General features: G+C 42.4%; 3 protein-coding genes and 3 pseudogenes across 4 annotated transcripts in view; 2 read left to right on the forward strand and 4 right to left on the reverse strand.

Moving 5' to 3' along the window:
* Positions 1 to 3,956: 3,956 nt before the first annotated feature.
* LOC110579641 lies at positions 3,957 to 5,344 on the reverse strand (annotated as a pseudogene).
* A 39,176-nt stretch (positions 5,345 to 44,520) lies between these two features.
* Positions 44,521 to 49,534, forward strand: LOC110579549 (agouti signaling protein). The gene is made up of 3 exons (XM_021689222.2): positions 44,521 to 44,680; positions 45,921 to 45,982; positions 49,352 to 49,534. The coding sequence occupies exons 1-3, from the start codon at positions 44,521 to 44,523 to the stop codon at positions 49,532 to 49,534; spliced, it is 405 nt and encodes a 134-aa protein (XP_021544897.1).
* A 10,612-nt stretch (positions 49,535 to 60,146) lies between these two features.
* On the reverse strand, positions 60,147 to 73,827 carry AHCY (adenosylhomocysteinase). The gene is made up of 10 exons (XM_021689020.2): positions 73,723 to 73,827; positions 68,511 to 68,701; positions 67,326 to 67,401; positions 65,472 to 65,621; positions 64,243 to 64,355; positions 63,571 to 63,778; positions 63,395 to 63,482; positions 63,177 to 63,294; positions 62,124 to 62,318; positions 60,147 to 61,045 (listed from the first exon to the last, which is right to left on the reverse strand). The coding sequence occupies exons 1-10, from the start codon at positions 73,748 to 73,750 to the stop codon at positions 60,914 to 60,916; spliced, it is 1,299 nt and encodes a 432-aa protein (XP_021544695.1). The 5' UTR covers positions 73,751 to 73,827; the 3' UTR covers positions 60,147 to 60,913.
* Positions 73,828 to 93,542: 19,715 nt separating this feature from the next.
* On the reverse strand, positions 93,543 to 93,637 carry LOC123326084 (annotated as a pseudogene).
* A 10,357-nt stretch (positions 93,638 to 103,994) lies between these two features.
* LOC110579640 lies at positions 103,995 to 105,641 on the reverse strand (annotated as a pseudogene).
* Positions 105,642 to 128,045: 22,404 nt separating this feature from the next.
* ITCH (itchy E3 ubiquitin protein ligase) overlaps positions 128,046 to 144,179 on the forward strand; it is a 121,439-nt gene continuing 105,305 nt past the window's right edge. The window contains exons 1-2 of one of the 2 annotated variants that reach the window (XM_021689029.1): positions 128,046 to 128,110; positions 131,947 to 132,023. The gene's annotated coding sequence lies outside the window, so the exon portion shown is untranslated. Of the gene's footprint in view, positions 128,111 to 131,946; positions 132,024 to 144,179 lie in introns of those variants that run through there. The other variant, XM_021689031.1, reaches the window with a different exon arrangement.

A 144,179-nucleotide genomic window follows, 5' to 3' on the forward strand; every position in this document is an offset into this window, starting at 1 on the left:
CAAGAGTCAGTAGTCGGTAGTTAGTAGCACGTTATTTAACATCCATGTATTTGTGCTCTTTCCATATTTTTTCTTGTGGTTGATTTCCAGTTTCATAGCATTGTGATCAGAAAAGATGTATGGTATGATTTTGCTCCTTTTGAATTTATTGAAACAGTTTGTGGCTTAATATGTGGTCTGTTCTGGAGAATGCTCTGTGTGCACTTGAAAAGAATGTGTATTTGGGCACCTGGGTGACTCAGTCAGTTAACCGTGGACTCTTGACTTTGGCTCAGGTCATGATCTCAGGGTTGTGAGATTGAGCCCAGCACTGGGCTCTGTGCTGGGCATGGAGCCTGCTGAAGATTCTTTCTTTCTCTCCTCTGCCCCTCCCCACTCTCTAAAAAAGAAAAAAGAAAAAAAAAAGAGAAAAGAATTTGTATTCTGTTATTTTAGGATGGAATGTTCTGAATGTATCTGTTAGATCCATCTGGTCCAATGTGTCATTCAAAGTTTCCTTGTTGATTTTCTGTTTGGATGATCTGTCCATTGATGTAAGTGGGATGTTAAAGTACCCTACTATTATTATATTACTATCAATTAATTCCTTTATGTTTGTTGTTAACTGGGTGCTCCCATAAATATTTACAATTGTTATGTTTTCTTGTTGAATTTTCCCCTTTATTATTAAATAGTGTCTTTCTTCATCTCTTGTTACAGTTTTTGTTTTAAAATCTGTTCTGTTCTGGGGCGCCTGGGTGGCTCAGATGGTTAAGCATCTGCCTTCGGCTCAGGTCATGATCCCAGGGTCCTGGGATCGAGTCCCGCATCGGGCTCCCTGCTCCTTGGGAGCCTGCTTCTCCCTCTGCCTCTCTCTCTCTCTCTCATGAATAAATAAATAAAATCTTTTTTAAAAAAATCTATTGTTCAGTATAAGTATCGCTGCCTTGGCTTTCTTTGACATCCATTTGCATTACAAATGTTTGTCTATCCCCTCATTTAATCTGTGTGTATCTTTAGGTCTGAAATGAGTCTTTTGTAGGCAGCATAATCTATACTGGTTTTTGGTTTTTATCCATTCCATCACGCTATGTCTTTTGACTGGAGTGTTTAATCCATTTACATTCAAAGTAATTATTTGGTAGATATGTATTTATTGCCACTTTTAAGTTTTTATTTTAATTCCAGTTATTTAACAGACAGTTTATTTGTTGCCATTTTGGTACTTGTTTTGTGGTTGTTTTTGTAGTTCTTCTCTGATCCTTTTCTTGCTCTTTCATGGTTTGCTGTCTTTCTTTAGTGATATACTTGGATTCCTTTCTCTTTGTTTTTAATCTATTACTTGTTTTTGATTTGTGGTTATCATTAGGTTTGTATATAACATTTTCCGCATATAGCAGTCTATATTAAGTTGAGGGTTGCTTAAGCAAGTTAGGTCGTGAGTGTCAGCACTGTGCTGGTTCCTGCAAAGGGCTGTGTGTTTATGCTGGGGAGCAGGGGAGAGAGATGGCCCTTGCTAACTCCTTTGTTCCTGGAGAAGTCCCTCTGTGTGATCCCTGCCCCTTAGGACACACTTTGAAATGAGTAAACTACTCTCCCTCCCCTATGCCCCAGGTGTTTTGCAAACTGCTACTTTATACTGTATACTATATTCTCCCCTTCCCTTGTTTGTCATGTGGTTTCTTTTCTTTTCTTTTTTTTCCACACACAGGCAAAATTGGCTTATATATTCTTATAATATATACATACATAGGTGTAAAACTTCAATGAAAATAAGGGAATGATTAACACAAAATATGATTTTATGGTTATCTCTGGATTTGGGGAGGAAGGGAATGCAAGCAGGGAGAAAGGGAATTTCTAATGCTGTTTCCTAACCTGTGTGATGAAGACATAGTGCTGATTATTCTTTGAATAATTTGTATATATAATTTGATGAAATTTTAATGTGATTAGCATGATATTTTACTTTTAAAAATTTTAGCATGATTTTTTGGAACTTAAACTTGTAAGCACCGTATACACTTTCCCTTACTTGACCATCTAATTAATACCCTTGCGATTTTTCTTTTATAGTATCATAAAATGATATTCTTTTTTTTTCTTTTTTTCTTTCATAAAACCTACAATTTGTAATCATATATTTACTTGGATGTTTAGATGTTTTACTATCCATTTCTCCCACTAAGCTGCATGTTCCCTGAGAGCTCAAACCATGTCTGTTTTGCTTAACACTGTGAGATTCAAAATGATTTCTTCTACATGAAGTTGCATATGGTTGAATTCTAGGGTTTTGAGAACTTTTCCATCCACAGATCTGAGTTTTGCCAAAAGTTGGAGGGGGAGGCTTTGCTAAAGCAGTTATGCAACCACTCAAATAAGTAAGGTAACGTATAAATAGATCAGCACAATACATGATACATGGTGAGTACTCAATACATATCAGTACATGCTGGTATTGGTGCCAGTTCTGCGTCTTTTTATTTAACTCTAGTGGTTGTCTAAGTCAATTTCATTCAAATTTGTTCATCAGGGGCACTAGTTATATTGTAGTCACTCTTTCTTGCTGTCCAGGTATATAAATGTAGACTATTTTGCCAATTCATGAATAGTGGTTGTAGCATCAACAGCTGAAAACCAGCAAGTCCAATAAGGTTGAGTGTACCTGTAGTTTTCCTAGTGGAAAGAAAGATCCATAGATTCGGGTTAGAGGTTGAGAGATGAAGCACTCATTTGCTAATTCTAATTCTCAATCACAAGTATCTTGGAATGGTTTGTTTCACTATTTTAGAGATAGGGTAACATCTAAAGTCTTCTATCAGGGCAAGTCCCCATTAAAAAAATAAGAAATTACACTAACACCAAATTAAGGGACAACTTTATAAAATGGATTAGGACCCAAGAGTTGGTGGGGAGATAAATTTAATGAGTTTCAACCAATACTTGTTGTAATGAGATAAAATGAATAATAAATAGCAGAGCACAGACAAATAATTTATGACACTTCTGCTTTTGATATATATACACCATTTTTAAAAAATCATCTATTCATTGTGAGAAGCATGCTAACATCAGGGATGGTAACATGAAAGAATGGTCAATGGCAATTGTAAGAATTGTTGATTGAAAATTGAGAAAAAATTCTTCTTTCACAGATGTTAAAATATGATAAAAATTTGTATATTAGAATCAATAAAATAAGGCATAAATACATATAAATACTAGTCTCTGATATTTAATATATTTCTTAGTGTGGATAGTGGCCAAAACATTTGAAAGCTAATGCTCTAGAAAATGTATTTTCTGGGCGCCTGGGTGGTTCAGTTGTTGGGCGTCTGCCTTCGGCTCAGGTCATGATCCCAGGGTCCTGGGATTGAGCCCCGCATCAGGCTTCCTGCTCAGCGGGAAGCCTGCTTCTCCCTCTCCCACTCCCCCTGCTTGTGTTCCCTCTCTCGCTGTGTCTGTCTCTGTCAAATAAATAAATAAAATAAAATCTTAAAAAAAAAAAAAAGAAAATGTATTTTCTGTTCCTTAGATTAGAGTTGTATGGAATATTGCGAAATCATACACATAATCAGACTGTGAAATCACAGTGTCTATAAGAAATTTTTTGGTAAATTAAAACTAAAATAACATTTCTAAAATTGACACAAAAAATTACACATATATTATGAAGTTGTCAGTCAAATTATAAATCAAATCAACATAAAACATTCACTGACCATGAAATGTGACAGCTAGATGAGACTGTGTACATAATACTTGGATCAGTGAAAACTTTGATCCACCAAGCATGAAGAAATTGGACAGACATGTGGATTTCTCAGAATCACAGACTCTTGGAAAAAATATATCAGATTTTTCTGTAAGGTATGTAATTCATTGCCAGTTATGTGTAAGCAGTTTTGAAAAACTTCCAATTATTAAAATTTGAAAATAATAATAATGTAACCATAGAAGCTTTCAGTAAGAGTTGCTTAAGTTGTTCTAGAAACACTGCTATTTTTTGTTTCTGCAAATTCAAATGCAGAACCGAACAGGTTGATAAATTTATAAACATCATGAAAAGAGTTGTAGAGAGGAACTGGAGCCACTTGGATGCCATTTGGTTCTCGCTTGTCACATACCACTCCTCCTTTTTCTAGCTCTTGGAAAACATATTTTATTGGAACAGTGTGAGCTGGCGACCGTGATCCACCATGCGGGATGGAGTAATTATGTTTATAAATGGTTTCTTGGTATCTGCTTTATCTTTGATATAGTAATGCTTGATCAAGTATTCCAGATAACCAGTTAGCAAAAAAGATTTTCTCCTCAATGTTTTCATAGTTGCTTGCTTAAAGATCTCTAAACTAGCATGTAAGGAAGAGACCAACAAAATGGGAGGGTTTGAAATTCGAAATCCACTGACCCCAGAGATTAACTGCAGTTTGTTATCCACCTTAAATTAGGTGCTGAGTTCATGGGCAAACCATCCCACTAATGCAGGTTTAATTGTATAGGCATGCTTTTCATGGACAAAGGCACAGCAAGACCTCTTGCTCCTGAGTTCAAATACTTGTAGGAGTACCAGCAGGCAAAATCAACTCCCCAGTCATGTAACTGGAGTTCAACATTTCCAACTGCATGTGCTAGATCAAAGCCAACGAAACAACCCTTTGCCTGTCCAGCTCTTGTGATGGCAAATATATTAAAGAGCTGTTCAGTGTAAAAATGCAGCCCACTGAACAGGATCATCGCGATTGAGTCTCCTTCCTTCTCAATTACTTCAAGGATATCCTCTATTCTCAATGTTTTCTTCCCCCTCTCTTGGCTTTATCATCCACACACTTTCCTCAGTGTTAAGACCATGAAGTTGAAGATGTGACTCAATAGCATAATGATCTGAAGGGAAGGCTTTGGCTTCCAGAATTTTATACCGTTTTGGTATAGGCTTAAAAAAGGATAACAGTAGAAGATATAAATTAGCAGTTAAACCATTCATTAGGACCTATTTCTTTCTCATTGGGCTCCTACGATGTCATTCTTAAGGACTAGAATAGTCTCATCTCCTGTAATCCAAGGATGTTTTCCTAGGCCATGTCTTGTGGTTTCTTTAAGGGTGGGTACTCAGCTTCCTATCACCCTCCAGGCTCTCCCAGAACCAGCCACTGATTTTTAAAATTCCAGGTTTTAAGTCCCACTGATTAAGACCTTATGAAATTTGGCCCCTCCCTTTCAAAACCAAATGTTATGGGGATTTGTCTTCCCTTTGTGGGCGCTCTGGTGTGATAGTCTATTTCTCTCTTCTCCATTCCCAAGTTCCACCCCCCACACCCAGCTGATAGCGGAGGTCCATTTTGCTCCCCACCGTGTCTCTGTCCATCCTACCCTCTCAATGTGGCCTCTTCTTTACCTTTTGTTGTAGAGTTGTTCTGCCAGTCTTCAGGTTGTTTTCTGGGTTATTTATGCTGATGTGAGTGTTACCTAGTTGTATCCATGGACCAAGGTGAGCTTAGGGTCTTCTTACTCCCTCCTATCTTCCCAACCTCCTGTAGTAAGTTTTAAAATCTAGAAGTATAAGTCCTTCAGCTTTGTTTTTCCTTCTCAAGATTATTTTGGCTGTTTGAGTCCCTTGATATTCCATGTGAATTTTAGGATGATGTTTTTCTATTTCTGCCAAAACATCATCGGGTTTTTGGTAGGGCTTGCATTGAATCTGTAGATCACCTTAGGTAGTATTGACATTTTAACAATATTAAGTTTTCTAATCCATGAACATGGGATATGTTTCCATTTATTTATGTCTTCTTTAATTTCTTTCAGCAGTGTTTGTAGTTTTCATTTTTTAAAATTTAAATTCAATTAATTAACATATAGTGTATTATTAGTTTCAGAGGTAGAGTTCAGTGATTCATCAGTTGTATATAACACCCAGTGCTCATTACATCACATGCCCTCCTTAATGCCCGTTACCCTGTTATCCCATCCTGCCCCCCTCCCCTCCAGCAACCCTCAGTTTGTTTCCTATGATTAAGAGTCTCTTATAGTTTGTGTCCCTCTCTGATTATGTCTTATTTCATTTTACCCTCCCTTCTTCTATGCTCCTCTGTTTTGTTTCTTAAATTTCACATATGAATGAGATCGTATGATAATTATCTTTCTCTGATTGACTTATTTCACTTAGGATAACACCCTCTAGTTCCATCCATGTCATTGCAAATGGTGATTTCATTTTTTTTAATGGCTGAGTAGTATTCCATTGTGTGTGTGTGTGTGTGTGTGTGTATATATATATGTATATATATACTACATCCTCTTTAGCCATTCATCTGTCGATGGATATCTGGGTTCTTTCCATAGTTTGACTATTTGGACATTGCTGCTATAAACATTGGGGTGCAGGTACCCCTTCGGATCACTACATTTGCATCTTTGGGGTACATACCTAGTAGTGCAATTGCTAGGTCATAGGGTAGCTCTATTTTTAACATCTTGAGGAACCTCCATACTGTTTTCCAGAGTGGCTTCACAAGCCTGCATTCCCACCAACAATGTAGGAGGGTTCCCCTTTCTCCACATCTTCGCCAACATCTGCCATTTCCTGACTTGCTGATTGTAGCCATTCTGACCAGTGTGAGGTGGTATCTCATTGTGGTTTTGATTTGTATTTCCCTGATGCCGAGTGATGTTGAGCATTTTTTCATGTGTCTGATGTCTTCTTTGGAGAAATGTCTGTTCATGTCTTCTGCCTATTTTTTGACTGGATTATTTGTTCTTTGGGTGTTGAGTTTCATAAGTTCTTTATAGATTTTGGATACTAGCCCTTTATCTGATGAGACATTTGCAAATATCTTCTCCAATTCTGTAGGTTGTTTCTTGGTTTTGTCAACTGTTTCCTTTGCTGTGCAAAAGCTTTTTATCTTGACGAAGTCCCAATAGCTCATTTTTGCCTTTGTTTCCCTTGCCTTTGGAGACATGTCTAGCCAGAAGTTGCTGTGGCCAAGGTCGAAGAGGTTGCTGCCTGTGTTCTCCTCTAGGATTTTGATGGATCCCTGTCTCACATTTAGGTCTTTCATCCATTTTGAGTCTATTTTTGCATATGGTGTAAGGAAATGGTCCACTTTCATTCTTCTGCATGTGACTGTCCAATTTTCCCAACACCATTTGTTGAAGAGACTGTCTTTTTTCCATTGGATATTCTTTCCTGCTTTGTCGAAGATTAGTTGACCATAGAGTTGAGGATCCATTTCTGGGTTCTCTGTTCTGTTCCATTGATCTATGTGTCTGTTTTTGTGCCAGTACCATACTGTCTTGATGATTACAGCTTTGTAATGGAGCTTGAAGTCCAGAATTGTGATGCCACCAGCTTTGGTTTTCTTTTTCAACCTTCCTTTGGCTATATGGGATCTTTTCTGGTTCCATACAAATTTTAGGATTATTTGTTCCAGTTCTATGAGAAAAGTTGATGGTATTTTGATAGGGATTGCATTGAATGTAAAAATTGCTCTGGGTAACAGACATTCTTTTTCATTTTATCTTTTTATTTTTTTTATTATGTTCAATTAGCCAGCATATAGTATATCATTAGTTTTTGATGTAGTGTTCAACAATTCATTAGTTGCATATAACACCCAGTGCTCATCACCACACATGCCCTCTTTAATACCCATCACCCGGTTACCCCATTTTCCCACCCCCTCCCTTCTGTAACCCTCAGTTTGGTTCCCAGAGTCCAGAGTCTCTCATGGTTTGTCTCCCTCTCTGATTTCTTACCATTCAGTTTCCCCTCCTTTCCCTTGTGGTCCTCCACACTATTCCATATGTTCCACATATGAGTGAAATTATCATATGAGTTCCACATATGATAATTGTCTTTCTCTGCTTGACTTATTTCGCTTAGCATAATCCCCTCCAGTTCCATCCATGTCACTGCAAATGGTGGGTATTCATCCTTTTTGGTGGCTGAGTAATATTCCATTGTATATATGAACCACATCTTCTTTATCCATTAATCTGTTGGAGGGCATCTTGGCTCCTTCCACAGTTTGGCTATTGTGGACATTAGCATAGACATTTTAACAATATTTGTTCTTCCAATCCATGAGCATGGAATGTTTTTCCATTTCTTTGTGTCTTCCTCAATTTCTTTCCTGAGTGTTTTATAGTTTTCAGAATGTAATTGTTAGGTAATTGTAAGTGTTAGGAAGTCTTTCACATCCTTGGTTAAGTTAACTCCTAAGTATTTTATTCTTGATGCTATCAATGGGAAATTGTTTTTGTTCATTGTTAGTGTTTAGAAACACAACTAATTTTTGTGTTGATTTTGTATCTTGCTACTTTGCTGAATTCATGTATTAGTTTAACAGTTTTGTGTGGAATCTTTAGGGTGTTATACATATAAGATAATATCATCTGCAGACAGAGATAATTTTACTTCTTCCTTTCCAGTTTGGATGCCTCATTTCTTTTTCTTGCCTAATTGCTCTGGCTAGAGCTTCCTGTAATTTTTTTTTTTAAGATTTTATTTATTTATTCATGAGAGACAGAGAGAGAGGCAGACGCAGGGGCAGAGGGAGAAGCAGGCTCCCTGCTCAGCAGGGAGCCTGATGCAGGACTCGATCCCAGGACCCTGGGATCATGACCTGAGCCGAAGGCAGACACTTAACCATCTGAGCAACCCAGGTGCCCATTCCAGTAATATTTTTAAATAGAAGTGTTCCCGATTTTAGAGTAATAGCTTTCAGTGTTTTACCATTGAGTATGATGTTTGCTGTGGATTTTTCATATATGGCTTTTATTGTAGCCATATATGAAATTATATTGAAATGTATGAAATTGTATATGCAACTGTATTATATATGAAGTTGTATTGTAGTCTCCTTCTAGTCCTAGTTTTTTAGTGTTTTATTTTTAATCATAAAAGGGTATTGAATTGAATTGAAACGTGCTTTTTCTGAATCATTTGAGATGATCAAGTAGAGGTTTTTTCCTTCTTTCTGTTAATATGCTGTATAATATTGATTGGTTTTTGTATATTGAACCATTCTTGCATTCCAGGAATAAATCCCACTTAGTCGTGGCATAATCTTTTAATATGCTGAATTTGATTTGCTAGTATCATGTTGAGGATTTTTGTATCAATGTTTATAAGGGATATTGGTCTGTAGTTTTCTTGTAGTCTCTTTGTCTGGTTTTGATGTCAGGGTAATGCTGGCCTCACAGTTAGGAAGTGTTAGAAAGTGTTCTTTTCTCTTTAATTTTTTGGAAAAGTTTGAGAAGGATTGGTATTCTTAAACGTTTGGTAGTCTTAAACTTATAGATTTTGCCAGTGAAGACATCAGGTTCAGAGCTTTTTTTGCTGGAAGATTGTATATTATTGATTCAATCTCCTTATTAGTTATAGATCTATTCAGATTTCATATTTTTTTGTGATTTAGTCTTGATAGGTTTTGTGTTTATAGGTATTTGTCCATTTCATCTAGGTTCTCCAATTTGTTGGCATACAGTTGTTCATAGTACTCTCTTAAATCTTCTTTATTTCTGTAGAATTTGTGGTAATGTTCCCACTTTCATTTCTGATTTTAGTAACTTAAAGTTTCATCAATGTTGCTGATCTTTTTGAAGAAATAACTTTTGGTTTCATTAATTGTCTCTATTGTTTTTCTATTTTATTTATCTCTGCTCTAATCTTTATTCTTTCCTTCTGCTAAATTTATGTTTAGTTTTTTGTTCTTTTTCTAGTTCCTGTAAAGTTAAATTGTATTTTAGTTCTTTTTTGTTTTTAATGTAACCACCATTTATAGCTATAAATTTCCCATGAGCACTGCTTTCATTGCATCCCATAAGTTTTTGTTTGTTGTGTGTTTGTTTTCACTCATTTCTAAGTATTTCCCTTGTAGTTTCTTCTTTGAAACACTGGTTGTTTAAATATGCTGTTTAATTTCCACAGATTTGTAATTTTTTCATTTTACTTCTGTTTTTGATGTATAACTTCATCCCATTGTGTTCAGAGAAGATACTTTGTATGATATCTACCTTTTTTAATTTCCTGAGACTTAATTTGTGGCCTAACATATGGTCTATCCTGGTAAATGTCCTATGTACATTTGAGAAGAATGTCTGTGCTCTTGTTGGATAGAGTGTTCTGTATATGTCTATTAGATCTAGTTGATTTATTGTGTTGTTTAAAATCCTTTTTATCTTCTGTCTGGTTGTTTTATCATTTATTGAGTGTGGGATATTGGAGTCTCCAGCTATTATTTTTATGTCTATTTCTCCCTTCAGTTTTTTCGGTTTCTGCTTCATAATTTTGATGATATGTCTGTCATTAGGTAAGTAAATGTTTATAATTGTTATATCTTCTTGTTGAATCTTTTATTAATGTAATGTCTTTCTTTTACCTTGTAGCCTTTTTTTTATTTAAAGTATATTTTGTCTGATATCAGTATGGCCCCTCCTGCTCTCTTTTGATTACAATTTGTATGGCATATCTTTTCTTATCCTTTCACTTTCAATCTGTGTGTCTCTTTGAATACAAATGGAGCTGCTTGTAGACAGCATATTGTTGAATCATGTGTTTTTATCCATTCTGCCAATCTCTGTATTTTTTTTGTTTTATTTTTTATTTTTTGCCAATCTCTGTATTTTGATTGGAGAGTTTAATCCATTTACATTTAAAGTAATTACTGATAAGGAGGGACTTAATTCTGTTATTTTGCTATTTCTTTTCTATATGCCTTATAGCTTTTTTGTTCCTCATTTCCTGTATTACTGTCTCCTTTTGTATTTAGTTAATTTTTGGTAGTGAAATGTTTAAATTTATTTCTCACTCCTTTTGGGTATATTTTATAACTGTTTTCTTTGTGGTTACCATGGAGATTACATTTCACATCCTAAAGTTATAACACCTAATTTGAACTTGTACCAGCTTAATTTCAATAACATACAAAAACTCTGCTCCTTTACAGCTCCATCCCTACCCCTTTTGGTTGTTGATGTCACAAAATTCTGTCTTTTTTTTAGTAGATTCCACACGCAGTGTGGAGCCCAACATAGGGCTTGAACTCATGACCATGAGATCATGACCTGAGCTAAGATTAAGAGTCTGATGCTTAATCAACTGAGCCACCCTGGCGCCCCACAAATTATGTCTTTATTCATTGTGTGCCCCAAAACATAAACTATTAATTCTTTTAAATTCATTAGTCTCTTAAGTTATGTTATAAACAAAATGTAGAATTATCCCAAAGTTATAATACCAGCTTTTAGACTAATAATTATTTTCAAATGTCTCTTTTAGATACCAGCTTTTAGACTAATAATTACCAGCTTTTAGACTAATAATTATTTTCAAATGTCTCTTAAATCATCTAGAAGACAAAATTAGAATTACAAACCATTGTTACAATAATACTAGCTTTTATAACACCCATGCATTAACTCTTACTGAAATCTTTATTTCTTCATACATCTTCAAGGTACTGTCTAGTGTCTTTTCTTTTCACCTTGCAGGCCTCTCTTAAGCATTTCTTGCAGGGTAAGGTCTAGTAGTAACAAACTTCCTCAGCTTTTATCTATCTAGGAATTAGGTCTGTCTATCTGGGAATTTATTTCCACCTCACTTTTGAAGGATGATTTCACCAAAAATAGGATTCTCAGTTGACAGGTTTTTTTCTTTTTGTACTTCAAATATATCTGCCCACTGCCTTCTGGCCTTTAAAGTTTGTGATGAGAAAGATGCTGATAATCTTATTGAGGATCCCTGTATATAATGAGTAGCTTCTCTCTTGCTAATTTCAAGATTCTGCCTTTGTCTTTGTCTTTTGCAAGTGATTATAAATGTGTTTTGGTGTGGGTCTCTGAGTTCATCTTAATTCATTGTATTTGTTGGACTTCTCATTTATATCCATGCCCTTTATCAAATTTGGGAAGTTTCCAGCCATTATTTCTTCAAATATTCCCCCTACCCAATTCCCTCTCCAACCCAACCCCTCTCTCTTTCTCATGCCCCTTCTCTTAAAATGCATATGTTGGTCAACTCCGTGGTGTCCCACAGGTCCCTTAAGTTCTGTTCACTTTTCTTCCATCATTTTTCTTTCTGTTCCTCAGATAAGATAATTTCCACCATCTTATCTTCAAGTTCACTGATTTTTTTTTTTTTTAAGATTTTATTTATCCACTCATGAGAGACAGAGAGAGAGATGCATAGGCAGAGGGAGAAGCAGGCTCCCAAGGAGCAGGGAGCCCGATGCGGGACTCGATCCCAGGACCCTGGGATCATGACCTGAGCTGAAGGCAGACGCTTAACTGACTGAGCCACCCAGGCGTCCCCACTGATTCTTTCTTCTGCCTTTGAATTCCTCTAGTGAATTTTTCTTTACTATTATTGTATTTTTCAGCTCCAGAATTTCTTTTTGATTTCTTCTTAGTTTTCCAACTCTTTGTGGACATTGCCATTTTGTTCACACATTGTTTTCCTGACCTTCTCCACATCTTCCTTTAGTTCTTCAAGCATCTTGAAGATGGTTGTTTTATTTTTTTTAATATTTTTATTTATTTATTTATTTATTTATTTATTTATTTATTATTTATTTATTTATTTATTTATTTATTTATTTATTTTTATTTGACAGAGAGAGAGAGAGAGCGCACAAGCAGGGGAAGTGGCAGGCAGAGGGAGAGGGAGAAGCAGGTTTCCCACAGAGCAGGGGAGCCTGATGTGAGACTTGATCCCAGGACCCTGGGACCATGACCTGAGCCGAAGGCAGTTGCTTAACCAACTGAGCCACCCAGTTGCCCAAGATGGTTGTTTTAAAGTTGGCTGGTATATCTGACATCAGGTCTTTTTCAGGGACAGTTTCTGTTGATTTTTTTTTTTTTCCTTTGAATGGCCATATTTTCTTATTTCTTTATATGCTTTGTGATTTTTTTTTTTTGAAACTGGACATTTGAATCTAATAATTTGCTATCTCTGGAATTCACATTCTCTCCCTTTTCCAAGGTTTGCTGTTTTTGTTATTTTTTATTTTGTTCTATTGATGGTGGTAGGCTGTTTCTTTGCCCAGGATCAGCCTGAAGCATAAACTTAAGGTCTTCTTAGGTCTTTCCTAAGCCTTTCTATGGTCACTTTTTAATTTGCATATGTGGTTGTATATGTGGTTGTTTTTGAATGTCCTAGTATGACTTCCATAATGTCTGACTTCCAAAAAGGGAAAAAGAGAGAATTGAAAGGGGGAATGGGTGCTGGCCCTTTAAATCTACTGAAAGTCACTTTGACTATAGAGCTAGGGGGTTGCAACAACGTGGGGAAGTGCAACAACATTGACCACCCACCTTTTTGTCTGTACCTCTGTGACCAGAAGCAGGAATCAGCAATCAGAGCACAGATCCTGATATTTGGAGGACAGGGTTCTTTTTTGCCCACCCTGGTTCAGCAAACTAAGTGCAAGCTCCTCCAGGAACATGTGCACTGCTGTCTGCCACAGGTAACTGCTACTGTGCTAAGAACCAAAATTAAGCACAACTTACTGTGCGAGCTTTCCCCTGGAAGTCCTAAGCCTTCAGTAGAGTTTAGAATTCCTACATAGTTACTTAGACAGATTCTGTCAGTTCTGGGATCGTGACCTGAGCCAAAGGTAGTCATTAACCACTAAACCACCCAGGCACCCTGTCATTTCCATTTTTAATTTAAGGCTCTAAAAGGCCCTACCAAAGGTCAAATAACTAGTGCATTTGCAGAGCCATGAGTCTAATAAGCTTTGGAGCCAGGCAAATCTAATTCTGCCTGCCTCTAAAGCCTATTCTCTGAAAGTATGAAAATGTGGCAGAAGTTCTTATTGACAATTAGACTATGCACAAATTTCTAAACAGAAGTATAATTAAAGAATTTGTTCATTGTTTTTCTCTCACAGTGGCCATCAGTATTAACCTGTTAAGAGTCTGTTGAGCATTTACTAAATGCTCAGTAACTGGGGTTTGATGGGCAAGGGTAAGGTTATGAGTGGGTGGTGAGAAGAGCAGAGCACAGAAATGTTAACATTAACAAGCTTTTTCTTAACACCTAAACACTGAGCTTGTTATTCATAATATAAGAACAAGAGGTGTAAAACCCTTGTTTCCTACCCTCCGAAGCTTACAGCCTAGTTACTTCAGGGGCCATTTCTGTAGCATCTACATGTACAGAGTCTATAGAGATAATACAAAGTAAGCCTGTCTCATGAAATTCATAGTCTAAGGGTGAGTCAGACTCACAAACAAACACTTTCAATATAAGATACTGAGTTAAAAGGAAACACCAGGTTCTCGTGGGAGCATGGAGAAGGGGGCATTTAGCTCAATATGGGCCATCAGGGAAGCAGGAAGAAATGAATCCTGAACCAACATGGGGGAAGCAGAATGAATGCATCTGAAACACTTAGCAAGGAACACTGATAGTATATGTGTTCTGAACAGAATGATACTGATGATATGGTACTATAGAAGGCCAATGAATATTCCTAATTGAACTGTTTCCTGAATAGCTTCAAAGTGGAAGTTACCAGACTACTAGCCTTTCCTTCTCTTCCCTTTGCTTTTGTAACTCCTAAAGCCAATTCTCTGTGGTGGGGAACTTTTCTTCCCCCCTTTCCTCCCTTCATTCCTCTCTTCCTCCCTCCCTCCCTTCCTTTTATACTCTTTTTGTTTCTGTTTTTGTTTGTTTGTTTGTTCTCTACCTAATAAATATGGAGGCCATAAGAGCTAGAGAAACTCAGGAAGTCTGTAAGCAGAATATGATACTGAATGGTTTGTGAGATTAAATATAAAAAGGGAGGGCATCAAAAGGGAGACAAATGCCAACTGCTGGCTCACATTTACTGGACCCCTATTCTGACTCCTCATACCATGCTTTGGGAACAGAGATAAATCTGTCCCATGGGTTGAAATGAGCAGGCCGTGTGTATGGGCAATAAATGGAAAGCATGTGTGCAATAGTGGGAAATAAAGCAAAATGGGATACATTGTGGGGCACCTGGGTGGCTCAGTCAGTTAAGCATCTGCCTTCGGCTCAGGTCATGGTCCCAGGGTCCTGGGATCGAGCCCCATGTCGGGCTCCTTCCTTGGCGGGGAGCCTGCTTCTCCCTCTCCCTCTGCCTGCCACTCCACCTGCTTGTGCTCTGCCTCTCTCTATCTATGTCAAATGAATGGATGAAATCTTAAAAAAAAAAAAAGGATATATTGTAAAGGGCCTGGAAAACAAACAGGAGTTTAGACTTGATATGGTTAATATCAAGAGTCCTTTTAGGCTTTTGAGCAGGTGGGCAGGGGGTAGTAGGTGGGAAAGATTTGAGAGAAGGACGACTGATGTCGTACAGACTAACAAAAGGCTGTGTCTGAGTCTAATTATGGTGATAAGAGTCTCTAGGGTATGGCAGCCAGAATAGAAAGGAGTAGGGAACATTTTAAAGAAAGAATGGACAGAGTTTGTGGATATAAAGAATGTTTACCTCTAGGATATCTGTTTTTACCTTAGAAATGTCCAGTTACAGGGGCGCCTGGGTGGCTCAGGCAGTTAAGCGTCTGCCTTTGGCTCAGGTCATGATCCCAGGGTCCTGGGATCGAGCCCCACATCGGGCTCCCTGCTCAGCGGGAAGCTTGCTTCTTCCTCTCCCTCTGCCTGCTGCTTCTCCTGCTTGTACACTCTGTCTCTCTGTCAAAAATAAATGAAATCTTTTTTTTTAATTTTATTTCTTTATTTGACAGAGAGATAGAGAGAGAGCACAAGTAGGCAGAGGCAGGCAGAGGGAGAGGGAGAAGCAGACTCTCCAATGAGCAGGGAGCCCGATGCGGGGCTCGATCCCAGCACCCTGAGATCATGACCTGAGCCGAAGGCAGCCGCTTAAGCGACTGAGCTACCCAGGCGCCCCCAAAATAAATAAAACCTTTAAAAAAAAAAAAGAAAGCAAGAAATGTCCAGTTACAGCTTATGAAACCGAAAAGAAGTGGGGTTGGGAATGGTGGCTACAGAAAGGGAGGGAAATGAAAAACAGGCTGCAGATAGGATGAGGCTATAACTGCAGTGATCTGCAGCTTGTAAGTAGTCCAGGCCTTAGGAGTCTTTCTGGAGGTTTAGGGCTCAGGACCTGTGAAGTACCTTTATTAAAAACTGGTAAGAGGGGGGGCGCCTGGGTGGCTCAGTTGGTTAAGCGACTGCCTTCGGCTCAGGTCATGATCCTGGAGTCCCGGGATCGAGTCCTGCATTGGGCTCCCTGCTCAGCGGGGGGTCTGCCTCTCCCTCTGACCCTCTTCCCTCTTGTGCTGTCTCTCATTCTCTCTCTCAAATAAATAAATAAAATCTTTAAAAAAAAAAAACTGGTAAGAGGGGTTCCTGGGTGGCTCAGTCATTAAACATCTGCCTTCAGCTCAGGTCATGACCCCAGGGTCCTGGGATGGAGCTGGCATGGGGCTCCCTGCTCCACGGGAAGCCTGCTTCTCCCTCTCTCACTCCCCCTGCTTGTGTTCCCTCTCTCGCTGTGTGTCTCTCTCTCTGTCAAATAAATAAATAAAATCTTTTAAAAAGAAAGAAAGAAAATAATGCTACAATTTAATAAATAAATAAATAAAAATGAAAACTGGTAAGAACTCTGAGGACCATTGTTTAGAGGGCAGTATTTATCAGATTGAGCAACTCCAAAACTAGACCCAGAGTAGGGGGCATTTTAGAATGCTTAGCATGCAGAGAAACTTGTGAAAAACATGTTTTAAGGATCTAGATCCTGAGATCCTAACTTGTAAATCTATAGTGGGGCCCAGGGATCTTTAACAAGCTCTTCAGGTGATACTAATGCAAAAGATGCTCAGGAGAAACACATGAGAAACATTTAGGGAAAGATACACTGCCTCCTCAGGATTGGGCTGGTGTTTGCGTGTAGGCCTTCTCAAGATCCATGTAACTTCACCACATCCAGCTTCAGGACTGTTCTTCCTGATCACAGCCATTCTGCTCCACTGGCCATGAAATAGAAGGAGATACTCATGTTCCAGGAGACTGACTAATAGCCCTACTGAGTGGCTCTAAGGGCTTATAGACGTCAAAAGCGTTTTTAAGAATGATCATCATAACATAGTAATGAATCAGAAACGTGTACATTTTCTTCAGTGACTCTGGAGACTGGAGTAAAAAAGGAAGAGGTTTCCAGATTCAGGGGTCTAACAGAATGTACTTGCTTGAGAAAACCAAGACAACCAAAGAGGACTCCTGGTATTGTCCTACTAGGACTTCTGAGACGCCTCTAATGAAATGATGTAAAAGAGTGGTAGAGTAACATCCGTGGCTCCCACACTGGCTTAATCCCAGTTGAAATTGCACAACCATGATGGGCTGACAATCTTTGGATTTGAGTTTTCTCAAATGAACCTCAGAGGCAATTTAAAAAATAAAAATTTTATTGGGGTTTAGGCAGAGATTATGTTAAATTTATAGCCAGTTTTTGTTTACTGTAATAATTTTTACCATCAAGAAAATAGCTTGTCTTGGGCACCTGGGTGGCTCAATTGGTTAAGCGACTGCCTTCGGCTCAGGTCATGATCCTGGAGTCCCGGGATTGAGTCCCGCGTCGGGCTCCCTGCTCAGCGGGGAGTCTGCTTCTCCCTCTGACCCTCCCCCCTTCTTGGTCTCTCTCTCTCTCTCTCTCACTTTCTCTCTCTCTCTCAAATAAATAAATAAAATCTTTAAGAAAAAAAAAAGAAATTGGGCGCCTGGGTGGCTCAGTTGTTTGGGCAGCTGCCTTCAGCTCAGGTCATGATCCTGGAGTCCCGGGATCGAGTCCCACATCGGGCTCCCTGCTTGGCGGGGAGTCTGCTTCTCCCTCTGACCCTCCCCCCCTCATGCTCTCTCTATCTCATTCTCTCTCTCAATAAATAAAAAAAATCTTAAAAAAAAAAAAAAGAAAAAGAAAAAGAAAAAAAAAAGAAAATAGCTTCTTCCCACTTAAGTTTTTCCTGTGTCTCTCAGGAGAGATTATAGCTTTTTCCATATATATCCTCGTAGTTGCTTAAAGGTATTCCTATTTATTTTATTTTTGTAATTCTTTCTGCTCTGAATGAGATATTTTTATTTTGCCATTATTGTTTTTAAGTTATTGTTGGCTTATACAAACACCATTGATTTTTTAATATTTACTTAGTAACCACAACAGTAGAGCTACAACTATTTTAGAACATGTGTCTCATATATCAACTGACCATATTAGCAAAATCATTCTACCCTGTGTATTATGTACATAATTTATATTAATTAGTAAATTTTCTTGGACCATTATGAATATAAATTTGGTATCATCAAGAAGCACAATTAAAAAACAACATCATAAATTGTCTGCAAGACAGCGGCATCCAAGAAAGCCACAAAATTTAATTTTAAGACAAGTGACAGCTTTGCAGTAAAGGAGCAATGTCCTCACTTGGCTTATAGTTTATCAAATTTGAATACCTATGCAGAGAATGATGGTACTAGTAAGATAAGTGCCTTTGGTAATAACAGCTACCATTTATTGAGATTTTACTATGTACCAGCCATTAGGATACACATTTTATATTAGTTATTTCAACAACTCTAATAAATAGGTATTATTATTCTCATTTTGCAGATGAGAAAACTGAAGCTCAAGGAACCTGTCCATGGTTATATAGCTAGCTAATGATAAAGAGAGAATTTAAACACAAGTCGTCTGACCAACTCCAAAGTCATGTTTTTGACACTTGATTACTTCCCCTAAAAGGTAGAACACTGTAAATTCATCAACTACACTGGTGATAAGAGTTTAGGATAGTATATACCCGACTCTTACAGATGGTTAAGAACATAGCATACTTCTATTCAGGACCTTAACTTTGTTACATCAAATAGAATGAACACAACCAACCAAGATGGAATAACTGGTACTGAATTTACCCTGCCCCTGAAACAACTAAAAAATGAAACAAAATATATGAAACAGTGGTTTCATGGACACCAGGTTATAAAAGCCAGTGATCATTGAAAGATGGAAACTAAGCGAAGCTTATAATTGTAATGAATGTAGTTTCCAGCCCATGGTGCAGTGAGGTGAAATCCAGGCAAACTGGCAATTTCCCTGAGTTGTGGAGATAATGCTGCAAGTCTTTAGATGCCACAGCATATAGAGTTTACAGGGCAGAGAATCAGAGAGGAATGAAGAAAGTACCTGAGGCTGGGGAAAGAACCACTTAAAGGATTAGCAGGAAAAAAAATACCAATGATCACACAGGGTTGGGACTAGTACCTATTCCCACCATTCAGGGGGGGAAACCCACATAATTCACAGAGCATCAGGAAAAGTATTCAGAAGGCTTTTGCCTGAACATTGGGGAAAAATAAGTCCTAGACTAAAGGCTGCTCTAGTCCAGTCTAAGAAGGCTTAGAATCAAGACCTTAAAGAATAAGACTGTTTCCAAGTAACTTAACTACATCCCAGAACAAAACTCAAGAATATTACAAGAATATAAAAATACACATCACCCAACAAGATGATGATAGTTGGTTCACAATGTCTGGTCATCCAAAAAAAATTACCACACATTTAAAGAAGCAGAGACTATAACCTATAATTAGGATAAAAATCCATCAATAGAAACCAACCCAGAAATGATACATATGATAGAATTAGTAGCAAGGACATTAAAATAGTTATTTTTACTGTATCCTTATGTAAACAAGCTAAAGAAAGGATTGAAGGATTGACCATGTTAAATGGAGACATGGAAGATATAAAAATGACCCAAATCAAATTTATAGAGATGAAAAATGTACTGGATGAGACAAAGTATTTTATTACTCACCATACAGCAAAAAGCATGAGCTTCAATTTTTTGCATCCGTTCCCCTTGCTCCCAAGTTCACCAGGGACAACACAGAGACCCAAGTAGATGTCTGCAAGCATGGTGAGATATTTTACATAAGAGAAACATTGAGCTTGGGGAACCCACTGTTTTGTTGTATTGCAACATCTACAGTTTATTTTATTTATATATCATGTAATTTTATTGAGGTATAGTTGATATACAGCATTATATTAATTTCAGGTGTATGACATAATGATTTGATCTTTGTATATATTGCAAAATGATCACTACAATAAGTCTAGTTAACATTCATCACTACATAGTAACAGAATTTTTTTTCTTGTGATGAGAACTTTTAAGATTTACTCTCTTAGCAGCTTTCAGATATGCAATATGGTATTATTTTTAGATTTATTTATTAATTTTTTTGACAGAGCACAAGCAGGTAGAGAGAGCAGGCTCCCTGCGCAGGGAGCCTGATGCAGGGCTCGATCCCAGAACCCTAGAATCATGACCTGAGCCAAAGGCAGACGCTTAACCAACTGAGCCACCCAGGTGCCCCAGCAATATAGTAGTATTAATTCTAGTTGCCATGCTGTACATTACATCTCCTGACTTATTTATTTTATAACTGGAAGTTTGTATCTTTTGACTTCCTTCTCCCACTGTGCCCCCCCACCCCCGCCCACACTCCCACCTCTGGCAACCGCCAATCTGTTCTCTGTATCCGTGAGCTTTGGCAATCCACTGCAAGCAAGCCTTTTTATCCTATGGAGGGATCACCTCATACTTTAAGGTTGCTTGCTACAAAGACAGTCCTGAGCTATAACCTGGATATAGAGCTCCGTAAAGGTAAAGAATACCTTGCACTCTTGGAATACTCTAAAAGATGAGGAGGAGCATAGGGGACCCATGGCAGAGTATCTCCCAACAACATTCACCCTCCGTTCTACATCATCTTGGCTTCTGACGGATTTTCATATGAGTAAGCCACTCTCTTGGCCACTTTGATTAATTTGACTGATAGGGGCTGTAACCAAATCCATTCAGTTTATCTCCTATAGCATAGGCTACTGTCAGCAGGTCTCCCAAGCAGCAGGATGAGGCCAATCTACAGCATTAACCTCAGCTATGTCCCCCAGGATTCCAGACTCAGCCAACTATGAATAAGCCTCAGAGAGGATCAACAGGTTGTATTTCAGACAGCCAGAATGTGGTCTAGGGCTAGTCTCAGTTACCATTCATAGCACAACCAAGGCCACTCGGACATCAGAAGAGGCATATGATTTTGTACCAGTCAGATTGAAACATGGTTATGCCAGTCTGTGTTTCACAAATATGCAGGGAGGAATGGGGTATCCATCTTTGGCAGCTGATTTTTGTTTTTTAAAGTATTTGAATTAGGGGCACCTGGGTGGCTCAGTCGGTTGGGCGTCTGCCTTTGGCTTGGGTCATGGTCCCAGGGTCCTGGGATCGAGCGCCGCATCGGGCTCCCTGCTTGGCAAAGAGCCTGCTTCTCCCTCTCCCTCTGTCTGCTGCTCTGCCCGCTTGTGCTCTCTCTCTCTCTCTGTTAAACAGATAAATAAAAATCTTTAAAAAAAAAAAGTATTTGAATTATATAATTTTATTTTTATTTTTTTTATTATGTTCAGTTAGCCACTGTATAGTACATCAATAGTTTTTGATGTAGTGTTCAGTGATTCATTAGTTGCATATAACACACAGTGCTCATCACAACACATGCCCTCCTCAATACCCATCACCCGGTTATCCCATCCCCCCAAGCCTCCCCTCTGAAACCCTCAGTTTGTTTCCCGGAGTCTATAGTCTCTCATGGTTCATCTCCCTCTCTGATTTCTCCCCCTTCAGTTTTCCCTCCCTTCCACTATGGTCCTCTGTGCTATTCCTTATGTTCCACATATGAGTGAAATCATATGATAATTGTCTTTCTCTGCTTGACTTATTTCACTTGGCATAATCCCCTCCAGTTTCATCCATGTCAATGCAAATGGTGAGTATTCATCCTTTCTGATGGCTGAGTAATATTCCATTGTATGTATGTACCACATCTTTATCCATTCATCTGTTGAAGGGCATCTTGGCTCCTTCCACAGTTCCGCTATTGTGGACATTGCTGCTATGTGCCCCTTCTTTTCACTACATCTGTGTCTTTGGGGTAAATACCTAGTAGTGCAATTGCTGGGTTGTAGGGTAGCTCTATTTTTAACATCTTGAGGAACCTCCATACTGTTTTCCAGAGTGGCTGCACCAGCTTGCATTCCCACCAACAGTGTAAGAGGGTTCCCCTTTCTCCACACCCTCACCAACATTTGTTGTTTCCTGTTTTGTTAATTTTTGCCATTCTAACTGGTGTAAGGTGGTATCTCATTGTGGTTTTGATTTGTATTTCCCTGATGGCTAGTGATGTTGAACATTTTTTCATGTGTCTGTTAGCCATTTGTATTTCTTTGGAGAAATGTCTGTTCATGTCTTCTGCCCATTTTTTGACTGGATTATTTTGTTTTTTGAGTATTGAATTTGAGAAGTTCTTTATAGATCTTGGATACCAGCCCTTTATCTGTAATGTCATTTGCAAATATCTTCTCCCATTCCGTGGGTTGCCTCTTAGTTTTGTTGACTGTTTCCTTTGTTGTGCAGAAGTTTTTTATCTTGATGAAGTCCCAAAAAAGAACCATATGATCCTCTCAATTGATGCAGAAAAAGCATTTGACAAATACATTCTTTCCTGATTAAAACTCTTCAGAGTGTAGAGATAGAGGGAACATTCCTCAATATCCTAAAAACGATCTACAAAAAGCCCACAGCAAATATCATTCTCAATGGGGAAAAGCTGAGAGCTCTTCCCTTAAGACCAGGAACACGACAGGGATGCCCACTCTCACCACTATTGTTCAACATAGTACTAGAAGTTCTAGCATCAGCAATCAGACAACAAAAAGAAATAAAAGGCATTCAGATTGGCAAAGAAGAAGTCAAACTCTCTGCCTCTTCACAGATGACATGATACTTTATGTGGAAAACCCAAAAGACTCCACCCCCAAATTACTAGAACTCATACAGCAATTCAGCAATGTGGCAGGATACAAAATCAATGCACAGAAATCAGTTGCTTTTCTATACACTAATAATGTAACTGTAGAAAGAGAAATTAAAGAATCAATTCCATTTACAATAGCACCAAAACCCATAAGATACCTAGAAATAAACCTAACCAAAGAGGTAAAGGATCTATACTCTAGAACTACAGAACGCTTATGAAATTGAGGAAGACACAAAAAGATGGAAAAACATTCCATGCTCCTGGATTGGAAGAATAAACATTGTTAAAATGTCTATGCTGCCCAGAAGAATCTACACTTTCATGCAATCCGTATTAAAATACCACTGGCATTTTTCAAGGAGCTGGAACAAAAAAATCCTAAAATTTGTATGGAACCAGAAAAGATCCTGAATCACCAAGGGAATGTTGAAAAAGATAAACAAAACTGGGGGCATCACGTTGCCTGATTTCAAGCTATATTACAAAGCTGTGATCACCAAGACAGCATGGTACTGGCACAAAAACAGACACATAGACCAATGGAACAGAATAGAGACTCCAGAAATAGACCCTCAACTCTATAGTCAACTAATCTTTGACAAATCAGAAAAAAATACCCAATGGAAAAATACAGTCTCTTCAATAAGTGGTGCTGGGAAAATTGGACAGCTATATACAGAAGAACGAAACTGCACCATTCTCTTACACCGTACACAAAGATAAACTCAAAATGGATGAAAGACCTCAATGTGAGACAGGAATCCACCGAAATCCTAGAGGAGAACATAAGCAGTAATCTCTTCAACATTGGCCACAGCAACTTCTTTCAAGACACGTCTCCAAAGGCAAGGGAAACACAAGCAAAAATGGGAGCTGATGTTGATAGCATCAGGCACAAAAGACACAGTGTCAGACCATGTCCACATGAGTTTTTTTTTGTTTTCATAGCACATGAAAAGGAAAGACAAGCCCGGAAGGAGGTGAGATTGCCAGCATAAAGCAGTCTGCCTCACACAAACCATATGATTGTTTTGCCAGGTTGCAGTGCTAAATCATAGTGCAGAACATTAATTGCCCCCCACATTTCCTAGGGCTTAAGATGTTCCTTCTCCAGATGCCAGGGTTGTTACTCTCCTTCCATAGCCACAAAATCAATATGTCCTATCCCTTTTCACCTTTTTCCAGTTCTTCCTACTCATACCCAACTTTTCATTTCAAACAGTCAAATGTGAGACAGGTCATTTTAGAAAAAAAAAAAAAAAATCAATGGAGACACATTATGTCCCCACCTTAGCCTGCTCAGGCAACTGCAGGAAGATTTAATGAGTAGCATACTGAACCAAGTAGTCATTGTTCTCATGATTTAGGACTATGTCAGTCTGACTAGAAAATCTAGATGGCTTAACCAGAATTATGTTTGAATACCCCAGACATCGTTTGGGCTGGGCTATCCCCAGGAGGGTATAACAACCAGGCTGACTTGAAGCTGCTGTTGCCAGAAAGAAAGGCACGTTATGCCCAGGAATAGCCAGGCAGAACTCCTGAATTTCAAGAATAGGTCTATAAACTCTGCACTCCATTCACCCTGATCATTAACCAGTAAGCAGCTAAGAGGAGATGATTCCTTTCTAAAGGAAGTCATATTCCAAAACCAAACCTCCTTTCTAAGGTATGGACCAGGAGAGTTAAGAGAGGTAAGAATCAGGGGCACCTGGGTGGCTCAGTTGGTTAAGAGAGGTAAGAATCAGAAATTGTGGGTGCCTGGGTGGCTCAGTTAGTTAAGCAACTGCCTTCGGCTCAGGTCATGATCCTGGAATCCCGGGATCGAGTCCTGCATGGGGCTCCCTGCTCAGTGGGGAGTCTGCTTCTCCCTCTGACCCTACCCCCTCTGTGCTCTCTTTCTCTCAAATAAATAAAATAAAATCTTAAAAAAAAAAGATTTTATTTATTTATTTGACAGAGAGAGAGAGACAGCGAGAGAGGGAACACAAGCAGGGGGAGTGGGAGAGGGAGAAGCAGGCCTCCCGTGGAGCAGGGAGCCTGATGTGGGACTCGATCCCAGCATCCCGGTATCATGACCTGAGCCGAAGGCAGATGTTTAAGGACTGAGCCACCCAGGCGCCCAAAAAATCAATTATATTTTTATACATCAGCAGTTAGCAACATGAAAATAAAATTTATAAAATAATTCCAAGTAAAATAGCATCAAAAAGAGTAAAATGCTGGGAAAACAAATCCATATCAAGATTAAGTGTCTATTCCAGTAAGAACAAAATGCTGTCCCTTCCATGATGGAAGTGGTTTAATGTAATCAACCTACCACCAGGTAGCTGGTTGATCATCTCAGGGAATGGTGCCATATTTGGGATTCATTGTTAGTCTCTGCTGCTGGCAGATTGGAGACTCAGTGGTGGCCATAGGCAGGTTGGTCTTGGTGAGTGGAAGTCCATGTTGCTGAGCCTATGCATAGCTGAAATGCTCTCACAGTCACATACCTAGATATAACAGCCAAATATCTGGCTTCCCCATGGTCTAGTCAAGTTGACACAGAAATTAAAAATTATAGTATTGGCATAAGGAAAGACATATAGATTAGTGGAATAGAATTAAGTGTTTAGAAATAAATCAATTAATCCATGGTCAGTTGATTTTTGGCAAGCATGTTAACACCATTCAATGGGAGAAAGAACAGTCTTCAACAAATACTGCCAGGACAATTAGAAAACCATAGGCAAAATATTGAAGTCAGACCCTTACCACACACCACATACAAAAGTTAACTCACAATGGATCATAAATCAAAATGTAAGACCTAAAATTATAAAACTCTTAAAAGAAAACATAGAAATAAAAGGCACCTGAGTGGCTCACTCAGTTAAGCATCTGCCTTCGGCTCAGGTCATGATCCCAGGGTCCTGGGATTGAGTCCCATGTCGGGCTGCCAGCTCAGCAGGGAGTCTGCTTCTCCCTCCCTCGTCCCCACTTGTGCTCTCTCTCACTCTCTCTCTAATAAATAAATAAAATCTTTTAAAATAGAAAACATAGAAATAATAGGAAAACATAGGAATCTTCATGACATTAGGTTAGACAGTGGTTTCTTAGATATGACACCGAAAGTACAAATGAAAAGAAAACATAGATAAATTGGGCTTCATCAAAATTTAAAAATCTTGTGCTTCAAAAGACACCATAAAAAAAGTGAAAAGAGGGGTGCCTGGGTGGCTCAGTTGGTTAAGCGACTGCCTTTGGCTCAGGTCATGATCCTGGAGTCCCGGGATCGAGTCCCACATCAGGCTCCCTGCTCAACAGGGAGTCTGCTTCTCCCTCTGACCCTCCCCCCTCTCGTGTGCTCTCTCAAATAAATAAATAAATAAAATCTTTAAAAAAAAAAGAAAGAAAGAAAGTGAAAAGATAACCCACAGAATGGGAGAAAATATTTGCAAATCATTTACCTGATAAAGATTTTTTATCCAGGATATATAAAGAACTCTTACAACTCAACAACAGAAAGACAAATAACCCTATTTTAAAATGAACAAAGGATTGGGGCGCCTGGGTAGCTCAGTCAGTTAAGCATTCAACTCTTGATTTTGGCTCAGGTCATGATCTTTGGATCATGAGATCAAGCCCTGTGTCAGGTTCCAAGTCCAGCACAGTCTGATGTCCCTCTCCCTCCCCCCCACTTGTGTGCTCCCTCTCTCTCCTTCTCTCTCAAATAAATAAATAAAATCTTTAAAAAAATAAAATGAGCAAAGAATTTGAATAGATATTTCTCCAAAGAAGATATACTAATGGACAAAAAGTACATGAAAAGATGCTCAACATCATTTGTCATTAGAAAAATGCAAACCAAAACCACAATGAGGTAGAATTGCACACCCATTAGGATGTCTACAATCAAAAAAATAGTAGCAAGTGTTGGCAAGATTGTGGGAAAATTAGAATCCTTATGTGATGATGATGGGATTGTAAAATGGTGCAGCCATTTTGGAAAAGTTTGATAGTTCCTCAAAATGTTAAACATAGCGGTACCAATGACCCAACAATTCCACTTCTAGGTGTATACCCAAAAGAATGAACATACATCCACACAAAATCGTGTACTCAAATGTTCCTAGCAGCATTATTCATACCAGCCAAAAAGTGAGATGCCTGTCAACAGGTGAATGCATAAATGAAATATAGTACATCCATAAAATGGAATGTTATTCAGCCATGAAAAAGAATGAGTACTGATACATGCTACAACATGGAGCATGTAAGTAACTAAGTAAAAGAAACCAGTCACAAAAGACTACATATTGTTTGATGGTTGAACAACTCTGAATATGCTAAAAACACTATATTGTACATTTCAAAAGGATGAATTTTGTGTTATGTGAATTATATCTCAATAAAGTTATTTTTATTTTTTCATTTTTTAAAAGATTTCTTTTAATTTTTAAGTAATCTCTACACCCAATGTGGGGCTCAAACCCACAGTACTGAGATCCAGAGTTGCATGTTCCACTGACTGAGCCAGCCAGGCACCCCAAGTCTACAAATTTTTAAATGATCAGTATCACGGGACGCCTGGGTGGCTCAGTCGGTTAAGCGGCTGCCTTCGGCCCAGGTCATGATCCCAGGGTCCTGGGATCGAGTCCCATATCGGGCTCCTTGCTCAGCAGGGAACCTGCTTCTCCCTCTCTCTCCCTCTGCTTGTGCTCTGTCAAATAAATAAAATCTTTAAAAAAAAAAAATGATTAGTATCACACAGACCATATCCTGGGGACACAAAGCAATTAAGTTAGAAACCAATAATTAATGGAAAATTTGGAAAACTTCACATACTGGGATTTTTAAAACATACTTCTTAACTACTTCTAGGCTAAAAATTAAATTATAATAGAAACTGGGGCGCCTGGGTGGCTCAGTCGGTTAAGCATCTGCCTTTGGCTCAGGTCATGATCCCAGGATCCTGGGATCGAGCCCCACGTCGTGCTCCCCGCTTGGCGGGGAACCTGCTTCTCCCTCTCCCTCTGCCTGGTGCTCTGCCTACTTGTGCTCTCTCTCTCTCTGTCAAATAAATAAATAAAATCTTTAAAAAAAATTATAATAGAAACTAGAAAATACTTATAACTAAACAGTAGAAAAACTACTATATATCTAAATTTGTGGGATGCAACCAAGCACTGTTTAGAGGGAAATTCATAGCCTTAAAGGAAGAAAAGGGAAGAAAGTCTTAAAATCAAAGAACTAAGCATTCAACATGTGAAATTAAGGGAAAAAATAGCAGAATAAGCTCAAAGCAAAAGAAGTAATAAAAATGAAGCATAAATTAATGAAAAAGAAAGTAAACATAAATAGAGAAGATCAACAAAGCCAAAATTTGGTGTTTTGAAAATATCTCTGGTAAGATTAATTAAGTAAACAAAGAGAATGTGAAAATCAACAATACTATAAATGATATAAGGTGATATGGTAGGCGGTGAAGAGATTAAATAGATAAAAGAATAATATAAACAATTTCAGGCCAACAAATTTGAAAATATGAAATAGATAAATTCCAACTGATTGATGTAGAAATAGAAAACCTGAATTGTAGGGATGTCTGGGTGGCTCAGTCAGTTAAGCATCTGCTTTCAACTCAGGTCATGATTCCAGGGTCCTGGGATCAAGTCCCCCATTGGGCTCCTTGCTCAGCGGAGAGCCTGCTTCTCCCTTGCCTGCCTTGTGCTCGCTCTCTCTCTCTGACAAATAAATAAAATCTTAAAAAAAGAAAGAAAGAAAGAAAACCTGAACTGTCCTATGACCATTGAAGAAATTGGATCATAGTTTAAAAATCTTGCCATACTCTGTATGATGTTCTTTCAGAGGCCTGGATGGTAAGTTCTACCAAACTTTCAAGGAATAGACAATCTTACATAAAGTTTCCAAAGAATTAAAAAAAAAATTTTTTTTTAAAGGAGAGACATTTCCAGGGCACCTGGGTGGCTCAGTCAGTTCAACATCCATCTTCGGCTCAGGTCATGATCCTGGGGTCCTGGGATCGAGTCCCTTGTAGGGCTCCCAGCTCAGCGGGAAGTCTGCTTCTTCATTTCCCTATCCCCACCCCCTTGCCCTCTCTCTCTCAAATAAATAAAATCTTACGAAAAGAAAGGAGGGACATTTCCCTGTTCTTCTTATGAAGGTAGAATAACTGATACCAAAACCAAGCAAGGATAGTGGTAGAAAACAGGACAGGGAAAAAACACTGTACTACATCACCAAGTTGGATTTATACTAGGAATGCAAAGTTGGTTTAACAGTGGAAAATAAATTAATTTGCCACATGAACAAATTAAGGGATAAAAGCCATTTGTACCAATTGATGAAGAAAAACCAAGATCTGTTCGTGGCTTAAAAAGGAGGGGAAAAAAGCAACAGAAAGGAACCTCCTTAATCTAATAAAAAGCATTTCTAATACCACATATAATGATGAAATGTTGAAAGTATATCCTGTGTTGAAAGATTAGCAAAAATTCTTCACCTTATTCAACATGCTGAAGACCATAGCCAACACAATAAGATAAGAAGAAATAAAAGATATAAGGATTGAAAGGAATAGAAAAAATGGTCTTTTTTGGAGGATGTATGTTCATCTATGCAGAAAATCCAAAAGAATCTGTAGGTGAATTATTAGAATTAAGAGAATTTAGCAAGGTTTAGCAGATGGGTATAAATCTGTTTATAAAATCCTATTGCTTTTCTACATGCAACAATAATTAGTAAGTTGAGTTTATATAACATAACAACAATAGCAACAAAAAATAAAAAATACTTAGGAATAAATCTAACAAAAGTTGTGCAATTCCTATGGAGAAAATTTTTAAACCCTATTGAAAGACATTGAAGAATACCTAAATAAATGGAGAGATCTGTTCACATGAAAAGATATTGTAGGGGTGCCTGGATGGCTTAGTCAGTTAAGCACCCAACTCTTGATCTGAGCTCAGGTCTTGATCTCAGGGTCGTGAGTTCAAGCCCTGCATTGGGCTTCATACTGGGTGTGGAGCTTACCTTAAAAAAAAGATATAAAGTGACATTTCTCCTCAGATTGATCTATAGATTTAATGCAATTTTGATAAAAATCCTAACAGTCTTTTTTGGTGGAATTTGACAAGCTGTTTTTATGATTTTTATATGGAAGAGCAAAGGACCAGGAATAGCCAAGACATTCCTGAAGAAGAACAAAATCAGGGGCGCCTGGGTGGCTCAGTTGTTAAGTGTCTGCCTTCAGCTCAGGTCATGATCCCAGGGTCCTGGGTTTGAGCCCCACATCGGGCTCCCTGCTCTGCAGGAAGCCTGCTTCTTCTTCTCCCACTCTCCCTGCTTGTGTTCCCTCTCTCGCTGTGTCTCTCTCTGTCAAATAAATAAAAAAAAAGGGGGGGGGAACAAGGGCGCCTGGGTGGCTCAGTCGTTAGATGTCTGCCTTCGGCTCAGGTCATGATCTCAGGGTCCTGGGATCGAGTCCCTCATCGGGCTCCCTGCTCAGTGGGAAGCCTGCTTCTCCCTCTCCCACTCCCCCTGCTTGTGTTCCTGCTCTCGCTATCTCTCTCTGTGTCAAATAAATAAATAAAATCTTTAAAATAAATAAATAAAATAAAAATTAAAAAAGGAACAAAATCAACGGACTAGCCCTACCAGATATCAAGATTTATAAAGCAATTGTAGTTATGACAGTATCTTAAGACAAATAGCACTATGAAACAGATAGAATTCCCAGAAACAAACCCATGCATATGTGAAAACTTGGTTTATGACAGAGGTAGCATTGCAGAAAGGAAGGAAAAAGAGGGATTGTTCAATAAATTGTGCTGGGACAATTGTTACGATATGGGAAAAATTATATTCCTAGTTTATACTATATACAAAAATTAATACTAGTTTGACTAAAGATTTAAACATGACTCTGAATAGATATTTGATGGCATTAAGAAATTTTAAACATTTTTAGGTATGATATTAGTATCACAGTTATGTTTTTCAAAATAGTTCTTATATATTAATGGGTAAAATACTATGTTTTGAGGGGTGTAGTGGTTAACAATATAGATAAAACAAGATTGGCCGTGATTTGAACATTTTTGAAGCTGAGTGAAGAGAAATAGGGGTTTAATATACTATTTTCTCTAATTTGTATATATTTGGAATTCTCCACTATAAAAGTTAAAGAGATTTTAGTGTGAAAGACAAAACTATAGAACTATAGAAAACTTTTAGAAGGCAATATAAGAAAATATCTTTATGACCATGAGATAGAAAAAGATTTCTTAAGGGGCGCCTGGGTGGCTCAGTCGTTAAGCGTCTGCCTTCGGCTCAGGTCATGATCCCAGGGTCCTGGAATCGAGCCCTGCATCGGGCTCCCTGCCCCGCAGGAAGTCTGCTTCTCCCTCTCCCACTCCCCCTGCTTGTGTTCCCTCTCTCCCTGTCTCTCTCTCTGTCAAAAAATAAATAAAATCTTTAAAAAAAAAGAAAAAGATTTCTTAAATATACAAAATGAAAAATACTGATAAATTTGACTACATTAAATGAAGAATTTTGATTCTTCCGAAGATATAATAAAGAGAGTAAAAGGGCAAGCTACAAATTAGAAGATTTGTAGCACATATAACCAACACAGGATTTGTGTATACTTATGAATCAATGAGAAAAAGACAGTCAACAGGGAAATGGGGAAAAGACATGAACTGGAATTTCACAGAAAAGGAAGTTCAAATGCTCATAAAAATATGAAGAGGTGCTTGATCTCTTTAGTAATCAAGAAAATGTAAGTTATACTATAATGAAATACTGTTTTAAAACAGAGGGGCAAAAATTTTTTAAGTCAAAAAATAACCAAATGTTGGTGACATAAAGAGCAAGAGCAATTCATATCCATTTCTGACTAGAGTATAAAATTGGTAAAATGAACTTGGAAAACAGTTTGGTATTACCTAATAAAGTTGACCATACACATAACCTTATAACCCATCAATTCCATTTCTCAGTATATGGAGTAACCACTACATGTGTGCTCAGGAGTCCTGTATAAAAATGCTCAAGGAGCATTGTTCTTAATAGTCCCCACTGGAGCAACTCACATGATGATCACAGTAAAATATGCAAAAATAAATTGCAGGATATTCACTATATAGCAGTAAAAATATCTAAATCACAACTTCACACATCAACAGGTAAAACAAAAGAAGCAAGTCCCATAATACATACAATATTATTCCATTTAGATAAAGTTCAAAAACAAATTAAATTAAACTGTTGTTGAGGTGCCTGGCTGGCTCAGTCAGTAGAGCATGGAACTCTTGATCTCAGGGTTGTGAGTTGGAGCCCCACGTTGGGCATGGAGCCTACTTTTTTAAAAAAATTAAATAGTTTAGAGATTCATTATGTGGTAAACCATAAAAGCAAGCAAGGGAATTATTCAATTGAAAATCAAGGTGGTAATTTTGTAATCCCTAGAAGACCCTTAAAGGGTGGTGCTAATTCCAGATAGAAGTAAGTTTTCATTAAGGAAAATATTTTTTGATAGAAGGTTTTGGGCCTCCTGAATAGCACCAGAGGGGGTCTAGGCTCTTACCCCTTTAAGGGAAGTTCAGGCCTCACCTTTCAAAGCCACTTTTTTCCAACTAAGGAGAGATGAGTATGACCCTCAGAGGCAGTCTTGTCCCCAGAAAAACTATTCCAGTCAGTTCTAAATATGGTGCAGAAACAGTGCCATCACCACCACAGGCAGGCCACATGACCCCTACCTAACTCACCCCACACAGGAAACTATATCCTGAATGAGGCAGCCCAATGGCTTGTTCAGTCTCTCCTAGAAATAAGGTGCACGAGGTCAGCATTTCAGAGGTTTTAGAGGTAGTTCACAAGCATCCCCTCATCAGGCCTTCACAACCCTATGACATGCTCCTTGATCTTGAACTTCTCAAAACTCACACTTATTAGAGGTTATCTGGTCACCTGCATTATAGCCCATCTATAAAAACTAGCCAATAGCCTCCTGAGAAAGGAGCCACTCAACTCTACCCAATATAGGAAAACCATGAGAGTCTTCAAAACTAACTGAAATGTCAGTATTCTTGGAGAGTTTAATTATTTATACTTGTACCAAGAGCCATAAAAAAACCACAATGGAATGCATCAGAAGATATCTGTAAGACCTCAACCAACTTTGAGAAAGAGAAGGAAATTAGTATTTATTAAGCAACTATTATGTGCCTGGCACTGTGCGGGGGAGCTGTAAATGAATGAATTTCTCACAATAACAATGTAAGATACCCCATTTTCAGATGAGAGAGTCAGAGAGGTTTATTAACTTGTCCAAAATTACACCACTAGCAGAGCTGGAATTCAAACTCACATTTTCTGGCACTTGCTCTTTCAGCACACCCCACTGCCTTTAAAGAGTTGGAATGGTAGAAAAGGTAAATAGAATACTTCCTCTTTTTTTTTTTTAAGATTTTATTTTTAAGTAATCTCTACACCCAACGTGGGGCTCAAACTTAAAATTCCGAGATCAAGAGTTGCACTTTTCTTCTGCTGCCTGCAGAGATCCCATCTTCTTCTCTGGGTTTAAGTTTCAAATGACCTGAGTTGTTAGAGAGCCCCTCTGTAAAATAAATGCTACCCTTCAGTTTTGCTTCTCTTGTAAAACCTGGCATGCTCTCCTGGTCTGCTTACTGATGCTTTTCAGCTGATGAAACAGTTCTTCTTTTCACTGCGCGTCAGTGAGAATCTTCCTGCCCATGAGATGGAGTGAAGTTTGGAATAATTTTTGTAGTATGATTGGTTGTTTTCTTATTCTTGTCTTTGAAGTTGCAGACAAACAAGCAGCAAGGCTATTCTGCTACAAGGTCAGAAACAAAGTTCCTTTGGCCTCTGTTCTTTGAGGGGAAGCATATGGTGTTTAGTTGGCAACTTAAATATGCTTTCAGAATGAGTGAAGCTGCTACTACTTTGGAAAGTTTAAAGAACTTGTTAGTCGAAGCAGTTTACCTTCTGCTAACTAGTAGCTTCTTACTTTTCTTTACTCTGCTTTTTCCATTTCTTAGTAATAAAAAAAAATTTTTTTTAAGTCCTTAGGAAGAAGTACTCCAAAATCTCAACTCTGACTCCAGAGTCAAATTTTAGCACTTCATTAATGTCTTCAGAAAGATAGTATCAGATTTCTAATGATTGTCACAGAGCAGAATTTAGGATTTGGGGTCAATCTGCCTGTGTAGAACTGGTTTGTTTCATATTTATTAAAGCCAAAACAGATAACCAAAAGTCCATTTATGGCAAAGCCTCCTTTTCCTTTCTAAATGTTTGAGTTTTCAGAGTGGATTCCCATTTTGGCACATTTTATTGGCCCAGAGGAAAGCTCAGGTTAATATTTTCTATTGTGGTTGAATTTGCTCCACTTCAGCAACACTGGACATTTGTTCTGCCATTTCCATTGAAGAGACGCTAGGAGAAGGAATGGCATGCTAGAGCCACTTTTGGTTTTCTTTGGTTATTTTATTTTATTTATTTTATTTTTTAAAGATTTTATTTATTTATTTGACAGAGAAAGACACAGTGAGAGAGGGAACACAAGCAGGGGGAGTGGGAGAGGGAGAAGCAGACTCCCTGCCGAGCAGGGAGCCCGATGCGGGACTCGATCCAGGGACTCCAGGATCATGACCTGAGCCGAAGGCAGTCGCTTAACCAACTGAGCCACCCAGGCGCCCCTTCTTTGGTTATTTTAGAGGACTTTGTGGGATTAAAAGATCTTGACCTACTCCAGAAACACTTGCATGGGTATCTGTTTCAAAACTTGTTCTACTTTCTCTTGGAACTAATTCATACATAGTCTTTTTTTTTTTTTAAGATTTATTTATTTGAGAGAGCGAGAATGAGAGAGAGAGAGAGTACATGAGAGGGAGGAGGGTCAGAGGGAGAAGCAGGCTCCTCGCTGAGCAGGGAGCCTGATGCGGGACTGGATCCCAGGACTCCGGGATCATGACCTGAGCCGAAGGCAGTCGCTTAACCAACTGAGCCACCCAGGCGCCCCTAATTCATACATAGTCTTAAGATTTGTTCAGCTCTGGGGTACCTCGGTGGCTCAGTCAGTTAAGCATCCGACTCTTGATTTTGGCTCAGGTCATGATTTTAGGGTCATGAGATCGAGCCCCGAAGGGGCTCTGCACTCAACATGGAATCTGCTTGAGATTCTCTCCCTCTCCCTCTCCTTCTGCCCCTCCCCCTGCTTGCGCTCTTTCTAAAATAAATAAAATCTTTTTTAAAAAAAGATTTGTTCAGCTGTATTTCCTTGGTTCTGCCTTGATCCTTTTCTGCAGAAAATTTCATTTGACATCAACGCCTCTCCCTTCTATCTGCTGTAAAGTTGTTGTGAACCATAGCAGACCATCAGCCTAGCTTCAGGCCATGCTTAGCGAGTTCAGAATGTTCCTCAAGTCAAAGGAATTTAGAAAATCAGAAGACAGCATGGTCTTGGGCAAAGAAATGGAAGAGAAGTGGTTTCTGAAAGACAAAAACAAAATCAGTGAAGTCCCCACTAAGGTCTTTGTTGAGTAATAAGCACTAAATCAGACTGAGGGGAATGATGTCGGGAGATCAAAGTAATCATTTTAGCAGTTCCTACAAGCATTGTATTTCTTGTACACTGTGGGAATGAATATCCGGAAGCCTGGACTCTGATCCCTGTTTCAGTAGAACATGGAGACATATTTCATGCTGACAAGCAGCTGCCTGGATGATTTGTGTCTTTTTGCTTCTTGAGGAGGAACAGAGCCTTAATTAAGCCTTCTCTCAAATTCTAACTCAGGGACCCTTAGGCAGATCCTCGGCCTGCCACATGGTTCTTGATCTCTGCAGAAGAGTCCTGAAGCAGGCTGTCCACCTAAGACCAAAACCACCCATTAGAATATTATCCAATTTGGCATCTGTTAGGCATAAAAATTAGAATAGTCAATTCAGTCACAACAGTCAAATTTGTCTGCATATATAGAAACAGCCGAAGAGATCAAATTGTTTTGTATTGTTAAAGAAAAAATCATTCTGATGCTTGTTAAAATGGTAAGGAAGATTTTCTTCAAGACTATTTCAATAGGGGGGGGCGCCTGGGTGGCTCAGTCGTTAAGCATCTGCTTTTGGCTCAGGTCATGATCCCAGGGTCCTGGGATCGAGCCCCGCATCGGGCTCCCTGCTCAGTGGGAAGCCTGCTTCTCCCTCTCCCACTCCCCCTGCTTGTGTTCCCTCCCTCACTGTGTCTCTCTCTGTCAAATAAATAAATAAAATCTTTTAAAAAAAGACTTTCAATAGGGATAGTGCAATAAGGGATGGAGATCAGGCTTGGCTCCGAATACAGCAAAGATAGTTGTGGATTTATAGCCGAGGAGTAGAGTGAGGGTCAGTGGATGGAAAATTACCCAAAAAGAAATATCAAGGATAGGGGGAATTCTTGCTAAACTGACCTAACAGCATTCTTGCTAAAGGCAACTTTATACATCAAAGGTGGGGGATGAGGAACTCGATCAGATATTGGGTGGGGAGATTCTCAATAAATTGACAGGATTCTTGCTAAAACTATGCTAGGTAGGCCAAAGACAGGATGAGGGCCAAGACTGAGGCCTAGTTGAGAGGCCTCAGAGGAGCCTAAAGTTTGATCAGGAAGAGTCTTTGTCAATACCCACAAGCTTTCTTCTCTCCTTCCCCATCCTTTCCCATTCTGGTCCTTCAATCCCACCAGCTACAAAAGAGAAGTCTCTATTTCCTCAGCTGGCCCTTCCCTTATACTTCCCAGACTCCCTCATTATTGAAAAACAGAGCTTGCCAGACTCTCAAAACTCCAGGTTCAACATCTCAACTAGCAGATTTGTCTCTGACTCATTCCAGTTCCTGATTGCTAGGGTCAGTTTACTCCCTGGTGAAAGAGTCAAGGCCCTCCCCACTTCGGGAAACATGCTTCCCAGATGTGGAGAGGCATCCCTGACAGACTCACTGGCAGCATTTGTAGTCCCCACCCCTGTGGGGAGACTTGTCAGTAGAGGAGGAAGAGCAAGTGGCTAAGAAAACATATCACCCTCTCCTTAGCTGCAACATTTTTAATTAATCTGACAGTCAACAACTTTCACTGATGGAACAGCGAGTATACAGAACTGAAGGAGTTCTAAAACCAGGGCTTGAAAAGCAAGGTAAATACTGTTTTGTTTGGTTTTGTTTATTTCTACCATAGCAAGCTGGACTGGGCCAGGACAGCAGGCCCCCAAACCAACGAGTTTGTAACGTTCTTCCTTTCCACTTTAGGAAAAGGTACCAGCCTTCTTGTGTGACTCGAGTCAGGCAGACTTGGGATTGATGCCTCTCTGTGTACTCACTATTTCTGTCCTTTGGGCTGCTCTGGGTTTCAGTTTCCTCAGCTATGATATGTAGTTTATTAAGAGCATTAAATGTACATAATGTGCCTAGGGCAGAGTCTGGCATATACCGGTACTTAATAAACGGAAACGATTATGATTCACATCCCTCCCTTTGTCACTAATTAGCAGTTTGAGTTGTCTTGAAGTGGAAAGAGTAGCATTGTAGAAGAAGTTCTAGTCTTGCCTCTTACTGGTTCAAATGTCTACTTAGAGAACCCCTTTCCTACTCTCAGCGTCAGTTTTCTTATCTGTAGAACCAAGGTAGATGGCCAAAATTAGTGTTCCTCGCACATGGCTGTATATCACAATCACCAGGAAGCTTATCAAAAATATGTCTCCCAGGGTGCATTCCTGGAGATTCAGATTCAGTGGGCCTAGGACAAGGTTTGGGTTTACTTCTTGTACAAGCTCCCCAAGAGAATGGATAAACAAATGTGATATATTTACAGTGAAATACTAGTCAGCAAAAAAAAAAAAAAGAAAGAAAGAAAGAAACTACTTATGCATGCAACAAAGTAGATAAAACCTCAAAGATACGTTGAGCAAAAGAAGAAATAAGTCCCACACAAAAGATTTCATTCAGTATGATTCCATTTATATGAATACAAAAACCAGAAAAATTGATCTATGGTGGTTAGAGTGAGAATAGAGGTTACCTCTGAGGGGTAAAAATAGGTATTGCCTAGAAAGAGGCACACAGGGGAACGTTCAGGAGTGAAAGAAGTATTCTATACCTTGATCTGAGTAATGCTTACATAAGTGTATATGTAAGTTAAAATTCATCAAACTGGATACTTAAAATTTGTGCATTTTACTGTATATAAATTGTATCTTAACACAGTATTGTGGGCATGGTGGCAAAAACTCCCCTGATAATTCTAATGCATAGCCAGGTTTAAGTTCCTTGGACAAGATCCTTAAAGTCTCTTCCAGTTCTAAAGCCCTAAGATTCTTATATCCCCATCTTGGCCCCCTTGCCAGGCACTTTTATCCACAAAGTAAATGGTCTCTTTTACCTTTTTTGGTCAAGCACAAGATCAAAGATATTAAGAAAAGCCAGAGTCCTATCCTAGCACTCAGATAAAGGATACTGATGAAACTCAATTGTCCAAGCCCCAGTATGATAGAACAAAGGTGAAGGAAAGACATTGAATCACAATCAAATTTGACATGTAACCTGTCCTGTCGGCCTGAAGGAACCAGCAAATCTAAAGATTTTCTGTTGTTGGTCTTCTTTATTTATTTATTTATTTATTTATTTGAGAGAGAGAGAATGAGAGACAGGAAAGCACGAGAGGGAAGAGGGCAGAGGGAGAAGCAAACTCCCCGCCGAGCAGGGAGCCCAATGCGGGACTCGATCCCGGGACTCCACGATCATGACCTGAGCCGAAGGCAGTCGCTTAACCAACTGAGCCACCCAGGCGCCCTGTTGTTGGTCTTCTTTGCTACGCATTCATTCATTCACTCATTCACCAAATATTTATTGAGAGTCTGCTATGTACCAGGCATTGCCTAGTAGCAGGGGCAGCAAAATGAATATGACAACAAGGTCCCTACCTTCTGGGAGTTTAAATTCTACAAGAAAAGGAAAGCCACTATGAAGATAAACATAGATAATTGCTAATTTGTAAGAGCTATGAAAGAAATGGATGATGGGACAGACAGAAACTGGAGAAAGTACACTTTCAGATAAAGTGGTCAAAGAAAGAGGTGATATTTGTATAAAGATCCAAAGGTTGCCAATGATCCAGCCACGTGAAGAGCTGAGGGAATCAAGTTCAAGGCCAGGGAATGAACATTTAGGGTTAAGGGAATGACACGTGTAAAGGCCCCGAGATAGGAAAGTTTAGCATATTCTAGGAACAGAATATGTCTGGAATATAGTGATTACACAGGAGAGTCTATCAGATGAGTCCAGAGAGAGTAACAGGGCTTTGCAGGAAATTTTGATTTTATTTCAAGAACAATGGGAAGCTCTAACAGGTTTTAAGCTGGAAGTGATGTGTGATTTGAATCATGACCCCCAGGGCCTCCTGGGTGGCTCAGTCAGTTAAGCGTCTGCCTTCAGCTCAGGTCATGGTCCCAGGGTCCTGGGATCGAGCTCTGCAGGGAGCCTGCTTCTCCTCTCCCTCTGCCTGCCCCTCTGTCTGCCTCTCTGCCTACTTGTGCTCTCTCTCTATATATATCAAATAAATATATTAAATCTTCAAAAAAAAATGAATCATGCCCCCCTTCCCCAATCACTGGCTACTATTTGGGGAATGGATGGAACGGGACAAGAAAGGAGGCAGGATGTCAATAAAGAGACATTCACACACACGAGATATTCACAGTTGTCTAGGCAACAGTGTCAGTGGCTTGGCTTAGGGTAGCTTTGGTTAGCAGTTCAGCAGGGATGCTGAACCTCTGGGACTGGGTTAACCAAAGACAGAGCAAGAACTGTGAAGTTGGTGAATTCCTCATGCTCTGTTGGCCTTGTCTTTCTACCGTTTTTCAAACGTGTTATAGATGAGGTTAATTAAATGATCCCTTGGAATGTTGGGCTCAGTCCCTCAAGTGCCTTTCTTCAGGCCCTTCCCATCAGTCCCTTCCCCCCTTTTGGTGTCCCATCCCCACCCTCAGCAAAATCTGCTCTCCTAACACCATGTCCCAAAGTTCTCTGGACCCTTCTTTCTATGCTTCTCTTTCTCTTGCCCTTCTCAGAGGTCTGCCTAATCCTGTAACACTAACTGCCATGGGAAGAAAGCCTCAGAAAATATTTGTTGCTTGATTGGCTATTCTAGGAGAAAACTAAATAGGTAAAACATATTGACACCTTCATGCTACCCCAGAAATTACCATCACTGATAAGCCTGAGGGAACATTAAGGAATGAACCGATAGCCCTAATGGAGCCTCCTAAGCTCAACACAGCCAGACACCTGTCATGGATGCATATCACCTGTTGCTCAAATGGGTCAAAGATGTGTAGGGTGGTAGGATCCCTATGCAGCCACTGAACATCTTGTGGGGGGAATCTAGGTAATTACAAATGAGAGATATTTCTCCGTAGTTCTGATGTTCAGTATTTGGTATAGCTCATTTGGCTGAGAAACAAATCCATAACAAAAATTGTGTGTTACCTCTCCTAGGTTTTGGCATATCAGAAACAGTGGCTGATGAACCGGAACGTTAAAAGGCTTTGAGATCTTTCCAGGACAGAGAAGGGTAAAAGGAAGATAATGCTATGAGAAAGCCCTAAATTTTGGTGACAGAGTAGTAGGTGCTGAGAGCAAACTGTACCTTGAATTTGAGGTACAAATGGGGAGGAGGGTCCTGCAAATTCCACAGCCGCAATGTCAGAAATCAAATATAACTCTCCATCCATCTTTTTAAAATCCTTTGATGTTATGTCAAGTAGCATTCAGTATTTTATTTCTATCATCTTTTTTTTATTACAAAGTAATAACATTCTTTTTTAAGATTTTATTTATTTATTTGAGAGAGAGAGAAAGAGGGGGGAGCAGAGGGAGAGGGGGAAGCAGAGTCCCCGCTGAGCAGGGAGCTCGATGCAGGACTCAGTCCCAGGACCCTGGGATCATGACCTGAGCTGAAGGCAGATGCTTAACAGACTGAGCCAACCAGGTGCCCCAAAGTAATAACATTCTTGAAAAGGAAATTCAAATACAGAAGTACGCGTCTCTACCTCACTCCCCATCCTCGATTCCACTCCTAAGAAGTATTCATAATTAAAATTTTAACGTGTATCCTTCCACTCTTTTTTCTTTGCATATGTAAGCATATTTACATTTGAGGGAGTTTTGGTATTTGTTCACAAATGGAACTATAGGGTTTATATTTTTTTGTTTGCTTCATTATTATATTTCTTTATTTTATACCAGTACTGGAATGATATGCCCCTTCCAACAAGCACACTTTCCCAGGTATAGAACCCAGTTATTACCTGAACAGAAAAAAAATGACAGTATCCTCTGTTCTCATGTGCCTGTGGTTCTGGATGAGCCTCACTCAAATTGCAAAGAAGGAGTTCTGAGCTTTTTAGGGGCCAGAGACCCCCTTATAGATCCAGAGAAAGCTATGGACCTTCTCCCCAGAAAAAAAAATGCATATTTGGGCAAAGGTTTGCAGACAATTTCAAGGTTAAGATTCCCTCCTGCTTTAATTTGCTTTTCTTCCCAAGTATATGTTTTGTTCCAAAAGATTGATCAGGGGAGAGTCTGCCTCCAACACCACTGGCCTGTATGAGATGCTCCTCCATGTTAGGCCTCTACCAAACACTACTTTGCTTCTGGCCACTTTTTTCCTCCACAGGGATGAGCTTCACCCAGACCCCCATGTACCTGGCAATTGGTGCTTGGCAAGATTGGTAGAAGCCACTATTACAACCAACAGAGCCCAGTCACCTTCCCAGCAATGCCAACTTGCTGGCTTCCCAGACACCCTGGCTCCCCTCACTGATGCCACGAGCAAAACCCAAGGCAGGCTGTCAGGGTTGCTCCTCATTTATACCTAGTATGGTCAGCAACTAATATTGTTTACTCTTTTCAAGAAGACTCTGCTGCCTTCACCTCTTCCTCAGCTCTTATCTCTCACTATACCTCTGTCCCAATAGGTGTTAGCCCTTCCTCATCACTGGGAAATTATAATCCTTTCTTTTGCTTTGGGGACCAAGGCCTTGACCCTAAAGGATTAAGATATCAGGCTATCTCCAGTGCCATAGCTAAGGGGATATCTGCAGTGCACAGCAAGTGTGCACTCTATACTGATACACTGCGTACTCATTTTATCAAACTCAGAGATGATCTGGATACTGTTGTCTCCCACATTCCCTCAATTGGAGCCATTATGCATTAGTACCCATGTGCTCGCACAACACACATACATGCACATGTGCACACACATCAGCAAGACTCCTGAGACACACAGCCAATTGCATTTAGCCATGACTTCCCATGCCCTCTTTTCCAGGGTTTAATCAGATTCAGTCACATTCATGCATTTTCAAATCCGCTAACTCTTAAGGATATACAAGTGGCCTTAACAAAATCTTTGTACAACTGTTTAACCGGCTCCAAAGTCCAGGAAGCAAGAATCAGAAATCACTGATTCATAGGATTTTAGAAAGGTCTTAAGAAAGGTCTTAAGATTCTTTCATTCATTAAACAAATCTTTATTAAGTTTCAACTCTGTGCCTCATAATGTGTACTAAGTCATGTAGTCCTATCCTCTCTTTTTACAGAAGGGAAAGCAGAGGCCCAGATGGACCCAAGGTCATACTGCCACTTAAATAGCAGGTACATCCAGGGGAGTTAGGTCACCTATCCACCATGCTGAACAGAAACTCATCTTAAATCCTAAGCAGTAACTTAAACCAGATGATGAGTTTAAGAGAAGGAACTGTCTCCAGTGATACCACAGATCAAAGAACAGTCTTCACCATGACAGAATGGAAGGACGAATTACTCTTGGAAACACAATTGCACAGGTAGTCGTTGCTGTCAGTGTTATTATCCTGTATTAATAGCAGGAAGTGTGTGTCCCATGTTGAGCAGTAACAGCAATGAGGGTTTGTACGGGTCCATAATCCTTTACCTGAAATTGCAAAATCCCAAAAATCTGAAAACTCTCAGAATTTTTTTTTCCTTTGGCAGCAAAATCTGACCTTACCTGAAGTCTCTTGGCAACAAAACCTATCCTCAGTTGATGCAAAACAATCCATAGTCTTTGTTTATCCTGTTTATTATGAATATCCCCAACTTTTTGCTGCAGAAGTATCAAAATTTTTATTATGGGTGCTCCCAGACCCCTTGTATGTGGTTTAATATAGTATATAGATGATATTAGTTTTCTAAAATCCACACAATTCTGAATTCTTAAAAAAAAAAAAAATCTGACCCTGAGGATGATAATACAACTAGGCATTATAGGCCTGTATTACATTTAGGACATACATATCCCTCTCCAGATTTGGTGCAAGGAATGCTCATTCTTTGCCCTCTCCCAACACACAAATAAGATTAATTCCACTGAGATTTCACCCTTCTCAGACTCAGTTTAGTTATATAGTTCCACTAAATTACTTAGGTTCTAAGAAATTGTATTTTATTAATTGTAGTTTATTAGGCTGGAAGGAGTAGGCTAGAAATTGTCAGGCTGCTGTAAGGGGAGCCCAGGAGTGGGCAAGACCAGCATGAGCAGATTGTTTTTGTTTTTGTTTTTAAAGATTTTATTTATTTATTTGAGAGAGAGAGAATGAGAAAGAGTGAGCACATGAGAGGGGGGAGGGTCAGAGGGAGAAGCAGACTCCCCACCGAGCAGGGAGCCCGATGCGGGACTCGATTCAGGGACTCCAGGATCATGACCTGAGCCGAAGGCAGTCGCTTAACCAACTGAGCCACCCAGGCGCCCGAGCAGATTGTTTTTATTCTCCTCTCACCCACGGTGCTTTATGGCAGGGCAAAGAGAACTTTGGAAAAGCAGCCTCTTTTTTCCCAGACTGGAGAGAACAATGCGCAGAGCAGGGAAGGAGTGGGGATCCCACACTCAGAGAAGGTGAAGATGTTAGTGAAGCTCTGAGCCCTAATTAAGCCAAACGGAGGATGCATGGGAAGAAATCCACTCTAGGATCTGTCTGCTTCATCAAAATCCAGCTAGCAATAAGTCAGTAAATGCAGTTAGCCTATGTCAACAGGTCCATCCTTCTCACACAAACCATACCTGCATCATTCCCTCTGGGCATGGGACTACAGCATATGCAACAACATATTCACTTGTCTGAAGACGCCATTTATCACTGCATCTTTCTCAGAGAGTCTTATGAGTTTTATCCTCTGCACCTTAGTAAAACCTCTGCCACTGTAAGGCACTACTGGGGACCATTCAACAATTCTGCCCAGGCCTAGGGTCTTCTGGGACCACTGACTTTAAAAAAAAAAAAACCATCACCCCACCCTCTGGATGACAGAGACCAACTGCAATGCATTCCTTTTCTCTTTGCTTCAATCTCCCTCCTTTCCTTGTCTCTCTTCCTCTCCCTATCTCTCCTTTTCTCTCTTCTTCCTTCATCAGCTCCCCTTTCCCGTCCTAAGCCTTGGTGGTCCTCCAGCTCCACTGGGACACTTATAAAATGCGGTCAGAGCACCAGCCCAAAGAAACACAAGGAAAGCAAGAGGGCACATCCTCTTGCCAGGACCCCTGGCCCACCAACCTGACTGCCTTCTCTGTCCCACTCAGGCCTCCAAGAATGAATATCCTCCGCCTACTCCTGGCCACACTGCTGGTCTCCCTGTGCTTCCTCACTGCCTACAGCCACTTGGCACCTGAGGAAAAGCCCAGGGATGACAGGAGCCTAAGGAGCAACTCTTCCGTGAACCTGTTGGATTTCCCCTCTGTCTCGATTGTAGGTAAGTAGCCTGTCTTGGTGCCTAGTCTCTGGACTCTGGCCCATGAGAGGGGGCTACAGGATGTCAAACATGCTCCCCAGGATTCATTGACATACATCAGAGTTCCTTTGTGCTTATTCTTCAAAGTAATGCTAGAGGAATAAAGTATTCCTTGACTCATGGTTTTAAAAAGCCCTGCATACCACTAATCTAATATGCAGCTTCGCATGTTAGAGGCTCTGAGAAACCCTGAAGTTAAGACACTTTGTGAATTTGGTTTAACTTAGCATTTCTGAAACTTACTGAATCACAGAACTGTCAATAACAAAAATGTTAGAGAATGCTGCGGAATATAACCGAGTGTGGGATGAACTAGTCCTTTCAGGGTTGAGAACTGAGAATGACCGCTCAGGGGAAAATATCAGGGGCATTACAGCCTGGTATCAAACATCTTCTAGTTCAACTTCTTCTGATAAAAATAATAGTAACAGATATACTCCTTGTGTGCTAGGCACTGTAAAGTGAGTACTATTTTTTATTCCTACTTCACAGTTGAGGAAATTGAGGCTTAGCAAAGTTAAGCGACTAACATGAGATCACACAGTTCTTAATTGGTAGAGCCAGAATTCAAACCCAGGTGTTTAATTCCAGAACCCAAGTTCTAAACTAATGTCCCTCACTGCCTTGACTCTCACTACGAAAAGAGAATATTCTAGATGTATGAGGAAAGTAAGTCTCACCTTTGATCACCTTTGATGTGCCGGACTTCTCACTTTATAAACATATCTTTTTTATCCTCAAGACAACCCTGCAAGGTGGATATTACAGTACCCTATTTACAAATGAGAAAACTGGATCTTAAGAAGATTAAGTAGGTTGCCTAAGGAGACACAGTTGTTAAATGGCAGAGTCAGGATTCAAATCAGGTGTGCCTGGCTCCATAGCTCTGAGAAATGAAAATTAGGAATACAGGAAACACAGGTCCATCCATGTACATGACACTGAATCCATTTTTCAGGGCCTTCTTGGATTTCCTCTTTGCCTTCCCTCAGAGGACACTTTTCTTTCAGTCCCTGGCTCCAGGTTAGCAGCCAGGCTAACAAGAACCTGTTGGCCTAAGTCCCAAGTTGTGATTTATCCACCCAATCCTTCTTCTCCCCCACCCTGAGACTTCCTGGAGGCCCCTCCGATTCCTCCCACTTTACTGCAGTTCATGGCCTCCAGAAACATCTGGCTTTGCTCCTTCTGTCTCTCTTTGAAGTGCTGAACAAGAAATCCAAAAAGATCAGCAGAAAAGAGGCGGAAAAGAAGAGATCTTCCAAGGTAGGACTGGAAGTTCTCATTGTGGGGGTGGGACTGGACTTAAAAGAGAATTCTAGCTGGGAACTAAATGAAAGATTTTCCAGCCTTACATGAACAAAAGAAGCTGAAAGCTGTCTAAAGGCTTCCTGGCCTCAAGCCCTGAATCAGACTCCCACAGAAGCCCAGAGAGCTAAGGTTCACTAAGCAAAATAGCTTACTTGCTAAAAAGCATCTTATATGAGCTAGCCCTCTTACTGAAATATCACCATCACTCATTCTTTTGAATGAATGCACTGTTTCCTAAAGCTCAGTTATTTCAGAACCACTTCCCACAATTTTTTTTTTTGAAAGCTTTCATTTTTAAGTAATCTCTACACCCAGCGTGGGGCCTGAACCCACAATCTCGAGATCAAGAGTCACGTGCTCCACTGAGCTGGCCAGGCACCCCCCCACAATTTTTGCCATAACCGAGTTTCACTTATTTACTTAATATATTTGTTTAAATTAAAACCTAAGGGACCTGGGTGGCTCAGTCGGTAAAAAAAAAAAAATAAATTAAATTAAATTAAAACTTAAGGGGCACCTGGGTGGCTCAGTCAGTTAAGTGTCTGCTTTCAGCTCAGGTCATGATTCCAGAGTCCTGGGATGGAGCCCCAGAGCGGGCTCCCTGCTCAGTGGGGAGTCTTCTTCTTCCTCTCCCTCCCCCCACTTGTGCTCTCTTACTCTCTCAAATAAATAAAATCTTTTAAAAAATTAAATTAAATTAAAACTTAAAAAATATGTAACTATGATAGAAAGTCAGTATCACTTGCCGTAAATATAAGGTAACCATAAAAATAAGTATAAAGAAAATAAAACATTATTAGTGGATTTTAGCTGGATGGGGTTGCCTGCCAAATGCTCTCAAGCTGAGGCTTGTTCTCTGTATTAAAAGTCAGATTAGAAAGTGTTGGGAGAGGGTGCCGGGGTGGCTCAGTCAGTTAAGCTTAAGCGTCTGCCTTCTGCTCAGGTCCTGATCCTGGTCCTGATCCCCAAGTCCCCATGTCCTGGGGCTTCCTCCCTTTTCAGTGGGGAGCCTGCTTCTCCCTCTCCCTCTGCCACTTCCCCTACTTGTGCTCTCTCGCTCTCTGTCAAATAAATTAATAAAATCTTAAGAAAGGAAGAAAGAAGGGAGGGAGGGAGGAAAGAAGGAAGGAAGGAAAGGAAAACAAAGGAAGGGAAGGAAGGGAGGAAAGAAAGAAAGAAAATAGGAAAGTGTTGGGAAAGCATTAATGATATATCGGCACCAAACGGAGCCTTTAAAGTTGAAAGAGACTGAAAAAAGAATCCTTTCTCACTATGTGATTTAATGTCATTTAATACTCATGTACCACCTAAAATCATACTACCATGGCACAGGTTCCCACACTGTGGGAAATACTGGACAGAGGCATTGTTGAAACGCACACATTATTCCTGTCTTAGACCTGGCACTGTGTGATTTTGAGCAAGTCCCTGCTCCTCTCTAGACCTTCTGTAAACAAGCAGATCAGATGATTGACATAAGAATACATAGCTGACAAATATATTTGTATGCTAGGTATGGGGATTATAGAAGTGAACAAGAGAGGGACGCCTGGGTGGCTCAGTCGGTTAAGCGACTGCCTTCGGCTCAGGTCATGATCCCAGAGTCCTGGGATCAAGTCCCGCATCAGGCTCCTTGCTGAGCAAGAAGCCTGCTTCTCCCTCTGCCTGCCTCTGTCTCTCTCTCTGATAAATAAATAAAATCTTTAAAAAAAAAAAAAAGAATTCTGACTTTCCCTCAACTGGAAAAAAATTAAAAAAAAAAGAAGTGAACAAGAGAGATATATCCCCACTATCATGGAGTTTACATTCTTGTGGGGAAAATAGACAAAGAGCAAGTAAGCCAATAAATAGGTAAAATAAATTCAGATAATAATAAACCTGTAAAAGAATTAAAGCATGGTAATGAAAGTGAAGAGTGGTCTCAGAAGCCCTCCCTGAGGAAGCAGCACTTACATATTGAAAAATTCAGTAATCTCAAGCAGCAACTCCCAATAGAAATACAATGTGAAGAGCACCTGGGTGGCTCAGCGGGTTAAAGTGTCTACCTTGGGCTCAGGTCATGATCCCAGGGTCCTGGGATGGAGCCCCACACCGGGCTTCCTGCTCAGTGGGGAGCTTGCTTCTCTATCTCCCTCTGCTGCCCCCCCCATTGTGCTCTCTTTCTCTCATGTAAATAAATAAAATCTTTATAAAAAAATAAAAAAATACAATGTGAGCCACATATATAAATTTAAATTTCCTAGTAGCCACATTAAAAAAAAAGTAAAAAGTACGTGTAGTTAACTTTAGTAATATTTCATTTAGCCCAATATATCCAAAATATTATCATTTTGATATAAAATGATATAAATATAAAAAGTGATATATTTTATTTTGTGTGTGTGCTAAGTCTGAAACCTGGTGGTGCATCTTTACACTCACAGTACGTCTCAATTCCGATGCTAATTTTTAATAAAGTCAACTGTAGTGCTAACAAAAAAAAATTGTTTAAAGAAAAAATTTTACACTGCTATTTTAAAATGTAAATTAAAATTAAATAAAATTTGAAGATTCAGTTCTTCAGTTGCACTAGACACATTTCAAGTACTCAGTAGCCTCCTATGGCTGATGGCTACGTGGATTGAACAGCACAGCAAAGAATGGTTTCAGGAAAGTGGGCAGCCAGTTCAAAAGCCGTGCAGCAGGAACTCATTTTCTGCGTTTGGTGCACGGAAAGAAGGCAGTGTGGGAACAACAGCTCAGCCCATAAAGGTGGGCGGGGCCAAACCTGAGGGCCTCAAGAGCCAAAGTGAAGTTTATGGTTTATTCTAAGTTCAAAGAAAACCCACTGGGGGCTTTAAGCCAGAGTGGTTGTCATCATAGGTCTTCGGAGAGGTCCGTTTGGTGCAACGGAGGATGGACTGTAAGAGGGCCAGAGCAGCAGACCAAAGAAAGTGGCTTGGCCTAGGGTAGCGAGGTGGTGAAGAAGTGGGTGGATCCGGATTTAATGTGAAGGCAGGACTGACAGGAGATTTGGGAATACACTGGAAGGGGAAAGACGCAGAGGTGGTGAAAACTCTAGAACTGAGTGGGATCCCCTAGGGAGAAAAGTGGGCCAAGCCCATCCAGGTAAGTAAATGTTAATGGGTTTGGACGCAGAGGGTGGATGACTGGGGGAGGCAGGGACCCCTGGGGCCACTTGTGGACATGAAGTCCAGGGGACAGTGGTGCAGCGGGTGGGGATGTCTGGTCTGGGGCCTCCACTGCCCAAGGAGTTCCCAGGCAGATGTGAGGACTGGTGGGGTGGGCGTGGCCGGCTTGGGCAGCCCCGGCGTTTCCCCGCAGAAAGAGGCTTCCATGAAGAACGTGGCTCGGCCCCGGCCCCGGCCCCCGCCGCCCACCCCCTGCGTGGCCACTCGTGACAGCTGCAAGTCGCCGGCGCCGGCCTGCTGCGACCCCTGCGCCTCCTGCCAGTGCCGCTTCTTCCGCAGCGTCTGCTCCTGCCGCGTGCTCAACCCCCTCTGCTGAGCGCGCCCAGCCGCCTCCAGAGGGCGGGTGATTTCTAATAGGTGTGGCTTCCCCGGTACCCCGGCGCGCGCGTAGTTACTTAGGTTGGGGCGGAGCTTTCAGGAGGCGGGACTTCAAGAAGACTTGGCTTTGGCAGGGCTAAAACCCAAACATATGGAGGCTACTCCAAGGTGTGTGGCTGTTTCTTTAAAGGACCCCAAAGAGCCTTTCCCTTCCTCCTGGCCCCTTCACAGCCGAAAACCCGTGGACTGCGCATGCTCTGTCGCCTGGGCCTGGGAAACCCGCTTTCCCCGGCCCTAGGATTGCATTCTCCTTAAGCGCTTCTCTGCTGGAGCCAGATGTTCCTCCCTACCTTTAAAACTGGGAACACACAAGGGGCGCCTGGGTGGCTCAGTTGGTTGGGCGACTGCCTTCGGCTCAGGTCATGATCCTGGAGTCCCGAGATTGAATCCCACATCGGGCTCCCTGCTCGGCGGGGAGTCTGCTTCTCCCTCTGACCCTCCCCGCTCTCATTCTCTCTCTCTCTAATAAATAAATAAATAAAATTTTTAAAAAAATAAAAAATAAATTAAAAAAATAAAACTGGGAACACACGAAGCTGCCTGTCAGGAGCTCGCTATGAAGGCTCGCACATGAGCTGTGTCTTTCCACAATGTCAGCTTTTTCAGTCATAGAGCAAGGTTAACAATTATAAAGCAGGTTTGGTATTCTAAACGCAGTAACATTTCACCACGTGTTTAACTTGGCTTCTTAAAGGTCACGCAAAGCAGAAGCCACACAACAAACAATATAGAACAGAGGACAGGAAGTTAACAAGCCAAAGGTGTAAATCTGTGAGCCAGCAGTTGAGATAAGGCCTCACTCCGGTCTGGGTCAGCTCTTGGCACTTACTGCTTATTATGTTCAAGCATAACATAACAAGAAGGATCTCTGTTCTTTTTGGACATCAGGCAGCCTTCAGCAGCAGCTGCCTTTTTGAAGTGACCAGACATAGGTCAGTGTCTGAGGAATCTGACAGTTTGCTGCAAATATCCTCTTTTTTAAAGGGATTTAATCAGTCTTGAGCCTTTGCAGACCTCCTCTGTTTCCATTGGTTATCACTTCTGAATGTGTTAAAAGCTGGTGCTGGTCTCAGTGATATCTGGTCTTAGCTGCAATGCCCTTAGCTGCTTGCATCACTGTTTGACATGGGCCCCTGCTTGACATGAGTGATTCCATCTTGCTCTCTACATTCTACCCCATGATTCCTTATGACAAATCTTTAAGGGTCATGCAGGAATCAAATACGTCTTAAACTAGGGTCAGCAGTACTAGTTTGCTAACGTGGAAGAAGGTAAATCCAAATCATTCAATTGTGTTTTCAATGAGAATCAAATGAAATCAAATAAATCTCAAATCATATGAAATGTCAATTGACAGAAAACAAAGATCACATCAAATCCAAACAAGTTAGATACATTAAACTGAGTCAAATAAAGCAAAATTAAGTAAGGATTAAATTTTAAAACTCCAACTCAAAGTCACATCTAATAAGAATTAAGTCAAAAAGAAGAAAAACTAAATCTAAACTTTATTAAGGTAAGTTAACAAATCAACAAAGCAGTCAAATAAATGAAATAAGAATCACATTGCCAACTATAGGCAGATAAAAGTACAGAAATACATATGGAATCTTCAACATAGGCTCTCGGCATATCTAGAAAGGAACGGTGAGGGTACGGTTAATCAGTCTTGTAATTTTTCCTACTTAAGCTTGAGGGAGCACAACATTTTAATAGCATGTTTAATAAGAACTATAACAAAAATAATAGCTAAAAACAATAGAAGGATTTCCCTATTGGATTCTGAAACGTGTAGAGAGAGAATTCCTTTAAATATTTTAAAGGGTTATCGTCAGACCATGAGCCAGAACAAATCATGTGTTTGAAGGGTCTTGTTAACAACTCTAGAAAGGAACATTTATTGCATAAGTTTTGTATATTTTTGTTCAATGCAGCTAAGTTGGTGTTAATGACGGCTGAGGCTGCTTGAATGGCCTTTGTATCATGTTCAAAGTGGGTTAGCTTGTTGGTCAAGGTTTTATGGGCTGCTTTGAGCCCCTCTAAGTTTTCATCTAAAAGTTTATCAATTTTGTTAATTTTCACCCAAGGTATTTCTGTTATATTAGTATAAAATGTTGAAAAAATTTTATATGAATATTCTGAGACAAAGGTACCCATTTTGGTAACATTACTAAATGTTACACTAATAGCATACAATATTTTAACACACTCATTGTCTACGGTTATGATAGTATCATTCATTCTGCTATGATTAAAGAACATGACCTCTGAAGGGCACCTGGGTAGCTCAGTCAGTTGGGCAGCTGACTCTTGATTTCAGCTCAGGTCATGATCTCAGGGTCCTGGGATAGAGCCCCAGTCGGCCTACACCCTCAGCGGGGTGTCTGCTTGAGGGTTCTCTCTTCCTCTCCCTCTGCCCCTCTCCCTGCTCACATGCTCTCTCTCTCTCTCAAATAAATAAATAAACCTTAAATAAAAGAAAAAGAACGTGACCTCTAAGAAGTTATTACCACAAGTTATCCAGTTAAAGTGTCCCATGTCCAAAAGTAAATTTTCAATAGATGTTCTTGTTAAAGGAAAAAGATTAGCATTGATTTCCAATTCATGGCAGGTATAATACATGTTATTAGACCATTGAAATACCATCTCTTTGGATAGTAAATATCCATTAATCCATGAGGGTGTATGTGTTGCCAGAAGTGCTGTACTATAATGTATTTATTGTGGTACAGCATCTGTATCATATGCTAATAAGCTTTGACCCCCTAAAAGTCTTTTTTTTTTAAGATTTTATTTATTTATTTGACAGAGAGACAGAGAGAGAGCGCACGAGTGGGCAGAGCAGGAGGGAGAGGGAGAAGCAGGCTCCCCCTGAGCAGGGAGCCTGATGCGGGGCTCGATCCCAGGACCCTGAGATCATGACCCAGGCTGAAGGCAGATGCTTAACTGACTGAGCCACCCAGGCACCCTGACCCCCTAAAAGTCTTAACAATGAAAGTTTACATTGTCCTGTATTGTCACAACCTGATGGTCTGGAGGTGTCTAATTGTAAGAGAGACTCCATCCAGTCAGAAGAATACTTTTTCCTGCTACACGAAATGCTTCTGATATCATTCTGTGCTCTCTCCAGTAGGTTATTGATTCTGCAGCAATTATTTTTTAGTTGTTCTCTTATGTAGAAATGTCTAAGATCAAGTAAATTTTGCTGGAGGGCCTGAACTTTATGGTCAATGTTATAGTTAAATTCCAGTTGGTGGGCATGATAATCATGCATGGTTGAGATAGTGGAATGTGGTTCTCTGAATGCTGAGGAGATCTTGGAACCTAAACATCCTACTGGATTTAGTAGCAGTTCACATGTTTTTTAAATGCAAATAGTTCCTGCTTAAGAGTCTAGATGTCTGCTTTCTGAATTTCAGAGAAAATTAAGTTGGAGGTAATGCCTAGCCCCACCCAGGATTGTAGGCTTTCTAACTCTACCGATGGGTGGTTGGTTGGGCCATTCATGGGTGGTTGTTCCTAGCTCTGTGGCATAAATTTTACATTCGGGTTGTAAATAGAACAAATTGAGTTGTTCCTTTTGGAAGGTTATTTCCAATCTCTGTGGCATAGGTTTGTATACAATTCTCAGAGGGTTAAGTAATTAGGTTCAAACATATTTGGCTTGAGTTTTGGTGGTGTGTCGCATGTCATGCGTCCATTGTGGCTTCCAATGGAAAATTCTCATACACACCGTGTAGTATTCCAACATCCTCTCTCAGTAATACATGGGCCTGAACTATTGGGTAGTACACCACATTTGTCAAAGGTGATTCTTTTAGCTATGTAAACTGGTATAGATGAATCAGTTCTGGTTATATTCTCATAGATATGGTGCTGTGCTGACCATGTATTTTCCATGCCTTGTGCATCTGATGGTTGGATCAATGAAAAGAAATATTGCTGCATATCTGGATCAATATGTGTCACTAAATTTGCATTAAAATCACTTCCCAATGTTTCCCACCATGCTGGTGATTTTCCTTGTATAATTGAGGTTTTATTAACCAAAAGATAGTAAAAATGTATTGGACGTAATTGTTATAAAGGACATATCGGTATGATCTCTTCCTTTGTTATGTAGTATAGGTTGACTTCAGATTTTGATATTAAGGTAGCATTGTATATGCCATTGAGTTGTCTTATACCCCGTAGGTGTGAAAGGACCTAAGGTGACTGGACTTAGAGCTGCAATGCCTTTAGCTGCTTGCATCATTGCTTGACACAGTCCCCTGATTGACATGAGTGACTCCATCTTGCTCTGTACACTGCCTCCAAAACCAGGGAATGCAGACCAGCTAGGCAGAAAATACACATTAAGGACCCTCCAGTCCCTTACCCTTTCCCCCTTTTAAGAAGCTCCCCTGCCCGCCCCTCCCCCCCAAAAAACAAGAAAGGCTGAAACTCCTTACACGGTCTCACTGGGCTTTCTGTCCTGGGAGGTCTGCAGATAGAAATTGGGGTGGCTGGTTGTGACATGGGTCCCTGAAGCCAGAAGTCTCTGGCCTGAGAATCCTAGTTTTAGGAGGCTCCTAAACAAAGGTACCACTTGTGCCCACTCCTCCCTTTCTCCTAGGAGTTTACAGAGATTCTGGGGCTGGAAGGAATTTCTCCCACTTCAAGGCAAAATGAACACTGACCATTCGTCCCAGGCATTTTTAACCCTGATGGTCCAGAGTGTGTACTCCCAAGTAAGAAGCAGGAGTTCAGGAATACTTCCTCACTCCTCGCCCCAGCTCTGTCAGCCCAGTAACCAGGCAATGAGCCTAGGCTTGGTGAGTTGGCAGCAAACTTTGTCCTGGTTTATCAGAGGCGCTGTCACCTAAAATGTCCCAAGCTGTTGCCTGAAATTCTGTCCTTAGAGATTCTTTGAATCTGTGAGAAACTGAATGAAGCATTGTACCTTTGAAAGACCCTGGAAGCAGGAGCACCTGAGATACTGGGGAGAGAGAGGGTAGAGGTGGGAGCAGGGTCTATGAGGAAGGACCAGCCAAGGTCAGGGGTCACATGGAAGCTTGAGGGGCAAGGGCTCCAAATGACAACATCTACTTTGCACTTCATGGCTGGGGGCATCCCTGCCACTAGGGAGAAAAGCTGAGCTGTCACCTATCTGTGCTGTGCTGTGATTTCCAACAAGAAATCAATATAAGCAAGAAAGAGGAAGCAGCAAACAATGGTGGCCTAAGAAGATGATTTTTTTTTTTTAAAGATTTTATTTATTTATTTGAGACAGAATGAGAGAGAGAGAGCACATGAGAGGGGGGAGGGTCAGAGAGAGAAGCAGACTCCCCGCCGAGCAGGGAACCCGATGCGGGACTCGATCCAGGGACTCCAGGATCATGACCTGAGCTGAAGGCAGTCGCTTAACCAACTGAGCCACCCAGGCGCCCCTAAGAAGATGATTTTTAAAAAGCCTGTGCACAAGAAAGATCCTATGTGACAGAATAATGTGGAGCAGTTGCCTCAGCCCTGATGACTACCATGTTTCTTTGTCCTTACACATGAGGATAGTGGGGTGAGCACAGGTGAGGCTACCCCTCCTGGCCCACTTGTCTACTTGGAACCTTCCAGCTTTCAAATGCCTTAAAACTCTCTCCTTTCCAAGGACCTTTTCCCAACTAGAGACCCCAGTTGTGTCTGTAGTGATATAGTCAGTATGGAATGGAGGAGGCAAACCGCAGACCCTGGACTGGATAGAGCACAAGAAAAAGGGTGGACACTCCAGGCTAGGCTGGTGACACAGTTCTGCACACCAAGTTTCTGTGTTTCTCTGGGCTTCCATTTACTTGTGTGTAAAAGGGGAAATAATCATTTTTGCTGTTCTCATTATAAATCTGAGATATTGGTGCTTCCTATACCTTAAAAAGACAAGAAACAGGGCGCCTGGGTGGCTCAGTTGGTTAAGCGACTGCCTTCGGCTCAGGTCATGATCCTGGAGTCCCTGGATCGAGTCCCGCATAAACTTGCTCACCTCTTTCTTCTTCCATGCACCATGCACCAAATATAGTTACAATGGGGGTGGGGTGTATGTGTTGAAGGGGTTGAAAGTGGGGCAGGAATGTCCTTTGTTTTATTGGTAAAAATCTTCAAATGCTTATGTTCACTCCAGAAAGCTTTCCCTTAATGGCTTGCAGAGAGACAGTTCCTGTTGCCAGCTCTCCCAACTGGCTATGGGAGTTGTAGAATCTGGGAGGTGGCACCACCTAATGGTGATGATGATGATGGTGGTGGTGGTGCCTTCCTGTTGCCTGGGGAGCCCAGCAAATAGCTTCACTCCTTAAGCACCTGAAGGTTTCCACACTCTCCAGAACTCCTCTTTAGAATTCCTGGACCCAGTGGCTGCATAAACTGCCCCAACAATAATAGACAACTCCAGAAATACTAATATAATGATAATGATGATGATAATAACTTTTCCAAGTCACCTAATTTGGTGAGGTCACATTTGTAAGCCATTGGGTGAACTGATTCTTCCCCAAATCAAAAAGCAGAGCTTTGTAACTTTGGGGGAAAGTTTTCTCTCTCCCTTTCTCTCTCTCTCTCCCTCCCCCTCTCTTTTTAATAAAAGTTCAATCTCAGTCAAATTTATTTTTTTAATTTTTAAAAAATTTTAATTCCAGTATAGTTAACCTACAGTGTTATATTAGTTTCAGGTGTACAATACAGTGATTCAACAATTCTATATATTCCTCAGTGCTCATCAAAATAAGGGTACTCTTAATCCTCTTCACCTGTTGCACCCACCCCCCCCCCCCCCACCAACCTCCACTCCGGTAACCACCAGTTTGTTCTCTATAGTCAAGAGGCTGTTTTTTGGGTTGTCTCTTTTTTGTTTTGTTTCTTAAATTCCACATATGAGTGAAGTCATATGGCATTTGTCTCCCTCTGACTTATTTCACTTAGCATTTTACCCTCTAGATCCATTCATGTTGTTGCAAATGCCAAGATTTTATTTTTTTATGGCTTAGTAATATTCTGAGGTGTGTATGTGTGTGTGTGTGTGTGTACCATATCTTCTTTATCTATTCATTTATTGATGGACACTTGGGCTGCTTCCATAATACAACTATTGTAAATAATGCTACAATAAAATATAGGGGCGCAATATCCTTTTGAATTAGTGTTTTTGTAGTCTTTGGGTAAATACTGAGTAGTGGGATTACTGGATTATGTGGTAATTCTATTTTGAATATCCTGAGTGGGTCTCAGGAACAAGAATCTGGATTCCTGAGGTTTCCTGAAACTTTGGAGCCCCCCAAAAAACAGTGGTGACCCCTGCCTGCTGTCTCTTCTAGTTCCCACGGGTATCAACAGGCCCACATGACCCCTCCAAGCTCATTACTTATCCCCAACATGACTTGAAAAGGATGCCAGCTAGACCCCAGCCTAGTAGGGCCCTGTCAACACAGGGATGTGGGCAGAGGGGCCTGGTTGGTATTCAGGAAAGAGCTCTGATCTGGAGGCAAGATGGACACCTGGATCTGCAGATTGACTTTGCGTGTCACTTAAGCTCTCTGAGCCTCGACTTCTCCATATACAAATGCTGGATTTGGCTGTATAGATGCTCTAAGGCCTTTCCTGGTTCTAAGAGCCTATGGTTTTTCTAAAGTATTGTCTAATTTTCCAAGTATTCTAAATTCTCTGCCCTCAAAACTGCTCCTTCACACCCACTGTGCTTGACACAACACTAAAAACTTGACATGAAACTCTTCATACATGTTACATCATTTGACCCTCAAAACAGCCACCTGAGGTAGATACTTGTCCCTGCCCCAAGTCACATGGTGTTAACAGCAGACCCACGTCTCCTCCTTTCAAAGCCCAGCCCCCTGCTCCACAACCCCCACCCAACCCCCAAATGCCTTAACCTCCTTTCTCCATTTCCTGGGGCGGGGGGCAGGGGGGGATGCGGAAACAGCCATGACCAGGTTAGATACTACAGGACCCTTAGCCAATTCCTTTTCTCCCCATGAAGCTTTGATGGTGGAGCCCAGACATCAGGAGTGGGGATTGGGGACATAGGAGACACATCATCTTTCACTGTAGGTACCTGGTCAGTGTTAGACATGTGACAGATTAGCAGACCTGAGATCAGAGGCAAGGCTGAGACCAGATGTAAAAGGAGGGGGTTGTTTTTATACACAGTGTAGTTTTGAGTTTACCTGAGGCCATCCTCATTTCTACATGTAAGTGTACAAACATTTGTGTCTTAATGAGTGAGGATGTTGCTCGAAAGATACTTATACACAGTGTAGGAGAGGGTGTTTAAGAAGAAAGATTCTAAGAACTGGCAGGACATTTCCAAAGAGGAAAGGGAAAAAAAAAAGGCCTGGATAACAGAAACCAGAACTCCTGGGAGACTGGAGGTGGGGGACTGCATGGGATCTCACAGGAGGGAACTCTAGAAAGGTTATTTCCTAGGTCTGGGAGGAGGCGGACTTGAGGGAAGGGAATGTGCTTACACAAAGGCAGGACAGGCGCCTGGGTGGCTCAGGTGGTTAAGCGACTGCCTTCGGCTCAGGTCATGATCCCGGAGTTCCGGGATCGAGTCCCACATCAGGCTCCCTCCTCGGCGGGGAGTCTGCTTCTCCCTCTAACCCTACCCCCTCTTGCGCTCTCTCAAATAAATAAATTTAAAAAATCTTTTAAAAAATCTTAAAAAAAAAAACAAAGGCAGGGGCTTCTTGGAGGGAGCAGCATGACTGCCATGTGTCTAACCTCTGGCTCAGAGGAACAGTGGCCTGCCCCTCTTTTCCACTGAGAAGTCATTGTCCCAAAGACCACAATGGTAGAGTTGCTGAGGTGGGTGCTGTGGGCAGCACTCTCTAGTGGAAGTCTTGCCTTTAGGGGATCTGTATTACAGTTCCAGAGTTACTGATCCAAATGTTGGGAAGTCCTAAACCTGGGCCTGTGGGTATGGATAGGGCTTGGATCGGGGCTCAGAATCCTACCTAGTACAAAAGCCAGTTCACTCTCATGGCCCCTCTCAGAGCCTGTTTCCTGATCTGTAAAACAGGAATTCAAGTCCCTACAAGGTTATCACAAGAAATAAATAAGCACTTTCTTAGCACAATGCCTGATGAACAATTAGGTATGCAAGAAACAGCGGTGGGCATGGTAATGGATCTTTCTGTTTGACCATTAGTGTTGCAATCAGTTGAGAAGTGGGTCCTATGTCATTTGTTACTGGTAATCGTTGAAGTACCAAAATTCGTAAAATTATTTACAGTGGAGTCATATCATATATGCATACAACGTCTTGTATGATCCGGAGTCAGGCCACTTGGCCTCTCCGAACCTCTGCCCTCATTAGGAGGACATGGGAATAATAATACCACCTCATAGCCAGAGGCTGAGAATACAAAAAAGAACAAACCACATTTGTGGAATGTTCAGTCAAGTAGGGACATTTCAGGAGTCTGTGCAGCTCAAGAATTAAAACCAGAGATCTCATCTTAGTGTTCAAAGCCTATCCTTCCTATCCCCCAGGCCACCTTTCGAGCCCTTTACCTCAGAGCTCCCCCTAACTACAGCCAAACAACTCCTTCCTACCCCATCCCCTCAACTCACTCTTGCTTAGCAGTTCTTCTGCCTGGAATGCCCTTGCCGTCAATTCCTCCTGTTAAAAATCATCAGTTCTTTCAAAATCCATTTCAAGCATCACCTCTTCCCTGCTGCCTTTCTCCTACTACTGGCAGGGACTGAATTCTAAAGCTGGGCAGAGAAAAAGGAATGCCAGCAGATGGCAGCTGTTTTGGAAGTGCATTCTCCCTCTAGCTTGAGATCCCAGAAGGCTAGGGTCAGGTCTCAAATATCCCAATATCCCCATCAGGCCCTCCATCCAGTGAATGACCCTTAGAATAGTCTCCAGTTACCCTTTCCAGGTAGGTTCTTGACTTCCAAGACCAGCACAGAGTTCAATATACGACCATTTCAGCAAATAGGAGAGACCTCAATTTCCTGTAAGTGGCCTTTTATAAACTGTGGGACTTTAGGAAAGACATTTAATCTCTATGAGTCTCCACTCTCAACTATAAAATTAGGGTAACATTATTACTAAGCTTATTGTGAGAATAAAGAAAATCAATTATGAAGCACCTAGCATCCAGTAGATGCTCAATAAATAATAGCTTCCCCCCCACCCCCACCGGCAAGTAGCACTGGATCAACCCAAAGTATAAAGGGGGAGAAAAAGAAAATATGAAGGGAACACACAAAAATATATGGTAGAAGAAAAAATTTGAATAGGGATTACAGTAAATATAAGTGGGCTAAATTCACCTGTTAAATGATAGATTAGGTTAAAAAACAGGCTGTTTACAAGACATATCTCAAGAGATAGAATTCTCTCTTCACTTTACCCATTCTTCCAAGTCCAAAGATTTGCCTGCAGCCTTTATCACGCCACACTGCAGACAACCCCTTGTCTTCATCAGCACGCAACTATTACTTCTTACTCATGCCATATATTGTTGGCTGTAGATTATCTACATAATAAAGGCTCAGAATTCTTTTAGGCACCAAAATTTTTATTTACCCACCTTCCTGCTCTCTTTTAACATTACAAACGTTAATTAAACATTATAAACCAAATTAATCTTTTTGATCCAGGGTTGTGATAGGAACCATCATGTTACAAAGAGGTGGTAGATCTATGCCTGCTTTTAATGATTCTCTGGCCTCTCTCAACCTCTGGCTGTCACTTCTCTTATCCTTTTTTGGCTGTCCCTTAACAGTATATTCTAACCTCTGTAAAATAGAAATTGAAAGTACTAACCTCATTGTTCTGTGAAACCTCCCCCAGCACTAAGGCGGGCTCTCAGGGGCATCAAACCCTCAAAAGTTCCTCCCTGTTCTCATCTGTCATGGGCTGAGGAACCAGTGAACCAGTAAACTAAGAACATGTGTACAAAGTCCATAGGCCAGGTGAGGGTCTAGATGGTAAAGTGCATGCACTTTGTGGCCACCATTGCTGACTTCCAACCCAAGTAAGGACTAAGTGAGCAGTTCCAAAACCCCTGAGCTCATGGTTCCCTGTGGGTATCTCCTGTGTACTTCTATCATGACCAGGGCTTGAGAAGGGGCTTCTCAATTCCCTCTGCCACACTCACAACAGTATGAGGGATGCACCAGAGGCCAAAGACAGAGTGACTAGCTCTGGGGAGTAAGTGGGGGACATTAACAAAACTATCTCAAAGTTGGTGCCATTTGCTCTTGGGGAAGAGAGGTGGGACCCCAGCAAGGCCAGCAGTTATAAGGCAAACAAAAGGCCTGGTTCTCAGTAGCGGTAATGATCAGGCTTGAAGGGGCCATCACGGGACAAGCCCAGGTACTGAGCCTGCTTCTCAGTCAGTTTGGTCAGCTTCACATTCAGCTTACCCAGGTGGGCTTCAGCCACTGCTTCATCCAGCTGGAGAGAAACACAGGAAGATCTAGAATCAGTGCCATGCTCTGGGACCCCTTACCTGCATCCAGCTACCAACAGAGACAAGAATTACTCTTGAAGTATCTGTCATACATGTTGTAACACGTATGTGTACATATTACCTCATTCTATCCTCACAGCCAGCCTCAGTGGATGTGGTTTTTGGCTGCCCAGATCTCCTTCCTCACGAGGGAATCATGCAACGTACCCCCCTCCAAGTAGCCTTGGTGAGACCATCAACTACATCTCCTTCCTCACCCTCCACCAACCCAAGCAACCAGCCAAATGCTGCTCTGGAATTTATCTATGGACAGAACATATTTTCTATGACAGAGACAGGGATTCTTCAATTTCTGTAACAGGGAGGGAATCTTAAACAGGGAAGGTATGGGTCTCAGCTCGTCAGTGGCAAGTCTTTTTGACAAGTGAAGTGAATGTAAAGAAAACAGCCACGACACAGAGGAAGATGAATCCCTAGGTCCACTGTCTGACTCTTAGACTTCTCTGTTATATAGCCAAGAGTTCCCTTTTAGATTAAAATGGTTGTGATTGTTTTAAAATATATCCTTAAATTCTTTGTCCATAAATTCATAATACCCTTTCCTTCAAGAGGTAGAGCCAATTCCCCACTCTCTGAGTGACTCACTTCTAATGAATAGAATAAAGCGGAAATGATGTTGTGAGACTTGGAGACTAGGTCCTAAAAGGCACTTGCAGCTTCCTCCTTTGCTCTCCCGTAGATCACTCACTCTAGGGGAAGGCCAGCTGCCACCTCGTCAGGACACTTAAGCAGCCCCATGGGGACAAACCCATGTGGTGGTCCTCATCAGGACACTTAAGCCCTATGGGGATAGACCCATGCGGTGAGGAACTGAGACCTGCCAACACTGACATGAAGTGAATATTCCAGCCCCAGTCAAGCCTTCAGATGACAACAGCCACTCTCTGGGAGTCATTCCCTGCTTTTGGGCCTCAGTTTCCTCTTCCCTTAAATGGAGAGAATGATTTCTGCCCCATGGAGGACCCTGGGAGGACCCCTAAGAGGGCAGAAATCCAAACCCACCTTCTTGGGCAGGAAGTGGACCCCAACAGAATACTTGTCTGGGTGGGTCCACAACTCTATCTGTGCCAGCACTTGGTTGGTGAATGAGTTGCTCATCACAAAGCTGGGATGGCCCGTGGCGCAGCCCAGGTTGACCAGCCGGCCCTCGGCCAACAGGATGATCCGGCGCCCATTTTTCAGCCAGTAGCGGTCCACCTGCAACAGGCAGAGCAGCAGTGAGGGTAGGCGGGGCACTCTTCCCAATGTCCATCCCTGCCTCATCCTACCTTCTTGTCCAGCAGGCCTTCCTGCCTCCAACAGTGTCTGTGAAGGGACTGGACTGTCCTAGAACAACCCCCAGCACAGGGCCTGGCACTCACCATTAGTAAGATATTAATATTATTAATATTAAGAATATTAATATTTATTAAGATATAATGTTTATTAATATTTATTGTAGCTCTGAGCTACAGATCTCACGGGTCCCGCTGTGAGAATTTAATGAGCTGACACGTGTAAAGCACTTGACACATGGCTTGGCAGATACTAAGTACTTAGTAAGTATTAGCTGATGTTGTTATTATTATTGCCATGTGCCCTGGGCTAAGAGCACACACAAACTAATTTTATATGTATATATATGTGTGTGTGTGTGTATGTGTGTGTATAATTATCACATTTGATCCTACTAACAACCCTATGATTTAAGTACTATTATTATCCTCATTTCACAGATAGAGAAACTGAAGTTTAAAGGGTTAAGTTGCTGCACTTTGAGCCTGGACATTTTGAAGACAAATCCCATGTTCTCAATCATCATGCTTAGTCAAAGTTGGAGTGGTGCTCAACCTTAGCTGCACAGCAGAATCATCTTGGGAGCTTTAAAAAAAAAAAATGGGGATGCCTTGGTGTCACTCTAAGATTCTGATTTAAGTGGCCCTAAAACCAGGCCCTCGTCCTCCCCCATTCCACTGCCCAGGCTGCCAGAGCCTCCTCATCTACCCTCCTTGGTGACCAGCCCACAAACACATCCCCCCCTGTCTTCCATCTGCCCACCCTGCTGGGGCTTCTCACCTGGGGCTTGATGTTCACCTTCTCCACAGCATTTTCGTTCAGCCACTTGACATCAATCTCCACGTCAAAGTGTCCAATGTTACAGACAATGGAGTCATCTTTCATCTGCTCAAAGTGCCTGTTGGGGAGTGCCGACCCATGGAAGACTGTCAGGGACAAAGAGCAGCCCCAAGCCTGCCTTCTTCCTCGCTCCCTGTGACCCCCAACAGGGCACCTACCGGCCAAGGATGATGTCAGTACAGCCTGTGGTGGTGACAAATATGTTGCCCTCCTGACAGGCCTCATCCATAGTTGTCACCTCATAGCCTGTGCAGAGACGGTGTCCATGGGTCATCCAGGGTGGCCCTGCCCCTCTGGCCCCAGTGGCTGACATCCAACCCTTGCCCTATCGTACCCTCCATGGCAGCTTGCAGTGCATTGATGGGGTCGATCTCCGTGATGATGACGCGGGCCCCAAAACCCCTCAGGGCCTGGGCACAACCTTTGCCCACATCGCCATAGCCTGCCACCACTGCCACCTTGCCTGCGATCATCACATCTGTAGCCCGCTTGATGCCGTCTATAAGAGACTCCCGGCAGCCATACAGGTTGTCAAACTTGCTCTGAAAGAAGAGGGGGCAGAGGGGTGGCGGGGGCAGGCAAGGCCCTGGGGCCTCGGACCTACTCTCAGCATCTTGGCCTAGTGGGTCTTGGGCCGATCACTTCTCGTGACTTCTCCCCACCAGCTAATGTGCTCATATGCCCCTTGTTCGGATCAGCCCAAGACGTTCTCCCTCGCCTTTCTATGCCAGTCTAGAAGGCTTCCTAAGGATCAACTGCTAAGACAGATTGCCTAGAATCTGCTTCACTTTAAAGCTCTTGCTGCCCAGCTCTAAAACTCATGGTATTGTTCCTCCCTCTTTAATGCACTTATTACCCTCAGTCACTTATTACCCCTTTACCCCCCCCTCAAATGAGGGCTTCAAGTCCCTAGCCTACAGCCTTCCCAGGGGCCTTTCTTCAGAGGCCTACTCCTGAGCTGCACTGGGAATGAACAGCTGAACATGACACTGCCCCACAGACTCACCTTGGTGACAGAGTCATTGACGTTGATGGCAGGCACCTTCAGCTTCCCGTTGGCCATCATCTTGTATAGGTTGTGGACCCCCGTTGTGGTCTCTTCAGAAATGCCTCGGACGCCTGGACAAGAGAGGAGGGGATGAGGCTAAGGCCAGGAAGGGATAACGGCGGTGCCTCTGGGATGAGACCCCGAGAGCCTCAAAGAGCCCACACCTCAACTCACCCAAATTCCTCATCTCTGCCCCCAAAAGCTGCTTTTCTTTCTGGGTTCCCATCTCTGACAGATACCAGTCACCCAATCCTCCAGGCCAGCATGCAAGACGAGTCACCACCATCACCAGGCCTAAGGATTCTGTCTCCCAGCAATCCCTAAGCTCTCCATTCCTACTGCCCCCGCCCTAGTCCCTGCCACCATTATCTCTTGCCTGGTCTCCCAGCCACGACCCATCTTCTACACAGAAGCCAGCAGCCATTTTTAATGTATATATTTTCAGATAAATCTTTTCTTTTTTTTTTTAAGATTTTATTTATTTATTTGCAAGAGAGAGAATGAGAGACAGAGAGCACGAGAGGGAGGAGGGTCAGAGGGAGAAGCAGACTCCCCGCTGAGCAGGGAGCCGATGCGGGACTCGATCCCGGGACTCCAGGATCATGACCCGAGCCAAAGGCAGTCGCTTAACCGACTGAGCCACCCAGGCGCCCCAGATAAATCTTTTCAATACCACCCAATTACTTCTCTTTGCTCTCAGAATCAAGCCAAACTCTTCTCTCTTGGCCTGTTAAGTCCTTACACATCTGCCCTTAATTAAAGCTCCAGCCACACCCTGCAATTCTCCCCAGTGAAGGAAGCTGCCAAGCTGGCTTCCATTCAGTTTCCTGAATAGTCCATTCTTTCCTGCCTCAGGGCCTTTGTACTCACTACCCCCCCTCTACATTCCTTCCCACCCTGATTTAACAAAGCCCTGACTCCTTCCCAGCTGTTCCCAGCCCTGGCCTTATGCTTGCCCTCAAACCAGACCTGAGCCAGGCCTCCCCCCACTGCCTCAGCCCCACACCATCAGAAATCAGGAGGACAGGCCCCAACATGTCTGCAGGAGCCTGCCATCTTCCCATTTTCCACAGAATGGGCTGCTCTAGGCAGTGGAGTTCTGCCAGGCCTGCTGCTTTCACATGGGCAAGCAGGCCCCATCTAGACTATCAACACCCTTGCCCACCCACCTACCCTACCCCACTTACCTGACAGGAGCTGTGGGTACTTGGTGTGAATGAGGTTGGTGAGGTCGCCTCCGTCATCCAGAATCATGTTGAGGGGCCCGTCCTTGAAGTACAGCGTCTGCTCGATGCACCACAGGTACTCCTCGTCCGTTTCACCCTTCCAGGCGTACACTGGCGGTCGAGCGGCACAGTACATCAGGGCCTGGCCCTCCCCACTGATGCCTGCTCCGGGGAACCACCTGAGCACAGCCAATTCGATCTCCTACCAAATTCCCATCCCCAGCCACCTCCAGCCCCTCTGAGGACTCAGGCGGTGAAAAGAACAGAACTTGGAACCAGATAGATCTGAGTGCAAATCCTGGTTCTACATTCACCAGCTGTGTGACTTTGAGCAAATCACTTTACCTCTGCGAGCCTCAGTTTCTTCATCTCCAATAGTACTGCTTAAGTGAGATGGAAGCCAAGTACAGCCCCCCCAGATATAGGTATCTGGAAATAATTATTTCCTTCCCCACCCCCTTCTGTCTGGGCCCCAAGGACTGGGACATCAGCCTAGTGACCGGGGCTCCCACCCACAATGTCTACCGCTGGAATGAAGGTGCTACAGGATCAGTGAGCCACACTTAGGTGGACCCACGAGCCAAGATCCAAGATGCATTCTGCACTGGAAGGACGTGAGGGCCCAGCAGTCTCTGTGGTGGGTTGTCCTGGGCTAAGTCTGGCCAAAGAATTATTATTATTATTTTTTAAAGGTTTTATTTATTTATTTGACAGAGAAAGACACAGCGAGAGAGGGAACACAAACGGGGAGTGGGAGAGAGAGAAGCAGACTCCCCGCCAAGCAGGGAGCCCGGTGCGGGACTCGATCCCGGGACTCCAGGATCATGACCGGAGCCGAAGGCAGTCGCCCAACCAACTGAGCCACCCAGGCGCCCTGGCCAAAGAATTATTAATAGCAGCTACTATGCATGGAGCACTTTCTCTGTGCCAGACATTAGTCCGATGACCTCATGCTCCATCTCATCCTTCCTCACAGTAACACTCTGAGGCAGGCATGACCATCATTATCATTCACAGATGCCCAGAGAGGGGCTAAAAGGTGCCCAGGTCACTCAGCATGGGCATTCCAGAATCCAGGACTCCTAACTGCCAGCCCAGACTGGGTCATTGATGTTGGGCTCCCATGAATCTCCTGTGAGCAAACGAAACTGGCCGAACAGGCCCAGCTGCCCCCTCCCCCAAACTACAGCAGACAGTGGTCTTGAAAACAAGGCCTTTCCCAGAAAAGGGTCATGGAGCCAAATAAGGCTAAGGAGTGGGGGACCTGCCAGTCCAGGCTCTGGAAGGCTCCTCCCCCACCCAAACCTATGGCTGGTTAGAGGGAATTGTGAATGTCCTAATTAATCACCATCAGAGCTAACCACTTCCCTCCCCAAATCCCAGCAGACGTGTGCCTGTTTCTCTAGCAGCTTGTGATAAAGTCTTTCCTCAGCCCCCTAGACCATCAGACCCTAGGCAGCGGACCTCTGAGGCTCTTTTTCTGCCCGGTATCCCTCCCTGATTCTTTTGGAAATAGGCCTACATCTTCCTTTAAGGAACTTCCTCTCCTCAACATCATGTGGTTCCCAATCATAAGAGCCCACACCCTCCCTGGATACATGATTTGAGATGAGCCAATAAGTGCATTTCATAGGATTTTAGATGACAGTGGGACAAAACAACTCTTTCCTTAAATTACTAGACTAGAATTCTTCAACCATGACTCCTCTCACCCGCCATGGGAAAACCTGTCGCAGTGGGGGTCAGTGAAGCAAACAGGGAGAAGCAGAGCCCCAGCATGCACTCCCACACCCCTCGGCAGCAAACAGGACCCACCTGGAATGCCAGCCTTGGCAATGGCAGCAGCTGCATGGTCCTGGGTAGAGAAGATGTTGCAGCTGGACCACTGCACCTAGAACGGCCAACAAGACACGGCTGGTCACAGACAGCTTATCCACTGGGTAGAGATCCAGCAAAGCCCTGCATCGAGGGGGAAGAGGCCCGGCAGGTTCTTCAACCATAGGCTGGGGACAACTGGTGAGTGGACTGGAGCCAGAGCATTAACGAAACCCAATTTAGGTTTTAAAACATCACCTGGTGCTGTGTGGAGGGCAAAGGGCTCCACAAGGAAGCAAGGAGACAAGTGAAGAAGCTGCTTTAAGAGTTCAGACCAGAAATGCAATGACAGCAGTGGAGGTGATGATGGATCTATTCTGAAGGTTGAGATGACAGAATTTGCTGTGGGATTAGTTGTTGGGGAGAGAGAAAAAGGAGTCGGGGATGAACTGAGAGAACCTGGAAGGCTGGTGTTTCCATGTACTTACATAAGGAAGACTGCAGGAAGAGGAGGGGAACAGGAAATCATGAGTTTGGACATGTTGAGGTTGAGATGTCTATTAGATCTCTAAGTGGAGATGACTGACACATCAGCTGCTGGATACATAAGTCTGGAGTTGCAGGGAGAAGTCCAGGCTACATATATACACGTATATTTGGGAGTCATACAGACAGTATTTAAAGCCATAAAATCAGACCACTGAGTGTGAATGTTGAAAAGAAATAAGAGGTACAAGGACTGAATGTTGGTATACTCTGTTAGTTGGTTTTGGCTGCTCTTCCTGCCCCGTCTTGGGAAACCATCTTACTCCAAAACTCCCAGAGAGCTTAGAAGAGCTGCCAGCCATTGGTACTTATAACCCAGGCTGAAACAAGGAGAGCACACCCTCCTTCTGGCACCATGATTGCTCCATGGCGGGCATGTGACCCTGGGAGGGCCAATGAGAGGCAGTCCTTAGATGACTCAGGGGGACATCACCGTTGAGTTTTTGCTACCCAGAGCTCCTCAGTCAGGAGGATGTGAGCTGAAGGAACTCAAACTATCTTCCAGTAAGGGCGAAAATATGCATAAGAATAGTCACCACAAAGGGTGGTGGCACTGTGACAAGCTTGGAGCCCCTGCTGGACCCCAGGGGCACCGCATTGGACTTCTCCACCCCCCACAGGAAATGCTGAGGGCCTCACCTCTGCACCCAGGGCCACAAGGGTCTCAATGAGGACAGCTGTCTCCACAGTCATGTGTAGGCAGCCAGCGATGCGGGCACCCTTCAGGGGCTTAGAGGCCGAGTACATCTCCCTCATGCGCATCAGGCCCGGCATCTCATTCTCCGCGATGTCCAGGGCCTTGCGTCCCCAGGAGGCCAGGCTGATGTCGGCTGCAGGGCCAAGATGGATGGGAGTTCCATGAGCCGCCTCCTCCCAACCACAACACACCACCATTCTCACTCATCCACTTGCGGACACAAAACACTAAAGTGAGCAATCTGGTCACAGCACTCTCACTCATTCAACAAGGACTTATGGAGCCAGGGCAGTCAAAGACAGACACGGTCCCTGCCTAACCCCAGCTTACAGCCTTGTGGGAGAACACATGTAAACAAAGAATCACACAGGTATGTGAAAATTACAACACAAGTAAGTGCCCCTTGAAAAATAGCTATCAGCCTATAACATACCTCCCACTACCCTTTTTTTTTTTTAAGATTTTATTTATTTATTTGAGAGAGAATGAGAGAGCAAGAGAGAGCATGAGAGGGGGGAGGGTCAGAGGGAGAAGCAGACACCCCGCTGAGCAGGGAGCCCTGAACTGAAGGCAGTCACCCAAGTGAGCCACCCAGGTGCCCCCCACTACCCTTTCTGATGTCACCTACCAACCCCCTCATTCCCTAAAGATTTTGGCTCCCGGCGCTCCATCTTCCAAGTCATCATTCTGGAGACCCACCTAAGCTCCCCTTGCCTGTACCTGGAAGGTAACTGCTGAATTTGGCAGTTTGTTAGCAGGATCATCGGACTGCAACGCTCATCTACAAAGCCTCTGGCTTTGATGTTATCAGTAATGAGAGTTATATTTTGGCTTCTATCTGCCAGCCCAAATGTCTCAAATTTGTCCAAATTCTCAGACAGGAAAGAAGAATACTATAATGAGCTCTCTCACCATCTCAATACTCTTCTCTCTAATAATCTCACCCTTTCTCTCTCCCAGGCCACACTAGCCCATTCCCTAGGTCAGTGGTTACAAACTTCCCTGGTAAGAGTCATCAGGCATACTTGTAAATCTCCCCTGGAAAAAAAGATTCAATAGTTCTAGGATGAGGGGACTCCTGGTGATTTTTATCTTTAGGGAAATTTAGATCCTGCCAATCACCCCAAGAGGTGGTGGGTGGGAGGGAAAGGACCGTAGAGAATTTAATAGTAACAAATAATAAAACTAAGTCCATGGGACGCCTGGGTGGCTCAGTCAGTTAGGTGGCTGCCTTTGGTTCAGGTCATGATCCCAGGGTCCTGGGATCGAGCCCCGCGTCGGGCTCCCTGCTCAGTGGAGAGCCTGCTTCTCCCTCCCCCTCTGTCTGCCGCTCTGCCTGCTTGTGCTCTCTATCTCTGTTGAATGGATAAATAAAAATCTTTTAAAAAATAAATAAATAAATAAAACTAAGTCCGCTTCCTACTGTACCTCTAAACAATTTCAGAGAAGAAAATATTCCTCCCTCATGGGAGGGACAACTCCCACAGTGCCTCAATATACACCCCCTCCCCTTTCACCCTCCCACCCCACCCCCACCCATCCACCTTGGCAGGCCATCACCAATTCCGACCCCTCTTTGGAAATCTTTTTTTTTTTTTTAAGATTTTATTTATTTATTTGACAGAGAGGGACACAGCGAGAGAGGGAACACAAGCAAGGGGAGTGGGAGAGGGAGAAGTAGGCTTCCTGCGGAGCAAAGAGCCCGATGCGGGGCTCAATCCCAGGACCCCGGGATCATGACCTGAGCCAAAGGCAGCCGCTTAACGACTGACCCACCCAGGCGCCACCCCCTCTTTGGAAATCTTGATTTCAAAACCAACTCTGGCCATGTCCCATCTTTCCAATCCTCTCCCTCTGGAGCCCCAACTCCAATAAGGGCAAAGCTGATCAGGTCAGAACCTCTAAGGCATTAATCCTACCAATTTCCACAGTCCCTCACCACACCACCTTCTATTCTCAACTTCTTCCACAGTTTTAAGATTCCCCTGTTCCCTCTAAAAACTCCTTGGCAAAACTCCCACCCTAGTTAAACCCAACCCTCCCCTGCACCCAAGCCAGTGAGCCCAGCAGGAGGAAAATCACAACCATATGATGATGGTTGCACAACTCAATAAATTTGCTACAAATCATTGAATTGTACCTTTAAACAGGTGAATTTTATGGTATGTCAATTATACCTCTATAAAGTTGGGTTTTTTTGTTTGTTTGTTTGTTTTTTAAAGATTTTATTTATTTATTTGACAGAGAGAGACACAGCGAGAGAGGGAACACAAGCAGGGGGAGTGGGAGAGGGAGAAGCAGGCTCCCCGCAGAGCAGGGAGCCCGATGCGGGACTCGATCCCAGGACCCTGGGATCATGACCTGAGCTGAAGGCAGTCGCTTAACCAACTGAGCCACCCAGGCGCCCCTATAAAGTTGTTTTAAAAAATGCATTATGTGGGGGCGTCTGGGTGGCTCAGTCCGTTAGGCTTCCAACTCTTGATTTCGGCTCAGGTCGGCTCAGGTTATGATCTCAGCGTTGTGAGATTGAGCCCTGCGTTGGGCTCCATGCTCAGCGTGGAGCCTCCTTAAGACTCTCTCTCTCCCTCTGCCCCCTACCTTGTACTATCTTGCGTGCGCACATATTCTCTCTTAAAAAAAAAAAAGAAAAATTTAATCTTTTCCTACTCTGTCCAAACCCTTAACACCTCTCCTCATCAACTAATGACCTCACTTCAGAATTCATTGAGAAGAATTCAGAACTATGCCATATTTCCTTTGTGCAATCCACTAGTCCTCCTCCTCCGTAACAATAGATCAAGCACTCTTATTTTAAGAGAACAGTCTCTGCTGGATGGGGCTTGATCCCCTGTCCTCTCACCTTGCAGAACTTCACTACTCCGCTGAATCTGTTCTCAAGGTCTCCCAAGACTGGCCTGATCCTACATCTAATGGCCAATTATCTATGTTCATGTTTCTCCCTGAAGCAATGCTCCCACTAATTATGTCCTCCTGAGGATTATGCCTATCATCCTGTGGTTTTCTTCCTACCTTCCTGCCTCCTCTTCCTATAACTGACTCTAATGCTTGGAAGACTTCGGGGCTCCATCATCTCCCTCTTCTCTCTTACCAGATGAGCTCATCACATTACAGTTTTAAATACCTTCCCTACGGCAACAACTCCTATGTTATTTCCAGCCCAAACTTCTCCCCAGGATTTAGAACTCCTATAATCCAATTTATCTACTCAGCATCTCTACTTGGATACCCACCCAGCTGGATCTACTATGTGTCACATTTGAGCCCTTGGGACTCCTCCTCCCTGTGAAACTTTTACTTCCCCAATCTTCCCATTTTAGGAAATGAAACCATTTGACCAGCCACTCCAGACAAAATCTTAAGATTTCTTGATTCCTCTTTTCCCCTTTCACTGCCTCCCCCTCTTCCAGCCCCTCAGCAACATTCCAAATGGGCCCTCAACCCTGACCAGCTGATCTTGCCACAGTATGACAAGCCCCCATTCTAGCTCAGGCACTGATGAGACCTTGACTTAACCTTTCTGGGCTTCAGTTTCATGGGGGCAACTGGCTACTTGATAAGCTACTATTTACACAAAATCTTTTTTTTTTTTTTAATTTTATTTATTTGAGAAAGCACAAGCCAGGAGAGGGGCAGAGGGCAAGGGAGAAGCAGACTCCCAATGAGCAGGACCCCAACTCGGGGCTCCATCCCAGGACCCTGAGATTATAACCTGAGCCCAAGGCAGCCACCTAACCCACTTAGCCACCCAGGTGCCCTATTTCCACAGAATCTTTACAAGTCCTTCCTACTAGTGCCTCAGTTTCTTCCTCTGTATAATGGGATAAAGTCCACTTCCAAAGACTATTTTGTAAACACATGCAAATCACCAAATACACTGCAAGGGCTCCAAAAATGCGGATGCCTTTCTCTAGGTTTAATGGTCTTTTTTTTTTTTAAAGATTTTATTTATTTATTTGAGAGAGAGAGAATGAGAGAGACAGAGAGCACATGAGAGGGGGGAGGGTCAGAGGGAGAAGCAGGCTCCCCGCCGAGCAGGGAGCCCGATGCGGGACTCGATCCAGGGACTCCAGGATCATGACCTGAGCCGAAGGCAGTCGCTTAACCAACTGAGCCACCCAGGCGCCCGGTTTAATGGTCTCTTGAATTTACTTTAAAAACTGCTAGCAGCCTGAACAGGTTCGTGCTGAGAGTTCATTAGGTTTGCTCCAAGTGTGTTCACTTACATACAGTGGTGAAAAGGTGTGCTTAGAGGCCTTCAAGGCCTACGTTCATACCCTGCTCCAACACCTCCCAGCTGTACGATCTTGAGCAAGCTACCTTTATTCCTGTTTCTCTGCATAATCATCATCAAATGAGAAAATAATAGTCCCTTCCCTAAAAAACCGTGAGAATAAAATGAATTGATGTAGAATAAAGGTCAAAGGTGGTGCCCATCCCATAGTAAACGCCCATGAAACATTAACTGTCAGTTTATCAACCTCAATCCATAGGACAGCAAGGATTTTTCTAAGCACTCCCAATTTTCTTCGAGATTCTCTGCACGACTGTCCCTGCTGACCAGGAGAGTGACCCCAGAGGTTGAGTAACGAGCCCAAAGTCCCTTGTGGGTGGACTAGTGCAGGCCTCTGGCTCGCTCTCCAGGCCTCTCCTCCGCACCCGCCTTACGGACTCCAGTGCCCTCGCCTTCCCTACAGGAAGCCCAGACCGGCGTAGGCACTTGTTCGGGTCCACCCAGCTGGCCAAGGGGCCGGTCCAGGCCCAGACGGCAGGATCTTGGCCTCCTGGAGTAGGTCCCTGCAGGTGCCAACAGTCCCAGGCCGCGGCCAGGTGCGCGCTCTCCGGCTGGCCCAGGCCTCCTCCAGCGCGACACGCCGCCACTTGGCGGCTCCGCAGCCCGCGCCCCTGCACCGGGCCTCGCGCGGCACGCCGGGACTTGTAGTCCACGGCCGCCTCCGACGACCGGCTCGCTGCAACACGAGAACTCCAACCCCCAGGCGGCCTCGCGCGGCCAAGATCAGCCGAGCCAAAGATTCAGGGGACCTTAAGCGCCCCGCGAGGGCCCCGCGGCCGCCTCCCCGACAGACCCCCGGCGGGCGTGGAGCCGACCCAGCTAGTTGCACTCCTGGAACTCACCGACTTTGTAGGGCAGTTTGTCCGACATGCTGGCAGAGTTTCCGCACAAAATGATGGACGAAGGGAGCTGGCCCTGGGGCTAGGGACTGGCACAGGAAGGGCGGCGCTGGGCAGGGATGTGCGGTAGGCGCTGGCGCCTTTAAATAGCCTCCTCTATCTTGCATATTCATGAGTCCCGCTAGCGCTGAGTGGTCCGGGGCGGGGCCCAACGCAAGGTGGGAGGGCGCAGGGGCTGGAACAGACTTCGAATCCTGCTGAGAAAAAAACCCGATTTTGTCCGCGGTGGGTCTGGAAGAGAGCTCCGGGAGAGGCCTGAGAGCAAACCTGAGGCTCCCTTTCTTTCATTCGTTCAGCCGGGAAATCCATAGTCAAAACCTAGTGAAACTGCTATTCTAACCAGCTCACCTCCCTGAGCCGCAATTTCCTCATTAGTAAAATGGACCGAATGATACCTACCAAACGGATTATACGTAAAGTTGCAATATGTCAGGTACCCAGCACATCCCAGATAATTCCACCCTCCCCTCCAGGTAACTGCTGTTATGAGTTTAGGTAAATTTGCATGCATTTTACTACTTTTACTACATATGTGTGTATCGTTAAACGTTTCATAGAATTCTTTCTGTATTTAAGACCTTTATATAAATGGTACCATACTGTACTTAGCCTTCTGCAACTTGCTTTTTTCTGTCAGTATTACATTTGTACGAGTCACGCATATAGCTAAAAATGTACTTATTTTACTTTTGCTGCTGGACAGCATTTCATGTATATGTTCCATGATTATCTGTTCTATTTGCTGATGTGCAGGTTATATACAGTCTATCGCTATTGCATACATGGAGCAATGGACATTTCTGTACTTGTCTCATAGTGCACACGTGTGGGTGTCTCTGGCGCAGAAATGTACCCGGGGGTGGAGTTTCTGGGCTGACATATTTGTAACTTTCCTAGATATTGCCAAATTGCTTTCCAAGGTAGTTTTAACCATTTACCACCACCCCCCCCCCAGTATTATCTGAGAGGGTCTGTTTTTCCATATCTCTGTGACCACTTGTCAGTCTACCAAATTTTTGTTGCCCTGATGGATGTGAAAATGTATCTCTTTGTATTTTTAACTGGCCACCTGAAGACCCTTTAACATCTCTCAAGGAACCCTACCCCCCCACCCAACCCCCCAGCTGCTGTCTATTTTCTTCCTCCCCTTCTCAAACTTTTTCAGAGTTGTCCCTTTCCGGATCTGCACTTCTCACCTCCCACTCAGTTCTCAGCTGTGTGGCCTCTACCCCCAGGTCTTGGCTGAAATTTTTGCAGCCAAGGTCATCAGGAAACCTGGCTGAATCCAACAGATGTGCCTCAGCCTGCATTCCCACCCTCCTGCAGCACACAATAGACCTTTGGCTTTCACTTTCCTGTCTCTCCTCCCAGTATTTATTCCTGTTCACTCAGTTCCTTCTCTGACCTTAGCAGCTTCCTCTTTCTCTAGTGCCTTTAGATGTTCCTTTTTCCTCTTGCTCTGCTCCTTCCTCTGCCATTTCACCCACACTTATGGCTGTTGTGACCGTTTGTGTCAAGTTGATCCATGTGTCCGTGGATTAAAACAGTGCCTTATGCCAGAAGCCACCTGTTTCCCTTCTCAATCACGTGCCCCTTCTCCCCACCCTGCGAGTTATTGCTACAGTGAATTTTGTCTTAATCATTCCTTTGCTTTTCTCTCTTTTTTTTCCCTTTGCTTTTCTTTCTTTTTTTTTTTTTTAAGATTTTTATTTATTTGTTTGACAGAGAGAGACATAGTGAGAGCAGGAACACAAGCAGGGGGAGTAGGAGAGGGAGAAGCAGGCTTCCCGCGGAGCAGGGAGCCCGATATGGGACTCTATCCCAGGACCCTGGGATCATGACCTGAGCCGAAGGCAGACGCTTAACAACTGAGCCACCCAGGCACCCCCTTTGCTTTTCTTAATGGGCCTTACTACCTATGTGACTGTCCCTAAACAGCAATTTAGTTTTGACTGCTTTTTGCCTTTGTATAAATGAAATCATACTGTATATATTCTTCTGCAACTTGCTTTTCTCTCAACATGTTTTTGAGTCATTTGTGTAGATGGTGTAGCTATGGTCATTTATTTTCTGTATAATCCACTGTATGAATGAATATACCACAATTTACAATTCATTAAATTGTTGATGGGCCCTGAGTTGTTACAGTTTTTTCTACTACAAATAATGCTGCTCTAACATTCTTCAGGTATGCTCATGTCCAACTTAGGTAATACGAAACTGTTTCCCAAAGTGGTTGCATCAGTCTATACCCCCACCAACTCTGGATAAAAATTATTGTTCTGTCCCATTACCAGCACATCCTGTTATCAATTTTTATTTTTTGCCAACCTGGCAGGTATGAAATGATCTCTTATTGTGGTTTTAATTTGGATGTCTGTGACTACTAATGAGGTTGAGCACTTATTCATATGCTATTCATTTATATGAATCCTATCTGCAATCCTTTCTCTGTAAAAGTTCCATTCGTGTCTTGCCCATTTAAAAATAGATGGTTTGTTTTTCCTTTTCAATTAATAGGAATTCTTTGCATATTCTGGGTACATACCAATCGAACGTGTTGCAGATATCTTCTCCGGGTTTATGATTTATGAATTTCTCCTGTATTGTCTTCCCAAAGTTTTATGATTCAAATATGTATGTGGTTGGTATGAGGTAGGAATTCTGTTTCATTTTTTTCCCCATATGAATAAGCATTTGTCCCAGTTCCACTGAGTGTGTCCTTTCCCCAGGGGCCTACAGTGCCATCTCCATCACAGATTAAATGTCCATAAATACATGGTTGTTTTTGCACTCTGTATTTTGACGCATTGATCTATGCCAACTCTACCCTATTGAAATGACTAAAGCTTTACAGTAAATAGTAAATCTTTTATTTTTTAATTTTTTCTTAGGTAAGCTCCATGCCCAATGTGGGGCTTGAACTCATGACCCTGAGATCAAGAGTGGCATGCTCTACCAACTAAGCCAGACAGGAGCCCCTAAAGCTTTCTAGTAAATCTTGATATCTGGTAGGGGAAGCCCCCACCCCCACCCCGGCCACCATGTTCTTCAAGAGTATACAATTTATGGGGTGCCTGGGTGGCTCAGTCGTTAAGCGTCTGCCTTCAGCTCAGGTCATGATCCCAGGGTCCTGAGATTGAGCCCCGCATCGGGCTACTTGCTCAGCGGGGAGCCTGCTTCTCCCTCTGCCTGCCACTCCCCTTGCTTGTGTTCTCCCTCTCTTTCTCTCTCTGACAAATAAATAAAATCTAAAAAAAGAGAGTATACAATTGGTAAACAGTGATATACACAGAACTTAAGTATTATACAGATGAATTTTGACAAATACATACATCCATGTAACCTATACCCCAGCAAGATGAGAGAGTATGTATGAGGATAATTTTTTTTTTAAAGTTTACATGGGGGCGCCTGGGTGGCTCAGTTGGTTGAGCGACTGCCTTCGGCTCGGGTCATGATCCTGGAGTCCCGGGATTGAGTCCCGCATCGGGCTCCCTGCTCGGCGGGGAGTCTGCTTCTCCCTCTGACCCTCGCCCCTCCCATGTTCTCTCTCTATCTCATTCTCTCTCAAATAAATAAATAAAATCTTTAAAAAAAAAAAAAAGTTTACATGGAGTGGATGTATCACACAGGTTTTTCCATTTTTTCACTATTAGAACTGTGATGAGTTTTCATTCACACAGAGTTCTCTATATATTTTGGATCATTTCCTTGAGGGGAAAAATCCTAGAATTTGGAGTAACTTGATCAAAGGACATAAGCAGAAAGAGAGAAGCAGGCTCCAGGCTGAGCAGGACCCCAGGATCATGACCAGAGCAGAAGGCAAATGCTTAACCAACTGAGCCACCCAGGTGCCCCTGAACATAAGCATTTTTAAGGCTCCTCCTGATTTTATTGCCATAGCTTCTAAAAATTATCTGTGGTGTCTGAGTTTATGTTACTGCATGTTTACCAGCATCTATATTATCCTTGTTTTTGTTTGGGTTATTTTTTATTTTTTTATTTTTTTGCTAATTTAGTAGGTGAAAATGATACATTGTTGAAATGTACCTTTCTGCACCATTGGAACAAAATGTTCCTGCTCCAGAATGAACCTAGCGAGAACATTCCACTAGAAGTTGCCCACAATCTATCTGATTCTGTGCTTATATATAGCACAGATACTTTATTTTCCAGTTTGTTTCTTCAGAAGTGATTTCCATCCCCCTTTCACTGTCATCCTTCTCTGGTGGAGAGAACTTCCACCTGGCCCATTGCCTGTCAAGTCTCAAACTTCCTTGTCTGTGCTCCTGCTGTGAACCTTGGGGAGGCACATCCTCTTTCTGAGCCTCATTTTCCTCTACTCTAAAATGGGAATAAGAATAATAATATCACTTTAGAGGGTTAGTGCTAATCAAAAAGTACTTTACCTTCACATGGATACAGCAATTTACAGGTTACAAAGCACTTTTAAGTCCATTTTCTTACTTTGGAAAATTAATAAATTTTTCTGTTAAACAGATTATGTGAAATGTAAAAAAATATAGAAAAGTATAAAAAAGAAAAACTAATTCAGAGAGATGACTATTCAGAGACTATGACTATTACCTTTTTGATAAATTTCCTCCTGGTGTCTTCTCATTATATCTATATGCTTTCTATATCTGAGATCATATTGTATAGACTGTCTTATACCTCTTTTTTTGAAGATTTTATTTATTCATTTGACAGAAAGATAGCGAGAGAGAGAGAGCACAAGCAGAGGGAGAGGGAGAAGCAGGCTCCCCACTGAGCAGGGAGCCCAACCAAGGGACTTGATCCCAGGACCCCAGATCATGACCTGAGCCGAAGGCAGTTGCTTAACCAACTGAGCCACCCAGGCGCCCCTATACCTCCTTTTTTTATACCTAAAATTATCACGTGAGCTAGCTTCATAATGCTCTCAATTTGTGCCTGGTTGTATTCAAAGTGCTTCATAAATAGTAGCTCATTTAATCCTCATAATATTAAGTAGGTTTTCCTCACATTGCAAATGAGGAGACTGGCACAGAAAGGTTAAGTAATTTCCATAGTTAACACAGTTAATAAGTAAACTAGAATTTCAACACAGGTGGTCAGACTCCAAAATTTGTTCCTAACTCCTATATTATGCAGTTTTTCTTATTACAGAAATTCCATCCTATGGATGTATCACAATTTATGTAGCCAAACATCTCATTTCAGTTTCCCTGAAATAACATGTCCCACCTTTGATACATTGCGGCTTCAGATAAACAAATAGAACTGCTTGCTTAAGGAATATCAGTATTTGTCAAAGTCCTTTTTTTAAAAAATATTTATTTTGGGTGGGAGAGTGTGGGAGGGAGGGGCAGAGGGAGAGGGAGAGAATCTCAAGCCGACTCCCCACTGAGCGCAGAGCCCAGACACAGGGCTCCATCTCACAACCCAGAGATCATGACCTGAGCCCAAACAAAGACTCGGTCACTTAACTGACTGAGCCACCCAGGAGCCCCAATATTTGTCAAAGTCTTGATCCAACTTGCCAAATTACCCTCCAGAAATTTGGTTCTTATTCTTGATACTCTCCAAAATTGGGTATAATTATAAAATTTCAAGTATTTTCTAATTTATTGGGTGAGAAAAACTTGGCCATACAGCCTCCAACCATAAGCATTATCCTTTTTTAATAAACTTTTTATTTTGAGATAATTGAAGATTCGCATGCATGTGTAAGAAATAATACAAAGTGATTCCCATGGTCCCTTTATCCTGTTTCCCCCAATGATGACATCTTGTAAAACTGCACAATATCACAACCAGGATATTGACATTGATACAGTCGAGATACAAAACATTTACATCACCACAAGAATCCCTCATGTTGCAAACCATAAGAGAATCTTAGGAAACAAAGTGAGGGTTGCCGGAGGGGAGGGAGTTGGGGGATGGGGTAACTGAGTGATAGACATTGGGGAGGGTATGTGTTGTAATGAGCACTGGGTATTATATAAGACTGATGAATCACCGACCGCTGAAACAAATAATGCATTATATGTTAATTAATTGAATTTAAATTTTAAAAAAAGAATAACAGAAGTTTGTAACATCAAATCTCAGTTTAGTAGGGATACTTGTTAGATCTTGAAATAAATGTGTCATTTAAAATGAAAAAAAAAAAGGGGTGCCTGGGTGGCTTAGCCGTTGGGCGTCTGCCTTTGGCTCAGGTCATGATCCTGGGGTCCTGGGATCGAGCCCCACATCGGGCTCCCTGCTCGGCAGGAAGCCTGCTTCTCCCTCTCCCACTCCCCCTGCTTGTGTTCCCTCTCTCGCTGTGTCTCTCTCTGTCAAATAAATAAAATCTTAAAAAAAAAAAAAGAATCCCTCATGTTGTTCTTTTATAGCCACACCTACTTCTCTCCTGCTTCTATTCCCCCGACCACTAATCTTTAGTCCATCTCTATAATTTTGTCATTTCAAGAATGCTATATAGGGTGCTTGGGTGGCTCAGTTGGTTAAGCATCTGCCTTCAGCTCAGGTCATGATCTCCGGGTCCTTGGATTGAGTCCCATATCCGGCTCTCTACTCAGCAGGGAGTCTGCTTCTCCCACTCATTCTCCCTCTGTGCGCATGTGCTCTCTCTCGCTCTCTCACGCGCTCTCTCTCTCTCCCTCCCTCTCAAATAAATGAATAAAATCTTTAAAAAGAAAAGAATGCTATATAAATGGAATCCTACACTATGTAACCTATTTGGATGGCTTTTCCCACTAAGCATAATTCTTTGGAGATTCATCCAGGTTGCTGCATTTATCAAAGTTCATTCCTTTTTATTGCTGAGTACTATTCCTTGGTATGGATGCACTAATTGGTTTAACCAGTCACCCATTGAAAGACATCGGGATTGTTTCCAGTTTTTGACTATTATCAATAAAGTTGCTATGACTATCCATGTACAGGTTTTTATGTGAATGTAAGTTTTAATTTTTCAGGGATAAATGCTGAGAAGTAGAATTGCTGGGGGCACCTGGCTGGCTCTGTCAGTGGAGCGTGCAACTCTTGATCTTGGGGTTGTAAGTTCAAGCCCCGTATTGGATGTGGAGAATGATTAAAATCTCTTTTTTAAAAAAGTGAAATTGCTGGGTTGTATGGTAATTGCATGTTTAATTTTATAAGAATAAACTGCCAAACTATTTTCCAGAGGGACTGTACTATTGTGCTATGTGCCCACCAGCAAAGTATGAGTGATTTTTTTTTTTTTTAGATTTTATTTATTTGAGAGAGAAAGAGAGAGAGCGCACGCACACATGAATGGGGAGAGCAGCAGAGGGAGAGGGAGAAGCAGACTCCCCGCGGAGCAGGGAGCCCGATGCGGGGCTTGATCCCAGAACCCTGAGATCATGACCTGAGCTGAAGGCAGACACTTAACCAACTGAGCCCCCCAGGCACCCCTAAGTTCCCTCTTCTATTCCCCCGATTGATCCATGTGTCTGTCCCTCTGCCAGTACTACAATCTTGATTTCTGTAGCTATACAATTAGTTTTGAGATCAGGTAAACTGATTCCTCTGACTTTATTCTTTTTAAAATTGTTTTAGTTATTCTAATTTCTTTGTCTTTCCACATAAATTTTAGAATAATCCTGTCCATGTCTAAAAAATTCTTGCAGGGATGTTGATAGGAATCGCATTAAACTGTATATGGATTTGAGGAGAACTGACATCTTTACTATGTTGATTCTTACAATCCATGAACATGGTATGTTTCCCCATTTATTTGGATCTTCTTTGATTTCCTTTACTAGCATCTTGTAACTTTAAGCATACAAGTCCTGTACCTGTGGTGTTAGATTTACACCTAAGTATTGCTTCTTTTTCTTCTGCTTCTCTCCTCCTCTTCCTGAATGATACAGCATTTAAAATTTTGGTGGCCATGTGTTTGTTGCAAATATATAGAAGTACAATTGATTTTGTGTTTCTTTTGTATCTTATGGATAAAAGATTACCCTTGCTGAGCTCACATGTCATAGACATTTTGTGTTTTGTTTTGTTTTTTTGTAGATTCTTTGGAATTTTCTGTGTAGCCAATCCTGTCGCCTGCAAATAGGGACAGTTTTATTATTTCTTTCTGATCTGTATGCCTTTTATTTCCTTTTCTTGCATTGTTGTACTGACTAGAACTTCCAGCACTGTGTTGAATAAGAATGGTAAGAACGGACATCCTTGCTTTGTTCCTGAGTTTAGGCAGAAAGCATTCAATTCAGTCTTTCCCCATTAAGTATGTTAGCCACAGATTTTTTTTGTAGATGCTCTTTATCAAGTTGAGAAAGTTCCCCTCTTTTCCTATTTGTTTTTTTTTTTAAATCATGAACAGATGATGAATTCTGTCTTGAGCTTTTTCTGATATTAATTGATATCATGAGATTTTTCTTCTTTAAATTGTTATTATAGTAGGTTATGTTCATGGGTAAAAAAATATTTGCACCCTTGGAATAAGCCCCATTGATCTTGAAAGAATTATATAGTATATAATTCTTTACAATTATTGCTGAATTATATTTGCTAATACTTTGTTAAGATTTAATAAAAAAAAGAATTTTGCATCTGTATTCATGAAGGATAATGGGCTGTAGTTTTTTTTCTTCGTACTCTCTGGTTTTGGTACCAAGATAATACAGCTTCATAAAATTAATTGAGGGGTCGCATGAGTGGCCCAGTCGCTTAAGCATCCCATTCTTGATTTAAGCTCAGGTCATGATCTCAGGGTCATGAGATTGAGCCCCATGTCGGGCTCCATGCTAGGCAGGGAACCTACTTGGGATTCTCTCTCTCCCTCTCCCTCTGCCCCTCCCTCCACTCATGCGCTCACATGCGAGTCCGCGCACGTGCTCTCTCTCTCTCTAAAAAAAAAAGAAAAGAAAAAGAATTGGGAAGTATTCCCTTCTCTTCTATTTTCTGGAAGAGATTGTGTAGAATTGGTGATAATTCTTATTTAAAACTTTGATAGAATTCTCCAGTGAAACCATCTGGGTCTGAAAATTCCTTCCTTGAGAGTTTTTAAATTATGAATTTAATTTCCTTAATAGTACAGGACTCTTCGAATTACCTATTTCACATTGTTGTTTGTGTTTTTTGAGGAGTGAGCCATCTTGTTGAAGTTGAATTTATGTGTGTAGAGTTATTTGTAGTATTCCCTTATTATGCTCTTAATGTCTGTGTGGTCTATAGTGATATCCCTATTTCATTCCTGATATTGGTAATTTGTGTCTTTTCTCTCTTTTTTTTTGTCTGTCTTCCTAGAGTTTTGTCAATTTTATCAATCTTTTCAAAGAACTGGCTGTGGGTTTCATTGAATTTCCCTATTTTTCTGTTTTCAACTCATTTCTGCTCTTTATTATTTCCTTTCTCTTTTTTTTTTTTTAAAGATTTTATTTATTTATTTGACAGAGAGATAGAGCCAGAGAGCACAAGTGGAGAGAATGGCAGAGGGAGAGGGAGAAGCAGGCTCCCCACTTGAGCAGGGAGCCCGATGCGGGGCTCGATCCCAGGACCCTGGGATCATGACCTGAGCCGAAGGCAGACGCTTAACCATCTGAGCCACCCAGGCGCCCCTCCTTTCTCTTTTTTAAAAAAAGATTTTATTTATTCATTTGAGAGAGAGAGAGCACAAGCAGGGGGAGCAGCAGAGGGAGAGGGAGAAGCAGGCTCCGCACTGAGCAGGGACCCTGATGTGGGACTCGATCCCAGGACCCTGAGATCATGACCTGAGTGTAAGGCAGTGGCTTAATTGACTGAGCCACCCAGGTGCCCCTATTTCCTTCCTTCTGCTTGCTTTGATTTATTTTGCTCTGTTTTTTTATGTTCTTGATGTGGGAGCTTAGATGATTGACTTGAGACTTTTCTTCTTTTCTAATATATGCATTTAGTGCTATGAATTTCCCTCTCAGCACAGCTTTGGCACAAGTTTTAATGTTATGCTTTTATTTTCATTATTTTTCATAATTTCCCTTGAGACTTCCTCTTTGACATAAGGACTATTTCAAAGCCTGTTATTTAGTTTCTAAGTGTTTGGAAATCTTCCCATTATCTTTCTATTATTGATTTCTAAGTTTGATTCCATTGTGGTCAGAGAACACATTCTATAGGATTTCAATTATTTTAAATTTGTTAAGATTTGGGGTTTTTTTTTGTGATCGAGGACGGGGTCAATCATGGTATGTGTTCTTTGGGCACTAGAAGCAAATGTGTGTTCTGTGGGTAGGTGCACTCTTCTGTGCGTGTCAAGTAGATACTGTAGTTGGTGATATTGTTGAGGTCTTCTGTGTCCTTGCTGATTTTCTGTCCACTTGTTCTATCAATTGTTAAGAGGTATATTAAAATCTCCCAACTGTAATTATGGATTTGTCTTCTACTTTCAGTTCTATCAGTTTTGTTTCACATATTTTACAGCTCTGTTGTTTTGTGCATATGCACTTAGAATTGCTTTGTCATCTTGGTGGATTGACCCTTTCATCATTACATAGTAGGAAAAAATATATATAAAAAAAAATCAGAGAGAGGGGGGATTCTTTATTAGTGGCACCTGGGGGTGGAAACTAGGCTCCTCGTATGGTTTATGGGGGAGTGATCAAATTTCTTTTTACATTTACTATCAGATTGATAAAAATTAAAAAGTGTGATAACAGTTGTTTATCTGTTGGTGAGGCTGTGGGGAAGCAGGCCCGTCATACATGGTACATTGACCCAACTTTCATGGGCAACATCCCAGGAACAAGATTACAAACTCATGTGCCCTTTGGTCAAACAGTTCTGCTTCTTAGGAATTTATCCCAAAGACATAAGCACATGTGAGCAAAATGACGGTAAGAGCAAAAAATTGGAAACAGTCGAAATGCCCTTCAGTAGACTTGTTAAATAAATATGGTACAGTCCAAACAGTGGATTACTGAAGTGCCGCCACTTCTTAAAAAGGAAGGTGTTTATCTATCGATATGGAATATTCAGTCATCAAGATAAATGTTAAGTGAAGAAAAAAGAAAGTACCCTGCAGGACAGTGTGTCTGGTATGTCATTATTTGTTTAAAAGGGGAAAAAAAAACACAAACAAGTATTTGCCTATATATGTTAAAAAAAAAAAATCAGGCTGAATACACAGCGCTTCCTGGAGGGTCCTCCACTCATGCCCACTCTGCTCAAGGCCACAGTGGACAAAAAATTGTCAGACTGGCCTTCTCCGAGCCAGGCACCAGCCTAGGACTCTAGGGAGGCTGTGAGGCACCCTGGATAATAGGCAGAGACAGGCCACATTGTCAGCCCTTTGAACCTGCCCTTTGGGTGTTTGCTTTCGCAGACACTTAGGCCTTCAACTTGGGAAGTGGAGAGGGGTGGAGACGGAAGGAGGCCTCTCATTGGCCAAGGGGCCCTCTGGATTGCCCAAGCTCCAGGGACCAGCTCTTAGACTCTAAATTAATTGGGAGGCTGCCAGATGGGGGGATTGGGATCCAGATCCTGAGGATGCCCATCAATGGGGATGAGATGGAACTGCAGTTCTGGGGAGACCCCTCTCACTGTTCCACGCCTATCAGGGTGTCTCCCCACCTTCCCAACTCCTTCCACAACCCTCCTTCCAGGCCCTCTCAGATTTGTACACGTCCCTTGGGTGGGCCTTGATGTCACTGCGGGGCGTTGGGTTCAGAGGTGGGGGATTTCTTGGAGAGCTTGGAACAGGACTCCCCCAGACCCCCTCAATCCTCTCGTCCTAGACTGCTGGCTGCATCAGGGGTGGTGAGGGGGCCTATGAGAGTCCCAGGAGCCAACTGTGCCCACCCGCAGACACGTTATTTCCCTTGGAGGAGCCCTCAGACTCAAATGAGGGTATGCGCAACTATGTATCATTATGTCAAAATCATCTGATTATGTGTCTGTCTCACTGCTTCTAGGAGGGTCAGGAATGTATCTGGTTTTGCCCACCCCTGTATTCCCATTGTCCAGCTGAGTGCCTGGCACGCAGAGGCACCCAATACTTGTGGAATGAATTAACGTTCTCCGACGTAGGCCAGGAACCCACCGTGTGGGGTCTCTTGGCTTCAGCCCACAGACCTGGCTATCCTTGGGGTGGGGGTCAGGAACTCTGCAAATCCAGGTCTCTAACGTCCCCGGCTGAAGCTGGAGCCTTCCCCTGAGGGGGCTGGATGTTTTCTTGGGTTAAGAAATGTTTTCTTACCCAGACATCAAGAAAACATTTCTTGACCCAAGAAAACATCCAGCCATCAAAAAGAATGCAAACTTGCCATTTGCAATGACATGGATGGAACTAGAGGGTATTATACTAAGCAAAATAAGTCAGTCAGAGAAGGATAAAAAACATATGATTTCACTCATATGTGGAATTTAAGAAATAAAACAGATGAACATAGGGGAAAGGGAAGGAAAAATAAAATAAGATGAAAACAGAGTGGGTGGCAAACCATAAGAAACTCAACTATGGGAAACAAACAGGGTTGCTGGAGGGGAGGTGGAGGGGGATGAGGTAACCAGCTGATGGTCATTAAGGAAGGCACTCGAAGTAATGAACACTGGTGATGTATGCAACTCATAACTCACTGGATTCTGCCTCTGAAACTAATAACATAATAAATGTTAATTAAATTGAACTTAAATAAAAAATTTACAGAAAATGTTTTCTTGACTAGAAAATGACTAAAAATTTTTTCTTGACTAAAAAAAATTTAAAAAAATGTTTTCTTGATTCTAGCGTACTAGAATCTGGGCTTCCACGATTCTTTTATTTTTTTTTTAAGATTTTATTTATTTTTTTGCCAGAGAGAGAGAGAGCAGGGGGAGCAGCAGAGGCAGAGGGAGAGGGAGAAGCAGACTCCCCGCTGAGCAAGGAGCCCGATGCAGGACTTGATCCCAGGACTCTGGGATCATAACCTGAGCCAAAGGCAGATGCTTAACCGACTGAGCCACACACGTGTCCCCCACGATCCTTTTACTCCAGCATTTACTGAGAGCCTAGTCCAGGGACCCTAGGAATCCAATGGTCTGGGATGTTGCTACTCCCTTTCATTTCTCAGATGAGTCCTTCCCTCATGAAGAGATAGACATTGTCTAAATAATCACACAGAGGAATGCAAAATGAATACGGTTTGCTCTGAGAACTTGTAACAGGGGTGCCTGGCCCAGGCTGGCTGTCCTAAAGCGAGATCGGAGGAAGGAGGAGTCCAGCAGACAAAGAGGGTCGGGGAGAGGCAGCTTATGCTAGGAAGCTATAGAAATCCCCTCCCCAGGGCTGTCCCTTTCCCGGCTCAATTTGCTGGCAGTCCTGACCTATGAGGTCAGCGACTAGTCGGGGGCGGGGGACCTTTACCCCATACTTCCAGGAGAGGGCACCCTGCTCTTACGTTTGGCTTCTGCCTACCCGAGTCCTGGGATCTCATAAACCTCCCAGCTGCCCTGGGAGGCAAAATACAGTTTATTGCTCCCTCTTGTAGAAGAAACTGAGACTCAGAGAATTTTGACGGATATGGTTAGTAGTCTGTTGACATATTTTGAGGGTTTTTAGCCCATGGAAGCATCCACTCTGGGTGTTGATAGTGACATTCAGGATAATAATACTGGCCGACATTTATTAACTAATTCCTATGCTCCACCCTATAGGTTAGATGCTGCAATTATACCTATTTTACAGACGAAAAAACTGAGGCTTATAGTGGTCACCCAGCCCAAAGTTAGAAGCACTGATGACATCTGACTCTTGGACCCCTGCTGGTAAGTACTGCGCTATTCTGTTTTCCCATAATGCTCTTCCTGATACCCGCCCCCCACACGCACACACATACTGGGGAGTGTGAAGACACAGAGAGGAACAACACAAAGACCCTTTCCCCTGGAGCTCCATCTTAGTGACCGTGTGTGTGTTTACACATAAATGCAATCATATAAACCCTCACACACATATTCATTCACACATATACGTTTTTCCCACCATCACACACAGATATACACACACACATATTCTCACTCATTCACATGCACACACATTCACACACTGCCACATACTCACACACATTCAGACACACACCTACACACAGTTAAATGTTAGACAAGGATGAGCCCTCGACCTGTGCTTTAACTGCCAGAGAGCCCTGGGGCCCAAGGTTCAGCCAGTGATCTGAGTGTTGTTTGTGACACCCCTCCCTTCCTGTTCCCTTCCCTTTAGTCCACAAACATTGCTGGCCACCCACTCGAGGGCAGACTACTGGGGAACATGGATGACTCAGACCTGGTTCCTGCCCTTGGGGAACTTCCTAGCCCTGGGGGCCAAAGACTCACCAAGAACCACCACATAGACCTTCGATGATGCCAGGGCACATCTGAGCAAAGCGTCCAGAGGGGAGGGAAGGAATGTTGCACCAGCCTGGGGGTCTCGGAGGTTTCTCAGAGGAAGAGGTGCCCACCTGGGTCTAGAAAGAGCCAAGCAGAGAAAGCAGAAAGAGACCTGCTCCGGAGTGGAAACATTTGCAGTCATGGCAGAGTAAAAAAGTGGGGGGAAATAGCAGCTAACATCATGAACTCTTTCGAACCCTCCATGTAGATTATCCTGTTTAACCCCCTCAACAATCCTATGGGATAAAAATCATTATTAACTGCATTTTATAGATAAGGAAACTGAGAGTCAGGAAAACCCAGGTGGTAAGCTGCAGAGTCAGGATCTGAACCCAGTTTCACCTAGCTCCAAGATGTAGGCTCACGGTGCCAGGGTTCTGCTGCTTTGGCTGTGATCATTTCTGCTTCCCACACATACACGACCTTCCTCTCTCTCCTTCTGGTGCTGAAGGGGCCCTTGACAGGTGCAACAATATACTGTCCCCCTCCCCACTCCCTTCAAAATGCATCTAAGCATCCTGGAGCCTCCTGCCCAAGAAGAACTTTCCACTAGTGTGCCCTCAGAGACCACATTGTATTGTTTTGGTTTTGGCAAACAGCTTAGTAAAGTGTGTAATAGGGCCCCCCCAAAAAAGTATAAAATATGAATTAGTTGCCAATTTTTTTAAATTGGGAGAGTTCAAATGAAAATCCATGTTTCTAGGTTCTCTTGAAAAGATGATCAGGTCTGGCAATTGAGTGGATGTTGTCATATAGCAATGGGTGGGCAAGCTGGATGTTAACTGTCCTCTTTAGATGGTGTTTAAGTTCTCTAGGCCAACATACATCCCCGCCCCAGGCCCACTTTAGTTCTGCCAGTCTGATCCCTGACTTACTTTTCTCAACGGTCCACGATCATCCCAGTGGCCGCTGGTTGCCATTCTCATTTGCACAGCAACCACTGAGTTGTTTGCCCGTATGCTAGATGTCCCCACATTGCAGGACTTCCTGTGTTGGTTATAAATGTGATAGGTTGTAACCTATCTTCTAGTTGCCACCGAGATCCTAAAATGAGGAGCTCCTAAGGAGCGCCTGGCTGGCTCAGTCAGTAGAGCATGTGACTCTTGATCTTGGAGTTGTGAGTTCAAGCCCCACGATGGGTGTGGAGATTACTTAATAAAATCTTTATAAAAAAATATAACCCCTTAGGAGCGCCTAGGTGGTTCAGTCGTTAAGCGTCTGCCTTCGGCTCAGGTCATGATCTCAGGGTCCTGGGATTGAGCCCCGCATCGGGCTCCCTCCTCGGGGGGAAGACCGCTTCTCCCTCTCCCACTCCCCCTGCTTGTGTTCCTGCTCTCACTGTCTCTCTCTCTGTCAAATAAATAAATAAGATCTTAAAAATAATAATAATAATAATAACCCCTTAAACTCAAGCTTCCAGGATGGATCCTTGTAGCCTCCCTTTGAGGTGGACAGGGCTCGAATTATTACACATTTGACAGAAGAGTAAATAGGGATAAGCACTTGCCTGAAGCTTATCCCCGAGTCCACTGCTGACTTGAACAGCTCACACCCAGATAGGAGGTTTGACGTCCAGAGGTCATGTGGTGTGAGGATCAGATGATGAGGATTGTGCTCTGAGATCCTGGCTCCTGGCGGTAGAAGAGGAGGGTCCGGAGGGAGGACAAAGAGCTTGGCATCACTTACCCGTGGCGGTCTGAGGCTAAATGTTGGTAAGTCTCTGCCCTGGCATCCATTTATCTACTGCTGTGTACCAAACCACCCATGCTTGGTGGCATAAAACAACGATAATCCTTATTATTATCTTTTGGTGTGGGGGTTGATTGAGCTCAGCTGGGCAGTTCTTGCTCTTGGTCCCTTGTGTGGTTGCGGTTAGATGGTGGCTGGACTGGCGTCATCTTACAGGCTTCCTCACACGCGTGGCTGCCAGCTGGTGCTGGCTATCAGCTGGGACCTCAGTGAGGCTGTCAGCAGGAAACTGCATGCGGCCTCTCCATGGGGCCTGGGCTTCCTCCTAGCATGGTAGCTGGGTTCCAAGGGGGAGTGTCCCAAGAGAGAGCCAGGCAGAATTGGCATCACCTTTTATTCTTTTCAATTATTTTTTTTTTTAAGATTTTATCCATGGGGCGCCTGGGTGGCTCAGTCATTAAGTGTCTGCCTTCAGCCTGGGTTGTGGTCCCGGGGTCCTGGGATCGAGCCCCGCATCGGACTCCCTGCTCCACGGGAAGCCTTCTTCTCCCTCTCCCACTCCCGCTGCTTGTGTTCCCTCTCTTGCTGTGTCTCTCTCTGTCAAATAAATAAATAAAATCTTTTAATAAAAAAAAGAAAAAAGATTTTATCCATTTATTTGAGAGAGAGAGAGGACACGTGGTGGGGAGGGGCAGAGAGAAAGAGAGAAACAGACTCCCCACTGAGCTGGTAGCCCAACATGGGACTCAATCCCAGGACCCTGAGATCATGACCCGAGCCAAAGGCAGACGCTTAACTGACTGAGCCACCCAGGCACCCCTTTTGACTATTCTTTAAAAAAAATTTTTTTTCTAGCTTTATGGAGATACAATTGACAAAGAACACAGTGTGAGTTTAAAGTATACAGGGGCACCTGGGTGGCTCAATTGGTTAAGCGTCTGCCTTCAACTCAGGTCATGATCCCGGGATCCTGGGATTGAGTCCCCTGGTTGGGCTCCCTGCTCAGTGAGGAGCCTGCTTCTCCCTCTCCCTCTGCCTGCTGCCCCCCGCTGCTTGTGCGCTCGCTCTGTGTCAAATAAATAAAATCTTTAAAAAAACAAAGTGTACAATGTGATGATTTGACAATCATATGTATTGTGAAAAGATGAACACAATAAGGTTAGTTAACCGTATAGATATCATTCACCTCACTTAATTCTCAGTAATTTTTTTCTTGTGGTGGTAATGGTGGTGATGAGAACCTTTAAGATCTACTCTCTTAGCAACTTTCAGGTATACAACACAGTATTGTTAACTATAATCACCATCTGTACATTAGATCCCAGAACTTATTCATCTTCTAACTGGAAGTTTATGCCCTCTGACCAACATCTCCCCATTTCCCCTACCTCCCAGCCCCTGGCAACCACCATTCTACTGTTTCTATGAGTTTGGCTTTTTGACATTCCACATACAAGTAAGACATGCCTTTCTCTGTCTGACTTATTTCACTTATAATGCCCTCGAGTCCATCCATGTTGTCCCAAATGGCAGGATTTCCTTCCTTTTTTTTTTAAAGATTTATTTATTTTAGGGGCGCCTGGGTGGCTCATTTGGTTAAGCGACTGCGTTCAGCTCAGGTCATGATCCTGGAGTCCCAGAATCGAGTCCCACATCGGGCTCCCTGCTCGGCGGGGAGTCTGCTTCTCCCTCTGCCCTTCCCCCCTCTCATGCTCTCTCTCTCTCTCTCTCTCTCTAATAAATAAATAAATAAATCTTAAAAAAAAAAAGATTTATTTATTTTAGAAAGAGAGAGAGGGGTGCCTGGGTGGCTCAGTTTGTTAAGCATCTGCCTTCAGCTTGGGCCATGATCCCAGGGTCCTGGGATCGAGCCCCACATTGGGCTCCCTGCTCAGAGGGGAGCCTGCTTCTCCCTCTGCCTGCTGCTCCCCCTGCTTGTGCGCTCTCTCTCTGTCAAATAAATAAAATCTTAAAAAAAAAAAGAAAGAAAAGAAAAAAGAGAGAGAGAGTGCGCACACATGAGTTGGGGGAGGGGCAGAGGGAGAAAGAGAAAGAGAATCCCAAGCAGGCTCCATGCCCAGCACAGAGCCTGGTGCGGGGCTCCATCTCACAACCCTGAGATCATGACCTGAGCCGAAACCAAGAGTCAGACACCTAACTGACTAAACCACCCAGGCATCCCAGGATTTCCTTCTTTTTATGACTGAATAATATTCCATTGTGTGGGAAAAAGTGGCATATTTTTTCTTTATCCATTCATCCATTGATGGATACTCAGGTGTTTCCATGTCTTGGCCATTTTTTGGTATCACCTTTTATGATCTAGCCTTGGAATTTATATTGGCATCACTTCCACCATACTGTTATTTGAAGCAGTCACAAAGACCCAGTCAAATTCAGGAGAAGGGGCCATAGATTCTACCATTTGATTGGAGAGTGACAAGGTTCTAGAAGAGCATGAGGGATGGGAGATATTGATGTGATCATTTTTGAGAAGTATACTCTACCACACCAAATAAGGAGGTGGGGAGCTCTTCAGTCAGATGCCTCGGTTAGAATCCCAGCAGTACCCTTTATGACTCTGAGCCTCGTTTCCTTATCTATAAAATGAGACTAGGGGCGCCTGGGTGGCTCAGGTCATGATCCCGGGGTCCTGGGATCGAGCCCCGCATCGGGCTCCCTGCTCGGCGGGAAGCCTGCTTCTCCCTCTTCCACTCCCCCTGCTTATGTTCCCTCTCTAGCTGTGTCTCTCGCTGTCAAACAAATAAATAAAATCTTTAAAACGAGACTAATAATAGCACCTGTTCCGTGTGATTGCTCTGAGGATTGAATGAGTCAAAGACCCAAAGAGCAGGGTAACTGGCACAGCCAGTGTTCAGTCAATATCACTGTTGTTGGGATAGGTCATCACGCTAAGCTCTGACGAGTGTGAGTCACCATACCGGGCCATTGCCTGTTTGTATGTGTGTGAGGAAGCCTGGAGGATGTTCAAGGATGTGTGTGCACATGGGTCCATGCACACATGTCCAGAGGAGCTGAATGAGTGAGTATATGTGTCAGTATGAGCACTTACCCAGGTGGGAACCTTGAGTGGAGGCCTGCCCATGCAGGAGGGCACATGCAGGACCATGGGTAAGTGTGGGCATGTGAGACAGGGGAGTGAGAATGACTGAGGGTGAGTGTATGTCCACAGTTGTGCATAGTTGGTACTGGATGTGGGTAGATTGAGCCGTGAAGGTCCATGAGAGTGTGGGATATGGCCAAGCGTATGTGTTAGATTTTGTGTACGTATGTGCATGAGTCTGTGTGTTTTCCGAAACATATCTGTCCATGCTTGATGCTTGGAAAAAAATGAGAAGATGTAGAAACAAAGAATGCTTTCAAACCTTCCCAGGGTGTTTGAATCAAATGAACCCTTGGGGACTGTGGCCAGCAGAAAGACAAGGCATGCCAGGTGGAGTGGTGTGGAGAAAGGCTTCTCTGAGGCTCCTAATCACACTTGGGCTGAGAACCAGGGGCCCTATTAGGGCCAACAGCTTCCCACACAGAGTTGCCTCTTCATCTTGGATGACAGCTCCACATCTGGGCCCTCCTCCTCCTCATTCCCATCACTATTAGTAGGTAATTTGTTCATTTGTTCACATTTTTTTTTAGTCAACTAGTTTATTCCTTTTTTTTTAAGCTTTAATTTTAATTCCAGTTAGTTAACATACAAATGTATGGAGCACTTCATGAATTTGCCTGTCACAGGGGCCACGCTAATCTTCTCTATATTATTCCAATTTTAGTCTATGTGCTGTTGAAGCAAGCTATTGATTCAAATATTTATTGAATACCTACTATGGACCAGGAACTATGCTAGAGGCTGGGGATAAAGCCCCTGTCCTAGAGGAGCTAATGTCTTAGTTGGAGGGGATATTATATACATAAACACATATATCATGGACAAAACGTCACATCAAGTGGTGGTGAGTGCCATGAAGAAAAATGAGAGGGTCTCCTGACTTGGAAGATGGGAGATACTCTAGAGAGGAGGTGAGGGAGGCCTGTCTGAGGTGCAGAGAACTGAGTGTCAGGGGGAAGACATATATTTTGGGCAAAGGGAACAGCAAGCACCAAGACCTTAGGTGAGAATATGCCTGGCACATTTCAGGAGTGACGAGGACACCATTGAGGCTGCAGTGAAATGAACTAGGGGCAGAGGAGAGGAAACTGGGTCATAAAGCTGCCAGGAGATGGAGAACCGTGAGCTTCAGCAGGGGAGGCCGACTCTCCTTCTTTTCCTTTGCCTTTTCCACCATCCTCACGTGTTCCTTTCCTGTGGCTGCACTAACTTATCGTGGACTGGTGGTATAAAACAACTAAAATTTTTCTTGCAGAGTGATGGAGACCAGAGTCCAAAATCAAGGTGTCAACAGGGCCATACTTGCTCCGAAGGCTCTAGGGGAGAATCCTTTCTTGCCTCTTCCAGCTTCTGGTGGCTCTGGGAGTTCACTGGTTTATGGCCACATCCCTCCAATCTCTATCTCCATCTTCCCATGGCCTCCTCTTCTCCCTCTGTCTCTTCCCTCTTCTTGTCTCTTCTGAGGATGCTTGTCATTGGATTTAGGATTTAGGGCCCATCCAGATAAACTCATCTCGAGATCCTTAACTGAACTGCACCTGCAATTCACAGGTTCTGGAGTTAGGACATAGGTATATCTTTTGAGGGGCCACTGTTCAACCCACTGCACTTCATTTTTCTAGGATCTAAGGCAGACCAAGTAGGGCCTCTGTGGGTTTGTTTCCACCTTTACAGAAGAGGACAATGGCACGGATTCCTAGGGTTGTCAAGAGGGAAAGATGGAGTCAGGAATAAAAAGGTGCCCCACATACGTTGGTGCTCAATATTGAATTGTTATTATTGGGGGATGTCCCCATGAAATTAGTCACTTTATCAAGTTTCCGAGTTTCTGTTGAATGCAGAGCCTCTATTAGGCACCATGGGAGTCGAAAAGGAAGGGGCAGGCCCAACATCAGATCCCCCTTCTGACTCTGCTCTGGTTGGCAAAGAGTACCCGCCACCCTCACCCTTTGTGATAGTTTTTTTTTTTTTTAAGATTTTATTTATTTGATTTTTTTTTAAAGACTTTATTTATTTGAGAGAGAGAGAATGAGAGAGAGTGAGCACATGAGAGGGGGGAGGGTCAGACAGAGAAGCAGACTCCCCGCCGAGCAGGGAGCCCTATGCAGGACTCGATCCAGGGACTCCAGGATCATGACCTGAGCCGAAGGCAGTCGCTTAACCAACTGAGCCACCCAGGTGCCCACCCTTTGTGATAGTTAATTTTATGTGTCAACTTGTTTGGGCCACAGGGTGTCCAAATTAAACATTATTTCTGGATGTCTCTGTGTGTTTCCAGATGAGAGTAGCATTTAAATCAGTGGACTCAGTAAAGTGGATTGTCTTCCTCATGTGGGTGGGCATCATCCAATCCACTGAGGGCCTGAATAGAACAAAAGGTGGAGGATGGGAGGATTTTTTCCCTTTCTGACTACTTGTTTGAGCTGGGACATTGGTCTTCTCCTGCTCTTGGACTGAATTACACCACTAGGTTTCCTGGGTCTCCAGCTTGAGGATGGCAGGTCATGAGACTCCATCTCTGTAATCATGTGAGCCAATTCCTCAAAGTAAATTTCTCTCTTTCCTTTTTTTAACATGGATGAATCTCAGATACTAAATTGAGTGAGAAGCCAAACAAAAAGGAGTACATGCTGGATAATTCCACTTGTATGACGTTCAAGAACAAGCAAAACTAAAGTATGTTTATAGAAATTAGGACAGTTGTTACTTTGGCAGAGGGACTGGGGACTCTAACTAGGAAGGGACATGAAGGAGCCACCTAGTGGTCTGAAAATAGTCTGGGTAGAGGTTACATGGTTTTAACAAAAGCAAAAATGCATGAAGCTGGATGCTTAGGATAGGTGCATTTTATTTACTTAACTGTACGTATGCTATGTCTCAATCACAACATTAATAAGTCTGCCAATACCAAATGTTGACAACAATGAGGAGTACCAGGACTTCTCATGCTTTGTTAGTAGGGGAGAAGTAAATACACATAACCTCTCTGGGGAGCCAGTTAGCAATAACTTGCAAAGTTGAAGCTGTGCATGCCCACCAATTCCGTTTGCAAGTCTATACCTGAGAGAACATCACACACGTGCACGAGAAGACATGTACAACACTGTTCATTGCATCACTGTTTGTAAATGTGAAATATTAGAAGCAATCTGAAGGTCCATCAACAGGATAATAAGATGTGGTGTACTCATGTAGTGTAATTATACATACCAGGTGGGTTAGAGAGAAGAGGTAGAGAATCATAGGTAGTAGATCTAGAAGGGCCTCAAAGATCAAGTCCATGCTCTATTTTAGACATAATGATACTGAGACCTAGAGAGGCTGACTAATTTGTCCAGGGTCACACAGCAAATTAATGAACAAGTCAGGGGAGGCCTAGGTTTTCATACTCCCAACCCAGTACTCATCCCTAGGGATAGAAAGGGAATTAGTTATAATCCCTGTTCAGGGAGCTTCCTTGGGGGTGGGAGGCAGTTTCACACATGGGGATGGTAAGCACAATCATGTTTTGGGTGTAGGGACACTCTGCCCACAGAGATGTCCTATGGCCAGCTCAAGGTCCAGCTGCCCCATCACAAATCTTGGGACATCTTCACCACTTCTCTGAGACCAGGCCAGGTTTGCTCAGGGACCTTCAGCAGGTGCTGCCACCAAAGGGAGTTGGGGCAGAATGAAGATATGGATGCCATCCTCTTCCCATCAGGATCTAAACTCAATTCCCATCCTGGGCCCATGCCTGCCCTGCCTGTAGCACTCCCCCACTCAGCCATTCCATCACTCCTTGCTGCTTCAGGCTTCCCTATCCCTGGTCCCGCCCACATAGGTCCTTGTTTTAGATGTTTCCTCTGTGGCGTCGGAACCTCTTTTTCTATACAAAGCACACTTCTTGACCTTCCCAGAATGTTTCCTTTCAGGGCCATTGTACTAGAGTAAAAGGGGGGCCCTGACTTGAGGTTGACTTTACTTGGAGGAAGGATACTTTGTAAAATTTGTCCAGAGAGATATCCTAATCTTCACAGAGGTCCTTATAGCAGCCTTATTTCCCCTCCTGAGCCTTCAGAAAGGGTACCACATCCCCTTAAGTCGTCTCAAGCAGAGGGCTCTCATTTCCTGTCAACTCCATGCATCTCAGAACCTTCTCCATTCCCTAGTGTTCCTGGCACATTGTTGCTTCAGTTGAACTGTCTGAACCTCTCTTTTCTCAGATGCAGAGTGGAGATAGTCAAAGTATTACCAAAGAATGCTCTTGGTTGCAAGTAGTAGAAAACTGGACCAGTGGTAGGTTAGGGGACTTTGTCTTACAGGAAGTCTCAACACAGGGGGCTGCTTGGCTTGTTTCACTGGCTTAATGATGTCATGGCCAGGGTCTCTGTGATTCTGTTGTGGCCTCATGGAATATGTTGTTCCATGGATGACATCATGTCCATGTGCCAGGTAGAAAAAGAAAGTAAAGGAATGAAGGATGAGCAACCTGAGTCTGTTCTTGGAAAGCCAAGGTGTTCCCAGAAGTTTTACCCAGTGGGCAGTCTCTACTATCTCATTGGCCAGAACTTTACACAGTGCCCCCCTTACCTAGAAGGTAGCTAGAGAGGAGGATATTGATGAGGTCAGTCACTGGCCAACAGTATCCACACACACACACATCTACCTCTTGGGGGTGATATGAGGATTACAAGAGCATAGTGCCACCAGAATAGCTAAAATGTAAAAGGCTGACAATATCAAGTGTTGATGAGAATGTGGAGCAACTAGAACTCTCATACATTATTGGTAAGAGAATAAATTTGGTACAGCCCCTTTGGAAACTATTTGGCAATACATACTAAAGCTAAATCTACATCTCCCTTATGATTCAGCAACACCCCTAGGTTTATATGTCCAAGAGGAGTAAATAAATATGTCCAAAAGGCATATGCATGAGTGTTCATGGCAGCCTTCTTCTCTGAAAACAACCCTGATGCCTGTCAACAGCAAAACAGATCAATTGTGGACTATTCGTACAATGGGACACTGCATAACAAAAAAGGGGGGGGAGAAGAAGAGGAGAGGAAGAAATTCATACACACAACAGCATGGCTTGTCCAAAGTCATGCTGCAAAGGTGGGATTCAAGCCCAGGTATGGTGACTCCAAATCCTGTGCTTCTTAGAGGAAACAGGATCTCCAACTGGTGGGAAGGTAAATTAGAAAAGCCTTCTTGAGGGAGGTTTGGCAGTGTCATTATTAAAAATATAATGGCCTTTGACTAGCAAGTTCACCATCACAACCTGCCCTAGGAAATATGTCTTTGTGGAAAGAAGCATGTGCAAGGATGTTCACTTCAGCATTGTTTGTCATGGGGGAACATAGGAAACAATCCAAATACCCACCAATAGGGTACTGAGGTGCATTTTTGCATTTGGAAAGGCTCTTAGAAGTACAGAAGAGAAGTGTGGACTCTCAGTTCAAATCCTGTTTCATTCACTTGGTAATATATTTACCCTCTCTAGGCCTCACTTTCTTCACACTTATTTATTTATTTATTTATTTATATTTATTTTTTTAAAAGTAAGCTCTACGCCCATCGTGGGACTTGAACTCACAACCTTGAAATCAAGAATCACAGGCTCCACCCACTGAACTGGCCAGGTGCTCCACTTTTTTCACCTTTAAAATGGAAAGAATGCTAGTGATCAAAGGCTGTCCGGTTGAAATCAGATATGCACATGAAGCCCAGAGGGAGGATGGGGCCTGGTCCCTCGGAGGCACTTGGGCATATTTTCACAGCATACACAGTATGAGATCCTGAGCAGTTGTTAAAAAGAACTAGGTTTGGGGGGGAGGGGGGGCACCTGGGTGGCTCAGTCAGTTAAGCTCTTGATCTCAGCTCATGTCTTGATCTCAGCTCAGGTCTTGATCTCAGGGTCCAGAGTTCAAGCCGCATTGGGTGGAGCCTACTTTAAAAAAAGAAAACAAGAGCTAGGAGGTGTGCCTGGCTGGTTCAGTTGAAGAACATGTGACTCTTGATCTCGGGGTCATGAGTTCAAGCCCCATGTTGTATATAGAGATTACATAAGTAAATAAGTATTTTAAAAATGTTTTAAAAAAATAAAAAGAACTAGGAAATCTCTATGTACTTGTATAGAAAAGTAATCTCTAAGTCCTAGGGTGAAGTAGGAAAAGCTAGTTGCAGAACAACATTTCTAGTTGCTCTTCCCCCTTGGAAAGGCAAGCATATATTTTCCTATATGTTATGCCACAGATCCATAAAAAACAAGATCTAGCAGAATATGGACCACATGTATGACAGTGTTACCTCTGGGGCAAAGGCAGAATTACCCCTGGGCTCTGTCACTTACTAGTTATGTGATCTTGGGCAAGTTATAGTGCCTCTCTGTGCCTCAGTTATCCCATCTTTAAAATGGGGGTACGCAAGTAGCTACCCGATAAATGGTTGTAAGGACTAAATGAATTAACACACACGAGGGCGCCTCGGTGGCTTAGTTGGTTAAGCGACTGCCTTCAGCTCAGGTCATGATCCTGGAGTCCCGGGATCGAGTCCCGCATCGGGCTCCCTGCTCAGCGGGGAGTCTGCTTCTCCCTCTGACCCTCTTTCCTCTCATGCTCTCTGTCTCTCATTCTGTCTCTCGCAAAAAAAAAAAAAAAAAAAAAAAAAATTAACACACACGAATCACCTAGAACAGTGCCTGTAACACAGTGTAGAGAACTGTTAGCTATTACTCATGAAATTTTCTTTTTATTCTTTTGTGCTCTTTCACTCTGCTGAAAATTTCTCTGTCTTGGTCAGAAGTGGGGAACAGCTACCCCCTCACAGCTCCTTCAGAGTTTTATGTAGAGGAAAAGCTTGAGAAAGTTTGAAGGATTGTACTGGAGACACAGGATAAAGACAGGCCCGTGGGTGGTGACCAAGAGTGGGCCTGGGGGTGGGACAGTGGAGGAAGGGATGGACGCAGCCGGACCGGGTCTCCAGGAACAGGGCCTAAGGACTGCATTTCCTCCAATTTAAGACCCATCGTTGTAATAAGTACCATTATTTTGTGCAACACCATGTGCTTTTTACACACACCTCAACTATTACATGCATCCCCATTTCAAAGATTAAAAGGCAAACAGATGTGCATTGTAGACTCATTAAAATATGGGTCCTTAAAGCACTGAAAAATTATAATGCCCTCACCCCCATTTTTAAACATCCTACTAAGCTGTAAGATAAGTAGAACAGGATTTTCCCTGTGAGGATTACTTTGAAGTTTCGGGGTGGGGGGAACAGTAAATGTCAAATTCTTTCCTTAAACCATATCTCGTCTTCTTTGTTCCCCTGCATGGGCTGAGTCAGCCTGTTGGGTGACCCAGGCCTGCCCTGGGGGAGGGGGGAAGCCACACAACCAAGTTCTTTGAGCCTCTCCCCTGCCCTGAGGGCAGCAGTGGCTGGAAAACGGCCCGGCTTTATGGCGGAACAATGGTGCCAGCCAGCTGTGGGTGAAGCAGGGCTGAGCAGCCTGGCCTAGCCTGGCCCGGCTCCCAAAAAGTGACCCTTGTACCTCAGGGGTCCACTCCACTGGGGCAAAAGGTCTGAGAGATCCAGGCAAAGAGGAGAGGGGATCGCCTCAACATCCCTGGTGAATAGCTCTGTGCATGAAATCCCGGAATCTCTTAGCCAGGGGCCTGCAGGGCCGGTGGGATTCAACAGTCCCATTGTACAGATAGGAAATCAAAGACCGGGCTGAAACTTACTCCGGGTCACACACTAAGTCGGAGGCAGAGCCGGAGCCAGGACCCAGGTTCCCTCTGACTCACCAAGTGCACTGTCAAGCGATGATTTGTGCAATCCTTTATAAACATGCCCAGGTCACGTGGTTTTGATGAAGTGACTGACACTTCAGACACAGTGTCTGGCCCACACGATCTCTGGAATGAGATCTGCACGACCTGAAGTATGAGCATCTCCAGGACAGGGGAGATCTGTGGGCACCTGCCTGTTCCCACTCCTTCCAGCCAATCTGTACTGTGACATAGTAACTGCTTGGGTTCAAAGCCCACCCCTAATACCTCCCCTGTGCATGATCCTGGGTAAATTACTTTGTCACTGCGGTAGCTAGCCTCCATGATGGCCCCCAGTGGTTTTCACCACCTGGTCTTCCTACTCTTGTATAGTCGGTCCCCTCCTACAGTGATTAGAGCTGACCTGTGCAACCACTAAGATACTATAGAAATGACAGTGTGGCTTCAGAGGCTAGGCCAGAAAATGCATTTTGGCTTCCACTTTGCTCTCTTGGATCAGTTGCTCTAGGAGAAGTCAGCTGCCATGTTCTAAGCGCACTCAAGCAGCCCCGTGGCAAGATCCACATGGCAAGTAACTGATACAACTAACAACCGATTTGCCAGACCTGTTCGGGGGCCACCTTGGAACTGGATCCTCCAGCCCTGGTGAAGCTTGAAGATGACTGCAGCCCTGGTTGACAGCTTGACTGGAGTCTCATGGGGTGCCCCAGGCTAGAATCACCCCATTAATCTGCTCTTAAATTCCCGACCCACAGAGAATGCTTGAGATAATAAATGATTATTGTGGTTTTCAGCTGTTAAGCTTCAGAATAATCTGTTATGCAGCAATAGATAATGACTATAGTCAGTCATCCTCAGCCTCCCTTTCCTTACCTTTGAAATGGAGATGAAGAAACACCTGCTCCAGAGAATCACAGGGAGGATTCGGTAGAATGATGCCTGGGAAGGGTCTGGCTCCTGGCGAACGCTCGTGGAGAGGAGCCAACATTGCTGTATTATTTTCGTCTTTATTCTTTGAGAGCAGAGGTGAATACTGTGTGAGGAAGGGCCAGGAGGGAGGATGACATAGCAACACCCGGTATCTTCTCTATCTTCCTGGCCTCTCAGTTCTGACTCTCTACTTGCCTACCCTCTCAGGGGACAGAAGTCCTACGGGAACCTCAGTCTCCTTAGGAGGCAGGGTGGGACTGGGCCAATGCTCCTCGGAGCATTCACCTGGCATCCTCACCCCTGCAGCTGATCTAGTGATTTCTTGCTCATCTGCCAGGCGGCCCGATGCACAGAATTCGCTTCATCTCAGCACTTTGCAGGGATGTTCCCTTACCCCTGGCAGCCACACAGCTAAGGACTGCTTTGCTCCTTATTCTGTCTCTGAGAACTGAGTTTAAATGTTAACTCTGCTCCTGATTTGCCTTTTGTCAAGTCACTCAACCTCTTGAGCCCCATTTCCTCATCTGCCAACCAGAGATAGTGAATTTCGCCTCAGGGTTGTTGGGGGAAGAAAATGAAGCAAGACAGTGAGCTAGGAATGCTTTGTTAGGTGGAAATAATAAACTGTAAATGCCCCCAAGCCTGTCCCCAGCTCCCTGCTCTGCCCCATCCTCCCAACGGCCACACTGAATTCTCACAGGCAGCCTCTGCCTCTCTTTGGGCTTGAGACCAAACTTACTTTTTAATCAGGGGACTATATTTTGTTTTTTTTTAAGTTTTTATTTATTTATCTGTTAGAGACAGGGAGAGAGAGAGAGCACAAGCAGGGGGAGTGGCAGGCAGAGGGAGAAGCAGGCTCCCCGCTGAGCAAGTAGCCCGATGCTATGCGGGGCTCAGTCTCAGTACCCTGGGATCATGACCTGAGCTGAAGGCAGACACTTAACGACTGAGTCACCCCGGTGCCCCGAGATTTGATTTCTTTAATCAGGGGCTCAGCTGTAAGTTGAAAATGTGCTCTAGTACCATGTTTCCTATGCCAAAGACCCGGTTCAAAATAAACTATTTTTAAATCAAAATAATAAAATCACAGTATAGAATACTGACCTTAAATCTGGACGGGCACTGAAATCCCCCTGAGGAGTTCATGTTGACGCCAGAGATTTAAATTTAATTATCTAGGGTGTGGCTTGGACATTGGGATTTTTAAAAGCTCCCCTGCCTTACTCCCCTGAATGAAACAATTGTTTTCAAGATACCCCACACCAGGTAATGAAGGACAGTGATCCCCCAGAGCCTGGAAACAAATGAGGTGGGTCCTATGATTTCCCCAGATTCCTGTCTTAAGAGGGAGTTTTCAGGCCATATGGTGCAGGGAGGGGGCACCCAGATGGAGCCCAGCAGCCACTTTGAGTTGGGGAGACAGAGAGCTGAGAGTCTGGGAAGACCAAAAAGAGTACCAAAGAGTAGAGAGAGAGAGAGAATTCTGGAGATCTACTCAAATACTCAGCTGAGTACTTACTAGCACGTGCATGTGAAGAGACTATCCAAGGACAAGGAAAGAACCAGACAAAAGGATTAGAGGGAACAGTGTTCAGTGCTCACGAAGGGCCAAGAATAGTGCCTGATTCCACCAGCCAGACTGGCAAGCCTCATGATTCATAGGGCGTTGGGTGGAATACACACATGGGTATTGCCTCAGCAGTGGAGAAAAGCTGGGCCTAGGCTAAGCCCTGCTTTGGTCCCAGCTATCTTAAAAGCAAGACCCCAAAGGATCAAACTGTTCCCAAATAAGTGCATCCCAGAACGAAGTGTAAGAATACCCAGAGAATTACAAAAATATCCTGCAGCCAACAGGTTAACATTCATGGTATGTGGCATCCAATAAAAACATTTACCAGTCATGCAAAGCAGGAAATAATGAGAAGAAAAAGGAATTGAAACTGACCCAGAACTGACAAAATTAGCAGAGAAGATATTAAGACAGCTATTATAACTGTACATGTCCAAAAAGTTAAGCAGACACATGGAAGACATAAAAAAGAAATCAAGCATCTAGAAATGAGTGAGATGTTATTTATTTATTTATTTATTACTGGGCTGCCTATTTTTAATTTATTTCTTTTGAGACCACCTCCTTGCAATTTCCAAAGAGAAAATACAAAACAAGAAACAGACTTTGTTTCAGATACATCAACAGTGTGCCGGAGTTTAAAGCATTACTGATAACATTGTTACAGAAGAATGTCAGTTTACTCCAGGGCATTTCAGTATTCCTGAGGAATAAACATGATTTCTCTTTTCCTCTCACTGGGGGTGTTCTCAGGTGTAAGTCACTGCCCGGGCTCTTTGACATATTTTCCATGTAGAAGATACGGAGCCTGGAAATCATGCTGACAGTTGGAGTAGGCCATTCCCAATCCCATGCCAGAATTAAAGGCTAATGGCCACATTCTTCTTTTAAAGAAGATAAGTGAAAAAACAAGTCCTACTCAGAAACTAGTCCCGATTTTCACGGACCCCATCTGCCATGCACCGGTCCCACTTCCTGCCCAGCTCTGAATCCCAAGGGTTCCCCACCCACAGCTCCCGCTTTCCTTAAGGTGGGGGCGGGGGGTTGCCCTGCTCCTGAGATGAGTGAGATTTTAAAATATACTGAATGAGGGGTGCCTGGCTGACTCACTCTTTGGAGCATGCAACTCTTGGTCTTGGGGTTGTGAGTTTGAGCCCCACATTGGGTGTAGTGATTACTTAAAGATAAAAAAAAATTTTTTTTAATAAAATAAAAATAAAATGCACTGGATGGGATTAACAGCATATTAGACATTACGGTACAGAATAAAAGATTAGTAAAGTTGAAGATATAGCTATAGAAAATATCCAAAATGAAACAGAAGAAAAGAGAATGTCAAAATAATGAACAGAGCATTAGTGAGCTGTGAGACAACTTTAAGCAGTCTAATACATATGTAGTTAGAACCTCTGAAGGTGATGAGGGTGGGATAGAAAAATTATTTAAGGTAATAATGGTTGGGGTGCCTGGATGGCTCAGTTGGTTGAGCATCTAACTTTTGGTTTCAGCTTGGGTCACGATCTCAGGGTCATGGAATCAAGCCCCATGTCAGGCTCCATGCTCGGTAGGGAGTCTGCTTGGGATTCTTTCCCTCTCCCTTTCCCCTCTGCCCCTCACCCAGATCTCTCTCTCTCTCAAATAAATAAATAAATCTTAAAAAAAATGAAGCAGTGGGATCACCTGGGTGGCTCAGTTGTTAAGTGTCTGCCTTCGGCTCAGGTCATGATCGCAGGGTGCTGAGATTGAGCCCTGCAACAGGCTCCCTGCTCAGCAGGAAGCCTCCTTCTCCCTCTCCCACTCCCCCTGCTTGTGTTCCTTCTCTCACTTTGTCTCTCTCTGTCAAATAAATAAATAAAATCTTTTAAAAAAAATTTAGGGGCACCTGGGTGGCTCAGTTGGTTAAGCGACTGCCTTCAGCTCAGGTCATAATCCTGGAGTCCTGGGATCAAGTCCCACATCAGGCTTCCTGCTGAGCAGGGAGTCTGCTTCTCCCTCTGACCCTCTTCCCTCTCGTGCTTTCTCTCTCATTCTCTCTCTCTCAAATAAAAATAAATAAAATCTAAAAAAAAAAAAAAATTCCAGTGGGCTTTTTGTAGAAATTGACAAGCTGGTTCTAAAATTCATATGGAAATGCAAGAGCCTAGGATAGTCAAAACCTGATTTTAAGACTATATAAAACTATAGTAGTCATGACAATATGGTCTTGGCAGAAAGATTGAGAAACAGTAATGGAACAGAACAGTTTTGAGAAACACATCCACGGAGTATATGGACAACTGATTTTCTACAAAGATTCTAAGGCAAGGATAACCTTTTCTACAACCAGTGTTGAAACAACTGGTTATCCCTATGCAAAAGAAAAATATAATAAAATGTAAAAAGAATTTTTATTCATACCTTGCACCATCTACAAAAATTAACTCAAATTGTAGTCCTAAATGTAAAACTGAAAACTTTATGACAATGGGTTAACCAAAGTTTTCTTAGATCCAATACCAAAAGCACAATCCATAAAAGAACAAATTGATAAAATGAATTTCATGGAAATAAAAAACTTCTGCTTTTCAAAAGGCACTGTTAGAAGAATGAAAAGACAAGTCACAGACTAAGAGAAAAATATTTGTAAATCATAAAAAATAAAGTACCAGAATATATAAACAACTCTCAAGACTCATGAAGAGAACAAACAACCCAAGAATGAACAAACAATTTGAATAGACACTTCACCAAAGACGAGATATGGTTGGTAAATAAGTGCATGAAAAGATGCTCAACATAATTAGTTATTAGGGAAATGCAACTTAAAACTGCCATTAGAAACCACTACACACCTATTATGGGGTGCCTGGCTGGCTCTGTTAGAGGACATGCAACTCTTGATCTGGGGGTCATGAGTTTGAGCCCCGTGTTGGATGTAGAGATTACTTAAATAAATAAAACTTAGAAAAAAATGTTAAAAAAAGAGAAACCTCTATACACCTATTAGAATGGCTAAGATTAGTAAAGCTGACCACAGCAAGAGTTGGAGGAGCTGGAACTCTTTTACGCTGCTGGTTGGGAATATAAAATTGTACAATGATTTTGGAAGTTAATTCAGCAGTTTCTTAAAAAGTTAAAAGTACATTTACCTTTTATATAGAAATTTCATTCCTAGGCATGTAGCCAGGAGAAATGAAAGCATATGTCCATACAAAGATTCGTATATGAATGTTCACAACAGCTTTATTCCAGTGAGTACATATTCCAAAAACTGGACACAATCCAATGGTCCATCAACTGGTGAATGGATAGACAAATGGTGGTATATCCATTCAATGGTATACTGCTCACCAATAAAAAGAAATGACCTGTTGATACATGCTACAGTATGGATGAAGCTCAGGATAATTGTGCTGAGTAAAGAAACCAGACACAAAAGAGTACATACTGTGTGATTTCATTTATATAAAATTCTAAAAAATCTAAACTGATCTATGGTGATAGACAGCAGATCAGTGATCTCCTGGGACATGGCAGAAGGAAGGGATTGTAAAGGAACATGAGGAAACTTTGGGAAGTGATGGATATATTTGGTTTCATGGGTCTTTACATATGTTAAAGTTTATCAAATTGCACACTTTAAATATGAACAGTTTATTTTGTCATTTCCTTCTTAATACAGCTGTTTGTAGGGGCGCCTGGGTGGCTCAGTCGTTAAGTGTCTGCCTTCGGCTCAGGTCATGATCTCAGGGTCCTGGGATCAAGCCCCGCAACAGGCTCCCTGCTCCTCGGGAAGCCTGCTTCTCCCTCTCCCACTCCCCCTGCTTGTGTTCTCTCTCTCTCTGTCAAATAAATAAATAAAATCTTGGGGCGCCTGGGTGGCTCAGTTGGTTAAGCGGCTGCCTTCGGCTCAGGTCGTGATCCCAAGGTCCTGGGATCGAGCCCCACATTGGGCTCCCTGCTCGGCAGGAAGCCTGCTTCTCCCTCTCTCTCTGCCTACTTGTGCTCTCTATCTCTCTGTCAAATAAATGAAATCTTTAAAAATAAATAAATAAATAAATAAATAAATAAATAAAATCTTTTTTTAAAAAAATAAAATAAAGCTGTTTGTAAAAATTTCCCAAGTGATTCTAAGACCCAGCATAGATTTAGAATACTGTTACAGAACATTTAAAGCTTAAAAGAAACCCCACAATTGCATACAATCCCAACAAATTTATTGTTGGTATTCTGATGGATCATCTAATCTTGTCTTCAAATTTGTATACATTTACTTATGACAAGTTCTTTTTTTTTTAATCAGAAGAGTAATATATGCCCAATGAAATCTGGAAAAATATAGAAAGTAGAAAGAAGAGAAAAGATCACCCATAATCACACTACTCAAATATAACCACTGGTGACATTTTTAGTATATTTTCTCCCAGGCTCAGAGGAAAGGTCTCAGCTGTAGAAACAAAATTTGGAGGGGAGCCTGGCTGGCTCAGTTGGCAGAGCATGCAACCCTTGATCTTGGGGTTGTAAGTTTGAGTCCCACACTGGGTGTAGAGATTACTTATAAATAAAATATTTTAAGAATAAATAAATAAAATTTGCAGTCACTGGCACAGGGACGGTAATTTTGATTTTGATTTTTTAAAATAAATTTTAGGGGTGCTTGGGTGGCTCAGTCAGTTAAGCCTCTGACCCTTGATTTCAGCTCAGGTCATGATCTCAGTGTCGTGGGAGAGAGCCCAAGTTGGGCTCTGCATTCATCAGGGAATCTGCTTAAAATTCTCTCTCTCTCTCTCTGCCCCCTGCCCCGGCTCACACTCTCTCTCTCTTTATTATTTATAAATAAATAAATAAATAAAACCATTATTTAAAAAAAAGGACATCTGATTATGGAGTAGAAATTCAATATTAGGGAATTATTATTCATTTTCCTATGTGCGATAATGATTTGGTTAGGAAGGACACATCCTTTTTGGGGCATGCATGCTGAAGTATATGTACTGCTGAAGTGTCATGATGTCTAACACTTATTTTCAAAAGGTTTAGGAAAAAAACAACAAAAAAAGTACACACATGCCTATGTGTAGGTAAAGCAAATATGGGAAATGTTAGCAGTTATTAAATCTGAGTATTTGGTTGATCGTTGTATTATTCTTTCAATTTTTCTATATATTTGAACATTTTCATAATTAAAATTTTATTTATTTATTTATTTATTTATTTAAGAGGGGGAGGCGGAGGGGCAGAGGGAGAGAATCTCAAGCAGACTCCCTGCTGAGCACTGAGCCCCATGCAGGGCTTGATCTCATGACCCTGAGATCATAACTGGAGCCGAAACCAAGACTAAGATACTTAACCGACTGAGCCACAAGGCAGCCCCCTAATCAGATAATCAAAATTGCCCATTTTATAGCTTTTTTTTTTAACAAGAATCCACTGACGTTTCACATAAAGTGTTTTGGTCTTACAGCTCTTCAGTCTCCTCTAACCTAGAACAGCAGTGCCCCCTCCCTCCTATCTTCCATGGCACTGATGTTTTGAAGTAACAAGGCCAACTGTCTTGAGTAATGTCTTACATTCTGTCATTGTCTAATTGCTTGTGGTGTTATTTAACTTACTCCTCTGTCTTGTGTATTTCCTATAAATTGGAAACTAGGTCTCAAGTCCTCATTATATTTGGGATAAATATTTTGGGGCAAAATACAGAGCTTCATAGGTCATGTTGGGGTACCTCACATTGTATCATTTCTATAGACACATCATGTCAGGGGTCTCTCTGTAAATAATGCTGATGTTGATCAACCAGTGAGGGGGTGACAGATAGCCAGCTCTCACTATTGGAAAAAAGATCTGTTTCTCCTTTGCAATTAACAAATAAGCTGTGGGGTGATACATTGTCACAGTGGAAATAGCCTATTGTCAAATAGCTAAAATCTAAGTTTTAGCAGGCATTGATGATCTTTCATCAATTATTTCACTGGGGGTTGCAAAATGTTAATTTAAAAAAAATTTTTTTCGGGATGCCTGGGTGGCTCAGTCGGTTGAGCGTCTGCCTTCAACTCCAGTCATGATCCCAGGGGTCGAGTCCTGCATCGGACTCCTTGCTCAGTGGGGAGCTTGCTTCTCCCTCTCCCTCTGCTGCTCCCTCTGCTTGTGCGCACCCTCTCTCTCTCTGTGTCAAATGGGTGAATAAAATCTTTTAAAATCTTAAAAAAAAATTTTTTATTCTATCATTCTTTCTGTGCTTACTAGCATCACTCTTTGGTAAAGAAGAGTTTTCTTTCTCTTGAGGATGAATTACAGGTCCTACTAGAAAGATGGGTTAAACACTTAACTCCTTCTAATAACCAATAATCAGAGTAAAGAGCCACTATAATAGTCATCTCCAACAATGGCAAATAACTTTCTCTCTCTCTCTCTCTCATTTTATAAACCCATAGATTTTTATTTATTCAATGTTTTATCATTAATTACATTCTTTTTTTTTTTTAAGATTTTATTTATTTATTTGACAGAGAGAGACACAGTGAGAGAGGGAACACAAGCAGGGGGAGTGGGAGAGGCAGGCTCCCCGCTGAGCAGGGAGCCTGATGCGGAGCTTGATCCCAGGACCCTGGGATCATGACCTGAGCCGAAGGCAGCCACTTAACAACTGAGCCATCCAGGCACCCCAGTTACATTCATTTTTTGTTGTTGATACTCAAATTGTCCCAAATTCAGGCAGTGAAAGCCTCTTCAGCTGCCTTTGTTTCTTTTCTTTTTTTTTTTCTTAAAGATTTTATTTATTTATTTGTGTGAGAGAGAATGAGAGAGAGCACATGAGATGGGGGAGGGTCAGAGGGAGAAGCAGACTCCCTGCCGAGCAGGGAGCCCGATGTGGGACTTGATCCCGGGACTCCAGGATCATGACCTGAGCCGAAGGCAGTCGCTCAACCAACTGAGCCACCCAGGCGCCCCAGCTGCCTTTGTTTCTTATTGACATACCCTTATTAATCTTGAGTGCATCCCTACTTTTTGGCACAACAAAATGTTCTAGGCTCTACTTATACTTTCTCTGCCCAAGTTCTAGAATCAGGGATTTCTCCAAAGAGCCCTGGCCAATTTTAATGAGAAAAGGTGTTTTTTTTTAAAGATCTTTTTTTTTTTTTTTTTAAGATTTCATTTAGGCATGCCTGGGTGGCTCAGTCAGTTAAGCGTCTGCCTTCAGCTGGGGCTGTGGTTCCGGAGTCCTGGGATGGAGCCCTGGATCAGGCTCCCTGCTCAGCAGGAGCCTGCTTCTGCCTCTCCCTCTGCCTGCAGCTCCCTCTGCTTGTGCTCTCTCTGTCAAATAAATAAATGAAATCTTTAAAAAAATAAAGATTTCATTTATTTATTTGAGAGAGAGAGAGAGTGCGAACACAAGCAGGGGTGAGGCAAGGAAGAGGGAGAGGGAGAAGCAGACTCCCCACTGAGCAAGGAGGCAGGGAGCCTTTGACGCAGGGCTGGATCCCAGGACCCTGGGATCATGACCCAAGCCAAAGGCAGATGCCTAACTGACTGAGCCACCCAGGTGCCCCTAAGATCTTATTTTTTTTTAAGTAATCTCTACACCCAATGTGGGGCTTGAACTTAAAACCGCAAGATCAAGCATCACATGCTCTACTGACTGAGCCAGCCAGGCTCCCCAGTGGGGAAAGGTACTTAAAGACTAAGATTTGGGTTTGGGTTCATTGCTACTGGCTTGTTATTACTTCCAAGCCCTCCTTTTCACTGGGTAAATCTAGGAATATATATGATCCTGAGGTTATATTGTTATTTCCAATTTATAAGTGTTTTTCTGAAGTTCTTTGACTTTATATTGGGATCTTTTTTTCTCTTGTATAGAATATTTTTACTCTTGATAATCACATATTTACTTATTTGCTTTATTCTGTACTATACATATACTAGTTTCAAAATTACCATACCAATATTAATAGTAACAATAAAAACACCAGTTGAAGTTTTGGTCTTCAGAATACATCCCTTTAAGTGTATAGACTTCCTGTGTTCAAAGGTCATTCTATTGTTCCTTATTCATTTTAAGTCATGAGAATGAATTTTATCACTTAGATGGAGAAGAGAACTGGTCCCTGAGGAGAACAGTTGGTGGGAAGAAAAGCAGGAATTTGAGGTGTCACAGGGACTCAGGATAGTTTTTCACTACCATTGGAGGGCCCAAAATTGCATTGACAGCAGCTTAGAGCTCAAACATGACACAGACAGATAGATGCTACCAATAATAACAAAAAAAAACATATTTAGGGAATAGTTTTCTATATTCCAGTGTGAAATAGAAAAAATATATATGCATAAGTTTCTGCCCCCGGTTCCTGGAACAGAGCTCCTAATACCTTTGTAATTTTCTAAGTGATAAAAACACTAAGAGTATCTTTTGTTCTAATATTTGGCCTTTAACCCTGGTTCCTAACACAGAGGTCCTAGACCCATTGGAATTTTCTGGGTGATAGGAGCATCTTTTATTCTAATGGTTCAACTCTTGGTGGGCTCCTGGATAGCTTCTGAAATGGAGGCTAGTCACCAGAAAGACCAAGCCATGATTAGAGGCTTGGAATTTGCAGCCCCATCCTCCAACCTCAGAGAATGAAGAGCTGGAGTTTGAGTTAATGATCAAGAATCATTAACTATGTGGTTAAGCGACTGCCTTCGGCTCAGGTCATGATCCTGGAGTCCCGGGATCGAATCCCGCATCGGGCTCCCTGCTCGGCAGGGAGTCTGCTTCTCCCTCTGACCCTCCCCCCTCTCATGTGCTCTCTCTCATTCTCTCTCTCTCTCAAATAAATAAATAAAATCTAAAAAAAAAAAAAAGAATCATTAACTATGAAGGGGTGCCTGGCTGGCTCAGTCAGTGGAGCGTGCAACTCTTGATCTCAGGGTTGTAAGTTTGAGCCTCATGTTGAGGGTAGAGATTACTTAAAAATACAATCTTTAAAAAAAAAAAAGAATCATTAATGATGTGATAAAGGCTCCATAAAAGTCCCCAAAGTTTGGGGTTTGGGGAGCTTCTGAGTTGGTAAGCACATCCACCTGCCAGGACAGTGGTGCACCCCAAGTCCCTGGGACAGACCTTTCCAGACCTCACACTATGTGTATCTTCATCTGGTTGTTCATTTGTATCCTTTAAAATATTCTTGGTAATAAATCAGCAATAGTAAGTTCTGGGTTCTGTTCTCCTGGGTTCTGTCCATTCTGGCAAATTACCAAACCTGAGGAAACAGGGTCATGAGAACCTCCAGTTTGTAGCCAAGTGTGACAGAAGTTGTGGTAACCCGGGGACCCACTGCTTGTGATTGGTATCTGAAGTTAGGGGCAGTCTTCTGGGACTGAGCCCTTAACCTGTAGGAACTGTGCTAACTCCAGGCAGTTGGTGTCAGAATTGCTTGGTGTGGAAAACCCACACATGTAGTGTCAGAAGTGTTGTGAGTATGGCTGTTGTAGTGTGAGAGTAAAGGAAAATAGTGAGTTTTTCCTACACAGCCAGGCACTGTGTTTAGTGCTTTACACACTGTTACCCATTTAATCTTTGTAGTAAGCCTATGGAGTCGACGTTATTACCATGTCCATTCTCCACATGAGGAATTGAATTACAGAGAGATTGAACAACTCCCCCAAGACCACACAGCAAGCGAGGAGATCTGGTTTCTCACCCAGGCAGTCTGCCTCTAGAGCAAGCTCTTAATCATGAATGCCCAATGGATTTGGAAACACAGCAGTTGTCAGTCTCCTTAAAAAATGCAATTTCAGGGGTGCCTGGGTGGCTCAGTCGGTTCAGTGTCTGCCTTGGGCTCAGGTTATGATCCCAGGGTCCTGGGCTTGAGCCCTACATTGGGTTCCCTGCTCAACTGGGAGGCTGCTTCTCCCTCCCCCTCTGCCTGCCACCCCTGCTCTTGTTCTCTCTCTCTGTCAAATAAATAAATAAAATATTTTTTTAAAAAAGAAACAATTTCATTGGAAAGAAGGGGAGAGAAGCTAGATTGGAGTACAGTAGAGTAGATGTGGAGGAAGAAAGCAGAGACACTGAACTGAGTCAGATTTTTGAAGAAGTCTGGCTGTGAAATGGAACAGAGGATAGAAACGCAGAGAAAGAGGATGTAGAATCAAAGGAGAGTTGCTTACTTATTTTTTGATATGGTAGGATCCAAAAGATATTCATTTGCTGATAGAATAAGCCAATAGAGAGGGCGAAATTAGTGAAGCAAGAGAGAGGGTAGAATTGAGAAGGTGAAAGGCATGGGACCCTGAGACCCAGAGCGTCAACGGTGGAGATGGTTTTAGATAGGGTGAGAGATATCTCTTCAGGACAGAGGGGAAAGTAAGTGAGTTCTCTTGACTTCCATTTCTTCAAGAAGCTTGAGACAACATTGCCAACTGAATGTGGAGAGAGTTCTTGAGAGAGGTTTGAAGGAGAGGAGAATGTATGAAACAGTTGTCTGATAGAATGAGCCAAAAGAGTTATCTCGGTAAGGCTGAGACCCCACTGGGGTTTGTGTACTTGAATCAAAAGTAAAACAAAGCTAAGACATATCATTTTCTCCAGCTGTGTTCAACATGGCTGCCAGAGAAGGCAGATAAATGATGGGCTCATTCTGTGTTGGGAATTACCTACGAGAGGATGGGACAAGGATCCTTCATCCATCACAGTGATGGAGCAGGGAATCCAGGTGGACCAGGAGGCACATGGAAACAGAGGGGATGGGTGGGCAGTGTGTCAGGGCCAGTGGATTTGTGGTCTCACGGAGGTCAACGATATGTACAGAAGGAAAAATTCTTCCTCTTCCCTTCAAGGTCTTCCACCTGGACTAAGAATTACATTTACATTAGACAGATTAACAGAGAAAAAAAAACCAGTTTTGTTATATGCACACAGAGGCCCGATGGTGAAATTGAGACCTAAACAAATGACCATCATAGGCAGTTTTTACACAGTTTAGACAAAGAGACGATAAATTTGTGAGGAATTGACAGGATAAAGAAAATAGATGTTTTAGATGTTTAATTAGTAAGGAATTTTTTAGAAGATTTTATTCATTTATTTGAGTGAGGGAAAGAGAGAGAGCACAAGCAGGGGAGGGGCAGAGGGAGAGGGGGACCAGGCTCCCTACTGAGCAGGGAGCCCAATGCGGGACTCAATCCCTGGACACTGGGATCGTGACCTGAGCCGAAGGAAGATGCTTAACAGACTGAGCCACCCAGGCACCCCATAATTAATAAGGAAATCTAAGTGGAATTTGTGCTGAGGTAGTAAATTAGTAAAAAATTAACAAGGTTTGTTTCTACAGCTTTCTCGGTTTTAAAGTTTCTCTCTCTGGTGATGAGGTATTTTTACTTCTTAGTACAGGGAGAGTATTTTTCATATGGGAGATTTGTTTCCTGATTTCAGCAGGACAGAGGAGGAAGTGTCCTTCCACCAGTTGCTTCCCAAATAGTTTCAATTCAGAATAATCAGGGTGTTATTGTGGTACATTTTGGGTGGTCTGCCATTGGCCCTTACAGATCAAAGGAGAGGAGGTGGTAAAAGGAAATCAAGGGTTCAGACTTGGCTTTCAGATATGACCTGGGAGACCAAGGTCATTGGAGGAGAGGAGACCAAGGAAAGCTCTGATGTTGAACCAATCATCCTAGAAGTATATCAGGAATAGAGGTAAGAAGTAAAACAACCAGTTTTTCTTTTTCTTTTTTTTTAAGGATTTTATTTATTTATTTCACAGAGAGAAACACAGCGAGAGAGGGAACACAAGTAGGGGGAGTGGGAGAGGGAGAAGCAGGCTTCCCGCTGAGCAGGGAGCCCGACAAGGGGCTCGATCCCAGGACCCTGGGATCATGATCTGAGTCGAAGGCAGACGCCTAATGACTGAGCCACACAGGCGCCCCAAACAACCAGTTTTTCTACAGGGGAGGAAATGGAGGTGAGAGATGTTGAGGAACATTCTTAAGATCACACAGTGATGATGGCAGGGGAGCTGGGATTTGAGGCCACCCTCTACCTAACCCTGGAGCGTGGGTCACACCTCTACTCTGCTCAATCAGTGAGTTCAGCCTCTGAGGCTAGGGCCCTGAGGGCTTCTGTCTCCTCTCCTGCAGGGCTAGCCTTTGCCAGGCCACCTCATGCCAACCATCAGCATGGGTTACCCCAGCCACCTGCCCCCATCTTCTCTGAATTCTGCATTCTGTTCACTGTCATGGACTTTTTCTCCTCCCCTTTAGCTGATCTGTCTGCAGAACCTGTTCTACCCTGGAGGCTGCGTCAATAGCTCCAGATCATGCTGTTCATGACACAGCCTGTCCCATGGCCAGGCCTTCTTCTGACATGGACTGTGAGGGAAATGATAGTCATAAAGCAAATAACAGCACCTGCTTCTGTGAACCCTCACAAGCACCCACTCTACACCAGACTTGGTATCTGTCCCCTCTTATTTGATCCTCATGACATCTGGTTGTACCCATTTTACAGATGAGAACACAAAGGCTCAGAGAGATAAAGTCACTTGTCTATGACCCCACAGCCAGGAAGTTGCAGAGCTGGAGTTAATCCTGAAAATGTTTAGCTCTCAAAGTCCTTGTCCTTTGCAAATTCTGAAGAAAAAAAAATTAAATTAAATAATGGGCATAATAGTGTTTGTTCCAGTAGAACACATTTTTATTAAAATAACTTTTCGAAAGAATTGCATGTTTCCTGACCTCCATCTGCCAGAGCATGCTGGCATTCCCTGTCAAATCTCCTTCAAGAATTCTTTAGAATTCTCTGGGGGTGTCTTTCCTGTGTTCCAAAACAGATCCTGTTGGCTGCCACGTGACCTTACCATTGCTCACCCTAATTGAGTAGGTACTTAGAGTGTGCCTGGCATCTGGCCTAGCATTCTATGCACATGATTTCATATACATGTCCACACACCCCTAATATACCTACATAAAATATAAACAAATTATATATATAAATATAAAAAATACTGTTTCTCCCTCACAAATGAGGCACAGAGAAGTAAGGTGGGTAGCTATTGGTAGCATCCAGACCTCAGGGTTGGAAAAACAAGCTGTAGTGTCCATCCCTGCAGTAGTGATCCTGGCATCTTTCCCGGCCTGAATTCTCAGTGTGATATGGGGAGTTGTTCCTAACTGTACACAGTCCCCAGGCCTGGTGCTCTGGCTTTCATGGACATTCTATGGGCCACCCAACATCCTTTATTGAATTTCTTTCCTACTCAAACTGAAGAGAGTTGGTTTCTTTTATTTGCAACTAAGCTTTTTTTTTTTTTTTTAAAGATTTTATTTATTCATCTGGGGGAGAGACAGACAGACAGAGAGAGCACAAGCAGGGGGAGAGGCAGAGAGAGAGGGAGAAGCAGACTCCCCACTGAGCCGGGAGCCCGACATGGAGCTCTATCCCAGGACCTGGTGATCATGACCTGAGCCGAAGGCAGACACCTAACCATCTGAGCCACCCAGGCGCCCCTGCAACTAAGCTTTCTGATTGATATGTTCCATAGCAACTCTATCAGGTACGTGTGTTTTTTGTATTAAAAGTATTTTTGAGTTATTTAATTAATGTTTTAAAGTAATAATATAGGTGCTTGTGAATCCACCATCCCAAAATAAAATGCAGAACCTCACAGTAACCTGTGTCTGTCTGTCCTCCTCCCCACCCAACCCTTTCCCCGACCACAGTGACCATCCTCCTGAACCCTGTGTTCATCATTCCCTCTCTTTTTATTTTAAAAAAATTCTATTGAATTGTAACATATATACAGTAAAGTACACAAATATCAAGTGTACAATTCAAATTTATATGTCTGTATAGGTTTTTGTATAACTAGATCAATATACAGAATATTACCCATGTCCCAGAAGGCTCCTTCATGACCCCTCCCATCTAATTCCTGATGCTCCAGAGAAACCAGTATTCTTACCCCTATTACCTTATATTTGTTTTGTCTGTTCTTAAACTTTAAAAGAAAAAGTATACTTTTTATGGGTGTAAATTCTTTTTTTGTCTAGCTTCTTTCATTCATCATTATGTTTGTGCAAATCATCTATGTTTTCACGTGTAGTGGTAGTTTGTACTTTTTATTGTTATATGTATTCCATTGTATGAACATGCCATAATTTATTCATTCTCCTATTGAAAACATTTGGGTTGTTCTCTTACTTTCCTTTGCATATTGCTTTATTTCATCTATATGTATTTCTAAAAGTGTCATCTCCAGGGCGCCTGGGTGGCTCAGTTGGTTAAGCGACTGCCTTCGGCTCAGGTCATGATCCTGGAGTCCCGGGATCGAGTCCCGCATCGGGCTCCCTGCTCAGCGGGGAGTCTGCTTCTCCCTCTGACCCTCCCCCCTCTCATGCTCTCTCTCTCTATCTCATTCTCTCTCTCAGATAAATAAATAAAATCTTTAAAAAAAAAAGTGTCATCTCCATGTTTACAACTGTGGAAACTGAGGCTCAGAGAAGTTAGGTGACTTGCCTGAAGTTGCACAGCAAATAAGCAGTAGAACCAGGATTGACTCCTAAGTTCTGCATCTCAGCTGCAGAGGAGTGGAATAAAGGCCCTTCCTCTTTTTACCCTCTGGGACTGGGGGATTGCCATGGGTGTCCAAACGACCCAGGTGGCCTGACCGTCCCTGGTGGCAGAGGATTGTGATGCAGCTTGGTGGCTGGGAGCTCTGTGTTTGTGACATGAGCTTATTCTTACCCTCTCAGGCAGCAGCTGCAAGTTCCTGACAGCCCCTTTCCCAACCATGGTGTCAGGCAAGGTTTGGAAGGCTCAAGGTTCAGGGTCCCAGCCTCTGTCTCTCTCCAACCCTAGGTCGGGCAGAGTGGGCTGTGGAGTCACCAGGCAGGCAGGCTGAGGCTGGCCACCCTGATGCATGGCCTTGCGTTGGCTCCCAGCTGAACTCATCATCATCTGCCTTAGCAGTTTGTCCTCTTTTGTATATACTCTGTGATGTGACTTATTCTTATTTTCTTTAAATCAACTCCCTTTTCAAAAACAACTTTAGGGACATCTGGGTGGCTCAGTCAGTTGAGTGCCTAACTTTTGGTTTTGGCTGAGGTCATGACCTCGGGGTCATGGGGTCGATGCCCACCTCAGGCTTGGTGCTCAGCGGGGAGTCTGCTTGGGGTTCTCCCCTACTCCCCTCCCCAATATTCTCTCTCCTCTCTCTTTATCTCAAATAAATGGATAAATCTTTAAAAAAAACTGTCCTTCAAAAAAAAAAACCAATTTTAGTTATTTTCAAAATTTGAATTTTTCAAATAGCTAATATAAGCATCTGAGACATTATTCAAAGAGTACGAACAGGTGTAGAAGGGAAAAGTTTTTCTCCTGCCCTTATCTCCCAGCCACCCAATTCCTTTAAGAGATGTCCACTTTATTAATTTCCTTTGTGTCTTCTAGAGATGATCTATGCATATATAAACAAATGGGATAGTCTATTTACTTTTATTTTTTACCAAATGTTTAGACTTTATTTCCTAAATAAAATAAATTGGAGACTGTTTCATATCCGTGTATATAGATCTTCCTCGCTTTTTTTTTTTTTTTAAGGTTGCATAGTTTTCCAGTACCAAGCTTTATCTCATCCCTTACTAATGGACATTGACCTTATTTCCAGTGTTTTCCTATTACAAACAATGTTATGATAAATAACCAGATTCATTTGCTATTTTGCTCTTTGCATATTTATCTGTAAATTCCTAGAGATGGAACTGCTGAAACAACTGGCGTATGTGGGTTTTTTGTTTTTTGCATTTTTTTTTTTTAGGGAGGGAAGAGATTGAGAGAGCGAGTGCACATGTGCGCCTAGTAGGGGAGGAGGGGCAGAGAGAGAATCTTAAAGCAGGCTCCACCGTGGGCTTGCAGCCCCGGGTTGGGGAGGGGGTAGCCCGACTCGGGGCTAGATCTCACGACCCTGAGATCATCACCTGAGCATTGGAAGCTTAACCGACTGAGCCACCCAGAGGCCCCCACATAATGCATTTTTTTAAAAAAACTTTATAGAGGTATAATTAACATACCATAAAATTCACCCGTTTTACAGGTACAATTCAATGATTTGTAGCAAATTCATTGAGTTATGCAGCTATCATCATAATCTATTTTTAGAATATTTTCAGTACTCCAATAAGATCCCTCATGGTCATTTGCAATTACTTTCCATTCCCATTCTCCGCCACGGGCAACCACTCATCTCTACACATTTCTGTCTCTACACATTTGCCTTTTCTGGGCATTTCATATACTGAACATGGAATCATACAATATGTCATCTCTTGTGTCTGGGTTTTTTTATTTAGCTTAATGTTTCTGCGGTTCATTCATGACATAGCATGTATCGATAACTCATTCTGTTTTATTACTGAATAGTATTCCATTGTATGAATATAATACATTTTTTAATTTATTCACCAATTAATGGATATTTGAGTTGTTTCTTTTTATTTTCACTTTCTGGCTATCATGAATAATGTTGCTGTAAACATTTACATGCAGGTCATTGGTAGACATATATTTTCATTTCTCTTGGGTAGATACATAGAAGTGGAATTATTGGATCATGTGATAAATTTATATTCAACTTTTTAAGAAACCAAGAAACTGTTTTCCAAAGTGTCTGTACCATTTTATAGTCCTATCAGCAATGTATGAAACTTCCTGCTTCTCCACATTCTTGCCAACGTTTGTAATTGTCTGGTTTTTTTTTTTTTATTATTATTATTATAACCATTCTAGTGGGTGTAAATGGCATGTCATTGTGGTTTTAATTTGCATTTCACTAATGACTAATGATGTTGGGAATCTGTTCATGTGCTTATTAGTCATTCCTGTATCTTCTTTGGTGAAATGGTAAAAATGCTCATTTTTTTAAATGGGGTTGTTTGTCTTCTTATTATTGAGTTTTGAAAGTTCTTTGTATATTTTGGATACAAATCCTTTACAATATATGTGTTCTGAGCAAATATTTTCTCCCAGTCTGTGGCTTATCTTTCATTTTTTTCTTTTCTTTCTTTTTTTTTTTTTAAAGATTTTATTTATTTATTTGAGAGAGAGAGAATGAGAGAGAGCACACGAGAGGGGGGAGGGTCAGAGGGAGAAGCAGACTCCCTGCCGAGCAGGGAGCCCGATGCGGGACTCGATCCCGGGACTCCAGGATCATGACCTGAGCCGAAGGCAGTCGCTTAACCAACTGAGCCACCCAGGCGCCCCTTCTTTTTTTTTTTTAAGACGTATTCACCCATTTTTATTTTTTAAGTAGGCTCCACACCCAATGTGGGGCTTGAATTCATGACCCTGAGATCAAGAGTCACATGCTCTACCGACGGAGCCAGCCAGGCACCCCTTTCATTTTCTTAATGGTGTCTTTAAAAAAAATTTATTGAAGCAAAAGTCACAAAACATAAAATCAACCATTTAATATTGAACAATTCTGGGCACCTGGCTGGCTCAGTTGAAAGAACATGCAACTCTTGATCTCAGGGTCTTGAGTTCAAATCCCGTGTGGGTGTAGAGAATATACACATACGTAAGTCTTAAAAACAAAAATTGAACAATTCATTAATGGTGACTTTTGAAGAAAGAAATTGAAATTTGATGGTCTAATTTATTAAATTTTTTTTAATAGATAATGCTTGTGTCATATCTAAGAACACTTTTCCTAACCCAAGGTCTCAAAGATTTTTCTCCAGTGTCTCCTAAAAGTCTTATAGTTTGACTCTTCTCTTTAGGTTTCTGATCCAATTTAAGTTATTTTTTGTGTATGGTGTAAAGTAGGGTCATAAGTCCATCTTTTTACATCTTAAATTTCAATAAATATGGCCAAATTGTCTTCCCACCACACACCTGACATCACACCAATCAGCAGTGAGCATGGCTGTTTTCTCACACCCTTGCTAACACAACTGAGATATCAAACTTTTTGTTCTTGACCAATCTAATCATGAAAATATAGCATCTCATAGCTTTACTTGCTGAATTCCTACTTTAGCCACAACCTAAGCACTACTGTGAAATATATTGGCTCCGTGTATTAGCTACCTATTGCTTCAGCATACATTACCATGAAATGCAGTGTGACTGGACCATTTAAACTTGCAGGACCTGCCCTTCCTTCCCTCCAACCTTAGAAGGTCCTCAAGGACTGAAAATAAAGTCACACTCCCTGTATATTTGATTGCGCCCCTTGCCACCTCAGAAGTTTACGTAAATGGAGGCTGAGTTCTAAGATTCCCAGGATTGTTTCTGGCCTGACATCTTCCCAGCTTGCATAAGGTGACCTGGATGCTTGTTGCTTGACTCTGTCTTTGCCTGAGGAACTGCAGGCATGACTTAAATTTTTTTTAAAGAGATATGAATTCTGGTTTAGGACAGACATTTCCAGTACTATAGGCAAGAAATGATTCTGATCTGCAATCTGTAGAGATAGGGTAATGGGGCTTTACTGGGAGAAGGACAACCTTAGGTTTGAAAGCAAGAAAAGAGGGAACTGGGGATAATGAGCAGGAGTAGAAGCTCTGACATACTGTTTATTATCCAAGGGAGTTCTTCAGGCCTACAATTGCTCATCCAAATTTTAGTCCTCCCAAAAACTGCAGGAGGAGTTGCTCAGAGCTCCTTATGGCTATTTATTTTTATGACTTTTTTTTTCCTACTTCTATATTCAGTACAGAAAATCTGAAGGATACAGAGAAGCACAAAGTCTCTTTTTTTGCACTGATTCAAGAAGAGGGAGTTGTGAAGTAGGTGAAAAAGACAGTCCTAGGTTTAAATATCAGGTCTGTTTCTTACATTCTCTGAAGTTTGGCAAGTCACCCAACCCTTCTGACCTCTGTTTCCTCCTCTAGAAAAGTGGTACTCACAATGCCTCCTCCCTCATTGGGGATGAATACAGGCACATTTAGTTCAGGGCATACAGTGGGCACTCAGTGTGTCTCTGTCTCCTTCTTTCACAATTTATAAGAAATTCTCATTCAAGGATTTTCTGAGCATCTTTAAGGTGTTATTACAGGCCAGAGGAAATATAAGGATGGATAAGACTGTGTCTTTGCCCTTGAAGAACTTATGGTTTGGGGAAGGAGAGATTAAATGGTCCAGTCAGCTGCCTTTTGATAAAATAGGCACGTGACTCCAATTTTCAGATGTCAGCAGAGGCCCAGAGAGGCCAAGAAATAGAGCAAGTAAGTAGTAGGGAGGGGACTGGAACACAGTTAAGAGGACTATTGTGACAGAAGCAATGAGAGAGGAATTTTGGAAATAAAATCATGCCAGTTTGTAGTTCAAAAGAGAGGAACAGGGGCGCTTGCCTAGCTGGCTCAGTCAGTAGAGCATGCGATTCTTGATCTCAGGCTCCTGAGTTCAAGCCCCACACTGGGTGTAGAGCCTATTAAAAAAAAAGGGGGGGGGGGACAGGTGGGAGATGGAGATGTGTGTAAATGAATCAAGGGTTACAAATCCAGCCCTGAAGGTGGACTTCATTTTGTTTGTGCAGGATTTTCCCCTCCCCTCCCAACATTTTATTATGAAAATTTTCAAACATATAGAACAGTTGAAACGATTGTACAGTGAACATCCATCTATTCCACCATCTCGATTCTACAGTTGCTGTTTGCTATATTTGCTTTGTCATGTATTTATTCATTTATCTAGCTCTCCATCCATCCATCTTATTTGATGCAATTCAAAGAAGCTGCAGAGTTCACTCTCCCTCTAGACACTTCAGCACCCCTATCATTAGACCTCGATATTTGTTTTTATTTTTAGGTTCAATTTACATACAGTGATATGCGTAGATTTCAAGTATACCGTTTGCGGAGTTTTGACAAATGCATGCAACTGTGTAATCCACACCTCTCACAAGTTACTGAGAGAACATTTCAACAGCAGAAAATTCCCTCCTGCCAAAGGCCACTACCACTGTGATTTTTTTCGCCATTGATTAGGTTTTACCTGTTCTAGAACATTATACAAATAGAATTATAGAGGGTATACTCTTTTGTATAAGGTGTCTTTCTTTTAGCATGATGTCTGAGGCTTATCTATTTTTTGCGTATTAGTACTTTTGTTATTGCCTAGTAGTATTCCACTCTATGAGTGACTATAACACAGTTTATCAATTTTCCTGTTGATGGAACACACAGTTGCCGGTGTTGTATGTCTGGCTGCAGTTGCCAGTGTTGTATGTCTGGCTGCAAATCCTGGCTCTGCTACTTGCTAGATATGTGCCTATGTGCTGGTTACTTTGTCTCTTTGAGATTCAGTTTTCGCAATCTGCATAATGGGAAAACTGACAGCTATTGCTTATTGAATGCTTGCCATGTGCCCATTTAGCACTGTTCCAAGTGTTTTACATATTCATTTAATCCTCATAATGACCCACAAGACAGTATCTATTACTGTTTCCATTTTATAGATTTGGAAACCCAGCACCCCACCTAGTTGCCAGGAGTATTCAATGAGCTAGTGCATGTAAAGCACCTGAGACTCTACATTGTAACTACAATGTAGACAGTAAACATTAACTGTTATTTTTCTTCTTACTGGCCCTTAGAGGAATTTATTTATTTATTTATTTTTAAATATTTTTAAAAAGATTTTATTTATTTATTTGACAGAGAGAGCGCTTGCGTGAGCACAAGCAGGAAGAGTGGTGGGCAGAGGGAGAAGCAGGCTCTCCGCTGAGCAAGGAGCCTGATGTGGGACTCCATCCCAGGACCCTGGGATCATGACCTGAGCTGAAGGCAAACGCTTAAAGACTGAGCTACTCAGGCATCCCTCTTAGTGGAATTTAAGTTTATTACTCTTTTTTTTTTTTTTTTTTTTTTAATTTTTTTTTTTTTTTTTAAGGTTTTATTTATTTATCTGAGACAGAGAGAATGAGAGAGACAGAGAGCACATGAGAGGGGGGAGGGTCAGAGGGAGAAGCAGGCTCCCTGCGGAGCAGGGAGCCCGATGCGGGACTCGATCCAGGGACTCCAGGATCATGACCTGAGCCGAAGGCAGTCGCTTAACCAACTGAGCCACCCAGGCGCCCCTAAGTTTATTACTCTTAATGGAGAAAGTGTATAAAACCCTGGGAATAGGGTTGCCAGATAAAATGCAGATGTCCAGTTAAATTTAAATTTTAGATAGACAAAATAATTTTAGTGTATGTTACATCAAATTTGTCACATATTAATGCTAAAAAGTTATTCATTGTTTACGTGAAATTCAAATTTAATCGAGCATCCTATATTTTTATTTTCTAAGCCTGGCAAGTGACTAAGGCAACTAGGGACAGAACTTGTGTACATCATTTTGCAGATGAGGAAAAAGTCTTAAAGAGGGCAAATGAGAGAGCCATGAGGTCTTAAGTGGATCCAGATCTTTGGATCCAGATCTTGGGCTCCTAGAAGCTCCATCCCGTGTCTGCTCTTCATCAATGCGAAGCTCTGCCACTTTTCAAGTCTTCCCCTGCCTCTGGCAGTTGAATGCCGAGTAGCTTCAGGGAAGAGAGGGACAGCAGAAATGACTAAGTGTTCTGCAGGGAAAGCCAGCGACAGGCGGCATGTGGGCTGCTGGGGTTTCTCTTCCCACTCCTTCCAGCACTGCATCCCTGCTTCCTTCCCTCCTTCTCTCCCCAGAGGCCTGGAAAGCTCCTTCCCTTGCTGGTTGGGGCCTCCTCCAGCCCTGCTCTGGCAGGGCTGGGTCCTGTCCCAGGCTGACCTGGGTGTCCAAGGCAGAAGGAGGGTGTAGGTGGTTCAAGGCTTTATCAATCACAGGGTCTGCATTCTTATCAGGTCTAGACTGACTTCTGAATCAGGGAACCTGGGAGCCAGAGCCACGGCATGGGAGATGAAGAAGTGGCCACACTGGGATTCACTGCTCTCACCAATTCAGCTTCTCCCTGGAGAACCACCAACTACCTACCATAGATTTCCCAGAATCTTCACAATATCCTGAGGTAGAATCTATTATTTCCATTTAGAGATTTGGACACTGAGGTTAAGGGTCTTGCCTAAGATCCCTAAAGTAAATTGTTGACAGTCAGGACTAGATCCTTGATCCATATGTTTCTGAAGAAACCTAAATTATTAACTTCTGCTAGGTACTGCCTCCCAGATCAGAGCTAATTCACCCTGTTGGCATTAGCAAGTTAGGATAGCATAGTCCTGTGGTTCTCAAAATGTGATCCCCGGGCATCAACATCACCTGGGAACTTGTTAGAAATGTAAATTCTTGAGCACCTGCGTGGTTCAGTTGGTTAAGCATCTGCCTTCGGCTCAGGTCATGATCCCAGGGTCCTGGGATCGAGTCCCACATCGGGCTCTCTGCTCAGCAGGAGTCTGCTTCTCCCTCTACCTCTGCCTGCCCCCTACTTGTACTCTCACCCTCCCTCTCAAATAAATAAATGAAATATTAAAAAAAAAGAAATTTAAATTCTTGGGCCTGAAAACAGAACCTTCTGACTCAGAAATTCTGAGGCTAATACCTGGCAATCTGGTTTTAATAAGCCATCCAGGTGATTCTGATGCACTCTTAAGTTTGAGAATTTTGGTGTATAGTAGAAAGAGGTACATTTTTTTTAAATTATATATTTAAAGCATATTTGTTTTAAGTAAACTTTTTTTTTAAGATTTTATTTATTTATTTGACAGAGAGAGACACAGCGAGAGAGGGAACACAAGCAGGGGGAGTGGGAGAAGGAGAAGCAGGCTTCCTGCCAAGCAGGGAGCCTGATGCGGGGTTCGATCCCGGGACCCTGAGATCATGACCCTGAGATCATGACCTGAGCCGAAGGCAGACTTAATGACTGAGCCACCCAGGCGCCCCTGTTTTAAATAAACTTTTATTGACATATAATATAAATACAGAAAAAGACACAAATCATAAGTATACAGCTCAGTGAACTTTCACAAAGTGAGGATGCTTATGTACCAGCACCCAGATGGAGACACAGAACATTATTACCAGCCTGGAGAAGCCCCTTTGTGCTCCTTCCTGGTACTACCTCTCCTCAAAGGATAATCACTATCCTGACTTCAAACACCATAGATTAGTTTTGCCTAACATTATATGTTTTAAAAAATTACAGATGAAGACATGGAGCACCTGGGTGGCTCAGTCGGTTAAGTGACCCACTGTTGTTTCAGCTCAGGGCATGATCTCAGGGTCGTGAAATCGAGCCCTGACTGGGGCTCCCCACTCAGCAGGGAGTCTGCTTGAGATACTCTCTCTCTCTCCCTCTGCCCACCCTTCCTCTCTCCAATAAATAAATCTTAAAAAAAAAAATTGTAGATGAAGACAGAATCTGGACCCAGAGGACTTTGATTGGATCCCTGGTTTCCTAGTAAAGTGATCTTGAACCAGTCATCTAATTTCCTTGAGACTCATTTCCTTCTCTGTATAATGGTCATAGAAATATCTCAAACCTTAAAGGGACACTGCGTTTCTCAAACTTGTGTGTTGTCAAGAATCACCCAGGGAACTACTTAAAAAAATCCACATTCCCCAGGGCATACATTCTTAATAGGACAAAAATTGGTTGTGGGTAGAGAGGAAAAATTTTTTTTCCTTGCTTATGTAAAAGCACGTATATACATATGGTACATTAATAGATATATAGTATATTTGTGATATTAAAATTTTATGGGGGGAATAATTAGAGAAAAATGTCTAAAAATGTTCCTTAGAGAGCTGATAATTTTTTAAAAAGGTTGAAAAACACTGCCCTATAGCAATGATTCTCCAAGTGTGGTCTGCGGTTAAAAATGCAAATTCAGACCTACTGAATCGGAAATTCTGGGGGTGGGGACCCGCAATCTATGGTTGAACAAATCCTTCAGGAGACTCTGATGGGCACTAAAGTTTTAGAACCACTGCCTTGGAGATTCTGAATGGGGTAGGGTCCCTGAGTCTGGACCTTTAACAAGCTCTCCTAAGTCATATTGCAGGAAACATTGACATAGAGATTTGAATGTACTTTGAAAATCGCAAGTGACGTTCCAGTTGGTAAAATAAGTTCACAAGGAGGAAACAGGCTAAACAATAATAGTGAAGGTCACTAATTACTAGGCACTTAGCTGGGCCTCTGAGTCTACTTGCACAGCCTATTAATTCTCACAAACAACCCATGAAGAAGTTAAGAGGATGGACTCTGAAGCCAGATTGCCTGGGTTTGTATCCAGCTTGTGACTTGGTTTATGCATCTGTAAAGTGAGGATAATGGAGGTACTTTCCTCATAGATCTGTTGTGAGGATTAAAGAAGCTTATTGATCAGTTCTTCGAACACCTGCCACATTGGCACCACTTACATGTTGGCTATTTCATCATCCTTGAGCGCACCCTGTTAAAAGGTGGATTTGAACCCAATCAATTTAACTCCCGAGTGTACTTTCTTGAGGAATAAACTATAATCCCCAGTGGTTCTGAAAGTGTGATCCCCCACCAGGAGCACACCAGAGTTAGAAATGCAAATTATTAGATCCCATCCCAGACCTGCTGAAAGAGAAACTCTGGGGGTGGGGCCCCTAAATTTCAACAAGCCCTCAGGTGATTCTGATGCACATTAGCGTTTGGGAACCACAGCTACAGTCTTCAGAGGTTCGGGGGTGGGGGGGTGCTTTAAAAACAAACAAACAAAAAGCCTAGAGTGGCTGGGAGCAATCCCAGAGCCCCTCCCACCTAAGGGCGAGTAAACTGTTTAGAAGCGCTCCCCAGCTCCGGCCAACTCTCCCGGCTGGCGCGCAAGGCCTTCTGGGGCTTGTGGTCAAATACCTCCAGAGCTAGAGGCGCCTGCGCGTTGGCCGCCAACTCGCTCTAGTTGCTGTGGTCGGGGCTCGGGACCGGCTGCCATCTTAGTCGAGGGACTGAAGAGTCGCCGCCGCCCCGAGTCCCGGTAAACATTCGCGGGCGGACTGGGGGCAGTTCTGGGTAGAGGGGCGAGCCTGCATGAGAGTGTCCGAGGAGAACCAGGGGTGAAGGAGTGCGGCGCGCGGGCGGAGGACCCCAGAGCCGGAACTGCTCTCTTTTCCCTCACAGCCGGTGCCCGTGGGGGGCGCGGGGAGCTCGGGCTAGTGGCCGAGGGGTGGGTTGGCCGGAGGCGCCGAGCAACCACTGTCTGGCCGGGGTATGGTGGAGCCCCTCGCCTCGCGGGCGCCAAGTTGTGAGAGGGCTGGGCTGTGGCGGGGGCCTGCAGGGTCCGGCCCCGCGCCCCTCGGCCCCGCCCGGGGGCCACTCTCCTGCGGCCCGGCCTACGCGCGGGGCCCGGCGGCAGCGGCCGGAGCGGCCGACGTGGCCCTGTGAGGGGCGGCGGCCGGGCCCACCTGCCACTCGGCTGGCCTTCCCGAGACTTTTTGGAGCTCCCAGTCGCGAGGCGGGCCCAGCACAGCGGCTGCCTCCTCTTTCTTCCACTCCCCTCCTCCCTCCATTGTCCCCCATCGTGGTGGTCCCGCCCGGGCGCCCTTTTCCGCGCCCGCTGCCGCGGCCTCGCCGGCACCTCCCGGCGCAGAGTTTTGCAGACGTGGAGCTGTCACTGCCCTCCCCCTTGAGTGCCCTTTTCTTTAGCCGAGAAAAGAAAAAAGTAGCCATGAACGTATTCTAAGGGTCGAAACGTGATGAGGATATGACTTAGCGGGAACTAAGTGGGGAACTCAAGTTTTCAGACATAGTCCCGGGCCACGACTTAAAGAGAAACGCCGGGTTTCTGCACTCAAGGTAGACGTTAGGCCTAAAGTTAGAGATGTAACCAGGTGAACGTGCAAACTACCCGCAATTCACGATTCCCCAGTCACAACTTAACTTGGTTTTTTGCTTACATTCGCCTCTTCATCTTGTTACATTTTCTGCCATAATTCTACAGCGTCAGTGTACTTTTGGGGAAGGAAAAGTGGGGTTTTTTTCTTTGGAAATTATTCAGGCACTGGAGCCAGCCACTTATCATTGCATCTAGTTGGGGTCTCCCGCATCTACTCCTAATATAACTAGATTTTAAGGAAGTAGTGTAAAGGCAGTGTATTTCCACCCTCAAAATCGGCTAAGGATTTCTCAGCTGAAATAAAATTCTCATGGCAGATAATGCTGAGAGTCTGCACTATGTATTCATAGATTTACTGGAGGTACAGTTACAACAGAGAAAGTAAGTTTTTTGGTTGTGAAAGAAGGAATTCTTTCATGTTCAGTGTAAGAATCAAGTCAAGAAGGATATGAAATAAACGAGTGTAGAATACTTTTTCACAGTATTCTAGAGGGAATCATTTCTAAATTCTTTTTAAAAAAACACATCTGTTCACCTATTGGAAGAGATAGACAAACCAATAATTCCCAAAATTGTCCATTAGAATAATTAGGGGAGCTTTTTAAAGGTAGAAATTCCAGGGTCTCCTTTTCTGAGATTGATTTAGTAGGTCTGCTTTGGCCCTGAAGAATTTATTTTTAAAACATGCCTCAGGCAGCTCTCATGGTCTTGGGAACCAATGAGGCAAACAATACTGTGAAACTACTGAGGAATGCTCAAAAAACTTTGATGAGACAGAACTGACCAGTTCTGTCTGGGGTTTGGCCACAGAAGGTGGCAGGACCTACCCCTGGTCCTAAGTTGGGTCTTATATGACGGGTAGGAGTGTGATGAGGATGGGGAAAGGGAAGGACAGGGCAGACAGAGAAAACCCCTTAGTGCTTTGTGTAAATGCAGAAGATTGTGGGAGAAAAAGGGTTCTTGGAGCAGGGAGTGGGATGGGGAAGGAGAGCATTGTGGGACGTGAGGTCAGAAAGGTAAAAGGAGGTAACTATATGAAAAGTTACAATGCTAAAAGACTTGAGTTTTATGTTAGCAGTAGATTAAGATTTTGAACAGGGAAGTGATACGAGTTACATGTATGTTGTAGAAAAATGGCTCTAGTGGTGAGTGAAAGGGTGGCAGAGTGGCTATTGCTGAGGTCTAGGTGAGAGGTGAAAAGGCTTGATGTTGGAGAGAGGCTGCAGCGATTAGATTTAGTTTACTAGTGCAATATTGTTGCCATATTTTTGGATGAGAATTTTTAGGACCAGACTGGGTAAAAAGGCTCTTATTCTGTAAAAAGAACCCACTAGCAAATTTGAATAATTTGCCAGGTTATATATATTGATGGTATCAGAGTATATTGTTAATTAGCACTTTTGAAAAATTAGAATCAGATTGGCTGCAATTTGGAGGAGAACTTGGAGATTAGACTGCAATTTATGACTATCAACACTATTGCTCTAAGCTTGTTTGAAGTGTTTTTCTTTCATACTCAGAAACTTGGTATTAGAATTTTAGAGTTGGAAGAGATTGCAGAGATTATCTAGTCCACAGTGGCAAATATATTTTAGCTTATGGACCAGCAGAGTGCTTTGAAGTAGCTGCCAGAGCACTGTATTGAGAAGGATTTTGGTCATTTGTGTTCTCTGGGAAAGGGAGTTACGATTGATTAGTGATGCTTCGTGTGGACATAGTTATCTAGTAGGTGATATATGTGCCAGGTATATGCCATCCTTAGACTATTCCAAACTATTAATTTTCTGTTTGTTTATTAAAAAAAAATCCTAAGCAGGTTCAATAATTTACCTAGAACTAGTTAAGAATTAGAGCTAGAATTAGAACTGAGTTTAGTTTGTTATTCTCCAGTGTGTCAAGATGAATGTGTGCTGCTCAAGAGCTTTTGGTATTAGACCAAAAGAAAAAAGATATTTCTAGCTTGTGCCTCTTAACTGTTGAGGCAAGAGTTTAACAAGGAACTTTGGCCTAGAAGTGAATTTTATTTATTCTGGCTTAAGAAATTTGTTGTTACAGGAAATAGTCACCTGCTTGTGTGTTTTTTTTTTCCCCCCCTCACCCCTCACTTCTTGTTCCTTACGTCTCTCTCAATTTTGGGTTTTGGGGATTGGTTTTCTTTATATGAGTTAAAGCAAAAGTGTATAAAGTTATTTTTTCCTGAATTTACAGCACCTTGCCGAATTCTAGGCTCATAATAAGCTCTTAGTAAAGGCATGTTGATTTTTGTGGCTGTACATGATACTGGTTTTGAGTTAACATAAATTAGCGGGTGGGGGAGTGTGCAGAATTGAATTGCAGCATTATCTGGTTGGTAGGTCGGCCTTCAGCTAAAAATACTGGGTTGGAAATAGCCTCACAACTAGTAGCCATTAACCAAGAGCTGTTCTCCTTCAGTCTAGCAGTGCACTGTCCTTGGAAAACTGCTGCCACCTCAGCTTTTTTTCTTTTCAGAACTGACTGTACTCTGATCCTTGAAGTGCTTTTTCTTTTCCTATCCTTAGGAGCCTCCCAAGTTGCAGGGACCATTCTTACAGTGACCCCCGTAGGTAGAGTGTGTGTTTTATGGCCATCTTCATTTTGCCGTGTAGCCATCATACTCAGGTGGGCATCACCCCATACACTGTAGGAGTCATTTTTCCCCTGACTCACCTTCTTACCCTGCTTGCCCCATCAAAAATTATCTCTCCCCCCCAAATTATCTATCACATGGAACTTTTATTTTTATTATTTTTTAAAAAGTAATTTCTGTGCCCATCGTGGTTCTTGAACTCATGACCCCAAGATCAAGAGTTACATGCTCTACCAACTGAGCCAGCCAGGCACCCTTAATCCCATGAAACTTAAAAAGACATTGTGCTGTCAGATTCCCAAGGTCAATGCTAATCTGATGTGTTTAACCATAGGAATAATGTGTTAATGGACCCTCCTTTCCCTCTCAGGTAACATGCATTTAACAGTGGCCTTCTGGAGACAGCGCCTTAACCCAAAGAAGTGACTTGAACGGTGAGAACTTCAGGTATGGTGGCAGGCCTGTGAAAGAGATTGGGGGACAGAAATGGTGCAGAGGGTGAGCTCTACTCATATAACTGCTGTGGGGAGGTATGGGGAGAGAGGATGTTGATACTGACTACATCAGTTGGTTGAAATAGGCATTTTCCACTTGGATTTGAAACTCAGAGTCTCCTCTATAAGGATTAGCCTGTGAGCCACACTTTGCTCTTACTTTGGGTCTTCTGACTTTTCTGTTTTTGTTTTTCCTGGACATACACACATTTTTCCCATTTGTGCTGTTTTATAAATGTTTTTCTCTGTATACTTGTCCAGATACGTGCATTATGGTTAAAAAGTGTAAGAAGTAAAAAGAAGGCAACATGCAGTGGAGAAAGAGAATTTGGAAAGAAAAGGTCTGATTTGATTTTGCCACTGACAAACTGTGACTTTTGGCAAGTTATTTAATCTTGCCTGGTCTCAGTTTATATATCTGTAAAATACATGTATTGATTCCTGCCTGCCTTCCTGACATTGTTGTGAAGTTCAAATAAAATAATACATGCTAAAGCTTTAGAAAACAATGAATTCACAACTTAAGACATTATCTAGGTCTATAAGGTGGGAGATATTGGCAGTAATACTGAGAAGGAAAACACGAGGACAGGACAGATTGACTTTAAAAGATCGGGAGAGAGAAAAGGAAGACTCTACTGGGTAAGAAAAAAAGTAGAGCATGAAAAAACTCAAGCAGTAAGAGAGTAAGGAGTGAATGAAGTAGAACTATTGAATTGGTAGGTGAGAAAGCTGAATAGGATAGAGAGTGGTCCCTTTCACTAATTCTAACCTTGCAATTCTTCGTTGTCATTGTCATTACTACCTTCACATAAATGTTCTAGATTCCATACTTAGATTCCTGTCTTCACTGTAAACATCAGTATTTATTATTCATACCTCTATGTGACCCTTTGTGTTTAGTTTATATTTTTGTTAACTAATTATCTTATAAATGCTTAGAAACCAAGACTATGATTTACTTGTTATGGTGTCCCAGGCCATTGTTATAATCAAATGTGTGCTTACTCTGTTTTTTTATAATTATGGAGAGAAAGGAAGGAGATGGGGTAGCTTTGTGAGAGATAGTAGGAAAGGAAGTGGCTAAGAGGGAAAGTAGATAAATAAGACATGGTAAGAAGAATTCTCAAAAAATAATGAAAGGAAATACATGAAAATGAAGAATACATAGAGCAAAAAGAGAAGGGGAAAAGGAGATGGTGTTATCTGCAGTAAAGGAACAAAGCAGCTTTCATTTCTTTAATGGTGACATAATACCTCACAAAAAGTTATGTGCTGGGAAAGATTCTTCATACCAAGTATCTTTTTTTTTTTTTTTTTTTTAAAGATTTTATTTATGTGACAGAGAGGAAGAGAGCACAAGCAGGGGGAGTGGCAGAGGGAGAGGGAGAAGCAGGCTCCCCACTGAGCAGGGAGCCCAGTGTGGGGCTTGATGATCCCAGAACACTGGGATCATCACCTGAGCCGAAGGCAGACGCTTCACCAACTGAGCCACCCAGTTGCCCCCATACCAAGTATCTTTAAAATAGTTCTAAAAGTATCCCCTACGTCCTGAACTCACAGAGTAGTTCTTTGTGGAAAGAAAACTAAGGCAAAATTCAGGAGACCTGGGTTCTAGCCTTGGTATTTCTTGTTACTTAGTTCTATAATCTTGGGCAATTCACTTAAATCTCTCTGGGCCTCCGTTTCCTCACTTGTCCGTTAAGGTATCAGATGATCTCTCCGTTTTCTCACTCTTTGATTATATTTTGTGCTTTATGTTCTGTCTCACTAATTTTTCAGGGCTTTGTTGATACCACAATATAAGATTGGTCTTAGAAATATCTTATAGTAGAACTTCATAGTATCCATTACCTTATAAATGAGAAGCCATTATATTTTAAATTCTACTTTAAACATTGGCAGAAAGAGAGACTTGTAGAAAACCCAAGTATAGAAATGTTTGTAATATTCAGCAAGCACTTACTGAGCTCCTGTTTTGCTAGGTCCCAACAGGTACTTAATATAAAACCCCTGCCTCAAGGATTTTGTGTTTTTGTCAGGAAAACAAACTTGCTCACCAGTAATTATTGTAAAAAGCAAGGTGATAAGTGCTATAATAAGGATTGCATTGCATTGCAATTTAAGGTAGTAACTTTAGATTTCTTAGTTCTTTTAACGTAATTGAATATGTGCTAAGTGCTGCTCTATGCTAGGTATTACAGGGACTCAGGATGAAAAAGAAAGTCCCTGCCCTCAAGAAACTTGCAGGTTTTTTTTCATGTCTGGAAACTGCTTACCCTAATAGATTTACCCTTCTGTCCCAGGAAAGAAGTTTTGTATTGTATCATCACTTCATAGTTTTAAACTAAGAATTCATTGCATATTGAGCTTGCCTCACTCCAGAAATGTTTAATAACATACTTGCTTTCTGAGAAAATCTGTATTATTTTATTGGATCTGTAATGTTTTCTCTGTCAATGACAGAAATTTTCTTTTAGGGTAAGGAAAAAATCCAGATGCCATCTGGATGGCATGTTGAGGTGAACTTTCGTTTGCTTCTTAATTCATTCAGAGAAAGAGGGGTATCTAAAATTTAGCCTTGATTCTTTGTTCCAGGGAATCAGTTCAGTTGGTCACAGAGGAGAGGATGCTAGTCTAAAGGAATCATATTGTAGGGATTAACAGTATGTACTAGAGTTAGATTGTCTGGTTTTGAATTTTGGCTCTACCGTGTACTGGGAGTATGACCTTGGTCAAGTTCCTCATCTGTAAATTGGGACTAGAAATTGCATATATCCATAGGGTTGTTGTGTGGATTAAATAAGATAATGTATTTTTGCTTGAACAATAGTTGGCTCACAATAAGTATGAGGTGTTCATTGCTATAATTGTTTTATTATCATTATTACCACCAACCTTGTCTTAAAATTTTTGTCTGAATTCTTTAATTCATTAAGTAAACTTATCTAGGGTGAGCATTGTAAATTTAAATGGAACATTTTAAGTAGTAAAGATCAAATTGATACTTAAGTGAACTAGGGAATTCATGTTCCTCTAATAGGGTAGCTGTTAAGTGGCTTTGGCTTACTTTTTTTTTTTTTTATTCTTAGGCTTACTTTTTTAATTGACCGTTTTAACCATTAAAAAATACCTAATTCAGTGTTGGCTCACTCTTGATCTAGTGGGGAGTATAGAACCAAGTGTGGACTGAACATCTTAACTTTTTTCTAAACAGAAGCTGGGAATCCAGATTTTGTGAGAAATCTTTATTTTTAAATGTTGGCAACTTTTGAAAATCATAATATAAACACTGTGGGCCAAGCAAATCACCACTGCGGGCAGGATTTGTCTTGTGGGTTGCCGCTTTGCAACCTCTGTTCTGGAGCTTGACTTTTTGCATCAAAGCCCATGCTCCCTGCCTTCCGGGAAGAAAGTCCTTACCCACATAAAGATTTAAAACAATTCAGGCAATACCTCAGTCTAGGGCTGAATGAGAGGTATGCAGAATAATTATTAAGGCAGAGAGGAGGAGGAAGAAAGTTATTTAAGATGGATTTAGAATGGGCAAAGGTATGGAGGCAGGAATGGACTTGAGATGGTGGTAGTACAGCGAATAGATTAGTTGGAGTTTAGATTAGTCTGAAGAGGGTTTATATGGGCCTGGTAATAGGAGAAAGTTTGGAAAAGTTAAGAGACCAGCCTTCTTGTTTTGGGATAACCTTAAGTCCTATTGGCTGACAGAATAAAATGATGTTTTGTGGTGATTTATTAGGTAATACTGAGGTCTGCAGTATTTACTAGGGCTGGTAGGGTTTGGAGGCAGGGAGAACAGGCTAGGGAGGTAGGTGGTAGTGGGAATGGAAAGGAAGGGACAAAAGCTTGTATAAGAGACAAAAGCATATATATGGGTCACCTTGTGACAGTGGGACCCTGCAGTAGATAAAGATAGCCAATTTTGAAAGCTTTTCCCCTGTTCACTCTTTTGTAAAAACTTGGGTATGTGAGAATAATACTATTATCCCTCCTTTTTTGTGTTGTAGATCTTTATCACTCTCTCCACCCCAGCACCCTCCTTAATGATGGATCATATACATAGTCTTATGATTTCCCAGGTTGCACACATAGAATAGAAAAAAGAAGAAATTTTCAGCTGCTTATCACATTTCTAGTTTTGGGTTTTTGGTAATCTCAGTTAACCTCTGATAAGTTTCATTAGACTTTATACATGGATTTTTGTATTTATCAAAGTTTGGAAATACTGACAGTTTGCTCATGGAAAAGATGTAGAATTTTGCTGCAGAAACTTGACACAATAATTCATGATTTAGAATGTTTAAAGAAACTGATAAATGTTGTAGAAAGGTGGAATGTGTTTATTCTGTGTAACTTGAGAAAGTGATTTTTAGGATTTTATTTTCACCAGGCCTTTTGTCCTGTTTATACTGTCTCATGAAAATTTTGACATACACGGGGAAGTTATTTCTTATTCTTGGCTAAAATGCCAAATGTAGTTATTGTAAGTAGTTTTTTTGATAAGTAAGCTGAGTAGTATGTTAGGTGTAGCCTGAGTATTAAGAATAGTTGAGATGCAGCAGTATTTCCCTCAATGATGAATAAAAGTACTGAACTGAGCCTCTGAAAAGTACAAAAAGTTGCTGCTGTCAGAGAGATGCAGCAATAGGGTCAAATAGATTTGAGCTAAATCTAAACCTGTTTAATGGAGAAGGGATTTTTTTTTTTTTTTTTTAAAGCATGGTCTAACCTAGTTTTTGGAATTCATTTGTTCTGAATATTGAAAGGCATTTTCAGGTGGTTCATTTAATTATAGATTTGCTCTGGAAGTGGGAAGGTAAGGAACATGAGAGGGATTAGCTGCATTTGTTTCTGTGAAAAGTCAGTAGTGAAAAGGAAATCGCAGATTATCTTTTTCTGTTCTTGAAATTTTTGGAGGAAAGATATTTAACTACAGGTCTTAATTAAAAACTATATTCTATGTATATATTGAAATGTGCAGAACCTAGTTACTACTGCTCTTCATTGTCTAGAATGTTGCTGACATTTATCTGCTGTCATCTCCTTGCCCTTTGTCTTTGTCCTTGAGGATTTTGACTTTATTTTGCTGGTGTTTCAAGAGGGAATGGAGATGGAGTGCTTATGTTCATTTAGCCCAGTTAGTTGATTTTACTGTATCAGTTGATGTTTTCATCTCTAAGGGACAATGAAAATGATTGACTTATCTGTTCTGTTTATCTGTTTGTTTTTAAGATTTTATTTATTTGACAGAGAGCGAGCAGGAGAGCACAGTCAGGGGGAGCGGGAGAGGGAGAAGCAGGGCCCCCGCTGAGCAGGGAGCCCGATGTGGGGCTTGATCCCAGGACCCTGGGATCATGACCTGAGCTGAAGGCAGTTACTTAACCCACTGAGCCACCCAGGTGCCCCTTTGTTTCTTTCTTTTTGTGGTAAAATACACATGACGTAAAATTGACTATTGTAAACGTTTTTAAGTGTTCAGTTTAGTGACATTAAGTACATTCACTTTGGGACGCCTGGGTCGCTCAGTGGGTTGAGCATCTGCCTTCAGCTCAGGTCATGATCCCGGAAACCCAGGATCGAGCCCCAGGTTGAGCTCCTTTCCTTGTTCAGCAGGGAGCCTGCTTCTTCTGCATGCTGCTCCCCCTGCTTGTGCTCATAAATAAATAAGTAAATAAGTAATCTATCTTAAAAAAAAGTATGTTCACTTTGTTGTGCAGCCATTACCATTGTGCATCTCTAGAATTTTTTCATCATCCCAGACTGAAACTCAGTACCCATTAAAAAATAACTCCCCACTTCCCTTCCCTTAACCCCTCGTAACCACTATGCTACTTTTTTGTCTCTGTATAGAATTTGACTATTTTAAGTACTTCATGTAAGTGGAATCATACAGTATTTGTCATTTATGTCTGGCTTATTTCACTTTGCATAATGTCTTCAAGGTTCATGGTGTAGCATGTGTCAGGATGTCATTCCTTTTTTTTTTAAAGATTTTATTTATTTATTTTGACAGAGAGACAGAGAAGAAACAAGCAGGGGGATTGGGAGAGGGAGAAGCAGGCTTCCCGCTGAGCAGAGAGCCTGATGTGGGGCTTGATCCCAGGACCCTGAGATCATGACCCGAGCCGAAGGCAGACGCTTAACGACTGAGCCACCCAGGCACCCCGATTTCATTCCTTTTTTAAGGCTGACTAATACCCCATCTTAATGTGAAGAACACATTTTGTTTATTCATTCTTCTGTTGATGGACAGTTAGCTTACTTTCACCTTTTGGCTTTTGTGAATAATGATGCTGTGAATGTGGGTGCACAAATAACTGTTTGAGTCTCTTCTTTTAGTATTTTTAGGTATATTCCCAATAATGGAATTTCTGGATCAGGTGATAATGCTGTGTTTAATTTTTTGAGGAAGCACCATACTGTTCAACAGCAGCTATACCGTTTTACATTCCCACCAGTAGTGCACAAGAATTACAGTTTTCCACACTCATACCATTTGTTATTTGCTGTTTATTTTAAAAATCATCCTGACGAGTAAATCGGTATCTCATTATAGTTTTTATTTGCATTTCTCTAATGATTAATGATACTGAATATCTTTTCATGTACTTATTGGCTGTTAGTATATTTTTTGAGAAATGTCTGCTCAAGTCCTTTTCCCATTTTTTTAATTAGGGTTGTTTCGTATTTGGTATCCTAATAATTTTGTAGGCTTCTGCCCATATCTTTTCTGTTTCTTAGTCTACTGCTATTCTCCTCCTTTCCTATTGTTGACAGAGCAGCTAGAACCATTCTCTCCAATGTATAGTCCCTCAGTAAATGTTTGATTAAAGGTTAAAAGTAGGGCTTTGTGGAAAGGTAGAGGTTGGTTGGGGCAAGACCTTATTACATTTTTCTCTAGTTTTGGAGTTCCCTATTCTCTTAACCATTTACTTGGTGGGGTAAACCTTTTTTTTTTTTTTTTTTTCCCGTTTTTTAAGATTTATTTATTTGAGAGGGAGAGATCAAGCAAGCACGGGGGAGAGGCAGAGAGAGAGAGGGAGGGAGAGAATCCCCAAGCAGGCTTCCTGCTGAGCTGGGAGCCTGACGCGGGGCTCTATCCCAGGACCCTGAGATCATGTTAACCAGCTGAGCCACCCAGGCGCCCCTGGTTGGGTAGACATTTATGAAAGATTATGCTTTTAGGGGAAGAAGTCCATGTGTCATTTGATTTCATTTTAGAGAAGGAAAATATAGGATCTTCTTAAAAGAAATTTGATTCTTCTCTGAGAAGCTTGCTATGATTACTGTTTATCTAAGAAAATATAAGTCAGCTTGAGGTATCCAAAGAAGGATTTTACTTTTGTGATTTCAAAGGAAGAAAACCTGTTTTAATCATTTCAGTAATTCTTTTTTTTTTTTTTAAGTACTCTCTATACTCATTATGGGGCTCGAACTCACAACCCTGAGATTAAGAGTCTGATGCTCTACCACTGAGCCAGCCAGGTGCCTCTCAGTGATTCACTTCTTACTTAACTTTTTATTGTGTAATGATTTGGAATTTCTTATTTTGAGGCTGCTCTTTATTAGGGATTTTTGTTTCTGTTTTAGACAAGAGGGGATTAGGAGTGATCCTAGACTCAATATAGATGTTAATAATTTTGAAAAGGACCAACCTGAATAAATTCAAGTATAACAATGACATAAGTATAATTTGTTTTTTTTTTTCATTTTTTAAAATTTAAATTCAGTTAATTAACATATAATGTATTATTGGTTTCAGAGGTAGAGGTCAGTGATTCATCAGTCTTATTAATACCCAGTGCTCATTACATCATATGTCCTCCTTAATGTCTGTCACCCGGTCACTCCATCCCTCCACCTCCCTCCCCTCCTGTTTCTTTGAGTTTTCTTGTTGTCTTTCTTGTTTCCTTTAAGGAACAATGGTTTTAAATTGTGAAATTAATGTTGAACAAGGCTAGAGATCTCTGTTTTTGGCCACATCTTTTGTTCTGACCTTGGACAATCCATTTTGATTAGGGGGTTATTGAGTTGTAAGAATTCTTTGTAAATTCTGGATATAAGTCTTCTATTAGATACGCATTTTACAAATATATTCTCCTAGCCTTTGGTTGTCTTTTCATTTTCTTAATAATGTCTTTTGAAAAGTAGAGTTCCTAATTTTGTTGAGGCTTAATTTCTCAGTTTTTTCTTTTATGGGTTGTACTTTTGCCATATGTAAGAAATCTTTGCCTAACTGGGCAATCCATTTAACTTTCCTGGATTTCAATTTGTTTACCTGTAAGAACAAATAAGATGTGTGTGTATTTTGACTTCTTTGCAATAGTATTTTTATTCAGTGCCTTTTTGGATTCAAAGTAGAGGAGGTAGTCTTGGGATAGAATACTAAGGTGAAAATCTACAGACCCATATTAGAATATAGAATTGGCTCTGCTTTCATAATCCTATTTGTTTCCTAATGGGTAAGTGGTGATTTGTCTCTCCTTCCCTCCCCCCCCCCCAATTATTTAGGGCTCTTGGATGTAAATGATTCTCCGTGGTTTTTTTCTGGGTTTTTGATACAATTTGAATAACAATGGGTTTTGGCTTCTTTTAATAAAAATATAGATTTAGGGCGCCTGGGTGGCTCAGTTGGTTAAGCGACTGCCTTCGGCTCAGGTCATGATCCTGGAGTCCTGGGATCGAGTCCCACATCGGGCTCCCTGCTCAGCAGGGAGTCTGCTTCTCCCTCTGACCCTCCTCCCTCTCATGCTCTCTGTCTCTCATGCTCTCTGTCTCAAATAAATAAATAAAATCTTTAAAAAAAAAATGTTTATCAGCTGTTTGGGAGAACAGGGAGAAAATTGTCTTCTGAAATAGTGGGTACAGAGTTCAAACCAGCAAATGAATACTGAAGGTTTGATTCTAGTGCCAATTTTCTTAAATTCTTTTGTCATACTCTTGAACCTTGAAAGTTACATCTTTCTCTTTTTCTCTTTGAATAAGATAATTGTCTTTTTATGCATATGCTTTAGATCCACACACATACATTTGGTTGGAAAATGGGAAAGGAGCTTTCAGTGATCTGAGATCATTTACATGATGTTCAGAGCCAAGGTGTCACTTTTGAGAACGAGAGAGAATGGTCTACGCTCTACCTCTCTGTTAAGGTAACTTTTTCTAGTAAATAAGAAAGCAGTTTTTCAACAGTCTCTTTAACAAATGGTGTTGGGAAAATTGGACAGCCACATGCAGAAGAATGAAACTGGACCATTTCCTTACACCACACACAAAAATAGACTCAAAATGGGTGAAAGACCTAAATGTGAGACAGGAATCCATCAAAACCCTAGAGGAGAACACAGGCAACAACCTCTTCGACCTTAGCCACAGCAGCTTCTTCCTAAAAACATCGCCAAAGGCAAGGGAAGCAAGGGCAAAAATGAACTGTTGGGACTTCGTCAAGATTAAAAAGCTTTTGCACAGCAAAGGAAACAGTCAACAAAACCAAAAGAGAACCAACAGAATGGGAGAAGATATTTGCAAATGACATTATCAGATAAAGGGCTGGTATCCAAAATCTATAAAGAACTTATCAAACTCAACACCCAAAGAACAAATAATCCAGTCAAGAAATGGGCAGAAGACATGAACAGACATTTCTCTAAAGAAGACATCCAAATGGCCAACAGACACATGAAAAAGCACTCAACATCACTCGGCATCAGGGAACTACAAATCAAAACCTCAGTGAGGTACCACCTCGCACCAGTCAGAATGGCTAAAATTAACAAGTCAGGAAATGACAGATGTTGGTGAGGATGTGGAGAAAGGGGAACCCTCCTACGCTGTTGGTGGGAATGCAAGCTGGTGCAGCCACTCTGGAAGACAGTATGGAGGTTCCTCAAAAAGTTGAAAATAGAGCTACCCTATGACCCAGCAGTTGTACTACTGGGTATTTACCCCCAAAGATACAGATGTAGTGATCCGAAGGGGCACATGCACCCCAATGTTTATAGCAGCAATGTCCACAATAGCCAAACTATGGAAAGAGCCAATATGTCCATCAAGTGGATAAAGAAGATGTGGTGTATATATCTACAATGGAATATTATGCAGCCATCAAAAAACCCACAAAACCGAAATCTTACCATTTGCGACAATGTGGGTAGAACTAGAGGGTATTATGCTAAGCGAAATAAGTCAATCAGAGAAAGACAAGCATCATATGATCTCACTGATATGAGGAATTCTTAATCTCAGGAAACAAACTGAGGGTTGCTGGAGTGGTGGGGGGTGGGAGGGATGGGGTGGCTGGGTGATGGACATTGGGGAGGGTATGTGCCATGGTGAGCGCTGTGAATTGTGTAAGACTGATGATGAATCATAGATCTGTACCTCTGAAACAAATAATACATTATATGTTTAAAAAAAAAAAGAGGGCGCCTGGGTGGCTCAGTTGGTTAAGCGACTGCCTTCGGCTCAGGTCATGATTCTGGAGTCCCGGGATCGAGTCCCGCATCGGGCTCCCTGCTCAGCAGGGGGTCTGCTTCTCCCTCTGCCCTCTTCCCTCTCGTGCTCTCTGTCTCTCATTCTCTCTCTCTCAAATAAAAAAAAAAAATAGTAGGAAGGGAAAAATGAAGGGGGGAGGAATTGGAGGGGGAGACGAACCATGAAAGACTATGGACTCTGAGAAACAAAATTAGAGTTTTAGAGGGAAGGAGGTGGGGAGGGATGGGTTAGCCCGGTGATGGGTATTAAGGAGGGCACGTATTGAATGGAGCACTGGGTGTTATATGCAAACAATGAATCATGGAACACTGCATCAAAAACTAATGATGTATGGTGACTAACATAATAAAATAAAATTTTTAAAAAAAGCAGTTTTTCCCCATCGTCAGTGGGTTTGAATTCCATTTCCTCTTACTTTATTGAGAATGTTATGGAAATGAGCATTTGCCTTCTACAACCCAAAGAACTCTTATCCCCTCTGATAATACCTTCAACTCATACATCAAGTTCAGTTCCCTTTCCATCATTAGTAGAGAATGGGATCTAAACATTGTTCCTTCTAGTTAGTCTCTGCTACTATGACTGGAGAGAGCAGGATCTAGTTTTCAACCCAGCTGGGTAGTGTGACTACTGGTTGCATACACAAGAACCATTATCATCTCCATGGTTCTACTTCCATCTGGATTGAGGCTCCATTCTTCACAGTAGTGGCTAGTGAATGAATACAGACTTTTAAAAACCGATCCTTTTAGACACAGCTATTTCACTTAAGTGGTGGTTTGAGAACATGGCTAAGTGGCCCTGTCCAAAGGAGACTACTCAGTATTTACAGTTACTATGTATGCTTCTGTATTTTATTTTATTTTATTTTTTTAAAGATATATTTATTTGGGGGGGGGGCAAAAGGAGGAGAGGATCTCAAGCAGACTCTCCACTGAGTGCGGAGCCCAACTTGGCTCGATCTCACAACCCTCAGATCATGACCTGAGCTGAAATCAAGAGTCAGACACTCTGCTGACTGAACCACCCAGGTGCCCCATTTCCATATTGTAGTAAGGCTGTTTGAGAGTTTGACTTATTTAGGTTTTAGTTCTCTGAATACCACGGTGTACTTTGCTCTTTGAGCTATGTACTTGTGCTTCAACAAGCAGTTTTTCTCCTTACCAGTTTAGTGTGTGGTTTTTTGGGGCTTGTTTGTTTTTGTTTTTTTGAGAGAGAGGTGGGGGGGAAGGGCAGAGGTAGAGGGATAGAGAGAATCTTAAGCAGGCGCCACGCCAAGTGCAGAGCCTGACTATGCAGGGCTCGATGGGGAGCATCAGTCTTACAACCCTGAGATCATGACCTGAGCTGAAATCAAGAGTCAAATGCTTAAGTGACTGAGCCACTGAGTTGCCCCTAGTGTATTTTCTGAAATGTCTTTTTTGATGGCTTTTTTTAAGAATAATAGGCCCATATTAAATTACTGAAAAATTTTCTAGGTCAGAATAGTTGTGGCCTCTAAAAATAACGGATTATGTTAGATATGTTATTTCTGAAAATAAACCAAGCAAATTTCATAATATCCTGACTAATAATTTTTCTATAAATAAGATAAATGTTTTAA

This window comes from Neomonachus schauinslandi, chromosome 10, assembly GCF_002201575.2.
Source record: "Neomonachus schauinslandi chromosome 10, ASM220157v2, whole genome shotgun sequence".
Classification (NCBI taxonomy): domain Eukaryota; kingdom Metazoa; phylum Chordata; class Mammalia; order Carnivora; family Phocidae; genus Neomonachus; species Neomonachus schauinslandi.

What these genes read in the sequence shown, in the direction of transcription:
- LOC110579549 (XM_021689222.2), top strand. Translation starts at nt 44,521, where the DNA reads ATGAATATCCTCCGCCTACTCCTGGCCACACTGCTGGTCTCCCTGTGC. An exon ending in CCCCTCTGTCTCGATTGTAG is followed by an intron (nt 44,681 to 45,920) that starts GTAAGTAGCCTG and finishes CTCTCTTTGAAG; the next exon opens with TGCTGAACAAGAAATCCAAA. An exon ending in AAAAGAAGAGATCTTCCAAG is followed by an intron (nt 45,983 to 49,351) that starts GTAGGACTGGAA and finishes GTTTCCCCGCAG; the next exon opens with AAAGAGGCTTCCATGAAGAA.
- AHCY (XM_021689020.2), bottom strand. Translation starts at nt 73,750, where the DNA reads ATGTCGGACAAACTGCCCTACAAAGTCG. An exon ending in TGCCAAGGCTGGCATTCCAG is followed by an intron (nt 65,622 to 67,325) that starts GTGGGTCCTGTT and finishes CTCGACCGCCAG; the next exon opens with TGTACGCCTGGAAGGGTGAA. An exon ending in TCAATGACTCTGTCACCAAG is followed by an intron (nt 63,779 to 64,242) that starts GTGAGTCTGTGG and finishes CTCTTCTTTCAG; the next exon opens with AGCAAGTTTGACAACCTGTA.